We start from the raw sequence: 119,323 nt of genomic DNA, 5'->3' as shown, positions 1-119,323 counted from the left end.
AGAGACACTTAAATCAAGTCCAACCACAAATCTAACACTGCCAAGTTCACCACTAAGCCATGTCTGTAAGTATGGCATCTATACACCTTAAGTATCTCCAGGGATGGTCACTCAGCCACTTCCCTAGGCAGACTGTTCCAGCGCTTGACAATCCTTTCAGAGAATAAATTTTTCATAATATCCAATCTAAACCTCCCTAGCACAATTTGAGGTGGTTTTCTCCCATCCCATCACCTGTTACTTGGGAGAAGAGTGACCAACCCCCACCTCACTGTAGCCTCCTTTCAGGTAGTTGTACAGAGAGATAAGGTCTCCCCTCAGCCTCCTTTTCTCCAGGCTAAACATCCACAGTTCCCTCAGCTGCTCCTCAGGACTTCTTCTCCAGACCCTTCACCAGCTTCGCTGCTCTTCTCTGGACACGCTCCAGCATGTCAATGCCTTTCTTGTAGTGAAAGACCCAAAACTGAACCCAGTATTTGAGGTGCAGCCTCACCAGTACTGAATGCAGGGGGACAATCCCTTCCTAATCCTGGTAGCCACACTATTTCTAATACAAGCCAGGATGCTATTAGTTTTTTTGGCCACCTGGGCACACTTTTCCTTCAATGCAGACCATACACCTGTTGAGAAATTAGGAGGGAGTCAGGACATAAGACAACAATATGCATTTTTTAAAGGAAATCAGCTCCTATGCCAAAGGTCATGTTTCAGAGTCTTCCATCCATTCTGGAAAGCTTTGAAATGGAAGTGAAATCTGCATGTTTTACTGTAAATGTTATTCAAAATTGCCCTTGAGGAAGAGTTCAAACTAAAACACCACCACATGAGTTTGGCCTAAGTATAGTTTATACCATAGCAAGAGATAAGACAACCCAGTTTAGGAAGAGAGGCTGCTAAACTGCACCTGAACAATGGTTATGCAGTGCACAATAACAGATGAACAAAAATATCAAGAACACCCTCTGGTATTAATACAACCAATTCACAAACCATACTGTTGACAGGTGCTGGGCATAGCATTTTTTCTGCAGGCAGCACTGAACCATGATTGCACTGCAGGAAGTGAGAGGGAGAAATGGTTATATTAGGCCAATGGTTATATTAGGGTCTATGTTTGATCTAGTCCTCTTCAATCAACAAAATAGAAGATCTAGCAAAATATATTCCAAATATAAATTTTATATTTTATCAATTCAAACGACGTTTCAAGTCAAATTCCCACATTGTTATCATATCAAATCTTTCATTACCTTACATCCAGAAACAGAGGTGGCCTGCTGTATAATGTTGATGGAAGAAGACAGTGACAAGAGAGGATTTCCATGACATACAGAGATAAATCTGTGTGGGCAGAGGGGAAGAGTGCTTTTCTTGTAAGATGCAGCCCTTTCAATATCTAAATAACCTGAGAAGCAGGTTTTCTCATCTCAAGTATATGATGCAGGCTAGCCACAGCACTGGCTTTTGCTTTGAGGAAACCCCATGTGGGTACATTAAACATTTTCAGTAGCTTAAGGATCACACAAAAGTAAACAAACCCATGGCAAAACTCAAAGCATCTCACTATACAAAACAAGTCAGGCCACAGTCAGATCTTTAATAAAAGCACTTTGAGTCAGTGACGAACAAGATACAGCAGACATGACAACTCATTAAAATCAAGTTGGGGGTAGAATTGTGCTACTGGTGTTTTCAGAGGAGCAAACAAGGTCCCTAAACCTAACCATTCCCTCAGTGGCTTCTCAGCTGTTCACAACACACTAGAAGGCTGCTAAAAAAAGTCACCCTTGCCTCACTCCATCTCAAGTTGGCATGGGAGAAGCATAGAAGGGTCTTCGTTCTGACGAAAACTGATGGTGTAAATTAACCCAGAAAAAACCCTACAGCCCTAATCTCCAAGTAGGAAGTTAAGTTGAGTTTATAGGAAGGAGATCAAGCAACCTATAGTCCTCCCTACTTCCTCCAGTTTCACAATATGCATTTCAGCTAGGGCACCTTTGTGGAGATCAGTCTGACACTGCCAGCCTCCTATAAGGATTAATCTAATTTGAACAGGGCATGGCAGAAAGCATCTCCCTGTAGAAACCGTTTCCCATCTTTCTGGTTAAGTCTGTCCAAAGAGGCTGTCAGCCACATGTTTGACAAAACTATGCATTTTCATTTAGCAATCTTCTGTCCTGCTGCCCTTATTGGGACATTAGGAGCCAATAAAAGGTGCATAGGATCCTTTTCACCATGACATTAGCTAAGTAACCAACTTTAATTCCAATAATTAGAGTGATCCTCTTTCACTAATAAGGCCCTGAAGCTCCCTTGGTAAGGGAAGGGGTTCTGCAGCACTGAGAGGAACATGGCAAAGGGCTTGTTCTCAGAAGCCCAGCACACACAAGAGCTTTGGAAGGTTGTATCCCTGCACTTTGGTCTTTGGGTAGTGCCATCTGCTCAGTATCTGTAGTGGTCTGGCTTGAATGGCCCATCTCTTGACAAGCCTAAGTATTTGGCCTGCTTGTCACTCAGCTTCGTCAGCTTCACACACAGTTTATCCAGATGAGCAGCAGCCACAGCTTCATCCAGCTGGAAAACAAAACATTGAGACAAGAATATTAGCAGGAAAAAGTCCTGTTAGTTTAGGAAGTCATGGTCAATAATGAGAAATGAATATGTGAAAACCAATAGCAGTCCCAAGGAAGACTTAACATTCTGACACAGACTGAACAGTAAGACAGCTCTTCTGCCAACATACCTCACCTGCTTGAGGACAGAGGTATCTGCTTTGAGCACAGAACTGCATTCAAATGAAAAAGTCCCATGCTCTTGAGGAAGGGAATTTAAGCCTAAGTGAGGCAGACAACTTTTATATAAATGAAGCCCATTTCAATCTCATTTACACATTTACATCCATCCAACAAGTAAAGAACAGATACCAAACTATTCAGAGATAAGAATATCCAGTTTTGTAAAATGGTAAAGCCCCACACATGTTTCCATTATAAAGACACCTGGACATACTAGACTGTCATCTTACAACTTTAGATAAATTCTAATAGAGGAAAAAAAAGCATCTCCTTTCTAGATATCCCATATTAGGGGTAACTGGTATTAAGAAATTAATTCCAGAATCACTAATTCAGCAGGAATACTAGTATCTATTGGCATTGTCTTCATGAAGAATAAAGCCAAAGTGGGCTGTAGGACATAAGCTCAAATGTTGATACACTTCCTTTATCCCAGAGGCATCAAGCAAACATGCAAACTCGAGAGATTGAAAAATGTGTGAAGTTACAAGACAGTTAAGAACTACAGGAGGTAGATACAGAAGAGTCAGAAAATTACGAACTAGCTGCTATGTCAGAGGTGAATGTACAGCCATAAAGGATATTGAAAGATAGAAAGGACGGCACTAAGGGATCATGTGCTGCTTAGTTACAACAGAAGGACAAGTTCATCCACCATTTGCAATTCCTGCAAAATCATTGCTAAGGAAACAGATGTAAGTTAAATCTATATTCCAGCAGCGTGGGAAAGATTGGTGATATTTCCCCCACACTAGTTAAATAGATGTGCTAGGTTGCAGTATATTTGAAGGGCAATAAATCAACAAAATGATCAAGGGCCAAATCTTCAACATGTTTGAACCAGCATGTCCCAAACAATTCAATGACTAGTCCTAGATTTCTGACTCAAAGGGGACATGGTAACAAGTAACTACCCTGAAGTAATCCCACAGTAATGAACCAGGTAAAAAGCTACATCTGTACAGAGTATAATTCACTGCAGCTCAACCTGTTCACAGTAAGTAGTATGGACCTGCCAACATCTCTTGAGAACCAACACAGCCAAAGATGTACAACACAATGAAAAACAGAAGATAAAGTGGTTGAAGAATGTGGAAGTGAACCATGAAAGCTATTGAACACTACATAACAGTCAGGAAAACCATTAAAGAAAAGCTAACTGAAAGGACTATGTTTAGAAGAGGAATGAGTATTTCAGCTTAGTAGATTCTGCCAGAAAAAAGAAGAGTTAAAAATTGAATGCATATCTGGTTGACTAGACTGACGTGAAGATCTAATAGGTGCATTTCCAGCAAGTTTAAAAACAGATTACACCCACATGAAAAGGAGTTGAGTTCCTGACACTTCCCAGATCAGGTTCTCAAACCACAGAGGTAAGTTGTTTCATAGCTGCTTCAGCTTGGGGACTTAAAGATTTAGATCAAAAGGTACACAAATTCAGATGAAGGTAAACTGACATTCTTACCTTAAAATCAGATAGCTGAGCACAAGAATGGACAAATTTGGTACCAGTAACATGGACACAACAGTTTGCCCAGATTTCTGGGAACACATATTGCAGAAATGTGTGCATGTTTGTAATAGCTGATCATCAAAGCAATATTCTTTCAGTCAAAGAAAGGGCAATGTAAGGTACTTAGTAATTCTTAAATTTTACATTTGGACCTCAAAGCTACTACACAGAACAAGGAAAGACACTAGCCAGAAAAAATTATCAGAGAAAGCTCTTCTGCCCATCTTTTGTTGGTTCTGACAAGGTGACTGTTTTATTCTTTGAAGTTCTCTATGGAACACAGAGGGTAAAGAGTATTTTGTCATAGTATATGAACCTGAAGAGGTCACTGCCATATGCTCCACTAACATCCAACTCCATTTGAAAGTAACCAATCTGTGCATTACTTCTCATTTCCAGTTCAAGTATACTTACTAAAAATTGTTATTCAGGAAGAGGATGAAGCCACATTTTATTAGCAACACTGGACTATCATTTTCAAGAGAATTGTCAACAAAACTTTTCCTTTGAAGATGATTATGTGTCAGCTTGCTGATCAACTCCTACACTATATTTCTGGTATGCTTTGCTTGATCATTAACGGATGGTTTTGGAAGCTTAAGTCCTTCAGCAAACACTTCATAAGTAAGCCCAAACATACACATTCTACTTCCCAAATGAAAAGTATTTCTACATTTAGTCTCACACCTGGTTGCATTCCAAAGGCAGTGAGATTTAACTCTAGCATCTTTTTTGAATACCATCTCAAATTCTCAGGCTTGTTTTGGAAAATTAAAACCAGGTTAGTTTCCTAAAAGGAATTTGCAAGTTGTGACACAATCCAGATTTTTCCAAAAACAAAGAATGCAGAGATAAGTTTCAAGGGAAACTCCAGGGAATCTGTTATTAATGTCTTGTGAAGCTATTAGGACCAGATTGTGATAACCTTTGCTCATGTGCAAATGGGACCCAGACTCTATCAACCACAGTACAAGTGACTCCTAGTTTCACTCCAGCTTCAACTCTGCCTCACTAGACTTTGCTGCTGAATAGGCATGTGAAAGCTTGCTGTGAATGCTGACATCCAGCAGAAGGAACAAGCTGGTTGGGAGAAGCTCCCTGACTACCCTGAGGCAGCAAAGGGCTTCCTAGTACCTTAGGGAAGAGCCCCAGGGTCAAGCCAAGAAGTGACTGGATGTTCCTATCACAGACAAGTCCCAGTTGTGCACAATGGGTTAGCCACAAAAAACAGCCCACTTCAGACACAGCATGACCAAAGCCAAGCATTCACCGAGGGACAGAAGCTCCTTTCAACAACAACATTCAATAGGAAAATGAACTCAAGCACAAACAAATCTATATGATCACAGCTGAAGTTAGCTTCCTTATAAGCTTGCATCTCTCTGCTATTCTAACTCACCTTTTTTGGCAGGAAATGGACTCCAACAGAGTATTTGTCACTATTGGTCCACAGCTCAATCTGTGCCAGCACCTGGTTGGTGAAGGAGTTGCTCATAACAAAGCTAGGGTGACCCATGGCACAGCCCAAGTTGACCAGTCGGCCCTCTGCTAGCAGTATAATATGGCGGCCGTTCCTCAGCGTATAGCGATCCACCTGGGTGGGAAAAAGCAAGAGCAGTGAGATGTCAGAGAGCATTTTGAACCATGCCAAGCTTTGTGGGCTTTCTTCCCACATTGACAACTCAGCAGTGGGCTTGTAACACAGACTTTGATTACAATTGAGACACCCCTCCCTCAATTCCCAGCCAGTGTTTGTGAAGCCTGTAGCTATTCTGGACTTCACAAAACACAAATCTTAGCATCTGCTTCATATTTAACCAGTTATTCACTACTTCTGGCTTTTCCACATGCATGCTGTCTCAGATGGCTGTGGTGGGGAGCATGCTGCTGGCTGTAAAATGCAGTTCATAGAGGCCTAATTATAACAATTGGTGTGGAGAGACAGGAGAGAAGGAGCACCTCTGCATGCAACAGTCCAGAGCCTTTGCATCTAACACAGGAGTAAGAGGCAGAATCCTCAGCCTGCTGAAACTGCTCCCCTGTAACTCCTTCCACTTACATAAGGCCAATGCTTTATAGTATAATAAACAGCTGTCTTTGCTTTTGGTGTACCCTCCTTCACTCTCAGGGGGCCAAAGACATGGTCCTCCACTCAGACTGATTTCCAGGCTATGCTGGTGACAACAGGACTCTGCACACAGAATCAAGTCTCAGATGGGCTAAGGAGACAGGTCTTCAGCTAGAAGAGTCCCACAGAATTCAGGAAATAATGTCAGTTAATATGTGCCTCAACTGTCTGGGCCAAATTAGGCTCCTGCAATGTTCAGGTTAGCTGTTGCTCCTTTCCACCAGTCACTAGTTCTTCTTTCCCCTGCCTTCACCCCTGTAGGAGGTTATAATATTAAAGCCCAGAATGAAACACCAATATGGCTTAAGTTACAAGGATATTCAGTATTCACTGGTATTTATTGCCCATGCATCATGGTTTAACCCCAGCCAGCAATTAAGCACCACACAGCCACTCACTCACTCTTCTCCCCTTCTAGTGGGTTGTAGAGGAGAATTAAAAAAAAAAAAAAAAAGACTCATAGGTTGATATAAGAGCAGTTTAATAAGTAAAACAGAATAAAATAGTGATAATAATCATAATAATAAAAAAGTAATGAAGAGGAATATAAAAAGAAGAGAGAAATAAAGCCCAAAGACAAGTGATGCACAATGCAATTGCTCAACACCCATGACTGATGCCCAAGGAGCCATCCCCTGCCCCCGGCCAACTCCTTCCAGTTTATATACTGAGTACAACATTCTGTGGTATGGAATAGACCTTTGGCAAATTGGGGGTCAGCTGTCCTGGACATGCTCCCTCACAACTTCTTGTGCACCTTCTCGCTGGCAGAGCACAGGAAACTGAAAAATCTTTAGCTTGTGATAAACACTACTTAGCAACAACTAAAACGTCCATGTTATCAACATTATTCTCATACTAAATCCAAAATGCAGCATTGTATTATGATAAGCACATTGGAGTAGAGCAAACCTTTGGTTATCTTTTAACTATTTCCGATGACCAACTTTGACAAAGTGCTTTAGACAAGTTCATTTATCTTATGCTGTCATAGCACAACTGTGAAACACCGAAAAGTGTCCCTCCCCACAGCTGTATTTCTACTTTTGGTCTCAAAAGTTATTAAATATGAAGCAAAACACACACTTTCAGTTTTATTCTTAAAACTTTGGTCTGTAAGCTTCATGCCACATGGCGCTTAACTTTAACAATACCATCTTGCAAAAAAAAATCTTTGTACAGGTCCTTAGCAGAGAAATATTAAGCAAACCAGTAGAAACCATTTTATTAGAACGGGTATTTTGCTTTCAGAGCAGATCTGTGCCTCCACCTGTCTTCCCCAGCTATGCTTCAATCACAGCACTATCTTCTACTTCTTCAGTTCACAGAACAGGTTACTGTGTTTTCAGCACAACACATGCAGACAGTAACGACCTCAAATGGAAGCCCTAAACATTCTTAATTTCTCCTGTCCAAGAGCAGTATAGCAAGGCAAGGTTAGCAGGATGCTCCCCACTGAGCCGCTGCAGTACTTCTTATGGATGCTGATTCTCCATTGTGGACCACCAGTGACAGTGCTCAGTCCACCCAAAAAATACGATATGGGCTATCATATGGGAAGAAGTAATGTAACAAAGAAGGAAGCAGCCAGAAGAGCACTAAAACCCCTGAAAACAGTCACAGTATTACTTATATTAAACATTATATTTACAGATTAAACTACTACAAGGTAACACCTAAGTAGCATAATATCCGCACAACCTGCACCTGGACAGCTGCTGGCTTGTGCATGGAATCACATACCTTTGGCAGCCTGCTGACATGATTCATTCAATGCACAGGGTAATGCAGAAAACATAAAATAATGTCTTTGCACCAAAATTAATACCAAATAGTAGTGGTACTAGCAGAGGTTTAAACCAGTACTGTGGAAGCACATCTCATCTATGGGCAGATAAATAGGCAGATTCCTAAGCTCAAGAAATTGCTACAGAAGTGGAGTTCAAGTTATCCAAGCATTAAGTTCATCTCCGCACTTTATACAAATACCTCCTCCCTTTCCCCATCAGCATTTAGCTTGCTCTGGACTTTCTGGCTGCTTTGAACTTCATTTATTTTCAGAGCCAAAGTTCATTGATCCCACTCTGATCTTTCCTTCCTCTCCAGTGCTGAGCTTGTGCTACACATCAGTCTAACACCAGAATACAGCTGATCAGGACTGCAGTGCAAACTCATATTCAAAACAACCTACCAGCTTCTCAGTAATAAGCCTATTTCCTCCTTACCTGTACTTTGAAAGCAACAGATGAGTCAGAACAGCACAATAAGATGTTTTCCTTTCTCAGGTGCTAAACATTTCTTACACCAGCTCCCCACTTGCAAATGGAGACCATATGGTACTAAAGCTACCATGCTGGACACTTTCACAATTACTCTATACCTCTAGCTGAAGTCTAGCAACCTTCAGCTCTGGTATTAATCCTCTGATCAAGAGACAGATGTCTTCATAGGATGTTAAGAGATTTTTGCTCTTGTACTATACTCCTCTCCCAGCTACAGGATATAGAAAAAAGCTGCCAGGGCTTAGTAAAAATGTGAATATTTAGAATTAGTAGTTGGTATTTTAAAGCATAGGATACCTCACCCAGAACACTGATGTGAAAAAACGTGTTATTCTAAGGATAAGTGCAAGATCTCACACCTTTAACACAGAAGTGACCTCCCCCGAAGGCTCCCAAAAGACTGGAGACAAGATGACCACAGAAGTGTCCTTTCGATGTATCTGAGCAACAAGACTGAGAAACCAGCAATGGCCTAACTGGTAAACTGATAATTTCCTTCCCAGATTTCAGTGTAAGAGCAATTCCATGTATTACTGAAATGACTCATCACTGCCCTGAGAAAGGTCTCAACACAAGCAGACAGATTCTCATGCTGGTGGTGAGAGACAGAAGCATCAGGATACCGCCTGGGAGCTTGTTTCTTAACCTAAAGTTAACGCATGTTCTGGAAGAGTTAAGCAATTGGAGCAAATTTCTATTCAATGGCTTTTGTTTCAAACACAGAATCTGGGGCTCTAAAGTCACATTTTGCCTCCCAGTCCTGCCTCTCCTCCTTTTGAAATGAGCAAAACTTTTAGGATGTGTATTAGTCTACTCCTGCTCAACTGCCCAGCCACCATGGCAACCAAGCACAGAGAATGAAAATGAAGAATAACGAAGCTTTTACACAAAATAACTTGTTCCTATAGTATCTCCTCAACAGGTACTTCCTTACCTTGTCATGCAGGGACAGAAAAATCTAAACAGATACAAAATAGAGCATGGGGTATACCACCAGCACAGCATAGCTAAGTAGTATTAAATACATCAGTAGCAGACTCCAACTGGATATTCAAACTAGTTAACAGTGCTTCAGATTCACCGCTAGTGAACAAAACCCAAGTGCTAACCCAAGGCAGGGACCAGCTTCTATTGAGCTTGACAATATACAGGCCATCCTCGCTTCAGTAAAGCTTCAAACACGTGGAATGGCCATGTAAGATAAGATTTACCTCTAGGTACATCCCATCTCCAGTAGTAACCAGCAGATGGATAAGGAAAAGTACAAAAACAGCCCAAGGGTAAAGTGCTATTTCCCCCAGTAAATCTTCTCAGCTTCAGCTATCTGTGCATCAAGGCGAGACAGAGGTGGCCCACTCAGGGCTGCCAGAGACACCTTTTTACAAACTTTACCTAGTGACTTTTAAACAAACACACTTGTGGCACCCACAGCATGCTGGGCAGCTGTTTTCACAGCTTTTCACTCTGAACATCCTGCTTGTGACAGCAGTGGTTTATGTAACAGACCAGAGAGTTTCAGGGTAGGAGGTAGGTCTTCAGCATTAAACCATATGGATGACCTTGACCCCAATTCCATCCTTTAGAAATGGTAATATTCTGGTTTTAACTAGAAACTTGTTACATTTTTCATACCTTGGACTAGACTGCATCTCACTGCACCCAATACATCTGTGACAAACTGGCTCCTTCGATATAGAGTATATACAGAAAAAGGGACTACTATCTCCGCCAACAGTGACACAATTTTTCACGTGGAGTTTAAGAGCCACATTGAACAGCCATGTGCACGTAGTCATGCCACTACATTAATATCCAAGTTGGCCTTCAACAGTGTTTATTTCTTGAGCAGTTCCAGTTTTAGTTTTGAAACCCGAGCTACTGGAACACAAGCAGCTAGCTGCAGGCTCCCCTAGGACAAGAGCTTTTGAGCAAAGTCAGCTCCACACTAAAGTCACAGGCAAGAACAGACTTGCATGTAGTGAGAGCTTGAGGGTATAACTTCATACCTAGTTAAACCCATGTAGAATGTCCCAACAGCAAACAGGACAACAAAGAGACTCACAACTGCTTAGAGTTTGATGTGGGTGGCCACTGAGCCACAGGGGAGTTATGAAAATTAGAAGGGCAGATTGAGATCTACTAAGACACATGCTTAGGTGTGGTGCTTTTTCAAAAGTAGAAAGCCTGTCCCAGAATCCTGCTATCAGCAAGCACACTCCCACTTTACAAGCTAACTAGAAGTCCCATGAAAAGTCAGACAAAGCCTGTTTTGCTTTATGTGATATTCTCCTTCAACACTGGCATTACAAAACAGTTTTAATTTAGTTTTGTTCCTCTGCTTTCAGACACAGCTGAAAAACTGAAATTTTTAGATCCCTATTCTCCTGGGTAGCTACAGCCATAGCTTGAAATAAATGCATGGTGGGAATGCAAGCTGAGCAAGGATAAAACATCTCACCCTGTCTGCCTGTACAGACTTCTAGTCTACACAGGTTTCTAAAATGAAGCCACTAAGTCTGGAAGAAAAGAGTTTGGCAGAGCTCCAGATAGGCTTTCCTTAGGCTTCAATCTAGAGTAAGGAAATGCTTTGAAAACAAAGAAGTGTGAACTTTTTTCAAACCTTGACAGAATCCCAGAATACATTCCCTTGAGATTCACTCTAATCCTGACACCCTGACTGTTCTGGTGCAGTAGATGAGCAAACAGCTTCCTGAGAGGAAATTCAGATCAGCTTCCAGGCAATCTAGGGGCTCTTAAGTTTTATATGGTCTCTGATGGCCTGTTCTGCATCTAATTTGCTTTCTGAAACTGAATTATGGCATCCTTGCCTCTAGATTGGAGAGACATAAATTTGACAGATGGAACACTCAGTAGATAAAGAATTGGCTAGATTATCACAATCAAAGAATCGAGGTCAGCAGCTCAATGTCCAAGTGGAGAGCAGTGACAAGCAGCACTGCCCAGGGGTCAGTATTGGGACCGGTGCTGTATAACATCTTTGATAGTGATACAGGCAGCAGGATTGAGGGCACCCTCAGCAAGTTCACCCACGACACCAAGCTGTGTTGTGTGGTGACACTCTGGAGGGAAGGGATGGCATCTAGAGGGGCCTGGACAGGCTGGAGAGGGGGGGCTGTGCAAACCTCATGGAGTTCAGCAAGGCCAAGTGCAAGGTCCTGCCCATGGGCCAGCGTTATCCCAAGCACAAACACAGGCTGGGGGAAGAGTAGATGGAGAGCAGCCCTGCAGAGAAGGACCCACAGGTATTAGTGGATGGAAAACTGCTTGTGAGCCAGCAATGTGCACTCACAGCCCAGAAAGCCAACCATGCCCTGGGCTGCAGCCAGAGCAGGGGGGGCAGCAGGGCCAGGGAGGGGATTCTCCCCCTCTGCTCCGCTCTGGGGAGACCCCCCTGCAGTGCTGGGGCCAGCTCGGGGGCCCCCAACAGCAGAAGGACCCGGAGCTGCTCGAGCGGGGCCAGAGGAGGCCACGGAGATGCTGGGGGGGCTGGAGCAGCTCCCCTGGGAGGCCAGGCTGAGAGTTGGGGGGGTTCAGCCTGGAGAAGACTCCGGGGAGACCTTTGAGCGGCCTCCCAGGGCTTAAAGGGGGGACAGGAAAGGTGGGGAGGGACTCTGGATCAGGGGGTGGGGATAGGATGAGGGGGGACGGTTTTAAACTGAAAGAGGGTAGATTTAGAATAGATATAAGGAAGAAATTCTTTCCTGTGCAGGCAGTGAGGGGCTAGCCCAGGGTGCCCAGAGCAGCTGTGGCTGCCCCCTCCCTGGAAGGGTTCAAGGCCAGGTTGGACGGGGCTGGGGGTAACTTGGTCTAGTGGAAGGTGTCCCTGCCCATGGCTGCAGGGCTGGAACTAAATGATCTTTAAGGTCCCTTCCAACCCAAGCCACCCTGTGATTGTATGATTGTTTTCAGCTGGGGAATATCAAAGAAAGCACATTTCCATACCTCCTCACCATACGCCAAACATCAAAGCTGACTTGCTGTAAGGAATGAACTCATTGTAATTAATTGTCTACACAACCACCACTAAGGTGTAGGCTCCTGTTTGTCAGGAAAGTAGGAACACACGGAGAAAAATGTATCCATACCAGGCACCTCTTGCCAGAGACCATGCTGTGTACTTGGGCACTGGCTGGAACTAACTGCTTGTTCCAGGTTAATTAAGGAAGAGCAGAGCAGAATTTCCATTCTGATCAGCCCCGAGCAGCACTGGCTTCCAAGAAAGCTAGAAACACAAAGCACCTAAAGAGAAATACCCCGCTTTCTGGAAACAAACACTGAGTAGCTATTGCTTCTTTCTAACAGGAGAGCTTGTGCAAGGGCTGTCTCACCTGAGGTTTAACATTCACTGCCTCTACTGCATTTTCATTCAGCCACTTAGCATCAACTTCCACATCGAAATGGCCAATATTACACACTATGGCATCATCCTTCATCTGCTCAAAGTGCCTGCAAAAAAAGTCATACCAAAAGTTAATGCACAAAAAAATTTTTTTTTCAGCACCAGAAGATGTTCTGGTCCATAGTTCTGCTCAAGTAGAAATAAGAAGCACCTGGCTCACTAACTGCATTTGACTGTCATAAGATGTGTGGGTCTGGGTAATCTTCCAGGCATGTCAAGTCTACTGGAAAAAACTCTCAGACTTCTAGGGAAGGGCACTTCCCAAGGATATAAAAGTTTATTGGAGAGAAAAATATTTACTCAGTGTGGAAAGTAAAATTATTTTGTTGAATTGGTCAAAACCATAATCCCTACAGTTATTCTCTTTCCTACACAATGATTTCTTCATGACTTTACAGAAGGTCCAGCAAGTTTCCAGCAGTTTTACATCTCTAGAGACTAATGGCCTTATCTCCCCCCACTTAATGTGATCTTCCACTACAACATGTACAATCATGATGGCAAAAATAGGATTGAGTTTGTGTAGAGTGGAGGGGCAATAAATCGAGATCCATGAAGCGGTAACAAAAAACTACAGTGTAACTTATTGAGAACAGGCTAGTTTCAAGTTTGCTATGTATACTCACAGATGGAATCACTTCCCACCTTTACCTACCTCTTCTGTTCACATTTATTGTGCTAACACCTATTTTAGCCCCAATGCTCTCATTCTCCAAAAGCCTGTCTATCCCTCCACACTTTGTTTCTCCATCATTATGTGCTGTAAGACAGAAACAACTGCAAAGTGGCAACATCCAACAGAACTGGGAGACGGAAGCCCCGATTTCTCACTAAACTGATGTTAAATTCTGATGTCCAGAAATGAGACTGTGTGCTGACCCTCATCATAATGCTGACAAGTTATGACTGTATTAAAAAAAAAAAAAAAAAAAAAAAATCTAACTGTACAGGTATGCTCTCACTAAAGCAAGTGGCTAGACCATACCTGCCCTGAACAATGTCAGTACAGCCAGTGGTGGTAACAAAGATATTGCCTTCTTTGCAGGCCTCCTCCATAGTTGTAACTTCATAACCTGAAAAGAGAAAAAGTTATTACTCTACCTATCAGCACATTAAAAAATGGAATACAGTGTTGCAACTGGAAAAGTACAGAGAAAGATCAAGAGAAGTCTGTTAACACCTGACCTATGGAGCATGCAAGGTAGTGGGTATACTTGTGTTACTTAATACCAATGTAGCACAAAAATACCTCTCACCTATTTCAAATCTGTAGATCTATACATTCAATGTCTTATGCCTATAGGTGTAGTATCTGGCAAAGCACTTAGACTGGATTCGAGGGGTCAAGTTTGCAAAGGGAAGTGCACCCACAACACCTGCAGGCTCTAGTCCGGTATAAATAGAAATGGGATAAACTGGTACTAAGCAACATAGTGACATGAGGCACCCACAGAAGAGAAGGAGCACAGCCCCACAGCTCCCACAGCATACTGTGAGTACAGCTGCAAAGGCAGAGAATATGGCATTGCTCTCCAAAAACAGCTACTGAAGGTAACGCCTGGTGATTCACTGTGGAGATATTCTAGTGAAGTCTTAATCCATACTGGAAGTTACAGCTGCAGAACTTGTAGATAATGAACCAATTTAAAACCAGGCTTACATCATTATGAAACGGGAGCCTTACCCCACTACGGTCTCTATATATTTGACTCCAAACACATCAAGGACTATACTAATTAACTCCTTCCTTAGCAGTAAAGAAAGAATTCCTGTAGTTAAACTGGAGTCACCTCTACCTCAGCAAGGACAGGGCTGAAACCCACTGATATTTTCTTGGCCAGCTATCATTTATTGCTCTACACCGACATGCAGACACCCTTGTTTTTGCATTAATGCATTAATTTCTGCATTTCCTTCAGTTCTCACCTTCCATGGCTGCCTGCAGTGCATTGATGGGATCAATTTCAGTGATGATGACTCTGGCTCCAAAGCTTCGCAGGGCCTGAGCACAGCCTTTGCCCACATCACCATAACCTGCCACAACTGCTACTTTTCCAGCAATCATGACATCTGTAGCACGTTTGATGCCATCGATGAGGGATTCTCTGCAACCATAAAGGTTATCAAACTTGCTCTGAGGAAGAAACAGGAGCAGTTTCAGAACAGGTAGAAGTCGCTCAAGTTAAAATTCCTTGGGGAAACAGAATGGACTTAAATGCAAGTACTACAAATCAAGGAGGCTGGGAGTCAGCTAAATACTTTAACCACAATGAGGGACTGGAAGAAGATAACCCGGTTTGATGTTTTTATTTACCTAATTTCAATCTATATAGTTATATCAGATACAGGCTTCAACACACCCTTGGTGAGAAGCATTTCATAAATGTTGCATCTACTGACTATGGCCTGAACATGTTAAAAAGCTTGTTGGAGGTAAACTGACTTTATCAAATAAAAGCACAAACAATTCTTGCATACAGAGGTAGGTCTGAGTTCCTTAACCAGACATTCACCAGTTCTCTGCAGCTATTTCAGACAGTGATCTGAACCAAGTGTCACATGTAGGCAAAAAAATCACCAGCAGAGTATCTGGTCAATTGGTTAGCATATATCCTTATCTTTGCAAGACACATGGACCCTGCAGAAGAACAAAGTTGCCCATATCAACCATGACAAATTGCTTCCTGTAGCCTAGGAAAAATCAAAATTGCATCCTCACCCAGGGAAGAGGTACACTAACACTGCCAGACCTCACCTCTGCTCAGATCTAGAAAAAATCCAGCAAGTAGCAATTCACAGTACTGGTCACTGCAAGCAAGAGCCCCTGAATTTCATCTCAACTAACATTAACACATGAGCTTAACAGCCAGATCTCCAAATCAAAATTCCCCTGATAAGTCAGATGTTAAATAGTACTTCACTTGAAGTGTTCTAAACACATATTGCTGTACTGATTTTTGTAATGCTCCTCCTTTTTCTCTTTGGGCCCTTTGTTTTGCCCAGGAAAATGGGCTATGTAAACAGATGTGATTACCTGAAGAATTACAGAAGCCAATAACTTTAAAATGATCTGGCTACCAAAGTTGTGCTATGCTTCCCAAGGCAGGGGTATAAAGAATTCACCGTTCACAGCAAAATTCAGAAGAGCAGCAAAATTCTGCCCTGTGCTTTCTAGACCACACATCTAGATGTAGAGGCACTGATCTTTTAAACAGGACCTACCTTGCAGCTACAGCTGGTGCCATCTAGTATATGTAAAGTGATGTTACAGTTTGGTTTACAGTCTACAGATTACAACTGTAAAACTTTTTATAATTAAAAAAAATTAAAAGTCCAACATAAGTGTTGCATTTATGACTCCAATGCATTATCTGAACAAGCTACAAGGTATAGTGGCATATGACTCCCAGCCTCAGAAACTGGCTGGGGACTAATGTGTAAGACATTATACTTCAGATCCAGAAGTTCCTGATTCAGTGCCTGTAAGTCTTATCACAGGCACACTTGCCATTAAGATTTCAGAAAATTTGTGTTACCAGTCCTTCAAATTCCAAAGCTAGTGCCCACTGGTAATCCCCTTTTCTAGTCCTCCAGCAGATTTTCCTTGCAGCATAAGCTGCACTGAAGAAGGAAAACAGCATGGTCAGTTTTGATTCCTCATCAACAAATCCCCCAATTGCAATCAAAGCTTTCCAGATAGCTGTGCATACCCATGCAGGCAAAGTAGCAGAGTGCCAGTCCCACCCAAAAATACATTTGAGTGGCAGGAAGGAAGAATAGAACTGGATGGTGCCTGCTTTCTCTCTCCAACTACCAGTATAGGAACCTGACACCCACTGAAAATATCAAACTGGGAGAGCAGAATTTGTCAGCTCAGTTGCATGTCTACCTGGAGATCTGTAACTGTGGTGTCCTGGGTTGAGTGAGTGGTGGAGTTTTTTGGTGGCAGGGGAGGGGGCTATAGGGGCGGCCCCCTGTGAGAAGCTTCTCGAAGCTCCCCCAGCTCCACATCAGCTCCACTTCTGTTTGGGAAATTGAGCCAATCAGCTGCGCCTCTGCGATAACGTATTTAAGAAGGGACGTGGTGACGGGCAGTGGGACTTGTGAGGAGGAGTTGCTGCAGCTGCATGAACACCAAGGTCAGTGGAGGAATGGAGGAAGAAAGGAGGGGGGAGGTGTGCCGGAGCAGAGACCCCCCTGTATCCTGTGGGGAGACGGCAGGGCGGCCCCCCCTGCCTCCCATGAAGATCTACGGTGGAGCAGACATTGATTTATGGCCTGTTGCTCCTGCTCAGCTGATCAAGGTTCTGTGCCCGAAGAAGGCCGGGGTCTCATGGGAAAAGGTAGCCCCGCTGCTGTAATTCAGTGCTGGGAGGATTGCAGCATGCGGGGGAGTCCCACGCCGGAGCAGCTCGGGAAGGGCTGCAGCCGTGGGAGGGAATCCAGTCGGAGGAAGTTAGTGACCCATGACGGAGCAGTGTGGGGAACGCTGCGGCCCGTGGGAGAAATTCAAGTCGGAGAAAGTTTGTGGAGGACTGTCTGCTGTGAGAGGGGGACCACGATGGAGCAGGAGGAACAAGTTTTGGACACTCCCCTCACCGAAGATGAAGGAAGTGGCAGCACTGACTGCACCCCCCATTCCCTGCCCCTGCGCTGCTGGGGGAGGAGGTAGAGATATCGGGAGCAGAGCTGAGCCTGGGAAGAAGGGAGGGGTGGGGGGAAGGTGTTCTCAAGATGTGGCAATGCTTCTCAATGTCCTACTCTGTTATGTGTTGTTAGTGTCTGTAATAAATGTATGTTCTTTTTTTTCCTTCCCCTAACGAGTCTGCCTTTTGCTTGTGATCATAAAAGGGGGATTTTTCCCCATCCCAGTCCTATCTTGAACCCCAAGCCTGGCTCTCTGTCCCTTCTCATTGCCGGAGGGGAAGGGAGAGAGAGCTGCTGCATTGTGGTTGGCTGCCAATCAGGCCCAAACCACAACACTGTGGTTAGTACAAATCTTTTACTACATAAATCATAGAATGGTTTGGGTTTGAAGAGACCTTAAATATCATCTAGTTCCAGCCCTGCTGCCCCAGGTAGGGCCCCCTTCCCCAGCCCAGGGTGCTCCCAGCCCCGTCCAACCTGGCCTTGAACCCTTCCAGGGAGGGGGCAGCCACAGCTGCTCTGGGAACCCTGGGCCAGCGCCTCATCCCCCACACAAGGAAGAATTTCTTCTTTATGTCTAATTAAATCTGCCCTCTTTCAGTTTAAATACCAAACAATACTTGAAAATAAGCACTTGTTTGGCACTAGAATAAAGTAAGCTCAACTGAAGTCCATTCAAGAGGGTTTTTAGAAACATCTGAATTGCCAAATCTACTAGACAGTACTAATAGTTGTGATGCAGAAAGCACAAACCTAGGTGAAAAGGATGTAAAGAAACAAGCTTCTAACAAGATCAACTGGACTCCAGTCCACTAGCTATGAAATAAAGATGCCAGATGCACCTTTCTGAGCAGAAAGGAGGTACTGTTCAGATAGCGAACTGCAGAGAAAGCAGACCAAACAGTCAGTGAGAACTGCCATGCCCAATCGGATAATGTTAGTATGGTAACGTGGGATAGATTTAGTAACTAGATTTAAAAAAACATCTAGATGCATAAACCTTAAACACACCCAAAATTCCCACTATAATTCATCTGCATCCAAAACAGCACCAGCACCCTTCAAATACCATTCCCCTTCATCCTTCAATTCACCAGGATTTGTCTCAGGGACCAATAATATAGCTAAGCAAAGCATAAATACTTCCTGTCCTATCCTTTGCAACTGTTTGTTGCAGAGATACCTTGTCAGACCAACCAAATTTTACCAGCCAGAAGCTCATGTAGGTTATGTTCTCTGTTCCAGCTGGTACCTGTCATCCACCTGTGGGCTTTAAGCTACTCAGAGTGAAGACATGCCCCTTGCCACTGGAACTGACTGTACCCCAGGAGCCATGATTTCCAAAGGTGTTTTCACATTACTAAAATACAGAATATATGTCCTTACATAAAAAAAAAAAAAAGCCCTTGATGTTCTGAAAACAGGGTATTTACAATGGCATGTCCTATTAGAGACATCATGGGCTCACTTCAAGGATATAGTGAAAGTCTGTTCAGTACCAGGTCAAGAATAGCTCAGCAAGAGAAGGAATAGTTGCATGGGAATGACAACATCCCAACAACAAACTGGTCCGACAGCAGAACATAGAAGGGCTCTAGCTGCATTACCTTGGTGACAGAGTCGTTAACATTGATAGCTGGTACTTTCAGGGTCCCATTGGCCTTCATCTTGTACAGGTTGTGAACTCCAGTGGTTGTCTCTTCTGAAATACCTCTAATTCCTGTAGGGAAAATAAAAGGATTCACCTTAGTTGGAATGAACGCTGCTGCAAACCAACACATCCAGGTGCTGGGAGCCTCCTCCAGAGGCCCAAGTTAAACACACCCTTTACAGGAAGTAGGAAAGAGATGAGAACCCCCATTTGGCTCCTCAAACAATTGTTTGAAATTTCAAACCAGTTTCTTCCCCCACAATATAATTAAAAGAGTAGGACAAAATATTCTCCGGAAAATTGGAAGGGACCAGCTCTAGACCAGGGAATCAGTAAAGAACCCACTCTAATCTATTTTCTCACAACAGGTTCAGAAAAACTCTTCTGCAAAAAGGGCAAGATGTTGACCTCGGTGATGTTTCTACAGCCTAGTCCATTCTTGCAAGGTGGCTTGAAGAAGAGAGGATATCTAGATATCCACACTTAAATCTAAAGCACTCGGATCAACTGAAAAAGATGTTAAAAAAAAAAAAATCAAACACACAGTTGACCATTCCCAATCCTTCTACTGTAATCAACTTCAGCTCTGATTAAACAGCTGACACCCCACCACCACCACTAAATCTGGATACTAGCAACGTGAAGCTTCAGTTTCATGGGTATTACTAGCACAATACAAAAACATTATTTCAAACATAGCCCTGTTTGAAAACAGTCCAGGAGGCAGAGACCAGAGACAAAGGGCTGCCTAGAAACACCAACATAATGTAATGGACTAAGATCGTGATAACACAGGAACTGTCATGAGGTTACCTGGCTCCATATTACACCAAAAAGCCAAAGCTGTAAATGCACCCCCTTATTTAAGGATCCTGACTCTTCATGGACCTTTCAACAGCAGACAGTTTTTCAGAAGTGGCATCACTGCACATGACTTCCAGGAATCTCTCCTCTCTAATGTCTCAGTAATACCTCAATGTATATAAACTGTCTAGTTGCTACACTAGGCAACACCCTGATTACACAGAAAGCCTATCTGCACAGAAAGTTACTCTATGTATGACGATCAGAATAAATCTGAAACTAAACTATCCAGTCTGGCTGAATCTCCACTGTAGAGGGTATGCCAATTATGTTTGTTATTTAAGGACTGGAGTCATCCTGCAAGACATTTTGTTGAAGTATGAACTCTTGGGGGAAAATATAGGAACTCTGCCAAATCAGGACAAAACCACCAACACAAGCAACATCTTTTTAGAGAGAACCATGTGGCATTTAGAGGTACTTTAGAATCACAAGAGAAAATATTAAAATAATGAATACCAAGTTCTACATACATCAGAGATTTATACATAGAAGATATTGCCCCTCCAGGCAAGTGACCCGATGTTGTAGAATAAAACTGAAAGGATACTTGTAAGTGTCCTGGGCTGAGTGAGTGGTGGAGTTTTTTGGTGGCAGGGGAGGGGGCTATCGGGGCGGCCCCCTGTGAGAAGCTTCTCGAAGCTCCCCCAGCTCCACGTCAGCTCCACTTCTGTTTGGGAAATTGAGCCAATCGGCTGCGCCTCTGCGATAACGTATTTAAGAAGGGACGTGGTGACAGGCAGTCGGACTGGTGAGGAGGAGTTGCTGCAGCTGCATGAACACCAAGGTCAGTGGAGGAACGGAGGAAGAAAGGAGGGGGGAGGTGTGCCGGAGCTGAGACCCTCCTGTATCCTGTGGTGAGACGGCAGGGCGGCCCCCCCCTGCCACCCATGAAGATCTACGGTGGAGCAGACATTGATTTACAGCCTGTCGTTCCTGCTCGGCTGATCAAGGTTCTGTGCCCGAAGAAGGCCGGGGTCTCATGGAAAAAGGTAGCCCCGCTGCTGTAATTCAGTGCTGGGAGGATTGCAGCATGCGGGGGAGTCCCACGCCGGAGCAGCTCGGGAAGGGCTGCAGCCGTGGGAGAGAATCCAGTCGGAGGAAGTTAGTGACCCATGACGGAGCAGTGTGGGGAACGCTGCGGCCCATGGGAGGAATTCAAGTCAGAGAAAGTTTGTGGAGGACTGTCTCCTGTGAGAGGGGGACCACGATGGAGCAGGGGGTAACAAGTTTTGGACACTCCCCTCACCGAAGATGAAGGAAGTGGCAGAGCTGACTGCACCCCCCATTCCCTGCCCCTGCGCCACTGGGGGAGGAGGTAGAGATATCGGGAGCAGAGCTGAGCCCGGGAAGAAGGGAGGGGTGGGGGGAAGGTGTTCTCAAGATGTGGCAATGCTTCTCACTGTCCTACTCTGTTATGTGTTGTTAGTGTCTGTAATAAATGTATGTTCTTTTTTTCTTCCCCTAACGAGTCTGCCTTTTGCTCATGATCATAAAAGGGGGATTTTCCCCCATCCCAGTCCCATCTTGAACCCCAAGCCTGGCTCTCTGTCCCTTCTCATTGCCGGAGGGGAAGGGAGAGAGAGGTGCTGCATTGTGGTTGGCTGTCAATCAGGCCGAAACCACGACAGTAAGTAAAATAGTTTTATAGTCATTTTGATAGAAAAACTGAGAAAAAAACAACATTAAGTGTTCTGTTCAGGCCCTTTTACTGATGAAGCAGGTGACAGCCTATGTTATCCTATGTGATTCTACATGAACAGACAAATATTGCTCCTTTTCATGTCATTTTACTTAATTCCTCTCCCGTACTATACAACATATAATCACTCCCAATTCCTACATAATTTTTTTTATCAACACTATCCACAGCCCTCCTACTATTTAAAAAAGGTGAGCATTAGCCTTCTTATTTCAGAAGTAGCAAAAGCAGACAGGCCAAAGGACTTGCCCTAGATCACTAGCCAGCAGCAACAGCAGGACTCCTCAACCACAGGCCATGCACTTCCTCAGTAGCCAATATTACTTTAGAGATGGGCAAACGGGTACCAACAACAATAATCCCCAGCAAAATCCTAAAAAATATTTATGTAGTCTGTTAATTCTGGGTATCAAAGAAGTGTTTAAGTGTCACTACCTCCCCAGCCAACAAGACCTATAAGAAGTTTATAGGACAGGATGAATAACTGAAGAATCATCTTTGAGTGGCACGCATAAGTCATGGCTGTTGGGAGCAACAGCATCGGCACAGCCCAAGGCAGGAACAGGAACAAAGGTAACAAGATCAGCACCTCCTGCTGAGCAGCTGGCTTTGCCCACAGAGGACAGATGAAGAGGTGAGCCACTCGAGGGACCTGCAGACTCCAGGGAGGCTACTCAAGGCCAAGACCAGGACCCTGCAAGAACACTGGAGAGCAGGAAGGCCAGAGCATGCATTTCAGAGCAATACATACCTGCACCCTCCGGTCACCCAGGGGTGCTGAGCCCCACGGGCACAGCTCCCCAACAGGCTACAGGAACATCGCTCCTGGGAGAAGGCAGGTTGGTGCTTTGCCCTGATCCTTTGCATTTCACTTGCCCAGCTGCGACTAGATTCATGGCAACAGCTGCCAGGAACCCAGGGGCTCAGGTCACCCCTCCTCCCCTAGCAAGGTGGGGGTGGGCGAAAGGGAGGAAAGAGGAATCCTAAATTTGTCCCGGAGGTCAATTAAGTGAGAAAAAAATAAAGCTTGTTAAAGTGATTTTCAAAGTTCACGGCTGAAGCCCTCGGGAAGCACAGCTTGCTGCTGCATCTGGCGGACACATGCCCCGGCCCCCGATCTTCCCGCTTCCAAAAAGGGGGGGGGGGGGGTGTCCCCGGCGGCCCCCCCGCCCCGCCCGCGCTGCGTGGCGCAACGCCGCCCCCTAGCGGCGCCGCGCGCCCGCCCCGGGGCGCCACTGCAGCCCCCTCAGCCAGCCCGGCAGCCGGAGGGTGCTGCCCCCGGGTCGAAGCCATCCCTGCTGCTAAGGAAAACGAGCTGCGAACGGACCTCAGCCTGGATGAGGTACACAGGCCAAGCACGCCGGCAGCTTCAGTTTAAGCCAGAGTGCGATTCAAAGCGGTTTTTCAAACCGGAATTTGTACAGATGTCTCAATGAAGTCTGACACAGCCATTAGAGCTCCCCTGCGCTCCCCAGACCACCAGGTGGAAGAGTCACATGAAGTAAGACCAACAACACTAGAAGGAAATTGAGCTTGATTAGGCCAATTTATCCCCACAGAGGTCTGTCTCATCACAGACCTCACACAGAGCCTTTGGTGACTACCCTCCCCACAGGGTTACCTGCAGAGAGAATGAGTTCAGGCCTCAGCATATTTAGGGCTTGCTTGGAAGCGACAAGACAGTTTAAAGAACATTGCCTGGTGCACAGTGAAATACAGAGTCCATACAAGTCTCCTCTCCAAAGTATCGATTTTCCAGCGCAACCGCCTAGATCAAGTGCAATCAACCCCTTGTGAAGGAAATCTGTAGGAGTTCAGGGCAGAAACCTCCAGTTCACATCTATCTGTCAATGGGAGACACGCTTGTCATCTTTCAAAAGCTCTACAGGCTGACATTTGTAAGCTTAGCAGATTGTCTTTTAAACTGCACTAAGTGAACTTCACATCGTGTACACCAGCAGCTTCCCTTCCCTGACAACCTGCCTGCTGCCTCCAGGTGACATTTATAGCTGGTCTACTTTGCAACTCTCCTAACAGTACTGCCTACACCATTCAAATTCAATGCCTGAGTGACTTAAGGGACTGGAGAACCGTGAAGGCCCTACAGCATGGAAAATGTTAAATTCAATTGAAAAAGCCCTTGCTCCCCTGTATTTCTTACCTCAAACAATGAACACATCTGAATCAACAGATCAAAATGATAGTCTTCTCCATCCTTTCTCAACCATAGTCTTCTGCAGATGCCACAGACCTCCGTTGCACGAGTTCAGATTTTCTCCCTTGTTCAGCTCCAGCTTTCCTCCTCCTACCTTTATTTATCTTGGTTTTAAGGGCATTTAGTTTAGTGGAATAAGCCAATAGTACAAAGGCCATTCTTCCCTCTAACAGCAGTCACGATTAGAGAGAGGGAAAGTTTGCAGCATATTTCCACATAGCTATTTAACACATCTGCTAGCTGAAGTAGACTTGAATAAGCCCTACTTTCAACTGTTAGTGGCACACTAGGCCTGAACTAACTTCTATTTAAATTAGAAGCACCTGAAGCATAGAAAAATAGACCCTTGCCTCTGAAATTAGCCCAGAAAACTTGTCCAGCCTTTAAATGGCAAAATGCACTTTCAGATGCTGTATGCTGAAATGTCTCCTGCACTTACAATCCAGTCTTTCCACACACTGTGCATGCTTTGCTAATGTTACCCTTGTCCCATCTCTCACCCAAAGAGGTCAAATATCACCACAAGCCCTTAGGATATATTAGTGTCTATTATCTTCAACATGAAAAAAAAAAAATGGATGCTACACAGCTTCATTTATGCAGTCTTTGCAGCAAAGTGCAGAGCTCAGTTAAATGAGATCAAGACTCTACTCACTGGGTCCCATTCCAGAAGTTTTGCTGTTTCCAAGGAGCAATGGACTAGAAGGTAACATAGATGAAGTTCTGTCACCCTCCAGAGAGATCAGACTTACTTAGTTGGCTGAGCTGCTGCAAGGAGGCTTTTCAACAGTCAGTGCAGAGAGTGCACACATTTTGGCAAGGGAAATGTTGACAGGTATGGCACTCTGCCTAGACTCTTTAAAAACCCAGTGGAAGAGCCATTTCTATGAATTTAGGAAGCAACCCCAGGCAGCAGGGATTTTTTTTTATCAAAGGCAGACTAGAGATGGATGCCAAGACAGGAAACAGTTCAACAGTCATTGACCTACTGCACTGTCATATACTAGTCCCTTCCACACCAGGAACATAAGACGAGAGAGCAAAGGGCTGGAAGGGAAAAAGATGCAGGCAGCAGCAGGACTGGAAATGTGAAAGGAGCTCAGCACAAGGTCTCCTGGGAACAGGGACACAAACTGAGGTGTTGCATGTGCATGGCAGGGAAACATGCCTGCAAAAGAGAGAATGAACATGGAAAATGCATTTTTTGGACTTTGACAATGCGAGAAAGACAGGCAGGCATGATCAATTCTGATATTCCTTGGCATCAAATGTTAGGAAAGCAAGAGGTCATGAACATCAGAGAGGCAATCTAGGAAGCAAGAGATCTTTGACAGAAGAGAGGGGATCTCAGCATGGCTGAGCAGGCACCAATGAAAACCTCTCATTACAGTTTAAAAAACACAAATATGTTGACTATTGGATTACTAGCGACATCAGGCTGAGGATGGAGAAAGTGAGGCCTGTCACACAGAAGTTTCCTCTCTTCCTGGTGCCTGTACCTGCATGAGTACATGGATGGGGAGCAGCCCCAGACTCCTACCCTCACGCAACCCTATCCATGGCCTGCTGCCTTCAGATTTTTTTCTCCATAGCTTCCTCTTAAAGCAGTGCAAGAGTCAGAGCAGAGCTGATCCAGCAGGCTTCTACAGCAGGCCCATCTCTACAGACCAAGAACAAACATTAGCACACCCCACTGTATCAGTTTATTTCCACCCCATATCGCCATCCACTTCTCTTCAAATCCCAGATCAAGCATGTCCTTCAGCAGCGTTCAGCATCTGTGGCCTGCAGCCACACAGATGATGGACAATGGCAGAGCTAAGGAAAAACTGTCATACTTTCCAGGCACAGATCAGCCTGCTACTGCAGGTCATGCCAAATTCCCTTCAGACAAATCTTTTTTACATAAACATGTGCTAGAAACCCCACACAGATCTGTTTTCAGTTTTACTAACTTACACTGAAGGTAGTAAGTCAACAAAACAAGAGTCCTAACCCTGACTCTGTCACTGACAAACTGAATGAGTTAATGCTTTGTAATTTATATAAGGTAGAAAACTGTTCCCTTTCCAACAAAGACTACAGGCTGTCACGACTTCATCCAGAGGTGAACTAAGAGGATGAGGAAGAAAAAGCATCAATGTTCAAAATATTAATTTCAGGCAGACATTAAGCAATTCTAAAAGACAGCCCATTTCCAGGAAGCTTTGGCAAGTCAGCAGTACCACTGGTCACTCTCAGGTAATGGGCACTGTAGCTTACACACTACAGAGAAGAGATGGGAACAGCTCCTGCAGGTAAGAGATTCTGGTCTTGGACTGCAAGCAATTTTCACAGACTCACTCACAGCCTGTTTGCACATGCCTGTCCCTTTTATCCCACCCCTTTTTACACAAGCAGGGAATTCCCACAGAAACAGACTGTCTAAACAGCCTCCCAAGCAGAACTGTGCCCGACAAAACAAAACACAAGTCACCTTTCAAGAGCTGTGGATATTTGGTATGAACTAGGTTGGTAAGGTCCCCACCATCATCCAAAATCATGTTGAGGGGCTGCCCATCCTTGAAGTACAGGGTCTGCTCAATGCACCACAAATATTCCTCGTCCGTCTCCCCTTTCCAGGCAAACACTACATGGGAACAAACACACACAATTAGCCAGTTTCTTACTCAGCATGTAGTAAAGCAGCCAAAGGAAGATTTCATTAGCAGCTCTCAGTAGCAGAGCCAACAGACAGATGATTATCTGTGCCTGTGGGCCAGAAAAGACATTTGCATTGAAAAAAACATCTCAGAATGAGCAGAAGTGAAATCACTTTGCCTTTTGTTCCAGGCCACCAACTTGGTCAAAATTTTGAAACTCCACTTCTGCTCTTATTCTTCCATATTAAGAGGGAGAAGGCAAAGCAAAGTAAAGCAGACTGTCATCCACACACCCCATTTGCTCCCCTAATACACCCTACACTTCCACAAATTAGAAACAGCCACTGGACATATTGATACAGACAAATTAAAACAAAACTACAGCATTTTCTAGAACAGCAGAGAAGAGCTACTAGATATTATCATGAGCTAAGCACCACAATATAAACTCTTCAGCAACTCTGAGTTTAAATTCTAGTCTCTAGCACAGCACTAAAATCCAAGCTGCCGTGCCTTATCTGCTCTTATTAGGGCATATTTCTATATCAGTTATATTTCTATACCTACCACCAGCAGCATGCTGTAACCACTAGCATGCTACATCTAGCAGCATTCTGGCCTTTCTGGGCATCTGTACTGGCTTCATGCTCTACTGGAACCTCAGCGGTACTCAACCATTCAAACATGTATTAGGTACACAACTTACATACCCGAACAGTTGGCTAAATTGTCATGTTTTCACTGTTTATACTAACTGTTTAAACTAACCTAGAGCCATGAAGAGCCAATCATGCAAATGCCCCGTCTGAAGAAATGTGCATCAGTACCTCCTATTGTATCCAAGGGATCAGCATTCCTCCAAGGTCTCAAATTCAGTATGTAAAGTGCAATATTAACAGAAAGTGCAAGTTCCACAAAGCAAGGATACCAAGGGCAGAGTCAAACTTAGACAAACACTCCACCTGTAAACTGCTCTTCAGTTGCTTTTGGGTGTTGACAGCAGTGAGGAAGGCAATATCCTAACATCAGATCTAGAGTCCCACCAGGTCCTTTGACATCACATGCCAGACAGGCAGTGGAGGTGATGCCTGCTGTTAGTACTGCCAAAGGAACTGATGAAGGGACCACTTTCTTCTGTTACCTTAGAATGGACCACAGCAGGGGAAACGCTTGTGGCAACAGCTAATTAGAACAGAAATGAAAGACACCTCCCAAAGCAAAGAACCAGCCTGCTAGAAGTCACATTTAGCCTGTGCCAACATCTGGGCTCAGGCCATGCAGTTCCCAGCACAGAGCCATGAGGACTGTATGTCCTTAAGTTGAGTAACACAGCAGACAGCTTATTGTATTCATACTGATCTGCAAGAAATTGCTCTTTATTGGAAGGTGATAGTAACAAAAGCAGGATCCTGATAAACTGTTTCAGGGTGTATTAGGCAGCAACACAGCTGGCCTAGCTCTAGCCTAGAAATATCCTGAGTAGCAATCCTGTCACTGTAACAGGACACACTGCAGCTAACATCCCTTCCCCAACCATAATTTAGCACTAAGCTTGCTGGAAAGCACCAAACATCTCCATCTACACACACCTACACACCAATCCATTTAATTACCCAGTACATTCAATCATTTTAATGATCAGACTTAAAGCTGGTAACATACCAGGCTCTTTCATAGCTTAACACTAACCATTGTCAGAAGTGCTATGCATAGTATAATACAATGCAGCTTGAATCAAACGTCCAGTCACACTAACAGTCACTGCTTTTGATCAGCTATTTCTATTCTGAAGCTTGTTCAGAAGACCTTGATTTGTACACAGTTTAATTTAGCTAGAACAGGCAGTACACCCCAACAGAGCCAAATTAGAACCTGGAAAACTTACCAGGGACACCAGCTTTTGCAATAGCAGCTGCAGCGTGGTCCTGAGTGGAGAAAATGTTGCAGCTTGACCATTGTACCTGGAAAACAACTCAAGTTTTGTTTGCTGAACAAAGTTCTGAGATATCAGGCACTCTCTTCCAGGCATATGAGTTACAAAGGGAACAAGAGCAGAAAGGCATATTAGAGCAGATCCCTGCCTTTCTCAGTAGTTCTGCAAAGTTAAGATTTAAACTAAGTACCTGACTAGGACAGGGAAAATAATGTCACTTTGGAAGAGAATATAATAGAGCTTTATCTGTGCCACATATTCAGCCATCTCCACACTCACAAGAGCTTCTGCCAGACAGCCAGAGCACACATTCAGCTAGAGATCTTCAGGAAGTGCACAGCAGAGTGGGTTTATAAAGTTTTGGTCAATAAAGTTCAGATTTTCACAACAGGCACATAGCAAGTGTCCATTGAGTAATGTGGACATGCAGCAACACACCTGCTGACACTCAGAAGAGTCAAAAATGCAGCTGAAACACTGCACTTGATCAACACACATTCTCCAAGATTATGCTCACCCAACTCCCACTCTGTGCTCCGGTCATGGAAGCTTTTCCAGCTGAGCTAAGTGCTTTCTACACAGATTTCATAACTAGGCTTAGGCACCTAGAAAAGCAACCGCATGTTGCTGAGTTGCATCAAAAATTATCTGCATACCTACTACAGCTCCCCAGTGAGCACAGAAACCACCACATCCCAGAGCCACACCTGAGTTCTCACTTGGATCCCTACAGGGTTGCCTGGCAGGTATTTGCATGCTTCTTTGTAACAGCCCTTGAAGAGAGAGGGCAATAAGGCATAATCCTTTAGCCTTTTTTCAGATACTCATCCCACTTTATCAAAAATTGACACTTCAAAGGGCTGCAGTAGGAAGCACCTCATCTGAGCCTACACAACCAACACCTGTCAGTGAAAACACACCTGGAAGGAACACAGTAAAACTGAATTAATGACCTTAAGCACTGCATTGCCTCACTTGTTTTTTTCTAAGCTCCCTCCATATCCATACAGATAACATCAGGAGGTGTCATGAAATTCAAAGTATACTGAACACTTGTATATTGTTTACATTTCAAGCAACTTGATACAAGACATAGGTAACTCCAACACTGCATCCTCAGACCTATAATACCAGTTTCTGATGATGGCATAGACCCTAGAATAACCAGTATTCCTGATGGGCTCAGAGCCTAATATTTACATCACTGGTTATAAAAAGGATGCATATTTATTACCATTTTAGAACTTATTCTCTAAGGCACAGAGTATTTTTTCAGTCTTTGTTAACCTAACCAAAAAAGGGATATCAATATTACTATGCTGCAGTGAGCTACATCCTCATTATGTAGGCCATAGTTTCATCAGTTTCACTCCTCCTTCCCAGGCACCAAAGTTCTGGCAGTATGGATAAACTAGGGCTGAATCTAAACTCAAGTCAAAGTCTAAACTAATATGCAGGCATCAGGACAAGGAAGGACCTAACACCACAGCACAACCATAACTTATGCTTAGAGGAACAAAATCTCTGCAGGTACCTCCCTGACTGACTTGGATGAACCCCATACAAGATTGATTTGAGGTTGTGCTCAGACTAAAGCAGCTTGGCAATGTTTAAGTAAGCACACAGCTGCTGCCTAGGCCAGTCATACTGGGATACAGCAACCAACAGGAGCAGCAAGAAGCTTCCCAGATTTTAGCAGCTACTGCTTTCTATGAAATCCTGAAGGGACAAGAGTTTCATACACAGAATAGCTGGAATAAAGCCTGGACTGTAGCTCCACATCAAAGCTCTCCTTCAGCACTGCACCATTTGCAGCCATGGAACAGTTCTGAACAGGCTGAACACCTGCACAACAGCATGTACACTGCCCAGGCTGACTTGGCATGCTGTGTAGCCCCAACTCCTTCACTTTTGGAGGAAATGCCTTAGCTGCTACAGAGAAAGCTTCCCCTTCTCTCAGTGGCTTTTGATCAGCATGACACTGCTCAACTCTTTTAACCATTCCCAGGGAAGGGCCCCATACAGGGCACCTGTGGGCAGCCTGAGTTCAGGCAGCTAAACTTTAGATGACATACTTAACATAATCCATCATCAAGCTCCCATCAGCTCTCTGCTCAGCACACACGCTATGTGGATGGTGCTCAGATGCCTAGCTCTCCTCAAGCCCTGTACAGTGAGCACTCAGCTGTGACGTTTGGACTTTATTCAGCAAGCCAGAGGACACAAGGGAGTAAATGGCTTATAAGTATTTCAGTCTTTAATATGGACCAGGGTAGCTGGTCCAGAGTCACACAACAAATTCAGTCAGTGGAGTCCCCAGCCCTCAATCACTGAACCACACTGCCTCTCTGTTGTTTTCCTGCACAGCTTAAGGGCCAGCATGAGCTCTCAGAAAGCTTTGTTAGTTTTTGCTGACTTTACCAGGGCACCGTGTGGTTCCTAATACAGGCTAATCTGTGCTGGAGGCAGTCACTAGAGCCTCAGCATTACCAGCAACAGCACTGCATGCCCAAGCACAACACAATTGCGTGGGAACAGTGTGCTGTACACACAGCTGACAGAGCTGCTGAAGGCAGTGACACAGCCCAAAACGAGCACTCGTGAAGACACAGCGTGTCCAGAGGGAAGACACATACTACATCCCAGAGGTACATGCAGTGCCAATTAAAAGCTTTCTATTTATGGAGAGAAAATATAATCCATCTACCTGGAGATTGCAGCACAGCCTCTTCCAAAAAGTAGAGACACTTGCCAGGATCCCCTAAGGGGTTATATAAGCAGAAGCAGTGCCCCAGGCAGAGTATTACCTAAAGAGCATGCAGAAAGAGAAACTCAGAGACACTTTACCTCAGCTCCCAGCTCTATAAGGGTCTCTATCAGAACTGCCGTCTGCACGGTCATATGAAGACAACCGGCAATACGTGCACCTTTCAGTGGCTTTGATGCAGCATACATCTCCCGCATCTTCATCAGCCCTGGCATCTCATTCTCTGCAATCTCAATGGCCTTGCGACCCCAGTCTGCAAGGCTGATGTCAGCTGCAAGAGAAGGACGACAGGTGTCAGTTTATATAGCCGAGACCTTGATATCCATTCGCACACTTGTGGATTGTGCACTTGTGGGTAGTGCAACAGCTGAACTGGACACCCAGCAACAGCTGGGAGACAGATTTGAGGGAAAAACAGACCCTATTCCAGTTACTCCATGCTTTTTTACTACAGTGTACAGGCTTCCAAACAAGTTTAGACCAAACCTAACAGCCCCTCTGAAAAAAGTGTGTTCCCGTATGAGGATACTAATCAACTGATTTAATAAGCAGACATCTTAAGGCCCATTATTTCAGTAAGCCCCAGTCTTAAACACTCCTTATAGATACTGCCCAACAGCCTAACACTTCCTATAGAGATTTACTTCCACAGTATTAAGACTTGTGGGCAGGACACACACACACACAGCCCCTACCTGTACAGCAATAGCTTTCCCACAGGAGAATACACAAAGTATGCTCCCTGCCAAGTGCCCCAGGAGCTGAGCCCAGTCCAGCTCCCCTTCTTCAGAGCTTCCTACCCCCTTGGATCCACAACAGTTATTTTCCAGGTACCATAACTACCTTAGTTACAAGTCTACTTCTGCCTTTGTAAAAAGAATCTACAGTAGAAAAGTTCAGCAAAAACAAAAAAAAAGAGACTTCTGACAGGCTAGTAGAAAATGCTGCATTCACCATGGATGTCTGACTCCAGCCTTAAAAAGGCACGTGTCGAACAGCTAGTGCCTAGGTGCATCACTCTGCAGCATCAGCCAACACCAAGTGTCCCTCTCAGCTCTTTCAGAAGCTTACCATTTTACCCAAGAACACGGTCAGATACTTTTCTTTCACCTACCTAGCAAACACAGGCCGTTTAAAGCACTCTGGAACACCAGGACCTCTAACAGACTGCCATGTTTCATACAGACACGCTACTTTCATTTTGCTCCAGAATTAAGCCTAGGGGCCACTGAAGCTATTGCCTATGCTTTAGCTGAGCGGTGCACAGCTTGTACACCAACACGGGATTGAAAAAAGCCCAGGTAATGGAAGGGCCATGGAAACAACTATACGAAGGGGGATTCTTGAATCTTATCCTTCCTACGGGATCAGTAGTTTTACCAGGGCAGCTTAAAAATATATCCTGTAGTATTTTAGGTTCATAGCCTCCAAAGCTATTTATGAATCTAAGCCTTCGAGACTAATGTTCTTTAGAAGCTAAATTCAAAGAGAAGAACCACAACTTCTTATAAAAATGAGGGTTTTTATGGAGTTTCAGGTCTACAAAACCTTTAGGGAAATGTGTAACACAGGTCCCAGATTCAAACATATTTTCACACTTGGAGTGAAAGCCTGTCCCCTGCGAAGGGCTTCTGGCGGGCAGTCAGAGCAGGAGACGGTCTGGGGACGGGGCTGCTGCTCTCGCCCGCGCCGTGGGCTGTGGGGCAGGAGAGAAGCAAAATCGCGGGTGGAAACTCCACTGGCGCCGCGCTGCAGAAAAAAAACAGCGGCTCCCAAGAGCCCGCGTAGCCTCCCCGCTCCCCCCCCGCCAAAGGCCCCCTCTTTTCTCTGCCGGTGTATCAGCACCGCGGGTGGGGGGCCAGGCTCGGGTTCCCTGCCTGCCCTGCCGCCCGCGCTCCCCGCCCCCCGCGGCGGCACGGCGAACAGGCAGCTGCCATCTTCCCGCCGCAGCCGCATCCAGCCGCGGAGCCCCCGCCACGGCTGCGGCTCGGCCCCACACCCCGCCGCGGCGGGCCCCGCACGGCGCTCGCCCGCCCGTGGGGGACCCGCCAGAGCCCCGGGGATCGCACTCACCCACTTTGTACGGCAGCCTGTCCGACATGCTGGCGGGCCCCGGCGACCAGAGGAGAAGGAGGAGGCAGAGGCTGCCCCGAGCGCGCTTTAAGTAGAGGCGGTGCCGCCGCCTGCGCGGGGCGGGGCGGGCCGGGTTCGGCTCCAGCCGGCGGCGCGGAGCTTCGCCGGGCCCGCCGCGGATCCGCCCGCCCCGCGGCAGGGGCGGGCCTTGCAGCGCGCTGGAGCCTGGGCTGCCCGCAGAAGGTGCCCTCCCGCCGGTATCACAGTGAGCTCCGGAGGCCTCCTCCGCCCCTGGGACCTGCGTGAGCGCTGAGCCACGGCAGGGCACGCTCGGGCGCCCACTGGTACCTGGGGCGGCTCTGCCACCCAGCACCGCGGGTGCCGGGGCAGGCCCTGGAGCCACACAGGGCCAGGGCGGGTCTCAGGGCAGCGCCAGGACGATCCCTGGTCCCCACACCAGATCTGGCTGCGGAGCCACCGCGGGCACTGACCAGGCAGCACATCCAGTCCTGCTCTCCTGGGAGCTCCCGAACGACCCCCCGTTGCGTTCGTTAATGTAAGCCCTGTGGCGTGTGGCCCCTTCGCGGGGCCGAGGGCAGCGTGCCGCTCGGGCGGGGAAGGCCAGCGAGGCAGCACGGTGCCGGTGGGATGCCGCGCAGACAGAGCTGAGGCGCGGCACGTGAGCCGCAATATCTGCCTGGACCTTGGACTTGGCTGCGGGCTGCGCCTCACCAGCTCACAGCCGGTTTGCCAGGGCGGGGCGGGAAAGGAGAGGGCAGGCCTGCCGGCCCCCCGCCACCGCCAATGCCTGCAGCACACAGGCGAGGCCTGCTTCAGCCTCGTCTGGGGGTCACGGACATATTCACTCCTGTTCTAAAATCTGAAATACATTTCTCATAAGCCCCAGTCTCAAACTGGGGCGAACGTTAACAACTACAGTGTTATACACCTTTTATCTGTGAAATATGTAAAAGTGAGAATTTCCCCATACTCGCTGAGAAATTCTCAGTGAATTATTTCGCAAAGTTTGAAATAATTCTCAATGCAGAATTCACCCTGAGACCCCAACTCACATTGCTCCCTGTAAATGAGGTTCGTTACTTGTTACCTGTGCAGCAGCTGGTCTTCAATGATCAGTCCTACAGTGAGCAGTCACATAGAAAGACGGAAGTCCCAGTAGAAAACCTGTAGCCCCATGTGCAAGTGGAAATGTTTGTGTTTGATATTCAGAGTGCTGCAGGCGATCCAGCACACCTGATACCATACCAAGCAGTTCTAAAAAATCAAAAGGCACCCAAAGCAGTAGCATGTCCATTCCCCAGGGACAGTTCATCTAACTCAGTCAGGCTTTCATTGGTTTCTATCACCAACAACCTTTTTGTCACAGACCGAATGCAGTGGCTCGAAGCAGCGGGACAGGAGTTGGGGCTCTGGCAGTTCCCCAACCTCTTATGTGAGACACCAAGGCTGTATTACAGGCAGACTGCAGTTCCTGCATGCTCCTGCACATCCGCCTCTGCTGACAGGCAAACGGGAACTTCCTGGCAGCTATACATTCTACAGTGTGACCTAAGGGCAACAAAAGGCTCCAAATGTGCCTTGGTTAGCTGTCAGCTCACAGCCTCCCCAGGAAACCTGATCATCAGTTTGTCAATTATAGACAATGTCTTTATGCACTAGCCCACAGCAACCCCTACACCTAAGATGTCCTTCCTAAATTAATGAGCAAGGCCAGAACAAAGACATCGTTTCATACAACTCCCACTAATTTCAGCTCAAAGCATACTTCCCTGTGAAAGCTGAAGGGGACCAACACCTGACTACAGCTAAGCCAAGGAGTGAGTGGCGGGAGCTGACAGTATTTATTAAATGAGGATAGGTCAGCTCCACCTAGCATGAAGGTGCTCCAACGCTTGTCAAAATATTCTGTTCATAAGGAGTGCTTAAAGACAAGTCATGCTAACAGCATGGTTTGCCTTGACCCTCTGGTTTAGGAGATTAACACCTCATGGCACTGTATTATACTACATCTTAAAGTGTAAGTAGTTAGTGCCTTGACTACTCATATACACCCTGGTCCTTTAATTGTTGCTGTCACTGGTGGATTTGGGACACCAGATGGCACAAGATAGGCGGAAAAATGAGGGAATAGGATGTAGTGAAGAAGAAGGAATAAGAAAAAGAACAGAAGAGAGCAAAAAAAAACGCCTAACAGAGTACATGCAAGTATAACAGGATGTTATTCATGTTATACATCCTGTGGCTGTTTCATTTACTGTAGTAGTTTGAGTTGGGAAGTTCTGAGTTGTAAATTTAAATATCTCAGTCACCGAAAAGCTGTGAAACTCAGGAGAAAAAGCACTTTTAATAAAAACAGAACATGACATTTCTTCAAAACTATATTTAAAAAAAGATTTGGCTTAATGGCATGGCTACGAAATACTGTAGATTTCAAGACTAGGAAAAAACATCAGTCTAAACTTCCGTATAATACAGGTGATACTTCACACAGGTACTCCATACAAAGCCAGTTAGTTGCTTCATTGGGGTAGTTTATATATTATATACATTATAAGAATGATTTTGTGCAATTTGATATGGTTTTTTATAAAAAGAATGCCCATGATTTGTTTGACAGGATTCTGACTTGACAGTGCACTGGGAGGATCTGTGCTGAGTCTGGATTAGAGATGTACAGAAAATGAGGCTGTTGTTTGCAGGACTTCATTTGTCACAGCAGGTCGAAGACAGGTATCAAAGAGTGGCAAGAATGGTATGACAATTAATGTAGCACTGTAAGAGCATGGAGAACTGGGTTCTATCCCTGCATCATCTCCTTGTGCTGCTGGCTCAGTTTCTTAGGACAGGCTTTGCATGAGTGATCATTAATTGCATACTCATTTTCTAGATGCCCATGACAAGCATCCTCTGTTCTTTCCTATTCTTTCACCAATGTTCTGCCAGGTTGCATGGACTGAGGTCCAGAGTACATCACTGCCCTTAGAAAAATGCAGCACAATGCCAAATACTCTGTCAAAACAAAGCCTGCATGTCTCAAAGCGGTACCTGCAATGAGAATATTTGATATTATACTCCATACCTCAGTTCACCATTACCCATAAACTGCAGACAATTATTTCACTTTCCCACAAATATATACACATGTTGCAAAAATAAATTAATTTCCACCTGTGAAGCACTACGATATTGTGGTGGCAGCATTCAAGAGCACCCTGAATTAGGAAACTAGTGTTGGTTTACCCTGCATAGAGGTTTGGTGAGGAGGGAAGAAGAATCCCTATAGTGAATGATGCAGATGAAAGAGGTGTTGCCTAACTACTGTTCTGTCAAGTACCAGCCATTCTGTACAGTGGGGCAGGTACAGTTAGATCATATCATAGTAAATGTCACAAGGTGCCTAATGAAAGTTTCATAGTGATGCCATCACTGGTGTCTTCTGAGTGCTTTGCTCTGGAGTCTTAATGCTTGTGAGGGCCTCAGCCAGTGCCTGGATTTGCAGCAGCCTTCTTATGTGCACGCTGGATGACTCACTCTGCTAATTTATCTTAGCAGGGTCCCATGTGGATTAGAGACCTTGTTGTTTATGCCTTAAATTGGCTTTTTTTTTTTAGTGCTGTTAATGGGTAGCATAGAGATACATTTACAGTACTCACAAATGTGTTACAGTTCATGCCATGGGTAAACTCCACCTGCCTCAGGCATAAGCTCTGAGACGTGTATGCAAAAAGTCCTTTACATGATTTCCCGCTCACTACCACCTTGTGCAGCAATAGAGTAACACCGCTGGGGATCTAGTTCAGTTAATGCTATCTCAATCCACAGCAACATTTATATTACTGTAGCAAGCATTAGCATTATGATGATAATAGAATTTGCCCCAGTGCTATTAAATTGAACATGTTCCAGAGTCACAGCAGGTAACTTTCTCCTCCCCTCTCTTCAGTAAAGGCTTCACTTTACCTGGTCCTGATTCAGTGTTTATGGTACCATCCACTTTCCATCATTAACTGTCCAACAGAGGGCAGAGAGCGCCTTCATTTTCACCTCCTTGTGAATGACAACTAGCAACATTTAAATAAGATTTTGGTATGATCAAGCTGGTGCCTTTTGGGAGGAGTACAATTAGTCCAAGGGTTAAAAGAAGGCTATGTTTTTGTTGCAAGAACATTAGAAATTACTTACTTGTGAACATGCTGTCTGTACATCCAGTGCAAGCATGAACTGAAGCAAAAGTTAGAAGATGAACTGGTGTGAAAGGAAGTTTGGACTAATTTTTCCTCTTGCTTTTTATTTTCTTATACCCCCAACAAGAGAAAAAAACACCAGGTTTTGTTTCTTAGAGGAACCCTGGGGCCAGCCTGTTACACAAGAGGCTGGTTCAGTCCATGAGAGCCCGAGGCTCTGGGTTGGTGGTAAGTCAGTACAACACCATCTTCTCCTCCCTCTTGCAGTTGTAGCAAGCATGAGCATAACATGAACCGAGGACCAAGCCCTGAGCCTTGTAGAGCAAGTTTAACCAAGTAAATTCTCCCTTTATCCAGTCTGGGAAATGATGAGCAGTGCACCTGGTATGTTAATGGCATGCAATGGGACTGGTACAGCAACCTTCCTGCCCCTTGCTGTTACTCACCTTAAGTTTGCAATTCAGCTGCCCAGTTACTTAGTGCACACTGAGCATAAGAAATGCTGGATTAAAAAATTAGAGTTGAATGAGCAAGATTACTACTCAGTAAGGGATAGTCAAAGCTTGGGCCTGTTAGCTTCCCTGCAGTCCAAGACCAGAGGTTTGGTTCAGAGTTCTTGTTCAGAAGTGTAATGCTGCAGCTCTAAGGGACAGATAGACTCAGTGAAACACACAGCTTGATCTCTTACTCAACAGGATTGATAGCTTTGGTGGGTTTGTTCTTTTTAGTGGAGGGCCTTGGGGTATCCCCGTATGGGGGATTACATAAGGTAAAGAAGGTATAGACCCCTGAAGCTGATAAAGGCTTTCAAAGAATTCACAATGTAAACCAGTTTATTATAGCTGTATTTGGCTTTGGATCAAGCCCCAGGTGTTTAAACTGTACCTTCTCCCTTTGTATTAGTTTTGACATTACATAGCTTTTTATTGGCACCTGTTCTGCTCTGAAATGCAAGCTGGTTTATACCAAAGCAATTTGCAAGGAGGTAAACCACTCAGGGGATGAGTCCACCTTTCTGATGTAGATAATTTACAGCTGTATAAATCAGAGAGGTTGTCAGGGTGGGACAGGAATAAAACGGCCTAAACAAGATAAAGACTCCCTCTTTCCTAGCATCTCCACTTCAGAAACTCTTCTCAAAGAGCCTGGCAGAAGCAGGCATCCAACTCACACTGAGCAAATGTGTGTGTTGCTGTCCTTTAAGAGTCCTAGATGCGGTATCCAGAGAGCAAAGCCATAACTGGAATCCAAGTGGTGCCTGTGGGTACCCTGCGTGTCTGCCATGCTGCCTCACCATGGGCCCAGCTGACCTGAAGGCTGTTTGTAAGATCCCTGTGTAGATAAGAACTGGACAGGACCATCAGTTAAAAAATGTATGGTGTGTTTCACCTGTCCCAGCACCAGCATGTCATGTCTTTTTCTGAACACTCCCCAGCCGATTTACAATATCATGTTCTTCAGACCCAGAGAAAAATAATGTTCTGCTTTTGCGTGGGGAAGAGAGGAACAATTTTCCCAGTATCTGTCCTTCCTTTAAAACATCTACATATCTTTGTTGTGTCATTTCCGTTCTCAAGACACCTAATCACTCCCTCCCAGTTCTCTGATTATGCAGTGTAGAGCAATTGAGTAATAAAATACTTAATTAAATAGCCACATGTCTTTGTCTTACCCTTTAATTAGATTACTCGGAAATAATAATAGCTTCTCACCAACCAGAGGGTTTTGTTCATTCCTTCTCCAGATAACAGGAAGTAATTTATCTTTTCCTACTGATACTTTTCTAAATCCCAAGTGAAATTAATCAATTTTGATTTTAAAGTCAATTAGAAATAGATACACTCTGACACTGCAGTGTTATCTTCATGAGTGAAATCATTAATTCAGATTCTGATAACAAGGCAGCACAACAAAGATTCTCTTCTTAGTGATGACAATTTCAAGATAGTAAATCTGATTTTAAAATATAAAGCACTTGCTATGATAATTACCTAGTTAACAAAAAGCTCCAGAAGACTTATTTGTAAGAAGACTTACTTTATATTTTTTTATAAAGTGTTTTGAAATCCAGTAATGAAAAAATGATGTGAAAACAAAATATTCTTACATGTATAGATCACCAACTTTACAAAGCCTTAAGTCAGACAGAAGTGTTAAGCCACTGTTAAAGATTTACAATAACTTAACAGCTAATGGGTGCTAATGACAGCTGATGACTATTCAACAGTCATTTTGTGATATTTGCTTGGGGCTGTGTCTAGCCCAAAGTGGGTAAGCATTCACACTATCAAAATTGTCTCTATGAAGAGATAGTCACTGTGGTCTCTTTAGTACCAAGACCAGCTTTATGTTGTTGACCTAGATAATGTTTGTGGACTGAGGTCCTAAATGAAGGTCAACAAAAACATCAGGAAACTCAACAAAGACAAATGTGGGTGGTCAAAGATAGTTCTGTGTCTGGGAGGGAGTAACGCCAATTCAGCAGGACATTGGGTTGACTGCCTAGAAAGCAATTTGGTGGAAGAGGTCCTGGGATCCTGGTAAACAAGTTGAGTAGGAGTCCACCGAGTGCCTCTGTGACAAAGAAGGGCAACTGCATCCAGGGGTTTGTCATCAAGAGTGCAGCCAGCAGGGTGAGATAAGGGAACCCTGTCCTTCACCCTGCCTTGGTAAGAACCCACCTGCTAGTGCTGGGTCCAGTTTGAGCTCCCTGTTATAAGACAGGCAGTGATGTACCAGAGTCCACGGGAGGCCACCAAGATGATCAAGGATGGAGCACAGGACATATGATGAAATGCTGAGAGAGCTGGTTCTGTTCAGCCTGGAGAAGAGAAGGCAAAGGGGGATCTTACTGCTGTCTATAACTGCCTGATGGGAGGGAATAAAGAAGATGGAGTCATACTCTTTGCAGAGGTGCACAGGGATAGCATGAGGGACAAGAAGAAAAAGTTCCAACGAGCAAAATACCAATTAGACATAAGGAAAAAAAAAATCACTATGCAGGTCATCAAACATTTGACCAGGGCATGAAGAAGCTGTGGGATCTCCATCCTTGAAGATATTTGTCTCTCAACTGGACAAGGCCCTGTGCAACCTTAACTAAGTTGGTCCTGGTTCAAGGAGGGGGTGGACATAGGGGCCTCCAGAGGTTCCTTTCTGCCTAAATTATTTTGTATTTATGTGATTCTGTCTGGACTTCCATGTGCTTCATTAAAATTAAAAAAAAACAAAACAAAACAAAAACAAACCACCAAACAAAAAATAATCATTAAATACTTGTCAGGAAGCTAAGAAACCCAGTTCTGTTTCCAACTCTGACAGTGACTTGCTGTGAAACCTGTGGTAAATGATGTAATCTCAGAAAGAATAGATTTGTCATATACAAGGTCAATGGGGATCTGTTGGTTGAGAGTGGAAAAGGGGGAAAGAGGAAGGCAGGGTTTATTTCGGGAGAGGGGATCCCATACTCTAGAGATAGCAAAATAATAAAGGTGTTCAGTGCTTCTGTTATACAGTCTCGTCCCAGCCCTCTAGCTGAAGGAGCCTAGGGCTTTGTGGTATTAGACAACACTCTCCATTTACAGAGTCCTACTCAAAAATTTAATAGAATCACCATATTTTAATGATCCTGCAGGATTTTTTTATTACCACAAGAAAGATTCAAACATGGAAGTGATTTATAGAACTCTGACACACAGACCCTTACCCTCAGTGGTTTCCCAGTCAGCTCCCAGCACCACCAGCACTAACTTAGTGTGATAGTTCTGGCTATAACAACACAGTTAAGACTGCATTAGTGATTTTAATATTGTTGCTTACAATAGCCCAATTGAGAATAAATGCTATACATATTTTGCCACAAGAAACAATTTGTGTCCCAGTGACCTTGAAATCTGTATTGGACTGAGAAAGAATGGAAAAAATATTATGAACATTATTAAATATTAACTCTCAGAAATTAACTACCAGAAGCACTGCTAGACCATAGCAAACCTGGGAAATCTGAAAAGCTATAAAGAATATACAGTTTTCCTAAAAAGCCTTTATACAAGATCATTCTGCACAATTGTAGCAAACTTTCCTAATCTGTTGGGGTTCTTACTAGTCAAAAGAAAGTTATGATAGTTAAGAAAATTCAATCTTGCCTGAGTATCTTGTAGTTCTAGAAAGTATAGGAAAAAAAGAAAATAATCAAGTAGTCTCCTCCTTTCCCCAAATAAGCAAACAAAAGGAAGGTAAAATCTTGTATATGTAGTTCTTCTGCCACTCAATTATATTAATCTGTATTTACCACATTGTTCTGGCATTAATTCATTATTTGTTGTTTCAGTTCACTGATATGCCATGATTTTTAACAGGGAAAATGATCTCTGAAAGAGTCTGAATGTGAAGATTGTTCTACGTTTGTCTTGTCCTGGCAAGCATAAACTAATCAGTAATCTGCGCACCTGGAATGCATTCTTTTTCTCATTAATTTTACAGAGCAGATAGCACCAGTGAAACTTGACTTGAAGCACCAGAAGCTTGAAAAAAAGATTAGGGTTGCTGGTGTTGAACAAGAACCACTTTTCCAAAATGCCAGTTGCAAAAGGAGGGAAAAAAATGTAAGAAAAAGGACAACTTATGTGGTGGCCTTGAAAAGAGACACTGAATGCTATTATTTCACATCTGCTTCAGCAACCTTTACCTTGGAAACCTAAAAACCAGTAAGACAAAAACAGACTGCAAATGGCTACACTGCCCTAGGGTTATATGCACATCTGTTGAATTCAGTAAGTATGTGTACTTGGGGTAGCATTCAGCTTCTTCCTGCAATCACTAAACTTCTACTAAAGTTAAAATTAATTCAGAGAGCTGGGGTAAAAGGTCTTAGTACACCTAGTTGGAATGTTCCTACAGTTTTGGGAATCAAACCACAGGCAATCTGCAAAATCAAACCCAATGTTTTGTACCAGGTGGGAGACAGAACAAATACACTGTAAAGGAAACCCAGCTACGCAGATGTGGAACTGCAGCTGAAGCCAAGCTGAGCTTTACTGTTCTGCTGGGACAGGAATTGTATCGCAACAATGGTTGAGAGATGACTGTTTATGTAGGAGATACATGAGAGAGAAATTTCTGTTAAGTAAGGCTTGCAGAACTTATTTTTACTGTTATTAATTTGAATGGACCATTTAAATATGGAACTGTAAATGTATGGATATGTGATCAAAAATCTGTAAAGGAACATAAAGACTTAAAGGGGCATAGAAAAGCTTTAGAGGAAAAACAAACAAACAAACAAACAACCTTCAGAACTCATTTCAGCTCTTCAGTATGTTTGATTCTTATAATAGGCTGTAACTTTGGCTTCAAACTTGCTTCCCAGGGTTACACACCTTTCTAATAAAGCCACACACTTCCGACTTTCCAGCACTCACAGGCTCTGACTGAGCAGCACATATTGTTCTGTGCTGGAATTAAAGTGATTCCTGAGCTTGAAGTTATGTTCATATATATCTTGGTCAATCATAACTGCAGATGGCTAATTGGCTTTGAAACATGTATGCTATTCTGTTAAGGGAAAACAATCTGAGTTTTGTTTTGTTTTGTTTTGTTTTGTTTTGTTTTGTTTTTTGCTTAGGCCTCATCAACAGAAACACTCAATTGTAGCTGTGGGATCTTTCTTGTTAGAGTTTATGTGTGAAGTAGGGAAGAGATAATGGATTTTCATAACCCTACCAGTTGCCATTGCACTTGTAAAGTATATAATATTCCTGAAAAATTTGCGAGGATGTTCTCCTACTCTTTGAAAATTAAGGAGTCTTTAATTTCAGTGCATGGAAACTGAAGTCTCTCATTCCTCACTGTCAAAGGAGGAGGTGTATTATAATTTCACTTATGCAATAGTACATTCTGGTTAAGAAAAAATAAACTTGAAACAAGAAAGGTTTTATGTAAAGGTTGAGTAATATCAATAGCTTAAGTATCTGCAGTTGATACATCAAAACTGCAAAACCTTAGTTGTGTGTCATAAAGCCTGCACTGCTACTAGTGATGTCCCAGTTACTCGACTGTTAGAAACTCAGATTAACCAGTACGTCTCTTTGTGCTATCAGAAATTTCCAGTTATTGTTACTGTGATAACCCAGTGCCACGGACAGCTATAGGTTTGTTGAGGTATTATTGTAACTTCAGAGGAGCACTAGTCTAGCCTGCAGAGTTGCTTTGATGATCAGTGATTTTTACTGTAGCGTGTGTATACATATATATACACATAATTCTTTTCAGGAACCTGGTCCCCGAAAGGTTGCCGTGGGAGGTGAGGGGAAGACGGGGCCCAAACGGCTCCCTGCTACTCCGGGCAGCCCCGCTAGCTGCGGCCTGCGAACCGAGCGCTGTTGCGAAGCGCTGACGCGAGCGTAGCGCCGAAGCCCGAGCACACCAGGCGCATCCCCGGGCGGACCGGCGGAGGTGGACCGGCGGAGGTGGACCGGAAGAGAAGGACCGGCGGAGGTGGACCGGAAAAGCAGACCCGCCACCGCAGCCGCCCCGCCACGCCCCATCCCCTCCCTCACTGCCAGCGGACTCCTCCCGCCGCCGTGAGCATGCGCAGCGCCTGGCGCGGAGCACGCCGGGACTTGTAGTCACTTCGCGCCCGCGGCCGCTGAGCGACTCGGCGCGTGCGCAGCTCCCGCCCGACTTTGTAAAGTCGCTGCCTCAGGTTGGGCTCGGACCGGCTGCCATCTTGGCCGAGGGACAGAGGAGCTGCTACGCCGCCGTGCCCGGTGAGGGGAGCGGGGGTCCGCGCCGCGGGTAGGGCGGAAAGGAGGAAGCGGAGGCGGCGGTAACGGCGGGGACGGGACCCTGGGGGGCGGCGGGACCCGGCTCGGCGGCCCCGGCGCTCTTTTCGGCTCCGGGCGGCCGTGGCGCGGCGGCGGAGGCAGAGGGGCGCGGGGGACCCCGCCGGGCGTAGGCCTGGCCTCTTGAGGGGCTTCTCGCCCCGGGAAGGACTCGCTGAGGGAGGCCCTTCCCGCTGCGCTGCCTCCCGGGACCCCCGGCAGGCGCGGCAGTTGGGCCGGGGGCCGGGCAGGGAGGTCAGTATCGCTCCATGCCGGGGCACGGTCCGGCCGTCCCGGGACCCCGGCGCGCCCCTGCGAGGGCTGCCTGGCCGCGCCGCCCCTTCTCCGGCGCTACCGGCCTGCGCTGCGGAGCCCCTGCTCCGCTCCGAGTGGTGCGGGCACTGCCCGGACCCCGCGCTGAGGTGCCTATTTCCCCCAACTGCCTCGCTTGTTGTAGTTGTCCCCAACAGCGTTTGCTTCCCTTTCCTTCCCTGGTCGGTCTCTGCCATCCTTTCCAGGCTCCTTGTCGCTGAGATCAGCCTCTAAACCTTCGCCCTTTTAGGGCCTTGGGGATTCGCTCTCGTCAGAGTGTTTGCTTTCCGGCAGTCGTTCCGTGGCACAGCTCTCCTTCCAGCTCCCCCTCGAAGGAGCGCGTCCTCTCTGACCTGGGGTCTTCTGCCAGATTTGGCTGCTGCAGCCACTTTACGAGTGTTCGCTGCCTTTTTCCTGTCAGGCTATAGCCGTGCCTTGAAGTAATGTTTCCTAGCGATAAAGCATGACTATAGCTGGAGGTTTGTACCGAACTATGTTCCCTCATGTAAACGTAACAGAATGGCAACACTGGTGCCACCACTTTATTTTGGAAACACGGACAAGTTCTAGCTGTTAACCCTCCTGCTTCCAAATAGGTCTCTTTGACCTTGTGTGGCAATAGTACCCAGATAAAAGCAGAAGGAGAGTGTTTGAGGATGCCTTTATCAAACTGGCTCTGATATCCAAGAATTCAACTTGTTTTAATAGCTATGATTGTGACGTTAAATTAACAAAAGAACTTGAGATCTGTGTGTGATGCAGAGAGAAAGGTGGATGTAGCATTTTGGATATCTGTTGTCATTTGTGTGGCATTCTTTACACTTGAAGCTTCAGAAAATATCCCCAGCAAAACTTACCTTTATAGCTTAGATTAGAATTGAAGAAGTTAGAAACCAGAGTAGTTTAGACCATCTTTTGCCAGTATATTCTTGCTTATTTCATGAGTTTCTCATAGTTTTGTTTGGTCTCTGCTACCCTGCCACTCATCCTTTTCAGAGAGAGAAAAGGAGAGAAATCCAGACTGATACTTGTAAGAAGACTGTATCAAGAGAATGACAGTAGATCCAGCTATTGCTTGCCTGTATTTACCTCAAAAAAAGGCACAGATGTTTAAGAATGAAATGTGAACTGCAAGCTGCCTTCAGTTCTGAGGATATTAATGCTTAAAACCCCCCTTGTTTGAAAAAACAAATTTAAATTGTTTTTTCTCTTCTTACAGAAAAAGTACAATGCAGTTTTAATTTAATTACAGTTATATTGCTCATTGCTACAGCTGTTTAAATCTGAACTTGGTCTAGTGTGCATTCTTAGTTGTGGTTTGGCTGACAGTTTTAATCACTATGCTTGAATGTATTCATCTCCAAGCGATCATTGCAATAATATGTAGTATTCCTATCCAAAGTGAATTTTCTTGTCTTTAAAAAAAATAACTCATACAGTGTATGTGAAAGGTGATGTTGCAGTGGAAAATAACTGAGACTTCTGAGTGCTAACTTTGAAAGCTTCTTACAGATTAAACAGTTATTTTGGGGCTTAAGAGAGATTGAGAGAAGCTTATTTATATGAATTTATTAGTTAAGCAGCATCACCACATTTTCTTCCCTCAATTTTCTCTCCCTTCTTAAACTTCTGTTTCTTCTGTGGTGAAGCAGACCTAAAATATTGAAGTTGTTGTGTTTATTTGTTTCTACATTTCAAAATGGTTTGGGGAAGTTAACTAGAGAATAAATAAGCCAAAAGGAAGATGGGTGGTAAAGTAGCATGATGTTTCTCTTGTAGAGTTTAAATTAATCATTGTTTCTAAGAAAGCTTGCCATACGACTGCTTGAGAAATATGTTTCATGAGATTTACAAAATAAATTACTTTTCTTCTATTTTGCAACATACACAGTAAATAAGTTGCTTCTCAACATCATTATCCATTAGTATCAGTCAATGATAGCATCTAAACAAACATCTTTTGTAAATTTAAGCTGTTTAAATAAAGTGGCAAATATATTCAACCATAGCGAAGTGCTTTTCATGTTGCAGCAAAACCAATTTAATTTCTGCTTAAAAGCAGGGAAAAGAGTCTATAGGATTAGAGCAGAAGAAAAACCCGTTGCAGTTGGCAATGGTGAAGCTTCTGGGAGTGCTGTCACTCATGCTGTTATTTTAAGCCTTTCTGTTTGTCTATCCAGTTATGTTCATGTCATGTTCTAATTTTTGTCAGTCTGCTGTACTTATATGTAATTGAATGAACTACTTTGTGCCTTTATACCCAGGGATAGCAAATACATGTGCATAACCTAGAGGAGGGTATTGGCCTCAGTTGCTTACTGTAACCATACTTTGCCCAACTATAGAAACACTTTGAAGTGTGTGCTAGCCTCAGAAGAGGAAGTAGACAAGCCATGATTATAGTCTAGTTTGGGAGTATTCTGTTTTTCTAGGTATTTACTTTTTACCACCTCATAAATAGAGTATTTTTAAAGGTTTTAGGCAATCCTTATTGGGCTTGGTTTGACTCTTATCTGAGCCAATTCTTTGCCCACATTATGGAGAGGGAAAGGTAGTTTTTCTTCATCCTTCTCATCTGAAGAGTAAAGCAATAGGGACTTGAGCATTTTCTGTAAGTGACTGGCATTCAGGTTTTACTTATTGTGGTGCAGAGTTACTGCTGTTGAAGGATTGATCTTTTTCTTCATAAGAATTGGAAATGACACTTAATAGAAATGAAAGTATTGTAACAAACTGGGAAAGAGTATTTTAAAGAAACCAAGGCACTGTTTCATATGACCAGCTGTTAAGTTATGCCTGGAATTTCTACTTTTACTATACTGGGGCATAGAACAAACTTCCTGGTAAAACATCTAAAACATCAAGGGCAGATTCTTTTATTTTCCCCCTCTGAGGAAACATGATACTAGATCTTGTTATGCTGGTTATTTAAATCATTATTTAAAAGTTGGCAATATGTTAATATGCTGCTGTTCTTAAAAAAAAAAAAAAAAAAGTTTTATTACAGTCCTCCCATTTAGAAACTGATAATGCCTTCCTTCCACCCACCTGCCTAAGCTATTCTAAACTGCTGGTAGGAGAGGCCTATTGTTTCAGTCATGAACAGAGCTATGTACATGTTTGCACTTAGGTCATTGATTTTGAATTTCAGAGCTTAGACTCAGATAGTATTATTTTTGATCAAGAAAAGGCCCCTTCACGTGGATTGTTAGAAGTTTTACTGTGTGGAACCTTGTTCTCATCAAGAAGTGAAAGGCAACTTACCTTTTATGTGAAATGTGCAGATCACAGGTTTTGGATTGGGTAGGTCATGATATGGAAGCTAGAGCTTTCAAGAAGGGGCTGTTAATATCATCCTCTAAAAATCTTTGTGCTGTTTTCTGTTCTTAATAGGTCTAGCTTTTTGTTAAGAGTGTCCTTTCGACATACTTTTTCTGTTTTAGTATTAGCTAGATACCTGGTAATTTTTAAAGTTTAATACTAAGGAAAAGAAAGATAAGGTGTGAAACAGTCATGAATAGAAAAAGACATAGTTAAGACAGGTCTATAATCTGGTTCTGTAATCTGATTCTGATTTATTAACTGATTCACCAAATGGATAGCCATTTGCAGTGAAATAGTCATCAAGAATATAAAACTTGTGATTTGGAGCATGCTCGTTTACTTAAAAATAAAATGGGCTCTTTGATTCCTTCAGTTTCACGTGATTGTGATAGAACTTTTGCCTGTGCAAGTCATTCCGTAAGTGGTTACTGCCCTTTTTAGCTTTGCCTCATCCAGTACAGTGGAAAAAAAACAAAGGAAGACTAGATGCTGAGCCAACTGAGGAGTATGTACTAAGACATAGAAGAGTGAATTTTTAAGATGTTTTTGGTTAGTATCCACCCCTAGTGCCTGCTCCTGTCCCCAGTGTGAGCTGTTTTTAAATTATATATTAATAGTCCTTACCCTTTCTTGACACAGTTGTCAGATACATACATTTTTAGGTGTTCATTGTTACTTTCATAAACATCTGAATGGATTAAGGTCTGTTGCTCCAAATACTGCATTTGTACTTTTCTGACACCTTAATTTTTTCTCTGCCAGTGCCATGAGCTGCTCTCCCCTTGATTTATTTGCAAAGCAACTAGATGGAGTGACTTTGTTCTTTACAAGGATTCTTTAACTTTACTTCTGCTTTTTACTTTTGCTTGTCAAAGCCTGAATTAATTGACCTTTGGTTCACTGATAAATTTCTCTTCAAAGGGCTTGCTTCTACAAGTGTACCTTGTGTGCATGTGTGTATTTCCTAATGCTGTAAATGTATCATTTTAGAGACTAGATAAAAGATGTGGAGATTAATATGTGAAAATGTTCATAAAGCAATAATGTGTGTGCTCTAATCTTTAACCAGCTTGCTAACTTCTGTGAAGGTGATGAGCTCATGTTTTCAGTAGATTTTACCTGAAATTGAGCATCCTTTCCTATCTACTCAAGACCTTCTGGGGTGATCCTGCATATGAGAGGTACTTCACTCTATAAAGGAAGTGAGAAAAAAGAAAATACAGGAGCTTAGAAGATAAAAAGTAACAGTGTGACACTGACTTTTTTTTTTTGTATAAGGGTAGCAAGGCTACTTCTATTCTTAAATGTACGTGATGCGTTCAGTGCATGTGTTGTCATCAGTGATGCAGTCTTCAAAGCAGTGTCTTATTCCAGCTGTCTGAAGGGGAATAATGTGTATAGTGATAACAGGAGAGAGGAGGGAAGTACTGAAGGTTTAGGAAAATGCTCTGACTACCTCATTCTACACTAAAAAAGTTTCTATAGCTGTTCAAACTAAATAGCTGTCACATGTGTTTTTTCTAATGTTTCTAATTCCATTTAGAAGTGTTAATCACTCAAAGATACAGAGGAAAAGTTACGATCAATTGGCAATACTTCTGCGGATAATTGTCATACTCCATTTTGTGCTTGTTAAATTGAGTTTACCAGTAAAATATTGGAATATCTTTTTTTCTTTTGCAGATGCAACATGTGCTGTATATTAGAATGACCAATTTCGAGAGCAGTGCTACATTTGTTAAACATTTGCCTGAACCAAATCTAGTTCAGGTCAATGAATAAGCTATCACAAGGCAACAGTGTTCTCATTGTTCTTCTTTTTGTGCACCCATTGAATCAGTGTATTTAACTCCTGTTCTGAAATCTAATTTGGGCAAATGGATTTGCTCAGTGTGGAAACCTGTTGACATAGCTGGTGCCTTATTTAGGTACTTGCAATGGTTTAAACGTTTTAAACATAGTCCTGTGAGGTATGACATACCATTACATTTTTCTTTTCCTTTCCTTTCCACCCCTCATCAGGCCCTCAGAACTACAAGACTTTTATGGCATTAGTGATGATTTGAGTTATTAAAGCAAAAGATAACATTTGAGAAAAGACTTGCTTTTATCTGGGATGTGAATGTTGGAACAAAATAATACCGTCCGGATGGTGATATTAGAGGTGAAAGTGCTTTCAGGCTAATGTGTGTTTATTTTGAAGCTGGGAACTTCCCAGTGAACTGTACATTTGAGTGTAGAAGATACCAGCAAAAATAAATTCATAGTTAAGGGTGGATAATGTGGGAATTGAGAGAGGAGGGACTTGGTAGACAGTAATGATAGGGTTAGGATCTATTATGAGAGAAAGCCTTTGCCACAGCTGGGATTTCTTTGCTGTTTGGAATTTCACTTCCTATTTTTAAAATAGTAAACTCCGGACTTCATATTTTGTATTTCTGCCTTCATGACTTATAATCAAACATGGTAAGGTTCTTATGCATTACAAAGCAAATAATGTGAACAAAATTTGGAAGAACAATTGTCAGAACTCCTCACATGACTTAGACTCAGGGTTTGTGTCTGAAAGAACGCTTTGCTGATTAAGAAGGTCATAACATAGCATTATAACCCTATGGGCGTATATTTTTACTCCAGTATGTGAGTACCTTTTTGATTTATGACATAATGCATGGACAGGTAACCTGTGAAGGGGTATATATATGGTGTAGTAAGTGTGTTCACACTGAATTACACTCTTTGTATAGAATACTTTGCCAGGATGTGCTAAATATGCCTCTTCTATGTAAAAAAAAAAAAAAAAAAAAGTTTTGCAGTTATCAGGGGCCCTAAGCTTTTTTTTTTTTCTGAAGATTTACTGAATTTAAACAGGTCAGTGAGTGTCAACTTTGCACTAGAATTGTCACAGAGGGAAGGACTGTGTGACTAGGAGGAGCTTAAAGGTGAAGGTGGGACCACCCCTTCAGCAATATCAAGCTGCCAGAGTAGAACTCGCCATCTGCACTGGCCTGATAGCTACAGCAACTGTACTGCTGTCACTCTTACTGTACAGTTCTGTGGGCTTTATGTTGTATCCCTGCAGTATGGCAATTCCCTTGAAATTTGAGGATGCAATTAATGTTAGCAGATAATCTTGTTGTTTTTTTTTTTTTTTTTTTTTTTAAAGTGACAGTTGTCACTTCATACAGTAGATCTAGGATGTAAAGACTGAAACTTTAATTCAAGGATTTTATTTATTAATACAGTCGTAAGTCTTGGGTAACCCAATATTTCAGAAGAGAAGTCTATTTTTATCTCCTGATAAAGGGCAAAATGGTTTTAGGGCAGCCCCCACAAAAAAAGTTAATTGGACATTGCTGAGAATATTGAAATAGTGATACAGTTCTAAGCCATCTTTTTTCCTAGTTTCTGTTTTATTTTTCAGAGAGGCATGATCTGGAATGTAGCAGGCAGTTCATTTTGCAGGGTTGAGATTGCTGTGTTGTCCACTCCTGGCTTTTCTTCCATGTTGCCATCTGGTCACTTACAAAAGATTGCTAGGAAGCAGTTGATGGTCTTCTGTTGCAATTTGAAAACATGAAGGTGATTCCTCTGGAACTCAAGATTTTGCTTGCAGCAGTTTGCACTTTTAAAAAAGACAGTGACCCATAGAAGACATTCAGATACCTCAGTGTTTACTTAAGTAATATACTTTTTTTTTCTAGATATTCTAATTTCCATAACATCTTTTGGATTTGTGTGCTTTCTGTTAGTAATGCACAATTTAGGTTGGAAAGATGCAACCTTTTTTTCCAGCTAGCATGGACGTTAGCACACAGGAATATTAGATCGTTTTGCTGCAAATATTAGATATCCAGTTCTAGTTTCTTTGATTGTTTGTAATGCTTAAGAGTATTCAGAGAAGCAGCTTATTTTACTTATGGGGCAATGTATGTATATTTATACCTTGGTAACTAGTTAACTGTAAGAATTTCAGTGCATCATCTACAGTAGTTCTTACTCTTACAGCTGAGTCGAAGTTAATCAAGAGGAACTGTGTCGTCTTATACGATCTAGTTTGCTAAAGAAAGTACAAGCAGTGAGTGACAAAACTTTATTTTTCAAGAGATTTCAAATAATCAGCAAACTTCAGATTTGTGGTTGTCACTGGTAGCAGAGAATGATTCATCATTTCTTTGATGCACCTTGCCAGCCTAGATTGCAGATTTGTGCAGTCTGGTTTTGATTTAGTTTATTGCTCAGGAACCTACAGTGACAGTCTGTTTAGCTGAGATAGTTTTTGTCAAGCGATATCATTTGCCAGTGTCTTTCTACTGATACCTCTATGGCCCTTTTTATCTGTGTTCTTGGGAGCAAAGAAACAGAGGTGTATCTGGGGCTCTCTCCATTGTTAAACCCCCAGAGGGAGGTACCTTTGTTCATGTGTGAACCTTTGCCAGTGCTACTGAACACTCTTAAAACAAGGTGGATTGTGTGTTGTACAGTTCTGTACAGAACATACTAAAGAATCATGTTTCACTTAATGTACATAGCAGCTTTATTATGCTTTTGAAAAATGTATCTGCTAGATTTGAGCCTTTGAAGTGACAGGATCTCATTTTGCTTCTGCATTTGTAGACTGTTAGTAAAAAACAGCCTTTCAAAAGGCTCCTTTTAGATAAAAACATTATTTAAAACAACTGTAATAATGGGTTAAGTTGTCATTATTAGTAATGAATACAGGTAATAGTGTAATTTCATTGTGAAGCTTTCTGTTTTGTGGTTTTGTGTTTGTTTTTTTTTTTTTTTTTCCATCCCCCCCCAAAGTTAAAAATTTCATCTAGGTTTCTTTGAATGTGTGTGAACCATTGATGATGAAATGTAGCACCGAGAATGGAATGGGGAAATATGTTGAAGCAAGCATTAAGTTGTAAACAATAAGAAAAACTAATGGCTGGAGATTACGAAATCATCTGTAGATACTATCGTCTGTTAATAACTGAATATATAACTGCTTTTAAGGTGACTTTTTTAAAAGCTGCAAGGTGTATAGTGAAACAGAAGGTGATGGTCTTGTATTTTGTTTTACTATGAGACCTTATAATATATTGTTTGTTATTGACACTTCAAAAGTAGTGCCTTTGAAATACATTTAAAAATAGCTGTAATATAGAAAGATTAGTTTTCTTCTGATGCCAAATCACAAAATAGCTGGTCAGATTAGTTAAAGCTCAAGTCGTTTTCCAACATACCTACTACTATCAACCTTTTCTTTCTCTTCCCATGATCATCAAATTAAGTTCTGTAGTTTCTGAAATTTACTCATGAAGGTTAATGATTTCTGCCTTTTCAGTTGGAAAATAACATGAAATTGTAATCTGAAGTGTGATGCTATGTGGATATTTCTGTAATAATGAGGTAGAAGAGCTAAATGTACATACTGGGAACTGTGAAATGAGTGAGTTAGTGGATATGTTAAAACCATAAGGCTAAAGTGGTAGAACAGCACACTGACATGAATTTATCAGTGTGGTATGCAGCTTAACATGGCTCCATGATCAAGTTACCTGTATGTATCATGGGGAATTTTGGCAGCATCATTTTTGTTTGGTTTTAATATCATAAGTGAAACTTCATTGCCATTTTTTCCCACTGAGGTTTGGATTAATTTATATAGATGCCTAGCAGAAACTTTTAGAAGCTGCTAGAGGATCAACATACTTTGTGACACTTGTGCTGGGTTTGTGTGTGTTGGGTTTTTGGTAGAGGGGGAGGGAGCTACCAGCAGTGGCCCCTGTGAGAAGCTTCTTGAAGCTACGTGGGCTCCAAGTTGGACCCGCCTCTGGCCAAGGCTTGAACTAGTTAGTGATGGTGGCTGCGCCTCTGTGATAATGTATTTAAGAAGGGGAATCTGAGAGGGGGATGAGACTTGTGAGGAGGAGTTATGAGGAGGACACATGTGAACACTGAGGTCAGTGGAAGGAAGCAGGAGGAAGGGGAGGAGGTGCGGCAGAGCAGAGCCCTCTTGTATCCTGTGGTGAGATGGCAGGGCCACCCACCTTGTCACCTGTGGAGGCCACTGGTGGAGCAGAGGCAGACGCAAAGACTGTAGAGGAGCCCAGACTGGAGCAGGCAGTTGAGCGTAAAGGAAGCTGGGACTCTGTGGGAAGGAGAAGTGGCTGCTGTTGTAGTTTAGTGCTGGGAGGGCTGCAAGATGTGGGGGTGACCTATGCTGGAGCTTTATGGGAAATGCTGCAGCCCGTGGGAGGGACTCAGGTCAGAGAAAGTTAATGGAGGACTGTCTCCTGTGAGAGGGGAGCCATGTGGACCAGGGGAATAGAATCATGTGGGGCATTCTGTCCCCCATTACCTGCTTCTGAGAAGGAAGGAGTGGTGAACTGATTGCACCCCCCATTCCCTGCCCCCTGTGCTGCTGTGGGGCGGGGGGGGGGGGGGAGGAGATAGAGAGGTGGGGAGCAGAGCTAAGCCTGGGAAGAAGTGAGGGGTGAGGGGAAGGTGTTTTTTGGATGTGGTGGTGATTCTTACTGTTCCACCCTGTCTGTTAAGTGTTGGTTTTGTTAGTGTTTTAATTAATGATGTTCTTTTTTCTTCCCCTAATGAGTTGTATATTTTGCCTGTGACCATAATGGGAGATCCACCCCTCCCTGTCCTTACCTTGATCCCAGAGTCCCTTGCTTAATTTTCTTCTTACCAGCGCTGGGGAGGAAGGGGTGAGTGAGTGTTTGTGTTGTGCTCAGTTGTCCTCTGGGCTCAAACCACAACATACTCCAGCCCAAATTTATCACACATGGGATATTTTTAATGTAAAAAAGTATTTAGTTTGATTAAAAGTACTTCAGAGACTGGGACAGATGCTTTTATACATCCGTGGGAGAGATATGAAGCAACATACAGGTAACTGTCCAGATTTGTTCTGGAAAGCTATCATCGAGTGTGTTGAAATAAAGGAAATTCTTAAAGGTATTAACAGTTAGACACCTGCCGATAGCAAAGTAAAACATCTTTTGGATAAACAGTGTCAACCATGATATTCAATGACTTCCTCATCTCTGATGTTATATAAATAATGAAGGGATAATACAGGTTTCAAGGCAGTGATAAGTATTTATACACACTGATAAAATCCTACTGAGCACTCTCCTTCAGGCTTAACAATTCTAGCGCTCTCAGCCTCTCCCCATATGTCATGTTCCAATCGCTTTATCATTTCTGTGGCCCTTTGCTGATGTCACTCCAGTACGTCTGTGTCACTCTTGATTTGGGGAGTCCAGAACAAGACACACTAGCATACCAGATGTGGTCTTACCAGTGTTGAGTAGAGGGGAAGGACCACTTCCCTCATCCTCCTCTGATGCTTTTTGTAATTCAGCCCAGGATGTTGGTGACTTTTTTTTTTTTTCTGCAAGGAAGCATTGCTAGTTTGTGTTCAACAGGACCAGTGTTTTCTGCAAAGTTACTTTCTGTCCAGATGCCCCACAGCGTTTACTGTTTTATTCTTCTACAGGTGCAGAACTTTGCACTTCCCTTTGTGAAACTTTTGTTTCATCAGCATATTCATTGGGTGAGCTTGGTCCCATTGCCCAGGTCACAAATGAAGACGTTAAACAGTATTGGCTAAGCATGTACCCCTGGGGCCTCTAACTGGACTGTGTGCTACTGATCACAACCCTTTGAGTCTCACAGTTCAGCCAGGTTTTCAGTGCACCCCAGTCCTCTGTCTGACCCGTACTTCACCGCCTTGTCTATGAGGATGTTATAGGAGACAGTGTCAAAGATAATCAGCATCCATTGCTGTCTTCCAAACTATCAAGTCATCTTGTCATAGAAAGATGTCAGGTTGATCAAACATGATTTCCCCTTCATAAATCCATGCTGACTAATCTGAATCACCTTCTTGTGCATAATATGTCTGGAAACGGCTCCTATGAGACTTTGCTCCCTGACCTTCCTTGGCATTGAGATGAGACTGACTAGCCTGTAGCTTCTTGGATCATCCTCCTTGCTCTTTTGAAGAAGGGAGTGACATTTGCTTTTTTCAGTAACTGGGAATGTGGAGAGTCACTCAGAGTTGAGTGACCTTTTCACTTTTACATGGGACAGTATGGGCTTCACTGAGCTCAAAGGTGACTTCAGAGATTTATCAGAAATTTTAGTTTTGACAGTGATTTACCCTAGCACATAGAATGAATGGGAGAAGAAACATGTTTTTCATCATCTCTGTAGATGCTTAAAACTTCCTGAAATTTATCCTCTTTGTAAAAAGAAACATACATGTTTATGTAAAAAGAAACGCACAGGTGTAAACATACACAGGTGTATGCACTCACTGGTCTTCCTTCCACATGAAACAAGTAGTTCTGTGGTCCAGCTCATTGCTTAGGCCTCAGAGAAACACAATCTGTTCCCTATTTGAAGACATAAATGCTTTGTACATTTTGACAGAGTTTTGGGGTTTTTACCTACAGCATTAATCATTCAAGTTAAAGAGATATATACTTTAAATACAATCTTAATCTATTTGACTAAAAAGTTCCTTATTATTTACTTAGTTTTAACTGCTGTGGCCATGTCTTTCCAGTAGTTTTGCCAAAGCAATTTTCTATCCTAGATTTTGTGTAGAAGGGAAAAGCAGATCTATCCCAGTAATGGAGAGTGGGAAACTTTGGGGTTTACTTTTTGTATTTTTACAGAGGAAAATGTTCTGTGAAAGAATCTCCTCTGAAACTGTCAAAGCAGACTGAATGTTAGAAGTTTTGGAAAACAAGTCACTAAGCATATTCATCCGTGAAAATACTTATATCCACATTCACAGAGAATTAAAGGAAGAGAAGTAATGCAAACGCATGAGCTTGAATCAGTGGACATAACTTAGACCATGGAGGTTTTCCATAAGGCCAGAATGCATACTGGAGTGGAATTAGTGATGTGGAAACAGAGGATGCATCTGTATTAGTATTTTTATTGTTTTCATTTGGACAAGGAGTGCACTTCGGAAATTAATCCTCTGATTGTTCTCACAGACTGTACTTTGATTTGACTTACGAAATGGGCTTGGATCAAGGAAGCTGAATTGCTTTTGGATGAAACTAAACTGGAAGCTGCAGTCCAGCTGGTATGGGGCTTTGGCATCAGAATATAGCTTTTCCAAAATAAAACTCCAGAAATGTGTACAATGTCAGTATTGGGTCTACAGACCTGTCTTCCTAGCTCTGCTTCTGTTACATTTCACTGCTTGATGATGCGGACATAGCTACAGCAAATCAGATAAAGGAAGGTATAGTGAGAGTTCAAAGACTGTGATCACTGGAAAAATGCTGTTGCCATTCTAAAAGATGCCATAACAAAAAAGACAAGTTGACAACAGTATTTCTGAAAGGCATGTGCAAGGAGTTTTTAGGAAGATTAGAGTACAGGAGGTAAAAAATGGGTCTGTAACAAAATAGGAATATGTTTGCGCAAGTATTTCCATCAGTGAGGCATAGAAAGCCATAAGGCAACATTTTTTTTTAAGCTAATACAAGCTAAAAAGGAATAGGCTTATTTTAATATACAACTTTCAGAAATTATTTAAATTTTCCTTGAATGTGTACAATATGAACAAGTGTAGAAAATTGAGAAGCAGAGAAAGTCAAGAACAAAACCAAAAAGAAACCTAGATTGATAGAAAGGGAAGCATATTTATATGGACTTTTATTAATAAAAGGTGCAGGGAAACACATATCCTAAGGTGTTGAAGGAATAGCTATTACATTCACTAAACCCAGATTTAATTTTTGGAAAACAGTGAGATGGAGAATGCTTCAAAAGGAGTTAGCTTAGAAGTTCTCAGTCTTTCAATTGGGACACACATGATTTGAATGTACAAAGACATACTGGAAAAATCATTACACTTCTGAGAATCAAATAATATAAAAAAAAATCTTGCCACATAATTTTTTTATAACTATTAGACTTGCCTGATGGTTTTACTAAAGCAGTTGGATTTACAGTTTACATGAAGTCCTGAAAAAAGTAAATTATCTTGACTGTGAGAAATCTCTTGTGGAATGAAAGCTGGCTTGTAATTGAAGAGGAAGCTGTCTTTGGAGTTCACCTGTTTCACTTTATTCACTCTATTTCTCCATATTATTGCAAACATCAAGAGGAACAAAATTTCTAAGGAATGCATCTTTAGCTTCATATTTTAACTTTCATGTTAAATATGTTTTGTTTCTCTAGAAAACTTTTAGTAGCAGTATGACAGGGATATGTGAAAGGCCTGAAATCCTAAGAATGTAACCCATTTGTGCACATTTATGTGTTAGGAAAATAGAATATGCATTTGTGTAAAACCACAGAGCCACTTGGTTGTCACTGTATCTGGAAACTTGAATATCTGTTGAGATACCTTTATTACAACTTGCTTCATGCTACTAGTTTAGTGACTGAACATTTTTGAGACACTGAGCAGCTTGGTCTAACTTTGAAGTTGGCCCTGTTTTGGGAAGGTGTTGGACAGGATGACCTCCAGAGGTCCTTTCTAGCCTAAATTATTGCGTGGTTCTATTAAAAACAAAACAAACAAACAAACAAAACAACCCAGAAAACATTTGAGAGGAAATTAGAAAGCAATTCTTAGAAGTATGTGCTCATTTTAGGATACCCTTGTTTTCTCATATGCTCTTTCAGTAACACATTTTCATTTATGTTACTTTCAGATCATTTTTAGATATTCTTTTTGAATGCACAGCATCGGGGAGAACAATAATATACATAGGAAGGTTCTGAGGGATAACATATAAATGCTGCTTGACATCTTAGACCATGTTCAAAAATGTTTGAGAGTAAAACTAAACAAACTTTTCTCAGCCTGTGTGAAATTTTTCTCAAGGCTTTGTACCACAACTTTAAAGTCAGTGGCTTTTCTATATATTTTGTCTCCCTGTTCTTAATTTTTTGGTCACTTCATAACAGTCAAAATTTTAGTTTTTTTTATAGTGTATTTTTTATTTTTTCAAGTTTCGCTCATGTCTTCTATGTGAAATGACTTTTAATCCTTTAATATCTTTTAAATATGGAAATGTTATTTGTACTTTTCCTGACTATTTCTACTAAATTCTTGCATTTCAGAAAAACTGTTAAAACTGCAAAAAGATGGATAAAAGGGAGATGATTTGAAATATCTCTTCCAGGCAATCATCAGTTAATAGATTGCAAATAAAAAAATTGCTTAAAGGGAGGAAAAACTTGGAACATTTACTTAATATTTTTGCCCTGGGAGATCACATTAAAATTATTTCATTGCCCTAATTAAAAAATTAATAAGTAGCTTATGGCTTGTGGACTTGTGTGACCACCTTGTGTCACTACTGTGTCATGTAGCTAAAGCAGCGAGAGGCGGAGGTCTCCAGAAAAATTCTTTCCTTCCCCTTCTCATAGCAAGAGGTGGGAAGATACTTTGTGTAAAGTTCTACAGAAAATTTCCTTTTAGTGTGTTTATGGTAAGGTCTAAAATAACCTGGTTCTAACACCAACGTTAGTATTTGACTGAGATGCTCAAGACTGGAATTTTTGCTTTGTAGGAACCTCTTAGCCTCAGAGCCAGCTGAAGCATTAATGTTGCTATTAGGGCTAAATGAGATTTTTTAGGGCAGACAGAACAAAAAATAGTGCTGCTTTTGGTAACTCTGTTTTGTAATGATCTTGGACTTCTTCACTTCAATGCTTCTTTGTGCTCAGAGTTGTCCTTTGTGATAAAATCTGTAGTGTTGAGAAACACATCATCTCTAAATTGCAAAACAAATATATGTATTTCTGTTGTTAGGGTACAGTCTTACTTAGGTAAACCATAACCAAGGCTGTGTGCTGTAGAATATGATGTTTATGAAACAGGTGCTACTGAAAGACAGGGCTAAATGCTTTCAGATACTTGGTCAGCTTACTGCTAGTGCACTGTTTAATAGTGACTGCTTGTAACTGTCTGGCCATACTATCTGCAAAGCTCCATGTAGGACCTGGTTCACAGTGCAAGGAAGTGGAAGAATTAAGAGGGAAAGCTGCAATTCATTTCTACAGGATGTGAGAGTTCTAATTGCTAGAACTTGATGCCTTTTTTGTTAGAGATCTATAATAACAGTCTTAACCGTCTTAATAACAGGAATTGTGTATGGTCAGAGGAACTTTGCTATTTGGAGGCGCTTAAAGGATATTTCAGTATGAAAGAAGAAAATTGCTCATTCTTAGTAGTTGGTCCACTGTATAGTCAATCACCCCCAGTTCTGGAACCTTCACCTCTTTAGGGCATAAACTCTCTGCTCATACTATTGTCAGATGGTAGGTTTCAGATCGTGAGTTTGATTTGTATGTTAGAAGCTGAATTTCCTTTAAACCTTCCTAAAAGAAATGTGATGTAACTGAATTGCAGTGGTCACAGTAGGCCAGTGTGATGAGTTAACCATGGCTGGCTGTCAGGTACCCACCAAGCCTCTCTGTCACTCTCCCTCTTCATCAGGAGAGAGGAGAAAAGAAGATTGAAAAAGCTTGTTAGTCAAGATAAGGACGTGGAGATCGTTCACCAGTTACCATCATATGCAAAACAGACTCAACTTGGGGAAGATTAATTTATTGCCAATTAAAAATAGAGTAGGATAGTAAGAAATCAAAACTAAAAGCATCTCCCCACACACACACCAAATCCTTCCTTCTTTTTTCCAGGCTCAGGTTCATTCCTTCATTCCCAACTCTCTACCTTTTCCCTGACCTGAGTGGCACAGAGGGGTGGGGAATGGAGATTGCAGTTAGTTTGTAACACTCCATATTTGCCAGTCCTTCTTCCTCACACTTTTCCTGTGCTCCAGTATGGGGTCCTTCACATAGGATACAGTCCTTCACAAACTTCTTCCCACGGCTGCAGTTCTTCAAGAACTGCTCCAGTGTGGCTCCCTTTTCATGGGGTGCAGTCCTTCAGGAACACACTCCTCCAGCATGGGTCCCCCACAGGCCAGAGGTCCTGCCAGGAAACCTGCTCTTTCATGGGCACCTCTCCATGGACAGCAGCTCCTCTCGGGAGCCTGCTCTGGTGTGGGCTCCTCCATGGGCTGTAGGCTGGAGATCTGCTCTAGTGTTAGCCCTTCGTGGGCTGCAGGGGAACGGGCTGCTTCACCATGGTCTCCATGGGCTGCCGGGAAATCTCTTCTCTGTTGCCTGAAGCACCTCCTCCCCCTTCTTCACTGACCTTGGTGTTTGCCAAGTTGTTTCTCTCACATCTTCTCACCCCTCTCTCACACAGCTGCTGCACAGTGTTTCTTGCCTCTTCCTAAATATGTTATCACAGAGATGCTACCAGCATCGCTGACAGGCTCAGCTGTGGCCAGCAGTGGGTCTGTTTTGGAGCAGGCTGGAGCTGGAAGGGCTCTTCTCACAGTGGCCACCCCTGCAGTCCCCCCTGCTAACAAAACCTTGCCATGTAAATCCAATGCAACTACTTACTATGGAGACAGGTTTGGGAGCTAAATTTTATTAGTTTTCTTTCATAAGTAAAAATGTCCTGTACTCATACCTTCAGGGATTTGTTATTCCATCAAGAAAAGGCAACCAACAGTGATTTAAAAATCTTGACCGATAGGGTAAGCTTCCAGAAGAGGGGGCTTAGGAAAATAATTCTGCCAATCATGAAATGAATAAAACACCACAAAACTTTTACTTTGAGTGTATTGTTAGACCATGATAACTCCTGGGTACTTTCAACCATAAAAGGAATTGGCTTGTATATCTGTGTTCTTGAATGAAAAGCAATTTGTCTTGCTTTGCAGTAGCAAGGTAACTGTTTACCTTTCAGTCCACAGATTGTAATATTGTTGTGGTTGTGTACTACCACTGAAAAATTTTCCTGAAACCTCATCACAGAAGTATTAAGATGAAATGTAGTTCTGAGTCAATGCAGTATTGTGTTGAAACTATATTATTACAAAATATTTTTTTAAAAGTGTTTAAAAGGCCAAAATTAATTTCTCCAAGCAGTGGTTAGTAAAATGCAGGAGTTAATCCAGTTAATGTCCAGTTAGTACCAGTAAATCCAGCAGTTTAAAAACCTGGTTAAGTTTGTGGTAGTTATAACGATGCCAGTTTCACTCTCTTCTTCTGTGTCTTCCTAATATCAGTTTAATTCTCTCTAATGTGGGTTAACATGCATGCCAACTTTAATATATCTTGTTTTCCAACAGTGGTATTTAAGAACCAGCCATTTTAAGTATTTCTGTATTTCTGAGATTACATCAGTGAACCAGTTTTAGCTTAGTGGTTTGCATATATGAATTGTTGTCCTCTTTGAAATGGATTGTACCATGAGAAGGAAATGGCTGAAATAAAAATAGACTATCTCTTTGTTTTCACAAATGGTTTTAATTATCTTGTGCAGCTCTCTGCAGTGGCTCTTCTTGCCAGGCTTTTTGGAATCAAGTGAAAGGCATATGATGCTCACATACACTTTTGTCTTCTTTTTCCATCTTTGAACATTTCTTAAAAGTTAAGAAAAGCTGTCCTTTTAGTTAGGAAGGAAATTCATTGGCAAGTTATCTGAATTGGTGGCAAAGCCTGTTTTGTCCCTTTTGTCCTGCCTGCCACAGTTTTAGTCTAAGAACAGTTTGTGGTTGGGTAATTACTGATGTACTACATCAGGGGAAAAAACTGTCAAATTACATGATGTTGTTTTTCTTTGAATTTTGTATATTGCAGTACTATTTCTTTACATGTCTTTTCCCCCATTCTTTATTCAATATCAAATACTATATGTATGTAGAAAAAAGTAACATGAAATATTTCTGCTGAGATACAGATTATACAAGCGGGCTTCTTGTTGCATAGAAATGCTATTGAATGAATTCTTGATAATTTTGATGTAAGTCTTCAGTTTGGGAGGCCTGAAGACATAGTTGAATTTGGATTGCAAGCAGTGCTGTTGGAAGCATTTGTCTCTGTAGGTTGAAGTTGATGGACCAGTTTTTCAAATCTGCGCTCTTTGTGTAAGGATCACTGGTGATCCCTTGTATGGAGGTAAAAGTTACAGTGTGAATATCTCTGGTGTCTAGCCACAATGTTTCAGAAGTTATCTGTCTTTCCTTGGGCAATCTATTTGTTTTTATAGTCAGCTTAAATGTTTCTCAGCTTTTCCAATTTAGAAACTTTGGATTCAGAAGTTTCCCATGTTCAGCTCTGTTTTGAAGTGGTAGATATTTAGGAAAAACAAGGAATCCGTGCTGAGGATTGGTGTTGCATAAATAATTGTCTGAGTGTTTTTAGAAAAGGTGTTTAAGGCTGTTAGTCTCTAGTTCCTTGGTCTTTGCTACTGTCATTTAAAATCTGTTCATGACTCGGAATAGAGCCATCTTTTGATCCTGTTGTAGAATATTAGTATGGTGCCAGACTGATTATCATTCATGTTGTGTATGAGGTTGCAGGAAATGAGTGTAACAAAACTTGGTGTGAGACTTTACAGGAAGGGAATGTGGTATTTGCTTTTTAAGTCTCAATTTTACCTACTCACACTCATTATCTCATACATTTAATTTACTCTTTCTTTCACATTTGTGTACTTAGAAGCACTAGGATGCTTCTGTGTATTGACGTGGTATAGTCAATGTCTCTTATGGGCAACATGGAGGATGGAACTAATGATATCTGTCAACTGTTTGTCATGCTTTGGATTCCTTTTGGTGACAACAAACTACTTTATAGATGGATATTTTATATCCTTTGGGAGTCAAGAGTTGTTTTACACTAGTCCTTTGCTTTAGAATCTGGTTTGTTTCAGCCTCCATAAATCTTAAGTGAAGGCTAATGCTAGTTGTTTTTTCCTTATTTGGAATATCCATATCTTCATAGCTGCAGTATATTTTCCTGTTGGGCTAGCAGGAAAAGGAATAACATGTGATGTGACATAACCCTGTTGGCATTCTGTCTTTAAAGCACAGGCTCTTTTGCTGGTCAGTCATCTGTGCTGTAGTCTTACCAGAGTGAAGGTATCCTGGTCTTGACACAGACACTCCTTAGTTTTATTGCTGCAAGGACTGTCCTTTGTTATCAATAAAAACCATTCTTTTATTGTATGCATGGGTCAGGGAGAAATGTAAAATATACATTTTTAAGATAGTATAACGGATGAAGTTTCTACTTCAGTGTCAAGGATTTCTCATTAGCAAGTCCACAGTAAGGAAAGGACAGAATTTGGGCACCTCTTCTCCTGTGTGTTGTGGTTTATATATCTTGCTTTTTCCTCACTGCAGGTTCTGAAGGTCATGTCACTTGGGCTGCTTCCCAAACTGATTAAATTGTACTTCCCACAAATATATTTTTAGCTAGTATATTGAATTAGATCAAGTGTTGTCTTTGCGTCTGCATCTCACTAATTCTTATCAGAACAGCTGCATGTATGTTAGTTTTGTAAATAGTTAAACTGAGTGTGTACGCAGCAAAAGGGAGGTGTGCCAATAGCCCTAACTGAAATATCAGTTCTGGTTCTAATCTGGTGAGTAGAGTTACTGATAGCAGTGGAGATACGACAACAACAGCTCAGTAATTCAAACTAGAGTCTGTTTTTGGACCCCGTATTCACTGTACTTCACATTTGTTCAAAAAACAATTTAGGCATCTGGATTTCCAATTTCAACAGATGTGTTATGGCAGAGACTACTTTGGTTTGACTGCATTTTCAGTGAACATGTGTAGTGCTGCTCACGTGCAGTAATGACCAAGGGTGCTAAACTTCATTCTGCTGTTAAAACCCTCTTTGTTTCCATTCCTTATATAAATATCCCTTGATTTAAACCTCAGTCATTCCCATTTCCAGTGTGTACTCAACATTTATAATCTGTGTCTGTTATTCCTGGTTGATTACTTAGCAGTCTCTTTCTGTATGTCTTCTTACTTGTTTGGGCAAAACTGACCATGCCTTGAAACTCATTTTAGGAAACAAACAAACAAGCAAAAAAAATACACATAAAAATATTAAACAATAAAAAACAGCTTTGTCAAAACACATTTTACTTAAAAGATGAAACTTGAACAGTTAAAGTAACTGCCAGTTTGATAAATAAGTTTCCAAACTACCTGTCTCTGCCTAGGCTTACTGGATAATTATATCTAACATTTAAGAGAAAAGAACTTCTCCACAACATGCATGCCTTCAATGAAAATGAGGTTTCAGTCTTTTGGGAAAAGGAGAGGAAGCATTTGTATTTAATTTTTCACACTCAGAAAAGTGCAGTATTAATGTAAACAGGTGACTTCAAACTTCCTCTGAAATATCTAGTCTAATCTCTTCTTAACTCTCAGTAACTCACATACATTTTGATAAAAAAAAACTATTGCAAAGGGGACATGTTACATCTTGCATGCAGTTTATTAAACAAAGATTTATATACTTTACACTTTTTCCAAAAGTCTGTATTCCTGTGTTACACAGTGAGGTTTTCAAAACCATTGTTAAATTACTAGGTATATTAAAGAATTTTTTTCATTATGCCTTTTTTTTTCTGGATTTTTGAAACAGCAAATACACTGTGAATTGGTGCACCTGTAAACAGCAATTTAGCCTGTCTTTAAAATTAATTACTAAACATAAGGCTCTCAATAGCCAACAATGTGCAATTATTTCAGTAATTTTTAAATTATAAAGAGCATGTGCCAACATATTTTCAAAGCTATGTATGTATAATATATAGTCACGGGATTTTATTCTGACCTAATTGTGACTTCTTTCAAATAAATAGGAAACAAAATTACCTTCTTTAATAGGTCAGTTTTTTAACAGGTGAAGCCCATTGCTGAATAAAATCACTATAAGTTAAATTTGTGTGACATTCTGAAGATCTCTCAAGCCCTTGATAGAATTTTTCTTCTATTTATACTGTCTGATTTTGTGGGGTAGAAAGCTCCTGCCCATCTCTGCCCTTATTTTGTTTTAACCAAGAAGCACTTAAAGTTGCTTCTCTCCCCACTCTTTCTCACGATTTCTTAAAAATAAATGAGGATCCTCCCTTTCTGCCTTCCTTTTTCTGAAAGTGTTTGTAGCATCTGGGCTGTGCTCCTCTAGAATATATTCTTTCTTCCTCACTATTCGCACAAAAAAATCTGATTAAGTTCGCTGTCTTAGATTAAAACGCCACTGGAAATGATGCACTTTGGCCTAACAGCATCAGGTCGTGCTGTTGGAGAGGCTTCTGAGAAGGCACTCTAGTTAGAGGTGGATTTCAAAGAACTGAATCCTGAAAGAATGTGTGAACCAAGTTTCCTACTATGGGGTGGATTTAATTTAAGCAATGTTTGTTCAAACTTGGCTGAGTACAATGACATATGCAGTTATGAAGCTGAGTATAATTTATGTAATAATTTACACATTAGGATAGCATGTTATAAAAACAAGCCTACCTGGAAGTAGGTATGCAGCCACCGAAGAAATTCAGGCAAGCATTTGAGTGGCTTATTTTTAAAGACAAGAAGATATTAATTCACATTTTTCTGTATTATATCTTTTTATATATCAAATACTTTGTCTTGTTCATTTTTAAGAAAATTATACTTACGTGATCATGCTCTGAGTGTCTGTTATGCTGGCTCGCTCGCTCTGTCACAGTTTTCAAACCTTTCAACTAATGTTTCTAAATTTCAAATTCTGGCAGGTTTCTTGGAAGTGGGTGGCTGCATCTGAGGGAAAAAATGGCAATATAAGTTTACAATAATTAAAACCAAACAAAAACAAAACAAAACCAACAAACGCAAAACCAAAGAAACAACAACAACAAAAAAAACAAAACAAAAAAAAAAAAAACAACAAACAAACCAAACAAAACAAGAACAGACAAACTAACAGAAGTCAGACCAAATCCCTAAATGTTTGTGAAAATGTGTGTAATTTTCTACTGCAGAAAAGAAACCTGAGTACACATTCTCATTTGTTTGGAATAACAGTTTGAACTTGTGGAACTACTTGTTGCATTACAGTGACCTGATGAAGCAGATATACCTAGTTTATAGTGATTTCTCAAATTATATTTTTGTTAATAAAAATTATTATTTATAAGACAGTTTGAAAGCAATCATTGTACTCCTTTGCACTGGCATGGAGTCCACAGGTCTAGTGAAGTTAAAATGCGTGTTGGTGTTCACACATGATGGCCTATTCACACCCAGTTGCTGACAGAACTGCTTGTCTTAAACATTTGCTTTTCATAGAACACTAAATATTGTTTCTATAGTAATAAAACTAAATGGAAGTATTTTAATAATGATTGAAGAGTATTTGTTTTATTTAGTGATTGTTTATAAGTAGCCCTAGGATGTTTTTGAGTTGAAATCATGTGCAGTGTTACCATTAATAATAGCTGTCAGTAAAGTAAATTCTTACCAAGCAGATTTAATTTGTGTGTGTATTTGGTATATGAACAAAGAGGAGTTAAATGATAAAAATTAAGTTTAAATATAGAAATCAGCCTGATCAGTGTGACTTGTGGAGTTAATGTCTTTTGCATTCTCTTTGTGCTTCTTCAAAGTGTAGTTCATCACAAATTCTTATTTGACTAATTAATATATTTTAGCGTTCTTTCCTAGGAAAAAGATGTGTATAATGCCTCTTGCTGATCCTGTTCTGCTATTGACTTCTACTTTTCCTGTGTGTTGTGCTAGAGACTTTGTTAATTGCTGATCCATTCCAGCTAAAAGTTGATGGAGATATCAAAGTTGATGAAACTTCTATGAATTATGAAAAATCTGGATGGGAGTATATACATGCATGGCAGGGAAGAGTCTTAAATTAGTGCCCAGCTGAGAGGAAAAGTGTGAGTTCAGTGATTATTCCTTGCTGGATGTCTGGCTGGGAATCAGCTGTTCTGCTTGCTGAGTATTTTTCCGCTGACAGTTAAGGGGAGTGGAAGAGGCACTGAAGTCAAGGTATTCGAAAACATGATGAGAAATATTGAAATACGGGGCACAGGTAAATCATTGCTTGCTGCTTCTTTCTCTGCAACTTCTTTTTCCTGGTTAACTAATGGAGTTTGCTTTAAGTGGAGAGCCTCTTTTTTTAGCAGGCATGCGATAAAATAAGGCACTTCAGTTTTACTGTTCAAAAATAATTAGAAACTTTATGGCAGCTAAGAGAACTAAAAAATGTGTAATGTAGTTTATTTTTTTTTTTATAAGTATTGGGAGGCAGTAGATTTTTGAAATCTTAAGCTAGCTGTTAGTGGAAACTATGTCTCCCTACATACACAGTTGCATGTATACACATGCTAACTCAAATGTTTGAAGGACAGTCATTTCAGATATGATTACACTTCTAGAATTTTTGCTGCATATTCTCAATTAAAATTATAAAATATTAATGAAGTCGTTTTAATGAGTGTATTTTGCAGGCTTAGAAATTAAAGTTAGCTTTAACATACGCGTCTCAATGAATGTTGTATTCCGTATGTGTTTACTGTATGACTTCAACTGAAAATTATCACCTTCAGTAATTGTATTATGTGCAGAGTTATTTCTCCAAGTGGAAAATAGCAGCTCTTCTGTAAATGCGAACTCCTTTAGGCTATCCAATATGTCTCTATTGGTCTAGATGCTATTTGACCACTTAAAGCGTAAAGAATAGCTAGTGAGTTTGGTAGCACTAATCACAGGATCAAAACTAAGAATTGTCCTCTAAATCTTTTAAATTTAGACTATTCTTTAAATATTTACATTAAAAGTTTTTTCACTCTAACAGGATTTAGATTAGTGTGATTCGCATCTGGAATCTAGTAATTAACAGTACTGAACTCTACTAATGTCTCTATATTATTTAAGCAAGTCATTAGTACTTTTTTTGGTGATGTCATTCTCCAGTAGTTAACACTAGCAAGCACTTCCCGTTTTACCACTTTCAAAATACCTGTGGAATTATCAGTTTCACAGTAATTGTCACAATGTATAGACTTTTGCTTCAGACTGCAGCCTCTAAAGAGAAGGTTGCACTACTCAGATCCAGTCTGCTTTTACAAATTCTGTTTTGCATGGCATGCAGAGGGTGAGATGTGCACTTCTGTAGACTGCTTGTGCTCTTATCAGTTGGTAAGTTCATACATACAGCTCTTCGTACTCAAGATGCAGATAGCAGCAGCTTAAGCTAACGTTACTTTCCTTGTTGGAAATAATGTTGTGTGCAGAAAATGGCCTGAGCACTAGCATATGGTACTTGATCTGCTTTGGGATTCGGATTCGGTGGCTGACCAGAGATGTGCAACAGTGGGCTGGGAGATGGGCATGTGCTGAAAAGTCAGCCCTTTGACTACAGTAGCTGAGCCTCACAACACATGGGAGCCCAGAGAGAGATGGGTCAGACATATAGGTGGATGAATGGTTCTGCAGTAGGTTATGACCACAGGAGATGGTGAGGAAATGGCATGAAGGAGGGACTGTGGCATGAGCAGGACTGCAGTACATAGTCTGGAAGTTGTATCCAGCAGGTAGTTTGGAGTCTTCAATAACTCATTCATTTTCCAGTGGGTAATCTACTGTAGAGGACTTACTGATATGTATCTAGTTTAGTTGGTAAGGGATGTTGAGCTGAAAATGTGTTTTCAAAATTAATAGGAGACAAGGTTATCTGGATATTTTTGAAGTGATACTTACTTTTAATGTAATAGCACACAATTTCTGTCTGTTCATATCAAAGCTATATGATGCATATTGTCCACTTTCTCCTCTCTGCCCCCCCCAAACCAATTATTGAATTAAGTTCAAATAGTAGGCGGAATACCTGCTTGCTTTGGTGCTGGGAGGATCAGGCTGGCACAGGTGTGAGGGTTGGGGTGTGTAGGAGGGAAGGTTGGACTGTAAATGAAGGTTATCTTAGCCTTTTTCAGAAGTGATATATTTCTTCTTTTAGTGAAGGGCTTTGTAGAATTACAGCCCCTGTCTGTAGACTTGATCTGATCAAATGAAAGACAGACATACAGAAGCAAGTTTAACTGAATTCCCTTTTTAATTTAATTTTTTAGCATTTTTCCTATGCTTGTGAACTGTGGTTTTCTTTTTCCTATTTTTAACTAAGTAATACTTGGCATAGGAGGACAAACTTCTTACCTAGGTCTTACAGCAACCAAATAGGCAGATATTTTCGGACATAAGAGGTACAGCAAACCTTGCAATTAGAACATCATTCACTCTCAGGTAACTGGCAAATTGAAGGGACAAAATCAAAAGACTTTTTTTGCCTAGGACACGAATATTTACAGATCATGTAATAGTAGAGACTAATCCCTTTGTAAACCATTTTCTGTGCATTGGGGAAAGGAACTATGACAGAAACAAGTGGGGTGGTTTTGTCTGCAATACAGTGTATCTACATGTCAAAAAAAAAAAAAAAAAAAGAAAAGATTTAATTTTTGAGTTTCCAAGGATTCAAATGTTTACATTGTCTCTTCATCCAGATTCAAGATCCAGCCCATATTATGGCTGGCAGTGGGTCCAGATCAGGACCATCCAGTGGGTTTTCCATGAAATCACAGCTTCAAATCACTGGTAAGCCTTTTGAAAGGATATGTATTTTCTGGTTAGAAATGTAAAAGTGTTTTTCTCACAGTTAAACGGAAGTTACCAGTATGTTGAATTTCAGGAAGTTTTGACTTTTACATAACTAGAGAAAAATTGCACAGTAAAACTGATGTGTTATGCTATTATTACTTGGCAGAAATATAGCTATTTTATTCAGGATTTTATCTAAAAAGTATTGTGAAATGATACATTTGTGTTTAAAAAAAAAAAACAAACAAACAAAAAAACCCCCAACAACAAAAAAAAACCACACAACACCCCCCCCCCAAAAAAAAACCAAAAAACAAAAACCAAAACCAAAACAAAACCCAACCAAACAAAACCAAGAAATGGTTCTTCTTGAATGCTGTTAAGTAAATTGTACAGAACAGTCCTCTTTGAAATGTAATAATATATTATGATACTGCTTTCAGTTACTAACACTTGACATAATACCAGATGCATCACTTTCACCTAACAATCTTTTTACATCTCAAACTAAGTGAATCTGAACTGCTGTTCATTGAATTTTACTTAATTCTTCTCCCTTGTTACATGTTTTTATGACTGCTATTGTAAAGGAGCTTTAATAGAAGTGTTGGTGAGAATATTACTGTAATTGAGCACCTGTAGATTACATAGGAATGGATTTACAGGATATGTTCTGCTTTTTGTAGTGCCCTACCAACAGAGCAGCTGTTGAAACTTAATTACCAAGTTTTCCTCACTGACAAATTTTACTGAAGCATAAAAGCTGAAGCCTGGGAATGGGAGATCTGTGGTTATATGAAGGACTATGATTAGAAGCATCAAGGGTAAATTTTGCACCATCAGTGTGGAATATCTGTGGGTATATGCAGAAGTTTCACAAAGGTAATATTGCAGAGATTAAAAGAATTGTCAAAAATAGATAGGAAAGCTTTAGACTAGAAAGGAGGTTGGAACTCAGTAAGTTACAGTGTCTCTAGCTGTCACACTGAGGTCACAAGTTTGTTTTTTCTTAGTAGGCCATGAGACAAAGAGAAATCTTGTCCATACAGGTTGATATAGAGAGAAAAATTGAAGAGGTTTGGAAGGAGGTACATCTTCCACATGGCTACGAGGAGCAGAGTTAAGGGGTTAAAGTGGTGATTTTTGTCAAAGGCTTGTTCTGTTAAAGGCCTGTGACTAGCATAAAGAAAGTGAAGTTCAATGTTTCAGTGTTTAGATTTGAGACTACTAAGATTTCTGAATTTCTGTAGTTCAGCCACAGTATTCTGCAAGAATAGTATTCTGCAAGAATACTATTTCCTGTGCAAGTAGGCATTACCATTTTGTAGACATTTCTGTCAACTGCACCCCCCAGTTGCCCTACCCTCACCTCCTTGTTCTGCTGTCTTCACTAGTTTTAAATGAACTTTCAGGTTGTCTGGGTAAGAAGGAACCTTGAAAGTAGGTACAAGGCTGCTCATCTGTGCTGCCTCAAAGTAGGTCTTGATGCCTTTGAGATAGCTGGTGATGTTGAGGCATGAGATGCTGTAGTACAGAAGTACTGGGGACATGAGGGGAAGGGAAGGGGAGCTATTTAAGAAAATTAATGTTAGCTAACTGAAATTAATTTCTGTAAGATGTCTGTAATATAGAGAGAACTTCTCCCTTGGGAGAAGTTCAGAGCAGTTTATACTAAGCTACTTCTCTAAATCTCTAAAGGAGCATAGACTATAAAGGGAATCTAGGTAGATTAGCCATATGGACTTGAATTACTCATCTTTTTTTAAGGATGTATTGCAGCTGAGGTGGGTGATGAAAAAACAGGAAACCAAGTTGTTATTTGTTAGTGTGGAGTTTGCTGGCCAATTGGAAATATTAATATCCTTGTCTTAAGTACTGTTTTGTGAGTTTAGCATAGACTGATGCACACGCATGCTTCTTTGGCTGAATGGAGGCAATGTAGCCACAGTGCTTGGCAAGACAGGAGCACTGCAGTCAGTGATGTTGAATGTTTTAAAAAAACCAGCGTGCACAAAAAAACCCCAAACCTACCAACCGAAAACCAAAAACACATACCCCCAATTAAAGCTCTAGAGCTGCAAGTCCTGTCCAGGTTTTGTTGTTCATAGAACAGTAAGTATTACTAATTATTGTTAATTATAGTGTCTGATGTTAAAGTACTGTTGCATGTTTGAGGCAATTGCGTGAGCTATAGCATTGCATAAAATGATCTGGAATGCAAGAACATCTTTGTCCACCTAATGTATTTTTTTTCCTTGAGCATTATTGTCAGGCACCAATAACCTGATACTCGAATACTGAAGCACACAGATGAAAAATATTATTTGCTGTTGAAATATTACTGAGTAAATTACTATTTTTCTCTTTCTTAACAGTTATTTCTGCAAAACTAAAAGAAAAAAATAAGTGGTTTGGACCGAGCCCTTATGTGGAAGTCTCAGTAGATGGACAGTCAAAGAAGACAGAAAAATGCAACAATACAAATAGTCCGAAGTGGAAACAGCATCTTACAGTGTAGGCTCGATGGTTTTGTTTCCAATTTGTTTGAGCTAAATTGATGCAATTGACAGTGGATTTAAGGGTTGCGGTTTTTTTTTTTTTTTTTTTTGAAACAAAGCATTCAATGTTAAGTGATTTTAAGGTATTTGTGTAATTTTTGGAGCGAATATACTAGTCTGGAATATATATATTTACAAACTATTGCATTATGTCCTATGGAAAGGAGCCAGTGCTTATAAAGGAATTTATTCTGTATTAATGTATGTGGCATATAAAAGGGGCTTTAATTCTGCAAGCAGTAAGGGGAAACTAAAACTGGCAGTCCCATACATGTTCTCGTTGTCACATTCAAGGTTATGATGTTTCAGAAATGACATGGCTGAGAAGTGTAACTGGTCTTTCTGTACCACTTCGTTGTGTACCATGCCATAGCACAGGTAGTTAGCTCTGTCTTGCACACATCTAAACTCAATCACAAGTACAAAAGTCCTGATTAATTGTTCCTTCAGAGTACAAAACTAATATTAGATTCAAGATGAACACAGCTGTTGATGTTGGCTTTGCCCAGTATTTGTGTTGTGAGATGATAAGAAATATAAATCACAGAAGAAAAGATCTGTGAAATTTAGTTTTCTCTTAAGAATGTGTCACATGGAACACGAGGATAAAGGTCAGTTTTGTGCTTTCACATTTGCTTATGCTTAAATTCTAGATTATTATTCTTGAGGCACCTTGAACATTCCTGCCTAAGGAAAACCTTTTTTGCGCCTGTTCTGTTCTTGTAATTTAGATTATTATAATAGTTTTAGTTATGACTGTTTACATTACTTTCCACATCAAAGTGTTTTAAGAAAAAGAAAACCTTGTGCTTTACGTACATATCAATGTGCAAGGGCAGAATTTTCTTTTAGCTTTAAAGCCTGCCTTTTTCCTTTTTTTTTCTTCTTAAATTGAAATGTTTGTGGCTTGCACTGTGCAAGTCCACACTTGCAGTTTTTGCTCTTGTTCAGTAAGCACCAAGCAGAGACACCCAATGCTTATCAACTGCAATCTGGTCTGACTAATGCTACATGGAGCTTAGTGGAGTAAGTTAATTGTTTTTTAGGAAATATTTTGACACAGCTGCTTACGTTCAGATTCAGAATATAAAGGAAAAGTGTAATGGCTTCTGCAGAGGGATATGGGCCATGGATCTTATTCTAAGAGGCAGTCTGTTAGTTGGAACTGCATAATCTGAAGGGATTGTTTGTTTGTGAAAGTCTGGATTTATCAACAGTATACAAATGAAATTATCCGCTGAGAAAATAGTCATTTGTAATACCTGTTTCTCACAATTAAAATAATTTAAAAATATTTAAGTGTTAGAATGTTCCTTACAGAAAAAGAATATCGGTATTAAAAATTACTTTGAAGTTGCTGTTAGGTATTTTTTTTTTAAACAGAGATGTTTTCATACCATGTCAGCAACTGATACGTAATTTGTTTCTCCATTGTAAGGCTTCTCAAAACTCAAGAGAGCATGAGGTGCAGGTGAATATTTTACCTCTAGAGCAACTTTGTAGAAAAAACAAAATTTGTGAGTCCATTCTTAATTGTAGTATCAGTTATTTTGTGATGCTTATCTTTCGGCTTTGTCAGAATACTTTTAAGAAGGAAAAAAAAACCCCTAGTCTTTTATGTTTTTCTTATCACTGGGAGAGTTCCTTTACTCTCCAAGATTTGCCTGATCACATATACTATCTTGCTGCAAAATGTTTGGTGAAATTTAGCAGTTTTGAAATGACCATGGTTTGATTCAGTTTATTTTGGAGCTGGACAGAAGAAGACTAAGTAACTGCTGTGACAGAAAATATTTCTGTTTGCATGTGCTTCTTCGGTAAGGGGCTTTCCCAGTACATAACTGCTGGTATAGATCTTGGAGTGGAATGCCTTGCCGCAAAAATAGTCCTTGATCAAGAGCTTTCGTGTTTAGGGAGTGACTCTCCTGATGGCTTTTCTAGGAGCAGAGATGGACCTTCTCTGCCATAGGTTGACAAATTCAAACTATGTGTTTGGCAGAGGCTACTGTATTGTGGTTTTATGACCTTACCAGGCCATAAGATTTTTTCAGAGAGAACTTTGCCTCTTGTTTGGACTTTGTAGAGGCTTATGTTGCCACTGTTTGGTACTGTGCCTGCTCTCTGGAAGGCATTTTTCCAGGTTGTAGCACCATGCTTTGACTGAAGTTCAGACTTTTGTGTCACTAAAACAAGTGAAAAATCAAGAAAAGCCTCAGGGAAGTGAAAGAGGGGTAGAAGTCAGTGGTTGAATTCTTTGAATGACTTGCTTTGGAATAAAGAGAAATTGTTGTGATAGTTGGGTTCATAAAGCACTTCTCTGGTAGTAAACCTAGAACCAATTCTCCAAAGACATCATCAAGTTAGCACACTGTAGAAGTAATACATCCTACTCCTGGAAATGATGAGGGAGGTTTTTGAATTGTGAAGCCATGAAAGATGTAGTGTGTTCTTCTGTTCTCAGTAAATGCATTGTGAAGCCAGAAGTATACTAGTAAAACGTTTAAATCATTTTGTATATAAGTATATTCTGGTTTATTAGGGGAATAGTCATCTTCTAAAAATACTTAAGAAAATGTTTAGTATTTCTGGGTACTTCCCTTTTTATGGGATGGCCTAAAATTTTCTGATAACCTCTTCAGGAAGCAAATTTGCTATCTTCCCTCTCTGTGTGAAAAATTCTCACATCAAGGTATGCAAATTCTGAACACTCAAGAGAACCTGTAAGAATCAGTCTTTTTTTTCTGGTTACACTCAGATGTTATTGGTGAGCTAGTAGTTCTTCTATAGATATTTCCCTTAAAATAGTAATAATAAAAAATGTACTTCAGTCTATGAACAGTCTTGATTTACATGACACATAAACATGACTGCATACTAGAATGCAATAATTGGAAATAGTTTGATGTTACCACCATTATTTCCTTGTTTTGAAGTAATTTAAAGTGATAATTGAAGTAGATTGCTCAGTTCACCCACTTCCCCTGCCAACAAGTGCCCTTACACAGTGTTCAACTTTTTCTTTTCAGAATTGTCACTCCTGTAAGTAAATTAAACTTCCGTGTCTGGAGCCATCAAACATTAAAATCTGATGTCCTTCTGGGGAGTGCTGCTCTAGATATTCATGAGACCTTGAAATCAAACAGTATGAAACGTAAGTATAAGATTAATAATACCTTGGAATGTTGCAGAATTTGTCAAGAATTTTGTTAAATGAGTGCTGTGGGCAGCTCTGTAGATGACCCTTAAGAATTCCTTTTGTTGCAACAGATTGCATTCATCCTACTTCGTCCTACTTTTTCAGTGTAATCTTTTTTCATTATACACAGTCTGCTATCATGTTATTGAAAACATGGTATTTCCCCCTTTGCTAGTATATGCAAGAGTGAAAGCCTAATTGAAGAGAAGAGTGTTTCCATTTATATAGCTTCAAAATGAAAACTGATTTGTTCCTGGTGCTGGACCAGGAAACGCGTAAAGTTATTTTTGCTCTAAAGAATGTCATAGGGATACGTTGTATTATTTCATGCATCTTAGAACTAGTTAGCCTTTAGGGAATATGTGCTGTGAAGCTTGAAAGAGAAATACAGAATTCTACACACCCATGACAGAATTTATGTTCTTACAGCATAGAGCTTTGTGCTGCTGTACTTACATTCTGTCTTTCAAAGAAGTGTTTGCTTCCAGACTTTCAGGTGTGGGCATTGTAAATGCAGCATGTTGATAGCAGTGTAATAAACTTGTTCTTCTGACAGAGTGTTACTGTTGTGCTGAATCTGGGTGAAAATTACCTTGGGTACTACATTGTTCTGTGCGACACCAGATACCCTGCTGTAAATCACTGGATTTTGTTTTAAAACATTTTGTCAGGAATGTTTATTTACAGTTCTGTTTCACTGAAAACTGGTTATTTGCCCTAAAAATAGCTTTGGTCTGGGGATACAATGTAAAATCTTCACATTCTAAATGTGATTCTTGATGTCATTAGATAAATATGAAATATTTTCATCAGAAGATGGAATCAATATCTTCTCTGTATGAAGAATAAGGTGAATTGCATTTCCCAACCATAGGGTTTTGAGGTCAGGCGTGTTAATTGGTTTAGAAATGTGGGCAGAAATGTGAGACTCAGTCTCTGCTGTAGTGGTAATTATTTCTTCAGGCAGCAACAAGCTTAGGCTCCAGTTTTCCACTTTTTGTAGAAATAATAACTTTTTACTGACATCTGGAAATTGGTTTTATCACACAAAACAAAAAATTATGGAGAGACAGAGCTGTAGTTTTGAGGTTGGTTTGTTTTGGGTTTTTTTTTTTTTTCCCTTCATCACTGTGGTCTGTATTTGGCTCTTTGAATAAAAGGAACTTTTTTTGTCATGCAGTAAGATAAACTTGCATTCTTTTCTGTACTTTTTCAGTTGAGCAGGTAGTGGTGACATTGCATCTTGTTGGTGACAGAGAACCAGCAGAAGTGGTAGGAGATTTGTCTGTCTGTCTAGATGGGATGCAGGTAGATCCCGAGCTCCTAACCAACGGTGATGCCTCAAATACAAGAAGTAAGTAACTGTCAATTCAAATGTGCCCTCTACATATATCTGGTATACAAAGCTTTTTCTTTCTGGAAGCTGTAACACAGTGTTTTAATAATCATAACAGTGGTTTCTATAACTTCCTGCTTATAGAGACCATAACTCTTCAGCATTTTTATTTGAGGTGGAATCATAGTCCACAGTGAAGATTTTCAGCCTTACTATAACATAAGATCAGCATCTTTATTTTCTGGACTTGGCTAATCTTTATCTAGCAATCCCAAACTTCAATGAAAGCTTCTAGCTTCCCTGAATGTATAATAACATTGTAAACAGAAAAGAATATCAAATAAGTTAGTTTGATCTCATCATCATCATAAGTATTCTGCTCACTAGGAGAATGATTTTATATTTGTTTTTCTTAAAATATTTCATTTAAATAAATGTTTCCATAGATTTTGTTCCCTATGGAGTGCTGCAGAGAGGGATCCACTGTTCTGTTGATGTCTTCACTTTCAGATAACTAGTATGATTTTTAATGGAAAATCTTGAATACATGTAAAATATGTAATTACACTAAAATATAAAATAAGGGGTTTTAATTTAATTGGTGTTGGACAGGCAGTGAAGCATTTTTGAGGGTATTGCACATTGAAAAGTACAAGTAGAATAAGAAGTTATTTCTCCAGAAAGCAGCATTGGAGACACTGTCTGCTGTAGCAACTAGCTAGGCGGTTAATTGGCAATTTCTAGGCTTCTGGGCTTTTTTTTTTTTTTTTTAAAGACTAAAGGAAGTTGCTTTGGGATTTTTCATCGAAGTATCATAGGAAAATTAAATTATAACACACTAGCTTTGTAACCATTATTTCTTTAAGGTTTTTAGTCCATCTTTCTTTGCATCTTGTTAAAAGGATCAATCACATGATCTGATGGTGTGAGATTTCTTTGTAAATAAAAGACAGATTCTCAAATTGTGGGGCTTGTAGAGCAGAACTGAGGTGTGTTGGTAGAAATACCTAGTGAAAGTAACAAATTTTCCTCTTATGCAACACTTGGTTTTCACCTGTCTTCTTCCATTTCCTGAAATTCACCTACTGAGGAAAAGCTGCTTGCAAGTAGAAAAAGGCATGCAGTTAGTTGAATGAGTACTATGTACAGTTTTGGGCTCGATGGTGAGGACAGACATGGGCGTACCAAGTCAGATGTTCAGCAGAGGGTTGCCAGGTAATTGGGACTGAAGCACTTGAGGAAATACTTAAATCTTCAAGTAGTCTAACAGATTCTTACGGTACAGGCTAAAGGTACTTAAAGGCAAATAGTGTTTACTGAGTGGCTTTTTATGTTAAGATTGCTATTTCTGGGATTAAAATCACTTCCATGCACAGCCCACTAACAGTACATTATCATAAGCCTTTTACATGACTACATCCTTGTCTTTGACTTAGATTTGTACATAGTTTCCATCAGAATTGATAACTGATTTCTTTGTTAATGGCACTTGTTCGATTCTATGGAAGTAAAGTATTTGTGCTGTCTACATGAATGAGCAGTTCTATGCTGCATATTCAAGTTTTGCAAATGCTGACATAAAAGGCAAATATTTCCAAGCTGGCTGAATAAGCAGTTGCAAAACATTTGCAAATCTAGGCTGAGCTGCTATAATTCTGTTTGGAGTGTAGCCATATTTTGTACCTGCTTGAATGCGTTTATGCTAAATAATTTACAGAGAAAGGGAGGGATCCAGGCTAGGGAGCCCCAGAAAACAGAGCCCCTGCAGTTGCTTGCTAGCCAACCAGAGAGAAGATTTTAGAGAAGTTATTTCCTGTCCTGCTCTGCCTGTCATTGTTGAAAAGGGAGAGAATATGAAAAGCCAGGTCCACTTGAAGAATGGAGAACGCTGCTTGATGCTGCTACAAAGATATGAGACGTTATTGAACTGTGTGTGTTTGAGAATATTCATACAGTCAAATGATATCCTGTTATAACTTCTGTAAGGTGAAAATATTACTCGCAGTGGTTTAAAATAGACCTATACACAGACATGCAAAATATATACAGTATATAAGCAGCACATAGTGTATCATCTCCAAATTTGAAACAAATTAAAGACTGCTTCTTTTCTTGGAGATGGTTCAGAATGTTGCTTATACTTCGGTTGTCTTTTTCTTTCTGGTATTTAAGGTCCTACACAGAATGACAGCTCCAAAGTAAGGAATGATACACGGTAAGGCTTTTTTCCTCTTTTTTTTTTTTATACTGCCTTTTAGCGTTTGCAGTTATGAAAGAGGAATTGTATGTTTTATGAAGACAACAGCTGAAAAATTTGAGTACTACAGCAGTATCTGTTAAGGTCTGAGCATGTCCTAAACAAAACTACCATTGCACATTGACATATTGAATTCTTTTTCATAAGAGCTCTGTCTTCTAGCTTCAGTTTGCCTCCATACCTGACTGTTTTTTTTTCCTTTCTGTTCCTCATCCTTCTCCCAATGATTAACCAAAAAAAAAAATACTAAAAAAATAAAAAAGTCCCACAGGTGAGTAGATAGCACTGGTTATTTTTACATTGTTTTGCTTTATAGCATGGAGGTATCAGAATTATATTTAACTTTGTTAAGAAGATACCAAAAGCTGTCTAGTAGTTGCCGTGTTTTAAGGTCTATATTGGGTTATGTACCCTGCTGCTTGGTAGGATAAAAGTGTGACCATACTTGATGGTAGGTTAACCTGCAGTGAGCGCCATGCCACTTTACTAAGTTCCCAGGACTACGAGTACAATGCACAACAGTCTTGGATGACATCTGGTATAGCAAAGTTAAATTTCACTATCTTTTTAATAGATCATAACTCTCTTACCTGTGTTGTCTAAATTCTTCCCATGAAAGTTTATTTTTGTTCTGTTTCTTTTTCACTCGCAGAAGCATGTTTCCGTGCTTTGGTATTCAGAATGCCTGAGTGTGTAATAGTACAATAATAATAGTAAGAATAGCTGATTTGGTTTAGTACCAGCCAGTGGGGTTTTTGTTGTTCATTAAAGGTCCATTTTGAGGGTCATGTAAATAATGTGAAATATGTCTAGCAGTGGTTATTGTTAGATGTATAATAATGTTTTGATATGCACTGTTATACCTTAAGCCAGCTGGTCAAATCACTAAAGATAAAAGGTTACACTTTTGACTTCGGTGTTCATACAGCACCAGTATGCATTCTGGGACTGAGGAAAACCTAGGCTATAGCTCTTATCAACTTCAGATCACTAATGATTTGTACACACTTTCCTAGTCATTTACTTTGGGTTTGGTGTGGTGTGAATAATGTGTACCACACCTGGTATAGAGCAAAAGTGTGTTTGACGATAATATTGAGGTCAAATGTACATGATTCTACTTGATTCTTTGACTTGCAACTTAGGCTTACCTACTGGTTTTTATTTTGTGTACCTTTAGCGAAATGTAATTTTAGAGGTACTGGACTGAAAACATAACCTCTGGTTTTATTACTGATGGCCTATTTACTTGGCCTGCCAATCCACTAGAATTTTAATTGATGTTCTTTTATTTTGCTCAACATATTCTGAAAATAAAATACTTTAGAAGTAAAGCTGTAGATACTTGTAACTCTGCTTAAGGAGCTACAAATATATCAGAATAATACTCTGCTAGGTATAACTGAACAGAATGGAATGGGTGAGTACTGCTGTTTAGTTTCTTAGTTCTTGTAAAGTTGAGAAGCTTATATTCATACCTATTGGTCAGAACTTTGATGCTTAGTCCTAAATTTTCCAGCCCTTTCCAGAATTGAGTTTAGGGGGAAAATTGGTATATGCGTAATGAAATTTTCTAAACATTATAATCATTTTTTCTGAGCATATACTAGCCCTGTGGAGCAAATGCACACAGGCTGTTCTCAGGTCTTAGTCAGCTTCCCATCTCATTAGAGACAAGTGGAATTCATGGGTGGAAATAGCTGAGCAGCAAAATCCAGAGCCTGAGCCTAAAGGCAAGTGTATGAAGTTGGGAAATGAAAGAGATTTCAGTGACAGATATTATATACATCTATTTCACAACCTTTTCATCAGCTGAGGTTTCATGTACCTCAGGAGATAAACTGTTAGTATGTTTATACAGATGTATAGGTTTATATAATTATTATGAATGTAAGAATCTCATAACTATTACATTCTAATGTCTTCCATAAAATTTAATGTCATCCATACACTATTAGAACAGGACTCCTTTCTGTTTTTTCTTGCAAAAGGACTAACTCAAATGGCCTTGAAAGCTGTGAAGATGCTGCTTCCAATGAAAACAAGACTGTTAATGGCAGTGATTCTCCATTACTCACAAATGGAAACTGCAAACCTTCTAGACCTCCCAGGCCTTCTAGACCACCCCCACCCACTCCCCGCAGACCCACTTCGGTAGCTGGTATGTATTTTAGGGCCAGGCATTCATTTCAGAGGTGCACACTCGTTGAATAAACATAGCCATTTCCGATGCTGACATTTAACTACATTTTCTCATGGTAAATTCTTCGGCATGTAACTTCTGAAGGACTATATTTTAGCTTGCATTTAGTACATGTTATTTAATCATTGTTCCTATTAGAAATTTCTTGCTTCCGTGTCTGCTAAGTAATGATTGCAGTGATAGTGCTACATAGAGTGGAGCTGGGACCAAAAGAACACAAGTGGTTGTTACTGCTGCACTAAGACATCCACTGAGTTTGAGTCTTGAGATGAAATCTACTGCAGGACACACAGAACTGTCTCAAGTTTATAATACTGAGTTTTGAAATACACATTGTTTCTACAAATCTAGTTAAATTATGTGAGAAAGCAGCACTTAAAACATTCGTTACTCTTTTGCACTGAAATGGATCGTATTCTTAAAATTTTACCTGATAATTTGAAAACTACAAAACTTTAGGACAAGTAGTCCTGAATACTTAGTTGATGTTTTTAGGGTAGCTCCTTTACCCCCATACACTGCAATCTATTTCAATAGTCTCATTATTACAGTTGATAAAATCTGGGTCTGGATGGGAAACTGTGATACAGTAATTACTTTAAAAGATTAATCCAGTGTAGTTCAGTAATAAGGCCTGATTTGTATACAACTTTTAATCCCACCCACCAAATGGCATTCAGAAAAAACTGAAAATATTTAAAGAATATATGTATTCCCCTCTCATCCCAATAATTTATTTCCATGCAATGTCAGATCTCTTCTTGAAAATTTTATGCTTATTATCTCTTCAATTATTACTCAAAATAATAAATGGAAAATAATTAACTCATCAATGCAAGAAAGTAGTGTTTTGTTTATAATTGTTTAGGGTTTACAGAATGCAGACAATTTACTTTGGTAAATATGATTTATTCTTTCAGAAATACAAAAATTATGCCATTAATGGTAGTTCATGGATTAAAGCATTTTTAAAAAGTGAGACAAAATTGCTTTTTAGTTTTTGTGTAAGATGTAGAATGTGGCTGTATCCATGCACTTTGAAGTACCAGTCCTTGCATGTTTACTGTTGTGATTTACAACTTCTAAAACAGATTGGTGATAAATACCAGTTAAAGGCTTTTTTTTTTTTTTCCCCCATCTTTGATATCTCTGACACCATAGCAAGTGTAAACGGTCCGTCATCCACATCCACAGAAAATGATGGGGCCAGTGCAGGATCGCTGGCAGGTACAGCTGCAAATACATCTTCAGAACAGAGCCCTGAGGGGGCAACAGCTGGAACAACAGCTCCTGCAACTGCTGCACTCACCACACCTCCAGTATCAAGACAAGTCCAGCCAGTAAATCCTTCACCTCAGGCACTTACTACAGTCAGTCAAGGTCCTCTCCCACCTGGGTATGAATACATTTTTTTTTTTTTATTTTTTGTGCTGACATTTCTGGTTTTGCTTTATTTCGCTTATAATAGGTGTAACAAAGCATTCAGAACATCTGCCTTGCTGCACAACGAAAATCCCCCCCAATATTAATTTGGAGGTTTTCATAACTGTTTTGTATGGTAGGCCTTCAAGCAAGGCTTATTCAAGAAAATAATCTTTCAGATATTTTTGAAACTCATTTATACTTTCCCATGTCAGTGAAACATAGCAGTTTTAAATAGTGTGACAGCTTGCTGTCTATTACAGTGAAGTCAGGTGGCAAAATACTGGTATAGATTCATAGAAGAAAAGCTTCTGTTGCAGTACGTAATCTGTGCTATGTCTGGAAGTTTTGGACTTCATACTGTAGCACCTGGGAGTAGTGTGGGCGTGCTTGTGTATCAGGCACATGTGGAATTCACCAGATGGTTGGTCTGTTGCCTTAAAGCTCTCATTTAGATTCTAAACTTTAAAAAATAATAATAAAAAAAAAGTTTCTGGACCCTTTGAATGAAAGAAGGCAAAAGCTTCCCAATGTGAATGGTATAATCAGTGAAATATCTGCCTTAATTTGCAGGCAGTTGAAGCAAAAAGTAGGAGAGGTCGAATTATCTTGCTTACTCACAGGACAACTGTGAAATTTAAAAGCACTCTTGAAAACCTCAGTTGTTCTACCATTTTGATTTCAACAGAAAAGGGAAATTAGCATGCTTTTTTCCCCACAATCACAGAATCATTTAGGTTGGAAAAGACCTTTAAGATCATTGAGTCCAAACACTTAAGCCATGTCCCTAAGTGCCACATATACATGTCTTTTAAATACCTGGGTATCCTGTTCCTGTGCTTTGACAATCCTTTCGGTGAAGAAATTTTTCCCTAATATCCACTCTAAGCCTCCCCTGGTGCCACTTGAGGCCATTTCCTCTCCTCCTGTCACTTGTTACTTGGGAGAAGAGACCAACCCCCACCTCGCTACAGCCTCCTTTCAGGTAGTTGTACAGAGAGATAAGGTCTCCCCTCAGCCTCCTTTTCTCCAGGCTAAACATCCCCAGTTCCCTCAGCTGCTCTTCACAGGACTTGTTTTCCAGACCCTTCACCAGCTTTGCTGCTCTTCTCTGGACACACTCCAGCACTTCAGTGTCTCTCAGTGAGGGGCCCAAAACTGAACCCAGTATTCGAGGTGCAGCCTCACCAGTGCTGAGTGCAGGGGGACCATCCCTTTTTAGTCCTGATGGCCACACTATTGCTGACACATGCCAGGATGCTGTTGGCCTTCTTGGCCACTTGGGCACACTGCTGGCGCATATTCAGCTGTCTGTCAGCCAACGCTCCCAGGTCCTTTTCCTCTGGGCAACTTTCCAGCCACTCTTGCCCAAGCCTGTAATGTTGTGGGGGGTTGTTGTGACTCAAGTGCAGGACTGAGCCTTGTTGAACCTCGGCCCATTGCTTCAGCCTGTCCAGATCCCTCTGTAGAGGCTTCCTACCCTCCAGCAGATCAACACTTCTGCCCAACTTGGTGTCATCTGCAAACCTACAGAGGGTGCACTTGATCCTCTTGTCCAGATCATTGATAAAAATATTAAACAGAACTGTCTCCAATACTGAGCCCTGGCGAACACCAGCAATGTTATATTGGATGCAAATATAAGTCACTTAGTATCGCAAATACAGAATATGCAGAAAACATGTCACCAGTGCCCTTAAAATGAACTCTGCATATGTAATCTGTGCACAATTTGCATACTTTGAGGATTTAAATTGAATTAATATTACTCTAACAGGGGTTAAGCTCTACAGAAGATTCTGTTCAACAGGTTGATATACTTGATACTGAATACAAAACTGTGCTCCATTGCTTGCTAAAACTGTACATGTAGGCATGAATTTTAGCTTCAGTTTCCCATAAACTGAAGGTGGTCATGTAGAACAGTTTTTATATTCTAGTTGACATAGAATTACTGTTAGTATGGACATTGTACCACTGTATATTGTACAGGATTTTGGTGCATCTTGTGAACAAAGTCTTAGCTTCAAGCATTTAATTTAGAAATAAGCACTTTGTGCAAACAAACTTATCTTTATACTGTGGATGAATATTTGGTTGGAATAGTTTGATCTGGAGGAAGATAAAAATACTGTTTTATTTTCAGTTGGGAGCAAAGAGTAGACCAACATGGCCGAGTGTACTATGTAGATCATGTTGAAAAAAGAACAACGTGGGATCGGCCAGAGCCTCTTCCTCCAAGGTGAGCCAGGATAAATTGTGATTGTCTAGGATATGTCTGGATTTTTCAGAAATTGACAGTTTACTAAAGCTAGAAAGCATGATGTTTGTAAGTGGAAATGTGAACCCAGTGCAAACAATTGCTCCAGGTTGTCTTCGAGGAGTTCTGCAAAACTGTATAGTACATAGTATGGAAAAGAGTTGAATGTCAAAAATAACAGAATCTGAATTTCCTGTCAAAGATGAAGCAAGTGCGTCTTTACTGTGAAACAGATTTAAATTAAAGACAGTAGACACACCCAACTGTAAAAGAACCAAAACCACAGGAAAGTATTCTGGGATTGAGGTAACTATCAGCTTGAGCAAGAATGCCCTTGGTTACCTCTTTATCCTGAGGTTACTGTTTGCAGTTCTTTGATCTTCTCTCAGGGTTCCCAGTTGCTAATTTACTATGCTCTTATAAAACAGCTTTGGTTATTAGGCTTTTCTGGCTGATAGCGTCAGAACTGCCAGTGACAGTAGTCTCTACATGGAAGCAGTGTTCATGTTTGCTCTATGTTTCTTATTTTTAAAAAAATTTAAGAAAAACATAAGAATTATTCTATTGTACTTCATTCATACTCAAGTGGTTCAGGCCATACAGAATTACAAAGTAAAAACAACTTGATATTAAAGAAAAAACCTGTCAGTCTCGTAAAGGGAACCCACCTGTCATACTCAATTTATTTTGAACTTTTTCAGAGGATTGACTAGTGTATTACTTAATCTTATTCAAAATGGTAGTGTTTTCATTCAAGTTTTGCATATAGTACTGATTTCGTATGAACTGAAAAAAATAATAAAAAAACCCAACCCAGAAGCGAACAAAAAAACAAACAAAAAAACCCAAGCAAAACCAAAACAACAAACCAAACCCCAATTCCCACACCTTCCTGTTCTGCCAATTAGAGTGTGAGGAAATCTTGCATTGTACAGCCCAAACTGTCAGGGTTTTTGCTGTCTTTTTAGGGGAAACCAGCAGATTATTGTCTTATGGATTGGGTGAGATATATGCAGTAATGACAGTATAGTATTGGCAGTGGTTTGTATAGGTCTTGGACACGACTTCGAAAAATCCTGGGAGTACAGTAAATGGAATGGGTCTGACTTAGTATAGTATACAACAAAGTAGCAGTGATTCTTCTTAGACAACTTTAGCTCTTACATAGTTTTAATGGAGGGTAAAAAGAGAAAAAAAAGTCTGCTGATGAGCCCATGCTTAATATCTACTTCCAACATACTGCCTGTTTGCCTAAGAGTGCGTCTGATCCCTTAAAATGGTCTGCTATTGAGAACTGTTGCTTGTAATTATTTTAAAAGCTGGGAGCGACGAGTTGACAACATGGGGAGAATTTATTACGTTGACCACTTCACTAGAACAACAACGTGGCAGAGACCAACATTAGAGTCTGTCCGAAATTATGAGCAGTGGCAACTTCAGCGCAGTCAGCTTCAAGGAGCTATGCAGCAATTTAATCAGAGATTCATATATGGGGTAAGGAATATAATGTTGGCTATAAAGGTTAAGAGAGGTATCTTTCTTAAATTTTCAACCCATTAGTCTCTCCTCTTCTGCGTCTTGAAAGTATATATGTATTTGGGTTTTGGGCATGCTTGTGGGTGACCTTTCCACACAAGATAACAGACTTTGGTATGACTTACTCTTTATGATACTATATTGTCTTTGTGTATGTAGCAGGAAGTAGGAATTGGTAACCTTAGTTCATGTCCTTGCAGTGACTGCAGGCAGCACATGCAGTGTAATGGTTTTTTGGTCAGCTGAATATAGGTGGTGTTCTTCGATAAAATTTTTGTACAATATTGATAAAAGTAATTGGTTCAAAACAAATAATAATTAACTGCTTTATTTGTTTTGTGTCTTGTATTGGCTTGGCCAAAAACCTGGAAGGTAAGCAAGCTCACAGGACATAAATTTCTGATTTGGATAAAATGAAATATGCAGGGAAATTTAAAATAATCCTTCCAGAATTTTAAGTTCATTGTTACCTCTGAATAGTACGCTTCAGATAAACTAGTAGCATGAGTTGGAGTTATTAGGAATAGTGTAGGTTCCACATTTACTGTATGTGTAGAGAATAAAAATGGATCTCATAAATGGTGGTAGGGAGAATGGTACTGAATACAGGAATGAAGTGGTTTGCTTTCTGATTGTTTTGTGTGCTGCTGTACTAATTTTCCCTTTTGCGTAGGCAGGGGCACTAAACAAAGAATATTTTTTTTCTTGGCATTGTAGTTAATTAAGCATGCCAAGGTCTGTAAAATAGGCATTCTCTGTAGAGAAAAATAAATTGTTGGCATTTTTGCTTATATGTAACACTAACGAAAACGCATTTACTTCAGTAATTCACGATGGCTATGGTGGAACATCTGGAAGGCAAATGACTAGTCATTAATACACCATTTGTTTGTGTGACTTGCAGAACCAGGACTTTTCATCCACACAGAACAAAGAGTTTGATCCTCTTGGGCCTTTGCCACATGGATGGGGTAAGACTGACTTGAGAGTGTTTTGTAATGCAATGTAGCTAAATGTTAAAGCATACTTCTGCCAAACTATTCTAGGCTAGCTTTTTAAAATGAAGATGTGGATTAAAATATTTTCAAATTAAATCTAATCAAATGTACTCTTAAAACAGAGTCCTGACAAGAATGTGCAGTTTCAAAGTAGATGAGAAACTATAAAGTATTCTGGTTTACTCCCTGTAAATATCATAATAGCTTCTTACACAGTCATCCTTTTTTAACCACTTTCATTAGGCAGGATTCCTCCCCCATCATCTCGTTCCTGCCAAATCAGACTCCAAAACCCCTCTAAATTACTTGGCGGAGTTAGACCCTGGGGTTTTGGTTCATCTGTTTTTCAAGCATAACTATTTTGATTTTTACTTCTGATGCAATTTCATGCCATAAAATAGTTCCCTGCACTTGTGCTTTGTTGCATTACATATATAAAATTTCAAAGCAAGTTATTTAGGCTGGCATTGCTCATGAAACAACAAAACTGCGTTTCCACAGTATGTTCGATTCTGCTACCAGTGTAACTCTAATTGACCAGTGTCCACTTCCAGACTTCTCTTGTAAACTGAAGCTTTTTACCTGTGGTAGTGAGATTTTGACCTGGTTCTATAATTTATATTCTATATTCTGTATTTCTCTTGCAACACTAAATAAAAATTGTATGAAGAGCTGCAGAATGGTACAGAAGACCAAGCTGGGGCATTTACCATAAGCTTTGTTCAGTCATGGTTATATGCTAAACTATATGAGAGAAAATATAAATGTATTTTCTTGGAAACTGCATTGATGATTTTTTTATTCCCTGCTCATAATGTAAATAGGAAGCCCTTGTACCTTCTTGATCCTTGTGTACACATCTGTTACGTATTTTGTGTTTACTGTCTATATTGCTTGTAAGATATGTCACAATAATCAAAGCAGCTGGAATTTCCTGTGGAGAAAGCTTACATGTTTTCTTTATTCTAATTATTTTTTTTAATACAGTTGAAAAATAAATAGCATAGTAAATGATCTTATGACATAAATTTCAACTTCATCAGTATTTTAATCTATATACATTTTTAACTTGCAAAAATATTGAAAAAACTTTTTAAGAAGTGCAAACAGTAGGAAAATGGATCTAGTGAAGGTAAATGTCCTGTGATGAGCAAATGTTTATATTGTTATGATGTCCAAAATCTCTCTTGTGGTCAGAATTGTTGGTAGAAGCAGTGCTGGTAGAGATAGCTGAACTTTTCAGGGTAAGAAATTGAGATGTAAAGAACTTGGCTATGAACACCATTAAGTGCAGCTTTTCACTGAGGATAGTTGATGGTGCGGTTCCGTATGACTATTAGCAGTCAGTACTATTAAGACAGGTTCCGGTTTGCGAATAGCCTGTTAAGGAATAATGTCAATGAAAGTGGAAAGATGTTGAGTCAAAGTTGGTACAGAGAAACGTGAAGACAGTAGAGACTGTGGCAGGGTCTGTTGACAGATTATTTTATTTGTTATACTTTCAGCAATATAATAAGCAGGTATTGATTTTTTTTTTTTTTTTTCCTTTTTCATCTTTTTAGAAAAGAGAACTGATAGCAATGGCAGAGTGTATTTTGTCAATCACAACACACGAATCACTCAGTGGGAAGATCCCAGGAGTCAGGGGTAAGAAAACAGTTGCAGCTTTGTGTAAGTCTGGAATGAAAATGTAACAAAGTAATGAGACTGAGAGCTAGGAAATGCTGACCACAGCTGAAACATGGACTGTCCTACACAAACTCTGGACAGCCTGTTAAAATACTAAAAGGTACTAGCCAAAATGTAAACTTTCAACATAGTAATAGTACAATTACCACGAAAGTCTTGGTCAACAGCAGTAAGTTCATTCCCCAGAACAGCTCCTATTCTCTTTATTAATAAGATACACATGCCTAAACATTTATATCAGTGGGGGGAGAGAGGGATTTGTTTCATACAGTGATGGGTTAGTGCAGAGGATCCTGAATAAGAATTTGATTATTTCCTAGACAGTCAATAGCTGAGACAGAAAGAAGACAAACTTGAAAAACTGCAGCACCCCTCCTCACACCTTTAAAAAAAGGAGACAGAAAGAGAACTTGAGGCACTACTAGAAATAATGGAGTATTGTTTATTTCAGGCTCTGGTCACTCTGACTTTTTGAGGGTAGGGAACATAGGCAGGGAATTGAGGGTGAGGGGTGTTCAATCCCAACTCCTCTTGTTAGAGCTGAAAATTTCCATTTGATGAAGCAACTTCATCTGTCCTCCACAGAGGAGGAGGGAGAGAAAGGGAAAGGGAAGGGGAATAGCCTCGTATGTGTGGAGCCTCATATGTGTGTCAGAGATGACAGCTTTTCTATCAGTCATGTCTGCAGCAGCTGACTGTGTGGAGAACACTATCACTCTTAATACAACCAGCAACCAAATGTGATGGCTTCACAATTCGGAACCTGGTCCTACAACGTAGTTCTGTGGAGGGAAGTCACTATGAGAGCACTCTGGAGTGATACTACTCAGATTTTCCAAATATGTTGAGATCTATTTTTGTTTATACCAAAATTGAGTTGGAAGTTGTCAAAAAATTATACAAGATCAGTATTTGCATTGTCCTTTGGTTTTGTCATTCTGAAACTCTTTTTGGCTGCTGTGATTATACATGGGGTACCAAAAGCTATTTAATAAAATTATGTCAGTTTTCGAGTAAAGAAACTAACAGGTAGAAGATAAAACTCTGTTGTTCATGTGGAGGAAACATTAATAAACCTTGCTTACATTTTTCCCTGAAGTTTCTATTTGGTGTTATTCTAGGTAGTGCAACCAAATGAGCTAATGTTTATTTAAACAGTCATTTTGGTCTAATTGAGAACTCACTTGAAAATTAAAGAGGAAAGAAAGGCAGAATAAATACCAATGGAAAGGTTCTCAATCTGTAGTTTTGCTACATCTTCCAGAATTTTTACTGTCTCAGGTGTTGTTCAGTTGACTTAATATATTAAGTTGATCAGTTACCATGTATTTCCTTGTACCCATAGTCAATTAAATGAGAAACCATTACCAGAGGGCTGGGAAATGCGATTTACTGTGGATGGTATTCCATATTTTGTGGATCACAACAGGAGAACCACTACATATATAGATCCCCGCACGGGCAAGTCTGCTCTGTAAGTGTTTATAACATTACACTAAGTTTTCAAAAGTGAAGTTATGCAGAAAGCTTTACATGTAGTAATGCTGCTTCCTTTTCTGTTATTTTATTTTCTTTTTTTCTTTTTTTTTAACCACTGATACCTGTCCCTGAAGAAGGCAGTGTTTTGAACACTGCAGAATCCTTCTTGCAAAGTAATTTATAAGATTTGAGAGTAATGGAGGAGTTTCTTCAGTACTGTTGATGACCAGGTCCCTTCCTTCCAGTTACTAGTCTTTCTTTTTAAAAGTACACCAAACCCTTTCTTTCTTTGATTTTTAGGAACGACAATGGAGTTAAAACCAGAGTTTAACTCTCAGATTAACAGAATGTCATCCCATCCTTACTGTTAGAATCTTTTTGACAGTTAATAATCAGATACTGTTGAAAAAGTACTGTGTAGGCACTCCACAATTTGCAGAGGAAGATTACTTTTTTTTTTTTAGTTTGAAAACAAGAAAATTACACCCCAAAATCAAAAAATGTGAATAAAAATCTGCCAACTACATAGCCAACTAAACCGTACAACTATGTAACTAATACATTTGCAGGCTTTTACTTAAATTACAAAAACACTTGTGAAATTAATTTCTTTTTCTTTTTTTCGTTCCAGAGACAATGGACCCCAGATAGCTTATGTGCGTGATTTCAAGGCAAAGGTCCATTATTTCAGATTCTGGTGTCAGGTATGGATTAATTTCTTGGGCATATTTGTTTGCATTTTTGGTTTTTGCTTACATGCTTTAAATGAACTTTTCAATGCCTTGCATGTAAAGGTAATCAAACTAAGGTTAAAGGTGAGTTAAATTAGGAGGGAGTAAATACAGGACTTTGAATAAACTTGTAAGCTTTAAAGCTAGATAAGCTATCGCTTTAAAACTTTTTAGAATAAAGGAAAACATCAATTTAGCTACTACTTCTTTTGAAGTGGTGGGTTTCAGAATAGTTTTCCTTGCTGTCAGTGAGAGAATATATGGAGGCACAGTGTTTTTGTAGTTAATACAAGATCTACTTTCTGTACAAATACCTACTTCTGGAAGAAAACACAGAGCATTTGACACAGAACATGCATATCTAAACACTGAAGAATATACTGTGTTGTACACTAGCATGATCTAACATAATGTCAAATTCCAGTGTGTCAGTCTTGGTCCTCTAAACTCTGTGTACATCAAAAGATTAAGTACTGTGGTGTTGAGGAAAAAGTCTTAGGTTTAAATATTTCAGTTTTCAAGAGTCAATTAATTATTCTTTGAAAAATAGCAGAAAGGCTAGCCTAATTTTTCACTTTCTGTTTTGTGCAGAAATAACCTAAATTTTCAATTCTTTTTATTAAATTCTGGGGTAGAAAGCCTTGCTGACTTAAAATACGTTAGTGATCTTAATGTCTTCCAGTGTCTTGTAAGAGTACAGTATTTGAAGCTATTCTAAGCAGGATCTGGAGGCACGTATACCTCACTGTAGAGATCACTGTTGGAAGCAGTTTGTTCTTGGATTAATTACAATTCAAATATAATGATTTGAATTTTATATGCATTCAACTGTATCTCTTAATATATGCAACAAATAACAGTCCAAACTCAGTATTAGAAACTTTAAGTGACTGTACACTTCACCTTTAAAAAATTTCATTTCAGCAACTGGCAATGCCACAACACATAAAGATTTCGGTGAGCAGAAAAACATTATTTGAGGACTCATTTCAACAGGTATTGTATTAAAACATCATAGTAGTGGCATGAAAAGTTGAGTTGATGAAATTAATTGTGACATGTCATTCTCGATCCTTGACATTTTGCTAATGTTACTTTAAATGAGACTAACAAAAAAATAGCAGTTTAATTGTTAGGATACATCCATACTTACGTATTAAAAGATCATGCTAAAATGTGAAGTTTTGGCTCTACAGACTGATTCACCTGATAAAGTGATTTTAAAATTTTTTATTTTTCCTCAGAATCCTTTAAATTCTGAATTATTTTTGAGGGGAGCTTTGTGGCACAGCATCTCCCCATTCTCAGGAATTTTTCATGTTGTGCATATGTTTGTTGGCACATTTTTCCTATTTTCCCAACAGTGTTATGTAAGTGTGGGCTATGCACCACAATAGATTAAGCTGATCCTGGTCTGGGTGTTATGGGTCTTTAAATGAGTAATGAAATGGTTAAAAGAAAACAAAAACTATTAACTCTATTTAGATTAATAGTAGCAAAATTCTTGGTAATGTCTATAGACCTAAACCATGGTTAAAATTTGTTCCTATGTAGTATTTTCAAGTGTGTTTGAATTTTGCTTTTACTTTTTGAATGTTCATTATGACCATAAATCACTCGCATTGCTTGTTAAACTGAAGCCAAGAACAGCTCTTTGTCAGTCTAATAATATACATAAAGAGGCTTGGAGGTGCATGGAACAATTCCTCTTGGCCACTTCTGTATTTTTCTGACTTAAAAGTAAGTTAAGAAAATGCAGACCCTAGGTAAGAAGATAGGAACTTTTCGTTTCCTCTGTCCCTAGCTGAATTTTTTTTAATCTTCCTATATGTCTTCAGGCTTCGTTTCTAGTAGGAATTGTCACAGATGTGTCAAGCCAGGAAATTTGAACAAATAATATAGTATGTTTTGAGACAGATATTTTCTTAATTAAGGATTGGTGCTTTCTTGTTCAAATTACTGTAAACTGGCTTAGCAGAAGCAATAAATAGTGCAGTTGGCTAGTCTTTTTCTTTTGGAACAGTGATGTCTTGAAATAAAAGGGGTTAGAAGGAAACAAAAATAAACCGTGTAACTGAAAATTAGCTCCAGCCTTTTTTCTAAGATTGCACTTGGTCCTTTTACAGTGACCACAGAGGTAATAAAATTACACTGTATTCGAAAGAAACAAGAGATAGATTATGCAACTATGTGAACATCAGCAAACCTAGGTTTCCTTAAGAAAATAGGGTGCCTTATCAGTACTTTAGATGACATAATTGGAAAAATCTGTGTTATTTTTTTTATACTTGTTAGTCATTTATTGTTTGCAGATGTGTCTGTTGGGGTGTTAAATTTTTTTGTGAATATTACTGCAGACATCTAAGAGAGATTTAAAAATTGGAATATTGACCCAAATTCGGTGTTTCTCACTCCAAACAAAAACTTAAAATTCTTGGACACACACAAGTATTATGTGAAGTTTCTTTATGTAAACCTCTGACAATTGAATGAGTCTGCGTAATTACAACTTTGGTCATTATATTAAAACCATCATTAGTAAAGTTCCTTAGGATCTATGATTTTTCCTGACTTAAAAAACAAACAAACCAGTGCGATTTTTATTATCCTCTTCAGAAGATGAAGCTATAAAATGAAAAAATATGTAATGTATGTGTATTGCTGTTTAATTTTGAATTTGAGTCCTTGATCATGTCTCTTCATTACTTGTAACGGGGATACCATTCAGTATGGTATTTAACAAATACCAAATTTACTCACTTTGGGCCCATTATTTATTGGCTGGATTTCTGTCTTACAGACAGGCTGCTGGCCTAAGTATCCCAGGTCTTTAATTTCAGAATTATTATTTCCTTTTCTTTTACATCTTTTACTTTTTAATATATGGAAATAGATCTGCACTAGTGCTTCAGATTCCATGAACATTCTATAAGCAGATACTTCATGTACTCCTAGTTCATTTTTTGGTCTGAATTTTAAAATGCTTTATTGCTTGATAGCAAATAGTAGTAAGTCTAGCCAGTGCTTATAGCTGTTTTCTTAAACAGACTTTATTGTTTTTCTTTTACTAAGATAATGAGCTTCAGCCCTCAGGATCTACGGAGACGTTTATGGGTTATTTTCCCTGGTGAAGAAGGCTTAGATTACGGAGGTGTTGCAAGGTAAACTAAACTGAAATGGCAAATAATACCTTGTTTTCTGCAAGTCATTGGTGTGAAGACTTTCCCAAAGTACATACTTAAACTGCAGTTCTTTCAAAATACTAGTGAGGTTTATTCCTTATCTTTTCTCAGAATATCTGAGGAAGACAGTTCCTTAAGATGTATGCATGTCTTAAAACTGTATAAAATTATTTTAAATTCATAATAGCAATTATTTTAATTGTCTAAGTGATTAAGGAGATGCACAGTTTACGGAACTACAGTAAGGCTTTGGCACAACTGTTAATATCAAAGTAGAGGTTTATTGAAAAAATTAATAGAAACTTACTTTCAAGTCAAAAGTCTTTACTGGAATGTAGCAGAGAAGTGCATATATTAAGTTGTGTTACTTAAAGCCCCAAAGTTGAAATCAGTGGTAGACTTCTAATCTGCTCATTTAGATAAGGATGTGTTTTTATCCAAACCACTGGTGCCTGTCTATCATGGTAACTTTGCATATTAATTTGTAATTTTTGTTAGTTTCAATTTGGTTTCAGTTTGGTCTATCATACTTTCTGGTAAAGAAGTCAGATTGACTACCTGTGTGCCAACAAGTTCCTACGTCAACATGAGTTAGCTGAAGTAATTTCTAATTTAATTTATTTTAAAATGTGTTTTTATTATTTGTGTGATTTCAGGGAATGGTTCTTTCTGTTGTCACATGAAGTTTTGAACCCAATGTATTGCCTGTTTGAATATGCAGGGAAGGATAACTACTGCTTACAGATAAACCCAGCCTCTTACATTAATCCAGACCATCTGAAATACTTCCGATTTATTGGAAGATTCATTGCCATGGTAAGTTCAAAAGTAGAAAGAGATGTTTTCATGTAATTTTCCTATAAAGAAATATTGTACCATCAGATGGATAATTAATTCATTTTTGAATTCATTTTTGAGTTGAAACTATTATCAGGTGTTTGGATATAACTACTGTTGGTGTAAGTTAATTCAGTGTATTAGCAGTCATGACATTCTAGGTTGCTTTAATTCTTTACCTGTCAAATTTCATTGGTACAGAGCACAGAATGTTGTCATATTAAGTATTCAATCATCCTTTGCATTATTTTGTCTGTTTTCATGTTCTTCAGGCTTTGTTCCATGGGAAATTCATTGACACTGGTTTCTCTCTGCCGTTCTATAAACGCATCCTAAACAAGCCAGTAGGACTCAAGGATTTAGAATCTGTTGACCCAGAGTTTTACAACTCTCTCATCTGGGTAAAGTGAGTTTGACTTGATTTTGTTCTTCAAATAATAATACAATATTTTGATTTTCACTTATGCCGGGAAGTAGGTGTAAATTTATTACTAAAAACCTCACTGGAAAGTAGAATATATCAATTGCAGAGCAGTACTGGAATTTTTACTTAAATTTTAGATACACAAATAATAATTTGATAATGCAAAAGCCTTTCTGGTTCATTGAATATTCTGCACAGCATCTTGCATTCCGTTTTTGCTGTTTTTTAATAAATCTACCTAGATGTACAGATGTGACAGTCTCAAACACTGTTACAAATAAAATTGCTGAGTAGCTTACGGTGAAACTTCTCAGATAACTGATTAAATCGGAAAAAATCCACTCATTGTTTCTCTCTCTAGTACCTTTTTTAGTTAGAATTCATAAAAAGTTTAGTGCTACAATAATGTGAAGTTAACAAATGTAGTTTATTATTTACTACCAAAAAATTCTTCTGTTAGTCATAGCTGGAATGTGACTTAAAGGTTAATATTAATGATTTAATGCTTTAAAGAAGTTAATGCTTAGGCAGTTTTCTAGCTATCCTTGGTTTTTTGCTCCAAGCTGGATGATTGAAGACCAGTCCTACATATAGCCTTCCATGTATGCATCGTCAGTCATATGTCTATTCTGCAGTCATACTTTTTGAGTTCTCCTTATCTACTCCTTTGCAGATTCCTCTCCAGAAAGCAGCAAGTAAAAAGAACGTGGAGTTTGTAGACCATAATTATTTTGGAATTAGACATTAAAAATATTTTAAGAAATAATTTTAAAAAACCCTTAGATCGAAAGCATTGTAATTCTGTACGTACTTCATAATAGCAGGACTCCAGGATGTTGTTGTCCATGGGTGATGTGCACCATTTGTTTCAGAAACACAAGCGATTCTCTTTTCCCAGCAGTTTAAAAAAACAAAACCAAACAAACAATACCCCAAAACAAACCACACAAAAATTAGAAAGGAAAGACAAAAAGACAATTTTTTTTGGTTCTGCTATAGTAAAAACAATTTAGAAGAAAAAATAATATTTTTTTATGGCACTAGAGAGATAAAATATTTTACTTAAGAATCACACAAAACCAGAATAGTTTTAAAAATGCTTTGATAAATTCATAAAAGGTGTGGAGAGAGACTGTTTTTTAAAAATGCAGAAATAAAGATAAACGACAAGACTGTCATCTCCTGTAGTGGTGAATCTTAGCAGCATTATGTTGAATAACAAGGCGGGGGGGAAAGCAGCTTTACAAGATATTTACAAATTGAGATATGAATTTTGATTTGGTTTTCAAAGAGTAGTATGTTCTGTAGACAATGTATGTGCTGCTAAAAGGTGTAGTGAGTCAAAATTCCATTAGGAAACCTTAAAATAGATGCTCTGAGTAGAGATGCCATGAAACTGAGACCTGAAAGGGAAGAAAATGTCTCAAAGCTGTAAGTCCTGATTTCTGTACTTAAGGAGTCCTGTCATCATTCTGTAGTCAGAAAATGTATGTTTTGTTTTTTGTTATGTTTTGTTTTTTTTTTTTTTTAAAAGAGGGCATGTTTTTTGTCATCTTGTGACTTACTGAGTTTGAGACCAAGCAAATATGATACTAAAAAATGCAAGTCATAGGAAAGATATTTACATTAAATCATGGGGGAAGCTATTACTGGTGAATTTTCAGACTAAATTGTAACACATTACACATATAACAACATTTACCTTATGAACAGTATCAATCCATTGTAGACATTAGTTGCATCTTTGCACTGGGGTGTGTACTGCACATAAACTGGCCACTTTTGACATTTCAAAGCAATGTGTTTTCTTTATAACACCAAATAATTACAAGGTCTTTCAGTGCTGCTCCAGTGTGTTACATTTGTTCTATATATAGTTCTTTTGGTGCATATATAATTTATAATGGTCTAAAAAAGAGCACAGAGGTTTCTGGATGTCAATATTAGGCTGCTTGTCCTTAGCAATAAATGGGAACTTGTCATAGACATCACAGACTACTTTTTCCTCTGGTTTTAATTCAAAGTATTAAGTGTTGCCAGAAAACAGCAAGACACCCTGTGGATTGTTGGTGTGAAACTTCCAAGACTGAATTCTTTGGTACCAGCAGTCCCTAATGAAAGATTTTGTCAAAAACAGGAGAACCCTGCATCCATAGCAAGGAACTAGAAAACTCAGAATTTACAATCAAGAACAACTCTTACATCTCACTGTGTGTATGAGGGTTTCAGCTAAGCTGTGCTGGCTGCATATGCTTTTATTAACCTGCACTCTGTGTCTGGGGTTTTTTTCTTTTCTTTTTTCCCCCTTTTTTTTTAAAAAAAAAAACACAGAAAAAAGCAATAGGGAAGTGTAAGGCTATAACAAGAACTTTTCTGAAGGCTGTACCTAGAGCAAGTATGAACCAAGTATCAGTAGCAATTTCTGTAGTGATAATGTTCTAGGTTGGAATCCATGAAAGGCTTTGACCCTTTGAAAAAACACTTAAGGATATGAAAACTAGAGAAAAACCTTCAGTCCTCTAAGGGATGCACACTGACTGCTAAGTACAGAGACCCAAATTTCAAGTTTAGTATATTTGAGCCTGCTAATCTGTAAAGCTGATGAACATACTCTAAGGAAATCACTGCAAATTCGTAGGGGAAAAAAAGTCATGTCTGTCAGGGCAGACATAATTTTGTTCCTCACCAATTTTGTAACTTTCCAGCAAGCTTTCGGTAGTTTTGAATTTCTTGGTGCTTCTCCTATCAAACGGCCATTTTTCCATTCCCATAATTTTGAAAATTTCACAGAATCATTGAGTTTGAAGGGGACTTCTAGAAGTCATCTAGTCAAACCTCTGTTCAAACTGAGCTATAGCAGGTATCTTTCATTTCAAAAGGAAGGGGGTGATTTTATTTCATTATCCATCCATCTGAAGCCTTCCCTTCTCATCTGAGATTTCATGCAACAGCATGTATTTTGGAAAGATCAAATTCAGAAGCACTGTTGCACCACAGTGCTGGATAAACCACAGTGATGTTTTCAAGACTGACATTTCTGTGTTACAGTTCAAGACAAATATCTTGATTTTGCATTTTATTTTGGGGGAAAATGGTCATCAAAACCTCTGCGTATGCAGGAGATTGTCATTTTACAGATGCACATAGCAACTTATAAATTAGTGTTGTACTTGTTATTCTTCTGTCTATTAATGCCTATAAACACAATAGAGTTTATTTGAGCAATGTTTGTTGGCTACAGAGTCTTCCTATGTTGAAATTTCTAATTCCTCTTCAGCATGAGTATTTGTACTTTGTTAGTTTAGGAGCTTGGGACATTTTAGTATATGCTTACAAGATAGTCTTAGAAGTAAACTGGAGTTACTTACAAGTAAACTGGAGTTTAAGATGATTCATTAAGCATTCAAAGTCCTCCTTAGTTGCTTATTATCTGCTATTGTCTGACAAAGTGACAGATATGTTTTAACACAGTCCTGACATTACCTGTTAGAAGAAACAATCATGCAGTAAAATACGCAAAAATATCATTACTTGAAAAGTTTCTGTATTCAGCGGACTGTAGTCAGCAGGTAGTTTGTCAGTCCTGTGACTGGTAAATTTAGGGATACTATTGATCAAATATTTCTGATTGGGAGTGTAATTCATTTATGCACATTGGTAAAATGAGTCAGTACTTGCAAAACTATAATTATTGTGTAAGGAGTATTTCTTTGTCCTGATTATTTAGCTCCAAACCATTTTTTTCTTAAGGTTCTTCATACTCATCTCCTCAACTGTGTTAAGACCTTGTACTCAGTAATTTAAAATTACATTTTTTTTCCTTACAGAGAGAATGATATTGAAGAATGTGGCTTGGAAATGTTTTTCTCAGTTGATAAAGAAATTCTAGGTGAAATCAAAAGCCATGATTTGAAGCCAAATGGTAGCAACATTCTGGTCACAGAAGAAAACAAAGAAGAATACATTAGGTGAGAATAAATGAAGATTTTAAAATACTCTTCATCATTTTCTTTCTTCAATTCTAACAAGAAAAGATCGTCAAACAGTATGATCTGAAGCATTGTTTAAATTCTGTCTGAGTAATTGCTGATGTTGGCAACAAGTGGCAATTGTTTGGATATCATATTTGGAAGAATATTGATAGAAATGAGTTTATAAAGTCCACTTTTTCCAAAGATTAGAGTTAGTATAAGGTCCACTTTTTTCCTAGAGATATTTAAATTTAGCAGAACATCATGACAGCAAATGTGAATGTCAACTATTTTGTGAAATAGTTGCCTGTGTTTATTACTGGAATTATACTGCTTCATAGCCTGCTGATATTCTACCTAGTCCTTTTATGTTTAGGATTTTTTAAGTTTAAGTTTAAGAACATTTTTGGATGTTTTTGTGATGATTCTTATTTTTTAAAGATACTTGGGAACACTACCAGTTTTAACTGGTCTTACAGTGTAATTAGGTCTTGGCATTTGTAACAGGACAGTGTTATGAATGATGTCATGAAGTGTATTGTTATAAATGAAGGATTATATTTGCAGTACCAGGATATTTTAAAGCAGCAGGTTCAGAGGGAAGGAGCCTAAGAGTGATTAAAGAATAAACCTGTGAACAGTGACCTGCTTTGTTATGAAATATCCCCTTCTTCCTCAGTGTGCAGGAGTACATAAACTCTGCTTTAAGGTGTGAACTTCAACATCTAAGCTTGGAGGATATGCTTTCAAAAAAAAAAAAAGTCACACATTACAGGCACAAAATAAACTGAATCCGTACAATTTTCCTCTCTTTCTTACAATGTGTTTCTGTGAAGGCTTCATTCATGGGAAGGGGTGAGGGAGAAGGGAGTAGATTTTGTTTTCATCGCATGACTAATCTGAAAACATTTCAGTGATTCACAGAAAAAGGTAATATTTGCAGGAGAAACATACTTGCATTTTGCAGTTTTGCAAAGTATTAATAGTGGGGTTGAAAATAGGGAGGATCTGCAGAAAACTGTTTTCTTCTAGTTTCTAGGAACCCAGGGAGAGCTCGGATTCCAGTTTCACACATACTCTTTTGTCTTACTCTGAGTCCTGCTTTAAGTCCCCAAAGCTTCTAGGATTGAAATCAGAAAATAGCCATCTCTCCTTTAGACTCCAGTTCTCCTGACAGGTTAGGCTTGAATTCAGCATAATATCTGCTTCTCCCTGGGTTCAGGTTCTTCGGGTCTCCTGCCTGCTTTTCACCCTTTTATTAATGGAGAGTGGAGTTTCTGCCACAGAGCAAAGTTTCATGATTAACAGAAACAAATATGGAACTTTCCAAATGGACATAGTCGTTTCTTGGTAAGCTAGCAGTCCTACTTATCTTCACCAGTACAACTTGACCTAGTTTTTACCTTTTCATGGATAATGACTGAGATTTCTGGGGAGAATATTAGACAAATATAGCTCTGCATTTTTTTTCTTTCTTCAAATACCTAGGGACTGCTGTGCTCTCATTAATATAATCGGTGAATAGATGCTGCCTCCTCTTTGCGTCTAAAATACTTTCTGTAGCAGAATGGTTGGAAACATAGGGTTTTAACTTAAAAAACAAAATTGTTTGCACAGAGTAAAGGCTACTAATAAAATTATACAATGCTCTATCCCCAGAACTTTCCAGACTTTCCATATTTTTTTTTAACTTACCTACAGTTCATCTCAAAATAGGCTAACAAAGACATGGACTTGGGATAGCACAAGCCATTTAAATTAAATTATCTTCTGTATCTTCTTTTACAGGCTAGTAGCAGAATGGAGACTTTCCCGAGGTGTTGAGGAACAGACACAGGCTTTCTTTGAAGGTTTCAATGAAATTCTGCCACAGCAGTATTTGCAGTATTTTGATGCTAAGGAACTGGAGGTAAAGGATTGTTTGGCTATTGCTAGACCCACCCAGGTTGTTACACATAAAATAAACTCCAGTCATTATGTCTGAAGAGCAGAACTCACCAAGACTGACAACTCTGTTTTATAGGGCATAGGAGGGAAATGTTATGGAGCAGTACTTGATTATTGTGTTTCCCTTCACCTTGCCTCTTTGCAGCCTCCTTATGCCTTTCTAAAGGCTATGATTCTGCCAGTAGAAATTTCTTATAGAATTGCTTTTGTAATCCTCAACAATTTGATTTGCCCATGTTCAAAGACTGAGGAACTTGACAGAAAGGGAGATAAAACTAGATATGCAGTGGAAGATAGCATATTGTCTGGACCAGGTTCTAGGTGTGTTTGACCTCTCAAAATTACACTGAAGCATGTGTTCAATTTAAAAAGATAAAACCAAAACATCCTGTTTCTAGCAGAGAATTGTATGGCTGGGCAATGATAAACTGTTCCTGGCTTGAACGCCTAAAGGCAAGCAATGACTCCATTTTTCATGACAGCAGTGCTTTTTATTTAGTGGCCTCTCCAAATACACTTAATGAGCAGGGTTGTTTTTTTTTGTTGTAGAAGGTTTTGATCAAGTTTAAAAATGAAAACAAATATGCTATCATTGCAGATGCTTTTAAGTATGGATGCAGTAACCATAGCTTATAACTTGTACAAGCCATGACTTGTACTTGCATGTTTAATTCCCTTTTTCTCCCCTAAAGGTGCTTCTATGTGGAATGCAAGAAATTGATTTGAATGACTGGCAGAGGCATACCATCTACCGGCACTATACCAGGACCAGCAGACAGATAGTGTGGTTCTGGCAGGTTTGTAGACTGTTTTATTCTCAGACCAAGGGAAGTTACAGAGCAGAGCTGCATCTTAGTAAATAATAGTCAGAATTACTGTAGTGTGTAAATATAAATTGTTATTGCTAATCCAGCTATTCATAACAGTCATGTAATTTGTTAATCTGTGGATGATGATGTGAAAATCTGAATATCAAATCTATACTTAAATGTTTATTTCAATTACTATTTTTCAGTTTGTGAAAGAAATAGATAATGAGAAGAGAATGAGACTCTTGCAGTTTGTTACTGGAACATGCAGATTACCAGTGGGAGGATTTGCTGACCTCATGGGTATGCATTAATAATCCTTCTAATGCATTAGATAATTTTTTTAAAATAACCAAATTATATGTTTATGGAAATTTAAAACTAATTTTATATTGAATGTGATTTTGTAAATCCTGCATATACTTGAGCTATGATGGAAGAAGGGACTGATGGAATGTTTACACAAATTTACACACTTCACCACATGCATACTTTGATCTAGACGTAGCTGTATAGTACAAGACAGATGTCTTTCCCCTGTGTGAGTAATGGTAATCTTGTCTTGTGTTTAAGCCTTTCATAATTCAGTTGTAATGTATTACTGATGCAGAGGTAGCTAGACTTATGCCTTGTTTATTTGAATATGTTACAGGGAGCAACGGACCCCAAAAATTTTGTATTGAAAAAGTTGGAAAGGAAAACTGGTTACCGAGAAGTCATACCTGGTGAGTATGTAACAAATCTGAATATTACTGTTGTTTTGTTTTTTGCTGACAACAATCTACTTGAAGATTTTAGTAAATGGGTAATATACTTAAATGGTTGAGACTGCGTGAAAGCAAACACCAAGTTATACCAGTAAACTTTGTTGTTGAATAATAGCTGAACTTGTGAAAAACTCTTGTGGCATGGAGTAGATTTCATTGTAAATTCCACAGATTTGCATACTACTAAAAATTTAAAGTATTAAGCAGTACTGCCTAAAGAATTTGGGACTGATCTTTTGTTATCGCTACACTCATCTTGATAGTAAAGTAGCCACGTTCACACTCCCTCTTCCCTAGGAAAAGGTAGTGTCTATTCAGTTCCTCAGGTGTATTGGTGGTCAGTAAAAACACACTAATTGAAAATTTCAAATGTGAATGATAACTTTCATTAACCAACTAGGAAAAGTTAGTGAAACTTCTTACCAAGTGCACTGCATTTCTAGAACACCATCACCATTCAAGCGTTTGAACTCTAAATTTTGCTCTCAGAAATATTTAAATTTATGTCAATAGTCAGCTTTTCACAAGGTGTAAATCCAGGTATCCATCTATACAGCAAAAAGTTTATTTTACCCATAATCATAATGGATTTTTTGGTGATGGTTTAATTACTTTACAGCACTTAAGTTTTTTCTTTATTTTCAGTTTCAATCGCTTAGACCTTCCACCCTATAAGAATTATGAGCAGCTGAAGGAAAAGCTGTTGTTCGCAATTGAAGAAACAGAAGGATTTGGGCAAGAATAGCTAAAATTTGCACCTTGAAGAATGTGAACTCAATACGATGTATGTTCTTCACATCTTCTGCTTGTTGCACACTTCATTGTAAAGTAGACTTGACTTGGATTTATTTAACAATACTAATGTGTAAGTAAATGGATGTTATCCTGAGGTTTTATCCACATTAACTCTGGATTTCTAGTGAGCACTTTCAGAAATCAAATGAGTGATCAGATATGGCTACAAATTAATTATGACCTAAGTAGGGGTTTAATACAGCTTTGGGCTCTGCTTTGTTTTACCATTCATTAATTAGAATGTGTCCTTAATGACTGACAGATTTTTAACAATAGTTTTGTCTTTCCTTTTTAGTAGCATTTTTGCTACTGATGCACTGGGAAGTTCATTGGTAGCTGCAGTGCTGCAGCATCATCATAAGCCTCTTTACAGCAGTGTTATTAGAGCCAGCTTGTAACCATCCTCCGCACACCGTGAGCAAATTCATTGCTTCAGCTCTTTTTTTCTAACTCAAGTGTGGCCAGACTGTTTTTTCCCCGCCTGGAGTCTGCTCACGTGCCAGCTGGACTCAAGCTGCTGTTAAGGGGATGTCAAACTGTGGCACAAATCCAGGGCATAGCTTTGCTTTGTTTTTTCCCAATCCTGCTAAGTTCAGCAAAATAGACACCCACCCAAAGTTGTTGGAACATTTCTGTGTGCCCTCAGAAGAATTCTGATCTTTTCCTCTGTAACACATTTAACTTTTAAATCAATATTAACACTGTGGTACTTCACTTGTTTTGCAAAAGACAAGACCATCTGGAATTGCACTGATTCCATTTAGACTCCTGTTTGCAGACTGATATTTCTTGTCACAAGCGTTAATGAACATAATTCTCAGTGTTATTCTTACATGTTGCAGTCAGTTTGCTCTGAAAACTGGGTTCTCAGGAAGAGGTACAAAATGACTGGCTTCAGAAAATTATAATACTTACAATTTTTGCTGATGAACTGGTATGCAATACTGGCTAAGGCAAAAAGGGTTAGAAAGCTTGGATGTGGATTACAGGTTTTTTGAAAAGATGGAGTATCAGTAAATAGTTCTATAAAGTTTGAAACTAAAGCTTTTTGGGCGAGGTTTCTAAACTAATCCACCCTAAGATGCTTATACCTAGTAACTTTTGTAAAGAGTTCCTATTGGATTAATAACATCTTTTACTTCCTTGTAGAATCTGTTAATATTCAACTATCTTCTGGTTTACAATAACATTTTGCATTTTACTGCTCCTTTAGACTGAATGCACTTTTTGGGTATGGTCAGCTCTTTCCCTGTCTGAAGGGAGGAAAGCAAACTTCAATGAGATGAGCTGTTAGCCATAGTAAGAAACATGACACTTGAAGTAGCATGTAGCACATATTAAAGCATAACTGCAGCTCAAAGCATTGGGACAGGAGCTGCTTTTAAGATGCTTCTAGATAGAAGAGCTGAAACAGGACAGTGGAAAACTGTAAAACTGAACTTCCAGTCTTGAAAAGAATATTACTTTCCTTCTGTCCCTTCTGTCTAAACTATAAGAGGGGAAAACTGATTCAGGCCTAAGAACAACCAAAACACTATGGTTTTTAACTGAGTTCAAGAGTTTTTCAGGTCATACAAAGTGATACATGCTTATTGGAAGGCCGAATGATTAGACTGTAGAGTGAATAGCTCTCTTGTCAGGCATATTCTAAGAAGGGCATAGAAAAGAGTTTCTGATGATACAGAAATGACCCTCTTTTACAGTTTCATTGATGGTGAGAACTAACCTGACTTCATGGTTTTATTAGAAGGAAAATCTGCCAACTTCAAAATATTTGATGGATATATTACAGTATACAGCTCATGAGGAGAAAAAAAGCCTTATAAATATTTTCTGTTCATATTAATTCTTACAATGAAATGTAGTTATCTAACATATTTACAAGAGAGATTAAATTAAGCAAGATAATGCAAGATTAAGCTATGAAAAATAGTCTGTGTTCTGCATAATGCTTTATGATTCATGTAGGGAACCTAGAAGTATTGTTAATGTATAAATATCACCCAAAAGGCTTTCAGCCCTATATTTTTAAAATAAATAATAGTTATAATTGAAATAGCCTTAGCCCTAGTTCTATAGGGTATGGCTGTTTAATATTTTTATGGTTGAAATGTTTAGTTCAGGAAAAAGGTAAATGCTTGTATATATTTTTGCAGTCTGGGATTCCACTTATTCCATTTTCCTTTCTTTAATTTAAATGGCATGTTTATGTCTTTTCTGCTGTATTTAGGATGGGGGAAAGGGGGCTGGATATCCCAAGCACCAGTTTTGATTTTAAAATCTTGCAAATAATTAATGAGAGGAAAAAAAATAATCCATGAAACACTGGATTTGCCCAAAATACAAAAAAAATTTACGGTGTTAAATTGGCAGTATTTCTGATGTCAGAGGTTAAGATTACTTAGGTATTTTACTTTGTCAGCATTGTGAATGCTAACAAATCTGTTATTTTTTTACAGCATGTTATGTAGAAATAAAAAGGAATTAATATAAGCCACTGGTGCACTTTTCTGTTTTTTATGGGGATCTGGTGAAAACAACATGTGGATGACCCCACAGCATCTGGTATCCCAGATAATAGATTATTATGAATTGGATTTACAAGTAAGATTTTCAGCAGAGATTAATGAATTTGTCTCCCGCTAATTTAGCAACCTGAGCTGCATAAATTCATAGTATGTCACAAATGTATATTCATATGCAACTGTCAGTTGATCCTAATTTTCAAGTATTAAAGTAACTTAGAATTTTGCCTTATGGGAGTAACATGATAAAATTAAATGCTGAGCCACTGATCTAAGAATTAACAAAGCCTTATTGTCCTGGGTAGCTCAGGAAATGTTAATATACTAATGAAATGCACAGTAAATGCGTCATGTCTTCATCTGATCTGGTATGGATGATGTTTTGTTTTTATTTTAAATCCAGTTGCTTGTGTTTTTTTTTTTTTAAAAAAAAGCTTTTTCTTATTATTCTGAGAAAAGTAAAACAAAAAACCCTACCTAGTTTAATTTTGTTGTTTGCATTTTTATTATATGCTGCACTGGATTTTTAATCTCAGCACTCTCTGTTATATTGGTATCTCCAGCCCCCTTTTTCTGGTGTCTTTTAATTTTCAAGAATCACTGTTCGTGTACATGTGCTCTAGTGAACTCGTATATAAACTGGGATCAGCAGCACTGGATTGTAAAATACTGTACTGAAATTCATTGTTGAAATTTCCTTGCATTGTAATTTCAAATACTCAGGTAATTGTAACAGTATCTCAGTAAGTCAAATACTTTTATAAAACTACTTAAAGAACTGGTAATCTCGTCGTTATTCCTTCTGTGTTATGAAGCACCCATGTGCAAATAAATTGTCTGTCTGCTTTTTGGGGGTGGGGGGTTAGGATGTCTGAAGTTGTCCTTCTAGCCATATTTTTTAAGAATGTTTCTTTCCTAAGACCTCTTCTGCTGTTGATTGTGGTAGAATTTCATTAGGAGATGTCATATGGCTGCCTTCCTGACTGGTTAGAAACTGCAGATAAAACATTTCCTGAATTTTTAGTGCTCGTGGTCCTGGTGATGCTACCCCAAGGAGCCAGCGAGGCTGCTGGTCTGTTAGCAGTGGTACTTTGAGGGAGAAGGTCTGGAGAGAGGTTCTGCAGGAGGCACGGCTTTAACATTTTCTTGTACCACTACTGCAATGATAACAAAAATGAGGTATGACTATGCAGGGTAGGATTTTCTGTTTAGGAATGTCAGTGACAGGAAGGAGGGAGAAAAAGCTCAGGTGAGACTGACCAGCCTTGTAGTTACCCTGATCCTCCTCCTTGAAGGGAGAAGTGGTATGTACAATCTTCCTGTCATCAGGAACTTCTCCTGATTGCCATGACCTTTCAAAAATAGAGATCAGCTCCCTCAGTGCTCATGGGTACATCCCATCAGGTTTCATGAACTTGTTTATGTCCAGTTTGTTCAAATGTTCCCTGAACTCATCCTCCTCCACTGAGCGGTAATCTTACTTGCTGCAGACCTTCCCACGGGGTTTCCGCTCTGCTGGCTTTCCCAGATGCTCACACAGGCTTGGTTAATACTGTTACCAGAAATGGGTAATTAATTCACTCTCTAAGACCCAATTTTGGAGTTTTAGAAAGCAGGCATTCTTTATTACAGCACTGCACACACAGGGGAGAGCTCCCCCTAATGTGTGTGTGTCTGAGAATGAAATCAACAAGCTTTTATACTACCTTAATCATACATATTCATTGCATTTTTATCATATCCATAACTTTACCGGGAGCTCATTGAGCATATGCTCATGTCTCTTGCGCATGTCTGTTGGAGTCTTCAGGTGGTCATTGGGGGTCTTCAGATGAAGGCTCATAGTCGTCTTCACTGTGTCTGCCAGCTGACCCTTCCTTCTGCACAAACTCAGTCCTGTGGTCATGTATATCTTGTCCTTCAAGGCTGTCCTGCTCTGGCTTTGTTGCTAATTTGCAGCTTCTTTCTTTATGTTCCTTTGTACCTGCTACTACAAAGCCAAACTGTCTCCAGTAAGGTTATTTATGAGTGCCCTATCCTACAGTTATTCCAACTGCTTCTCAAAAGATTAATATTTGTTCTGCAGCACAATTGTTAAATGGTTAAAACAGCTTAAATTGATCTTAATAATACTATTCCACAAATACCTATTTTCTAATAATCTTAGGTCACAGGTACCAATACTATTTTGTTAGTAGCAGCAAATTCCAAGTATGCTTATCTATGCCAAGTAAATATATGCAATAATAATTGCCTTTTTTCAGCAGCAGGGGATGTTGGTTTTGAGTTGATTCTTCCACGCTTTGGATGAAATCACTTAAAAGCATGCTAGTAAGTCATGTAAACCCAAAATTTGACACTCCTTTGGGTAGTTTTAAGTTAGTACAGCTATATTTCACATATATCTGGTGGGCTGTTTTGGTTTGGGTTTTGTGGTTTTTTTTTTTTTTTTTTTTTTGTTTGTTTGTTTGTTTTTGTTTGTTTGTTTGTTTGGTTTTTTTTTTTGGTGATTTTTAAATTTTTTTAAAAGGCAAAAAAACCCAAGTGGAATCACAATGCAGTACACGATACATGTGTGGCATGATAAATGTGATATAAGTGTACAACTCAGTTGCACCATTGCATTTAGTTCCTTGCTATTTTCTTCTATGACGGTGTTGCTTTATGTTGGTACCAGTCCTGGGTGGGATTATTGATGGTTTGGTACAGGGCAGGATGGGAGTGCTTGTTTAAACAAAACCTTGTTTGGTTTAGGTCTCCAGTGGCAGCTGTGTACTGCTTACCTATTGAGCAAATCTTATAATCATTGGTGGGATGAGAAGTTGAACCAGTCTATGGTAAAATGATTTTCTGTAGCCAACCTGTAAAACTTATTACTGGACTGGTAAGAGAGATTAGAATTTAAGTTAATTAGGTTGCAGAGCTGTAACTATACACTGGAAGAGAAAAAAGCCGTATCTCTTGGGTCCTAAAGGATTTGTTCCTGGTCTCTGAAGATGCCTGATCCCATGTCTGCTCTCAACCTATCAGCTCTACAGTAGTGCACGAATTACGGGGTTTGTTGGAAAAATCTTCTGATCAGAAAGTAGTCCCTGCCAAACCTGAAGGGCCAGTGAGCTTATCTGCTATGTCCAATCCTGGTTTTCAGAGTATCCTGGGGGGAAAAAAGTGGAAAATACTTCATGAGGTCAGGTTTCTACTTTTTACCCAACAGCCGTCTGCTTTCTGTGAGTGTTGTGGAGAGGTTATTAGCCGAATGCCAGTGTTCTGCTTGTAAGGTTGCAATGGTGAAAGAAACAACGTTCAGTTCAAGCAGCGGACGGATTACAGGTGAAAGGGGGCGAGTACCTGGTACTGTGTAACACCAATTTAGGGTTACGTTTTGTACGGTTCTTAGGCCAGTTATTTTTGCCTTCAGAATACAGGGCCCCCCTGGCCCTTCCCGGAGGCAGGCTGAGCGTTTGTCCCGCTCACCCTCAGCGGGGTCGGCGCCACCGTTCCCCCCCGCCATTCCTTCCAGGGGCCGCAGCAGGTACGCTCGTGGGTTTCCACGGGCTCCGCAACTTTAGGGCGCCAGTGGGGCCCGGATTGACCTCCCCGCTCTGCCCTGCGCCTTGGCCGCTCTCGGGGGGCTCCCGGGGGGGGGGGACGACGACGACGACGACGACACCGCTGTGAAGGGTTTACACCGCGGGCCCCGAGGGGATGGGGGGGGGGGCGGGGGGCGGTGTCATGGCGGAAATGCCGCCCGTCGGCCCCGCCCCCGCCGCGGGACAAGCGCTTCCGGGGCAGCGCGGGGACGCACGGCCCGCCGCTCCTCCCCGCGGGCGGCGCATGCGCGCGGGGCCGTGACGGGGCGCGGCGGCGGCGGCTCGAGATGGTGGGTGCGGTGGCGGCGGCCCGGCCCGGCGCGGCGGGGCCTGCCCGGCCCTCGGGGGGCTCCGGCGGGGGAACCGCCCGTATCGCCGGGGGGCGGGGGGGGACCGGCCTTGCGGCTTCTTCGGCCGGGGGGGCGGCCCCCCGTGGAAACGAGACCCGGCTGTGGGCGGCTGTTCGACCCCCTCGCCCCGCTTTGGCTTGGGTTTGGTTCCCGCGCGGGTGCGGCCCCGGTGTTGCTAAGCGGGCGTGGTGCCGGGAGGCCTCTGGTACCTCGTCGCTGGTTCTCACGCGGCGGTCCCTGCTCCGTCCCGGGGGCTCCACCGGGCCCGCGGCGCCCAGCCTGCCAGGCGGTGCGGGCCGCGGCCTTCTGCCCCCCAGTCATCGCGGTGGAAAGCGTAGCGTTCCCATCCTCAACCTTCAGTTAATTCTGTCAAGCGCTGAAAAACGCCGTGTGATGGCAGGCTGAAGACACGGTTAGAGGAAATTTGCGTTTCTTAGTGGCTACCACGTTACAATTCCTAGAGCTGAAAGCAATCAGGAAAAAGGGCTGTTTTAAAACTGCTGGCTGTTTAACATTCTGTGGAACCTGGAACGTATTTATGTTACTGTAATTGTATTGGAGGCTGCTGCTTGTTCAAATGTGTTGTTGGCTACTGTGTATTTATGAAATTGGGGCTCAAAAATATGTGGAAAAATTTCTAAAGAAATAAACAGTGATCTAATTTGTAGATGGAAACTTGAGATGTTCTAATAAGATGTATTTTTTTAGGTGAACCTGGGGGCGTTAAAGCTTTCTAGATGAAAACAGAAGCATAAAGGCTACTGTTGTACACACAGCAAAGGTTAATTAAGAGCAAACTGGTGATGGGGGAATATTTATTCTCCTTTCCCAGAGTGCATTTCTCGTTCCCCCCTATACTACTTCTTGTAGTTATTTAGTCCTTAATTAAGACAGTTACTGTGTGTTTCACAAGCTAAATATATTATTTCTTTCACAGTAATATTTTTGCTGGTCTGGTGAGTTGAACTGACTTGTGGAGGTGTTGAACAAGCCCTAGAACTAATGTATGTGAAGTGCGTGTGTGTCAGGGAGTAAGAATAGGAGCAAGACATGTCAATAGCAGTGAACTCTTAAAGCAGATCACCCAACCTTGTGAGTTAGATTATCTGTCAGTTGTTAGAATAAATTAAAAATCAGTATCATTCTGTATGGATGCTTCTTTGCATCCAAGTAGGTTTGTTAAGGTCCAGTGAAGAAAAGTATTTAATGATTTGGGACTTAAATACTGATAGTAAAAAGTCAGGAAATTATTTTGGACTTAACAGTTTGCCACCGTATTTCTTTCAGCACTTGTACACCCTGTAGTTTGTTCTTTGATTTATTTTCCTTGACTTCCATTTGAAAATAGTCCCAGCATTCAGAAATAATCAAGAGCTTTGTTGAAAAGACTGAATTTTTCTATGCTGGGTAAGACAGAAAGACTCTGCTTCACAAAGACCAATTCAGGTTGAACCATTTCTTACAAGCCAAAGTTCATGTCACTCCAAGCTTCTGATAATAACATCACTCTGCAGAAAGTTTGCTAGCAGTTCTGAGGTTCAGGCTTTGCTGTTTTGTTAGGACAAGTCTTCTTCCCAGGGAACAGGGCTTATAGTGTGACTGGCCTCGTTTGCTGCAGGATGGAAGTGGAGAGAGGGTTATTCACAGTGCCTAAGCCACGCAACTGCCTTGGCCGAATGCCCTGTGTAGTTCTTAACTCTCCTGAGTTCAGGTGATTCCTGTCTTCCCCCCTGGACTGTTTCTGTGGGGGTCTGTCCTGCAGGATCTGAAAGATGCTGCATGTCTCTGTTTCCGTTAATGGGAATAAAAAAATAAAAAGCCAAATATTCACCCAGCTGTGGAAAACAGCTTAAGTGCTGAGGTTTTATGACCTTGCAGTGGAAGTTGTGCAGACAGGTTTGAAAGCTCTTCTGAAGTCAATGGTGATTTTTACAGAGAAGGCAAAGAGACTACTGCCTTGGACTTCAGTTTTCATTTTCCCTTTCATTAAGCTGATTTTGCAAAGTTGTAAATTATTGTTAGTGGTTATAATCTTGTCGATACCCCAGCATGAATCATAATTATAAATATATAACATTTATTCATTGATTTTTTTCCTCACTTTTAATATTTGTAATTGCTTTTAGCATTAATTTGATAAAAGAGTAGGTATTCTTGCACCCAGAATGTATCTTTTTCTACTTTTTTCATAAATCCTATGTATATTTTCATACATGATTTTTCCTTGTCACCTGAATTGTAGCAGTCTGACTAAGCAGTCTTCCAGTTGCAAGCCTACAGTAAGGAACTGATGTGTGAGGTTGCGAGAGGGTTGTGGAGGAGGAGAGAGGGAAGGATTAGAAGGGAGTTCCAAATTTCCACAAGATTATAATCACAAATGAGTGAAGAGTGAAAACAGATGGAAAACAACTGAAAAGGTCATGCAGAGAAGGTAGTACCAAAGTACAGACACTTTGCTGTATAGAACAGTGTAGGTAGTATCTGAATAATCTTTGTGCCGCTTTGTTTTCAGACACGTTATTACAAAACTTTGGTGGAAGGCAAATAAATGGCAGCTGTAATCTTCTGTTGATTTGTCCTTTCTCCATTTGCAGGCTGAGGTGGAAGAAACACTGAAGCGAATTCAGAGCCAAAAAGGAGTGCAAGGAATCATTGTTGTTAATTCTGAAGGTACTGTGCCAGTCTCAGTTTTCTGAGATATAACCTATTCTAAACATGCACTTTAAGGACCACTGATTGTACTACTTGCCTTTCAGTTACAGTCTGTCTTTAGCAAAGGTCTTCCTGTAGCCAAAGCAGATAGACAACAGTTAGGCTGCAAGAGAGAATTGGATTCCCAGTTCTGCTTTTCTGCAATCTTACTTTATTATTTCAGGAAGTAAATGAAATAAATTAAAATAAATTGCAGAAGCTTAGAAATATTTGAGTTATGCCAGTGTTTGAGACTGTTCTGTCAAAGCCTGTATCAGTAGCGCTTACACGGTCTCATGACATCTGAAGTCTTGCTGCTGTGCATGTTCAGAACGCTGCTGTCTTGGCAGACTTGAGTAGCTTAGCAGCTGTCTCTTGCTTATGGCCTCCCGAGACTCATAAGCTACTTGTCTCTTTTTGGAGTCACTGAAGGGTCCAACAGAACAGGCTTGTTCAGAGCACTCTAAATACACTGTGAGTAGCCCAAGTTCTTAAAATGGTGTGATTATCAATTTAGATTGAGTATTTCTTAGAAATAATCCGTAGAAAAGATGATAGATGGTAGCTATATATGAATATATCGAAGATCAGGTCACTGCATACTTGTATGCAGCTTGCATTCCTGCTTGCTGTTTTTTCATGATAGTGAATAATGGATTGTTCTTTGCAGCCCGAGGCTGCACTTACATGAGCTGGAGTTTTTCTGCCATGCCAGTATTGGGTAGTTGGCTGCTGCATTGTTCTGACAGGCAAGCTGAATTTTGGCTGGCTTTTAGGGGGAAAACGTATTTAATGGTGGCAAGAAGTATAAGGGAGGGAAAGCCCTAGCCAAACAGTGTCAGTGTGTCTGCCCTCTTGGTGCACAGGAATTGAACGAGGGAATTCCTAGGACTGCATCAGCTCATGTGACTAAATGTTGGAGCCTCATCTTTGTAGCAGTGTGATGCAGCAGCTGATGTCCTCTATAATCAACACTGATCCCAGCCAAGCCTACCTGAATATCATTTAACTGTGGTGTTCAGGAGCCTTTCTGAAAGGAAAAGCTGTCCTCAGTCAGGAGAACAAAATTGAAACATTGGTATTTCCTCCTCCTCTCTCCCCATACCCCCCCCCCCGATTTATTTTTGTTATTATTTATTTCTATTTATAAATATCATAAATAAATAAATGAAAAATCAAAATTAAAGCACTGATGCTACTATAGGCGAACAGTTCTTCTCTCTTACACCCGTGGCTCCAGATCTTAGCCTTTCCACATCTTATTTCTGTTCATGTTGTTCTTTTAAGCCCTTAAACCCATTCCTAATTGCTGGTGTGGCAAGAACATCTACTTAGGTTAAATAGCCACTCTAGTTGGACCTGAGGATGCCCAAGGCACAGAGTTAGTTCTGGAGTTTTGTCACTGACCCTTGCTTCCCCTGTTTCTTGCAGGTATTCCAATCAAAAGTACAATGGACAACTCCACAACAATTCAATATGCGAGCCTCATGCACAGCTTCATCATGAAGGCGAGGAGCACTGTGCGAGACATCGATCCCCAGAATGACCTCACATTCCTGCGGATCCGCTCCAAGAAAAATGAAATCATGGTTGCACCAGGTAAATGTGAGGGGGTAAAAGTAGACACCAGGGGATCCAGCAGAATTCTTTTCTTGTGAGATTGATAGTCAGCCTGAAAGAAGAGTTCTACCTGCTGCTTTTATTCTTAGGGTATAATCTCTTCCAGTAAGCTGGTTTTATTTCTTCAAAGTTGAAAGCTTTTATCATTGACCTAAGTTTGGTTTTTCATGTGTGAATGTGGGAAATAATTTTCCTCATTACATGTTGATCTAAGTAGAAAGTGTTAAATAGTGTTTGAGAGCATGTTGCAGCCTCTTATGCTTTGTGTTTTTCAGTATAAAACCACAAGAGTTGGAAAGGAGTATGTTTTGAGAGATTTCAGTTCAGCACTGTAGACTAAGTCATAAAGCAAAACAGTCTAATAGATTTTCCAGTTCAGAGAAAAGCAATAGAGCCATAGCCTGTAGCAGTAGCAACCTGCTTTTCAGGAAGCATCCTCAGTATTTCATCAGATTATGAAACGAGAAGCAGTAAGATGAGTACAGTTCACCAGTGTGCCAGGAACTGAGCTTCGTTCCTTCGTACTGCATCAGCTCCGTGGTGGGATTGTGCTGATGGAGAGGCGAAGGAGGGGATTGCGGTTGCAGTAGACTGTTCTGCAGGGACTGGTCAAGGCAGATCTTAAGAAAAGCTGTGGGGTTTATGCTAAGGCAGCCTCTGATTTCCATATGAAGGATGAAAAGAGATGAATAAGCATTGCTCCAGAAAAAAAATGCATCTACAGCCACCGTAGCCCAGCAGTCTGCCTGGGAAATAAGGGATGTCACTGTCTTGCACCACCTATTTTGATTCCACCATTACATGTGCCAGTTACTATTATTTTCTATGCAAAACTGAGTTAAATTCAATTGGCCTTTTAAGCATGCAGTTTCTAAAGCTGAGACTTTTTCTCAGTCAGACTCATAAAAATAAGGGAACTGATATGCCAAGCCTGTTTTGCTCATTGAAAATTAATGTTAGGACTATATAGTTCCCACAGCATATTAGTGAGATATGAAAAAAGGTTGAAATTTACTGTTGCTGTAAACAAATGCTAGCAATGGAAGCATAATTTTTTTTTTTTTCCTCTCCAGATAAAGACTACTTCCTGATTGTCATCCAGAATCCAACTGAATGATTACACTGACTTGTTCTGTTTTTTTTTTTTTTCCTTTGCCCAACTGTTTTTTTTTTTAATTTAATGGTAAGGAATAGAGCATTAGTGTTAACTCTGCAGTGCCACTTCAGTAATGTCTGGAAAAAAAAAAGCAGGTGTTTTTGTTGTTTACAAACAGAAAAACTGTCTTTCTTTTTTTTTTTTTGTATCACAAGTTGTTTTGAGAAGGAATTGGTGAATTAGGCAGTAAAAAATGCAACAGATTCTTTTGCTAGTTAAGAAGATAATATAATAAAATTCTAATAATGTTCTAAAAGATTATTCTTTGTATGTTTCCATGTTTCTGTCACCATTTGAGGCATGCTTTTACACTATTACTTTTGAATGACTGTAAATATGAAACTTGCCTATCCTCTAGTTCTGTCTTATTCTGTTGGTTTTAATGTTACTTTGAAAAAGTCTGACCATATCAAATTAAATGGTGTCATCAGTGATTGTTTTTGTCTTATGTGTTTTCCTTCTGAAGATTTTAATTATTCTCATGATTGTTTGAGTTTTTCTTCAAAAAACAGAACATTCCTAAGACTGTGTTTCTCATCTGTTGCTTTCTCTAAACAAGGATTTAGTGTATGCACATGTGCCATGTACTCATAATTGCCTCATATGTGGGAGCATTTTCCTCCCACTTCATTTTTGTTTCAAATAGAAGAGTGTTGTGGCTAAGGACATCAAGACTGCCTATTGGAGCTCTCATACTATCACAACTCAGTAGCCAATTTGATCTGGTATCTTCCTTTAGTAATTTTTTATTGATGGCCATTTAGGACAAAAACAAAAAGTCATCTGGTTCTTCCAAATTGATAAAGGGCTTATTTTTGTAGCCATGGAAGAGCCTTGCAATTGCATGCAGAGCTCAAGAATTTGTGCAAAATGTCTGCGTTGAAGATGTTTGTCACATGTGTGACAAACAACTCTGGCTTGTCCTGAAGAGTCTGTGCAGAACCGCAGAGCCCAGATTCGGAAGTGATGTGTATTGCCTTGTGCTGCCTCTTCGCTGCGCACTCAGGTAGGTTGGTACGGCTCCTTCCCCACTCTTGTCTGTCCCACAGAGGAGGGGGGGCTTGGGGACAGTGCAGCTGCCTGCTTGTGCTTCAGCTGCCTTGCACATCTGGCCTCAGGCTGCTTGTGACTGACAGAAGTGTTTTACCAGCCTGAACAGGAGTTTCTGCTGAAGTGCACTGGAGCAAAGAGGTACAGCCTACAGGTATGGATGTGCTGTACAATTAAAGGAAGAACCATGATTGAGTACCTGCAGTTCTACTGGGGGATATTTTTTCTTGTGCTGGTGAGGGATCACTCCTGACTCGTACATCTCTCTTAGCAGATGTGTATAACCCGTGTTTAGCCCTGCTCTTTCAAAATTACAAGCAGTAGTAGGAACAAGTGACACTGTCCAGTTCTACACTAAGGAACGGACTCAGAATTTCTGGGTGATCTCAGCAGGTTAGGGGCTATTCCAGGCAATCGGCTGCAGTGCAGTTTTGGAGGCTTTAGTAGAAATGTCAGTGTTGATTTGGGACACTTTTCTGGATTTCAGAGCATAGTGATGGGGTGGATGTGTGGTGACTCAAATAGCTAAAATAATCTGTATGTTCAGCATTTGTTATCTGTGCATTTTCAGACTTGGACATTAGTTTATAGACTCTGTCTAATTTTTTAGGTAGTGCTTATGACCATGAAGGTCAGAAGTGCTTTTTGAGATTTCTGAAGTGGTCAGTCCCACAGCATCTGAGTGAGGGTGCTTTGCAGTATTTTGGGTATCTCAGCTGTCGTTGTGCCTCAGTGTTGGCTGTTACTCAGTTTATGAACTGTTTCTCCCATCAGCATGTATCTGACCACACTAAATTGGTGTAGCCCTGGGATCACATTTTGTGCAATGTGACTGATGTAAACATCTATCTCCTAGGTGTAGAAAAATGACAGATAACTCATAGCATGGATTCACTGGCCCTTTTATTACTGAATCTTGGTTTAAGCCATGCCATCAAACCGATGAATAGGCTCTGAAATCATGCTTTGCATTTGGAGTAGTTCCTGATACCCAGCAGCTTACATACCGCATGTCATCTGTCATAATGTAATTGAATGCAATCTCCAAAAAATTATCTCCACCCAGCTGAAGTCTCTGTATAATAACTGAATATTGAAGTCAAGACAGAAGAAAAACGTGACT

General features: G+C 40.2%; 3 protein-coding genes across 4 annotated transcripts; 2 read left to right on the top strand and 1 right to left on the bottom strand.

The window, feature by feature from the left end:
* Positions 1 to 1,577: 1,577 nt before the first annotated feature.
* On the bottom strand, positions 1,578 to 33,759 carry AHCY (adenosylhomocysteinase). The gene is made up of 10 exons (XM_032985052.2): positions 33,633 to 33,759; positions 31,640 to 31,830; positions 28,745 to 28,820; positions 26,694 to 26,846; positions 19,393 to 19,505; positions 15,065 to 15,272; positions 14,124 to 14,211; positions 13,068 to 13,185; positions 5,708 to 5,902; positions 1,578 to 2,574 (listed from the first exon to the last, which is right to left on the bottom strand). Exons 1-10 carry the CDS (start codon positions 33,658 to 33,660, stop codon positions 2,443 to 2,445), a joined length of 1,302 nt encoding a protein of 433 aa, XP_032840943.2. The 5' UTR covers positions 33,661 to 33,759; the 3' UTR covers positions 1,578 to 2,442.
* Positions 33,760 to 44,535: 10,776 nt separating this feature from the next.
* On the top strand, positions 44,536 to 108,521 carry ITCH (itchy E3 ubiquitin protein ligase). Of its 2 annotated transcripts, XM_032985051.2 has the most exons (24): positions 44,536 to 44,604; positions 70,728 to 70,818; positions 73,197 to 73,335; positions 76,406 to 76,530; positions 77,792 to 77,929; positions 80,084 to 80,126; positions 82,160 to 82,329; positions 83,533 to 83,767; positions 85,940 to 86,035; positions 87,373 to 87,547; positions 88,494 to 88,560; positions 90,150 to 90,234; positions 91,622 to 91,750; positions 92,387 to 92,459; positions 93,411 to 93,482; positions 95,559 to 95,647; positions 96,325 to 96,484; positions 96,778 to 96,911; positions 100,757 to 100,897; positions 102,689 to 102,809; positions 103,540 to 103,644; positions 103,863 to 103,959; positions 104,309 to 104,381; positions 105,069 to 108,521. In XM_032985051.2, the coding sequence occupies exons 2-24, from the start codon at positions 70,749 to 70,751 to the stop codon at positions 105,166 to 105,168; spliced, it is 2,637 nt and encodes an 878-aa protein (XP_032840942.1). In that variant the 5' UTR covers positions 44,536 to 44,604; positions 70,728 to 70,748; the 3' UTR covers positions 105,169 to 108,521. The 2 variants fall into 2 exon arrangements, 1 of the variants encoding a protein (XP_032840942.1); XR_006166075.1 differs by lacking the exons at positions 103,540 to 103,644; positions 103,863 to 103,959; positions 104,309 to 104,381; positions 105,069 to 108,521 and adding an exon at positions 102,123 to 102,250 and having other exon boundaries at positions 102,689 to 102,801.
* A 3,012-nt stretch (positions 108,522 to 111,533) lies between these two features.
* Positions 111,534 to 117,584, top strand: DYNLRB1 (dynein light chain roadblock-type 1). The gene is made up of 4 exons (XM_032985053.2): positions 111,534 to 111,623; positions 114,278 to 114,353; positions 115,806 to 115,973; positions 117,068 to 117,584. The coding sequence occupies exons 1-4, from the start codon at positions 111,621 to 111,623 to the stop codon at positions 117,109 to 117,111; spliced, it is 291 nt and encodes a 96-aa protein (XP_032840944.1). The 5' UTR covers positions 111,534 to 111,620; the 3' UTR covers positions 117,112 to 117,584.
* Positions 117,585 to 119,323: the final 1,739 nt, after the last annotated feature.

The sequence above is a fragment of the Tyto alba genome, unplaced genomic scaffold, assembly GCF_018691265.1.
Source record: "Tyto alba isolate M040663 unplaced genomic scaffold, T.alba_DEE_v4.0 Super-Scaffold_33, whole genome shotgun sequence".
Taxonomy (NCBI): Eukaryota; Metazoa; Chordata; class Aves; order Strigiformes; family Tytonidae; genus Tyto; species Tyto alba.
The sequence above is the reverse complement of the archived record's forward strand: the minus strand, read 5'-3'. Positions and strand labels throughout refer to the sequence as shown.

Coding starts and splice junctions, on each gene's coding strand:
- AHCY (XM_032985052.2), bottom strand. CDS start 33,660: ATGTCGGACAGGCTGCCGTACAAAGTGG. Junction 19,506..26,693: donor ATATCCACAGCTCTTGAAAG/GTGACTTGTGTT, acceptor TTTTCCCTACAG/GAATTAGAGGTATTTCAGAA. Junction 15,273..19,392: donor TTAACGACTCTGTCACCAAG/GTAATGCAGCTA, acceptor TTTCTTCCTCAG/AGCAAGTTTGATAACCTTTA.
- ITCH (XM_032985051.2), top strand. CDS start 70,749: ATGGCTGGCAGTGGGTCCAGATCAGGACCATCCAGTGGGTTTTCCATG. Junction 80,127..82,159: donor AAAGTAAGGAATGATACACG/GTAAGGCTTTTT, acceptor TTCTTGCAAAAG/GACTAACTCAAATGGCCTTG. Junction 93,483..95,558: donor TTGAGGACTCATTTCAACAG/GTATTGTATTAA, acceptor TCTTTTACTAAG/ATAATGAGCTTCAGCCCTCA.
- DYNLRB1 (XM_032985053.2), top strand. Junction 114,354..115,805: donor CATTGTTGTTAATTCTGAAG/GTACTGTGCCAG, acceptor TGTTTCTTGCAG/GTATTCCAATCAAAAGTACA. Junction 115,974..117,067: donor TGAAATCATGGTTGCACCAG/GTAAATGTGAGG, acceptor TTTCCTCTCCAG/ATAAAGACTACTTCCTGATT.